Source organism: Globicephala melas, chromosome 8 (genome assembly GCF_963455315.2).
Source record: "Globicephala melas chromosome 8, mGloMel1.2, whole genome shotgun sequence".
Taxonomy (NCBI): Eukaryota; Metazoa; Chordata; class Mammalia; order Artiodactyla; family Delphinidae; genus Globicephala; species Globicephala melas.
This window is the reverse complement of record NC_083321.1, coordinates 77,498,840-77,643,018: the sequence shown is the minus strand read 5'-3', so window position 1 is coordinate 77,643,018 and position 144,179 is coordinate 77,498,840. Positions and strand designations below refer to the sequence as shown.

The 144,179-nt window shown below is 40.0% G+C and overlaps 5 protein-coding genes across 5 annotated transcripts in view; all 5 read right to left on the bottom strand.

Annotated features, from left to right (window-relative positions):
- The window catches only part of LOC132597738 (lysine-specific demethylase 4D-like), a 5,091-nt gene extending 126 nt beyond the window's left edge, over positions 1-4,965 (bottom strand). Inside the window, 2 exon segments of the mRNA XM_060304349.1 lie at positions 1-868; positions 4,892-4,965. The exon segment at positions 1-868 is cut by the window's left edge and continues 126 nt beyond it. Of these exon segments, the coding sequence (XP_060160332.1) occupies positions 1-868; positions 4,892-4,965 (942 nt within the window).
- A 39,636-nt stretch (positions 4,966-44,601) lies between these two features.
- On the bottom strand, positions 44,602-80,348 carry LOC138842793 (uncharacterized). The gene is made up of 6 exons (XM_070046232.1): positions 80,265-80,348; positions 73,259-73,390; positions 63,720-69,711; positions 62,158-62,287; positions 55,396-55,547; positions 44,602-54,355 (listed from the first exon to the last, which is right to left on the bottom strand). Exons 1-3 carry the CDS (start codon positions 80,346-80,348, stop codon positions 69,091-69,093), a joined length of 837 nt encoding a protein of 278 aa, XP_069902333.1. The 3' UTR covers positions 44,602-54,355; positions 55,396-55,547; positions 62,158-62,287; positions 63,720-69,090.
- Positions 80,349-80,772: 424 nt separating this feature from the next.
- Positions 80,773-120,883, bottom strand: LOC132597705 (tripartite motif-containing protein 77-like). Its single transcript, XM_060303971.1, has 7 exons — positions 120,762-120,883; positions 89,170-89,584; positions 88,376-88,471; positions 85,866-86,096; positions 84,815-84,837; positions 83,992-84,089; positions 80,773-82,662 (listed from the first exon to the last, which is right to left on the bottom strand). The coding sequence occupies exons 2-7, from the start codon at positions 89,578-89,580 to the stop codon at positions 82,169-82,171; spliced, it is 1,353 nt and encodes a 450-aa protein (XP_060159954.1). The 5' UTR covers positions 89,581-89,584; positions 120,762-120,883; the 3' UTR covers positions 80,773-82,168.
- On the bottom strand, positions 107,845-109,887 carry LOC115850846 (lysine-specific demethylase 4D-like). Its single transcript, XM_060303970.1, is given in 3 exon segments — positions 107,845-109,151; positions 109,154-109,690; positions 109,693-109,887. Coding segments are annotated over 3 exon segments (1,965 nt in total). The 5' UTR covers positions 109,880-109,887; the 3' UTR covers positions 107,845-107,910.
- Positions 120,884-130,663: 9,780 nt separating the features above from the next.
- LOC115850908 (lysine-specific demethylase 4D-like) lies at positions 130,664-138,244 on the bottom strand. The gene is given in 3 exon segments (XM_060304348.1): positions 130,664-130,833; positions 130,836-131,662; positions 137,871-138,244. Coding segments are annotated over 3 exon segments (1,371 nt in total).
- Between the last annotated feature and the right edge of the window lie 5,935 nt (positions 138,245-144,179).

Sequence of the window (144,179 nt, the reverse complement as noted above, 5' to 3'; positions counted from 1 at the left end):
GACCCGACCGAAGGGGATGCCGTTGTCCTTGAGGACTGTGGGCGAGATGAGAGCCACCTTGTGCCGCAGGAAGGCCTCGCAGCCCCGCGAGCTGCCCGGGAAAAGCTCCCGGGCCAGGCGTTCCAGGCACCGGCCGTGCTCCGGGGGCACCGCGTACCAAGTCTTGGGCTCCCCGAAGTGCAGGTAGTTGATGCTATAAAGGTCCATGTCCTCCGTGTGCCAGGCGAAGGCGGTCTTCCACATGCCGAAGTAAAGGTAGGGGGTGTTGACACCATCGATGACCACTCCGCACTCCTGTTCCAGCAGGTCCTCAATGGTTCCCAGGTGTCCAAGGTTCCACTGCTTCGTGTTTTCATCGAATAAGGAGCCACGGACGTCCGCACCGTATACTGGTGAATCATAGGGGCGTGTTTTCCAATATTTTTGCTCCAGATCCTGAAAATCAGAGTAGAATGGAGTCTGGTGTCATTCACTGTTTCTTAAGCGGCGATACTCGCTCACGGCCATGGCTTTCTTCTTTTTGTGGTGCTGAGTAAACACACCTGCCTGCCCAGTGGTCACCTGCCGGAGGGGAGCGGCTATTAAGATGTCATCGGTATCATCGTACGTCTGTCTGGCTTTCCATCCTTTCGGTGGAATTACCTTGGCTAGGCCAGCTCGGTGGCCTTGCCACTCCATGGCAATATATTTGCTGAAATCTTCAAATTCTTCCATGGTTGGGTGGACGATCGTAATCTTACAACTTGGGTTCTGGCTCCCAAAGTGCTTAGACTGCGTGGCGGCAACAGAATAAGCAACGGACTGCCAGCTTCTTAGGTATGCTTTGGATACCTGAGAATGCTGGGGAGTAACCTCTTCCCTATACTTCCTTTATTTTTAAAGAAGTTTTGATAGAGCTGAGAGGCAGGAACTCAGACTTGAACTTTTAAACAAACGAGGTGGTATCTTCTCCAGGCTTGTCAATCCACCAGGAGGACTCCACTCTTGTCAGCATTTTGGAGCCAAAGGAAATCCAGTATTTCCCAGAGGAGACGGCTCTCTGAGCCAAGTCCTGCCTCAGCCTGCAGCTCTGTGAGTTTCCTCTGTTGGGGGTATAAGTGCCTGAGACCTCTCCAGATTCCCAGGCTTGAGGGCATGGGTGGCTTCTCACCTCACTGTAGCAGAAAGTCTCTTCATGGAAGTTTCCAAGCCAAACCTAAAGAAAGTACAAAATATTGAAAATCAGTGGATGACAGAACAAACTGATTTAACGTCAAGTAAAAGAAAATTGTATAGTAATCTTAATCTCAAAGTTTGAATTTAAGGGCAAAAAGTACACTCTTTTGGTAGGCATGTAAACTGGTGCAGCTATGGTGCATACTATGGAAAACAGTATGGAGGTTCCTCAAAAATTGTAACTAGAACCACCATATGATGCTGCAGTCTCACTTCTGGGTATATAGCTAAAGGAAATAAAAACAGAATATCAAAGAGATATCCGCCCTCCCACATTCACAATGGATAAGATATGGAAACAACCAACATGTCCAGTGATGGTTGAATGGATACAGAAGATGTGGTATATAGATACAATGGAATACTACTCAGCCATAAAAAGAATGAAATTTTGTCATTTGCAACAATATGGATGGTCTTGGAGGGTATTATGTCCAGTAATATAAGACAGAGAAAGACAAATATGGCGTGGTATCACTTATATGTGGAATGTTAAAAAAAAAAAAAAAAGAGTAAAACTTACAGAACCAGAGTAGAAAAGTGGTAGTGGGGGAGGGCAGGGAAGGGAGGGTAAAAGGGTAGACAGTGAATAAAGTCTCAGGAGCTAATGTTAACCATGGTGATTATAGTTGATAATAATGTGATGTATAGTTGAAGTTTTCCAGAAGAGTAGGATTTAAATGTTCTTACCAAAAAAAGTAAATATATGAAGGAAATGTGTTAATTAACTAGAGGGGGAAATCCTATCACAATGTATATCAAATCACCACAAAGTTGACTGAATATTTTACACTTTTAAAAGTCAATTATACAGCAATAAAGCTGAAATTTAAAAATAAAGTATTAGGACAAATCATAAGACAGAAAAAGAGGAATTAAAACTTAACTGAACAGTAAGGACATTAAGCAAGCTTGAAAAGAAAGGAGTTAAGCACTCAACGCAAGAAATTGGATGGCTTAACCCAAAAGATAAATTAGGAAAAGAAAAACAATGAAATAAGCTGAAACAATTACAAAGGAAAACATAACACCCAATAGAAATGATGACTGAAACCAAAATGCAATTTGTAGACCATGAAAAGTGTAAAAACATAAGCATAAGAGAAAAAAGAGAAAAGTACAATCATATCACGTTATAGTAAAACAGGGGTCGCAAATAAAAATCTACCATTATAGAAAGAGTATCTATATAAAGAAAACCAGGAAAAAAGTACAGAACACAAATAGACACATCCTTAACAAGCATTATCCTTAATGTGTAAAAACCTGAAACATTCTAATTAAAATCTACTCATTAATTTGCATTGATAGACAAATTATTAGAAATATAGGGTTCACTCGGAAAGGGAGAAAACATTTGCAAACGAAGCGACCGACAAAGTATTAATCTCCAAAATTTACAAGCAGTTCTTGCAGCTCAACTTTATAAAAACAAACAACCCACTCCATAAATGGGCAGAAGACCTAAATAGACATTTCTCCAAAGAAGATATACAGATTGCCAGCAGACACATGAAAGAATGCTCAACATCGTTTATCATTAGAGAAATGCAAATCAAAGCTACACTGAGATATCATCTCACACTGGTCACAACGGCCATCATCAAAAAATCTACAAACAATAAATGCTGGAGAGGGTGTGGAGAAAAGGGAACCCTCTTGCACTGTTGGTGAGAATGGAAATTGATACAGCCACTATGGAGAACAGTAAGGAGGTTCCTTAAAAAACTACAAATAGAACTACCATACGACCCAGCAATCCCACTACTGGGCATATACGCTGAGGAAACCATAATTCAAAAAGAGTCATGTACCAAAATGTTCATTGCATCTCTTTTTACAATAGCCAGGACATGGAAGCAACCAAAGTGTCCATCAACAGGATGAATGGATAAAGCAGATGTGGCACATATATACAATGGAATGTCACTCAGCCATAGAAAGGAACGAAACTGAGTTAGTTATTTGTAGTGAGGTGCATGGACCTAGAGCCTGTGATATAGAGTGAAGTAAGTCAGAAAGAGAAATACAAATACTGTATGCTAACACATATATATGGAATCTAAAAGAAAAAAAAATTGTCATGAAGAACAAGATGGGAATAAAGACGGGAATAAAGATGCAGACCTACTAGTGAATAGACTTGAGGATATGGGAGGGGGAAGGGTAACCTGGGACAAAGTGAGAGAGTGGCGTGGACATACATACGCTACCAAACGTAAAATAGATAGCTAGTGGGCAGCAGCCACATAGCACAGGGAGATCCGCTCAGTGCTTTGTGACCATCTAGAGGGGCAGGATAGGGAGGGCGGGAGGGAGGCAGTTGCAAGAGGGAATAGATATGGGCACATATGTATAACTGATTCACTTAGTCATGAAGCAGAAACTAACACACCATTCTAAAGCAATTATACTCCAAGAAAGATGTTAAAAAAAAAAGAAATATAGGGTTCAATCAAGTTTCTGGACACTGATTAGCAAACAAAATCTATAGATCCCATACACCAGTTAACAATCAATTATAAAGTGAAAGAGTAAAAAGGTTTTAATCCCTTTAATAACAGAAATACATGGCCCCAATGAAGAAATCTAAAAATGATATGCATGCAATGCTTGTACTTTAAATGCATAAATAAATGTGAATTTTACCAGGGGAAAAAAGTTGCTTTCTGGTATAAAATGTCATCCTTTTCATCTTTATGCTTTAAAGGAAAAAAAAAAAAGGCCAGAAAAGTGCCTGCCTTCTGCCGGTCTAAAATCTTAATCCCAAATGATGATACACAGGACCCAGAAAATGGTTTCCTTGAAGGATTCAGCCTCTGAATGAAACAGGCTGTGCTCAAAGTCTGGCTATATATGTCCCACACCAATTTCAATTCAATCAGTACCACCCCAAATCTAATACCCTCATATCCAATCAAAATCTCTAATTTGATCCCACATATTTTTCAAGTCCCTTCCAATTGACACAATCCTTACCCAGTTCTAGAAACCCTCTCATTCCCATTACATCGCAGTGCACTAAATGAGGTGCTTTTTCCTGAAAATTTTTGTGATTCTTACCAAGAAAATATTAAGAAAACAATTAACTTCACAAGTGGGAAAATAGTTTAAAAATAAAAACTCAAGGAAAGGATATCCCAATGTATAGTACCCTCTCTCTCGCTCGCTCTCTCTCTATATGCATAAACAGTGTCACTTTTTAAAACTTCTGGTAGGAAAATAACTCTTTTGCTCATAAGCACAAATTACAGAAATAAAGTGACCTACCTTCTACCAACAAAATCCTGATTCCAGTTGGAGATATTCAAGGACCCAGAGAGAGAGAGACAGTGTTCTCTGGGCAGCTGGCCTCCAAATGCAGACCCATGTCCTGACGGCTCTGGCTTTCTACCTGGGCAAAGGTATAATCTGATCAGCACCAGTCAATGGTAATTGCTCTCGTTGGTCAGCCCACTTTGTCTGCGCCCCTTTGAGTTTTTAAACCAGTCTTACAGCAAACTAAGAGGTTGCAAATAAAAGGAGTGGGAAAGTCAAACCAAGCAATTATTAAACAAAAGAAACCTGGTCTAGCAGCAATTAATATCGAATGTATTTATAAGGTAAAAGAAGGGCAGCTTATAGTTATGAAAAAGAAAAACTCACGGGAAAGATTACAATGATGCACTTTACGCACCTAGACACATAGCACTGAGACACAGAACAGAAAAACTGAGAATTATAAGGTAAAACTGACATGTCTGCAATCATGGTGTGAGGTTTTTTTTTCAAACACCGTTCTTCCAGAAACTGATACATGAGGACAGAGGAAAATTAATAATGTTACAAAAGTATAAACAATAAAGTTAACAACTGTGATTATATTTCCTGCAGCAACCACATAGCAAAATGCTTTTCAACACATATAAAACATTTACAAAAATTTACCACTGTTAAGACCACATAATAAATCTCAATAAAAATTCCACAGAATCTATGTATCGAGTACCCTCTTGATCAATCTTTTATTTCAATCATGAAATAAAATTGAAAGTCAATAACGAAAAAAGGGGCCACCACCATATTTATTTAAAAATGAATATCCACATAACACCTACAACAATATCCATATAATAGCTAAAAATCCATTGATTTTTCTGTTGTCTGCAAGTAGTTAGTAAAAACTAAACCAAAATACCTCAGAATTATTTGAAAGAAAAAAAAGATAAAAATGATAGAACAATTCAAAAAACAAAAGGGAAAACAACCATATACAAAAATATAAATGATTAATAAAATAGAAGTCTGTTACTTAAAAAATAAAATAAAGAACTGGTTAATAAATTATATAGTACTCCCTGCTACAGGAAGAGAGTGCTCCCTGCGTGGGAGAAGCTGGTGCAGAGTGGCAAGTGGTGATGGGACTCGGGGAGGGGTAGTCATTTTATAGAGGTGGACCCTGCCAAACACCATTTTAACCAGGTCAACATCAAGAGTCATAAACTGGGAATTCCCTGGCAGTCCATGGTTAGCACTCCGCACTTTCACTACCTAGGGCCCAGGTTCGATCCCTGGCCAGGGAACTAAGATCCCACAAACTGTGAGGCGTGGCCAAAAAAAAAAAAAAAAAGCCATAAATTATTTGGATAGTATATGTCCTTGATATGATGTGATTAAAATGTGACAAAATTCCCTCCGTAATCTTCCTCCAAAAAAACAGAGAAACCCAAGATAATCATAAGAAAAGCATCAGATTCCAATAGAGGGGCATCCTACAATATACCTGACCAGTATTCCCCCAGACTGTCAGGTTTCTATACAAACTTTTGGTCAAAAACAAGGAAAGTCTGAGAATCTGTTACAGCCAAGAGAAATCTAAGGAGACATTAAAGCTAAATGTAATTTGATAATTTAGATGAGATCTTGGAACAGAAAAAGGAAGTTGGGTAAAAGGTGAGGAAATCTGAACCAAGGATAGCCTTTAGTAGACAATAACATTGACATTGGTTCATTAATTGTCATCAATATACCATGGGAATTAAGATGTTACTAATAGGGGGACATGGGAGTGGGGTCAGGTCAATACTCCCTGATCCACGTGCTCAATGCTCTGTAAATCTAAAACTGCCCAAAAGTTTAGGTATTACTAAGTATAATATTGTAAATAATAAATAAACAGGAGAAGGCATTAATAAACAATATTAGAATGAAAAAAATTTGAAACATACTCTGAGTTTTGGAAACAGTCTACCATACAGCACATTATAAACCAAATGATTCTATGAACCACTATGTGACATAATCTTTTAGAGCACTTTTAAAAATATTTTAAATTATGAAATATCAAGTGTTCACAGAAATCTATAAAGCATATATGTACACTTCAACAAATAACTATAGAGTGAGCAAAAGTGGAACCACTACCCAGGTCAAGAAATGCAACATTGCCAGGCACCTGGCTGCCTGACTTGTGTTCTTCTGCCCAGATTACAGCCCCTTCTGCCTCCTGGACTGACCTTATCCTAACTATTCACATAGTAATTTGGGGAAACATTATAAAATTAAAACTCTGTCCATTTTTGAAAACTTTATATAACCTTGAAGAAACACAATTGTATTTATGTCCTTTAGTGTATTTTGGTGTATTTTTTCATCACTTACGTCTTTGCATGCAGCTGGACTCTTCTGTTTCAGTGCTGTAAAGTATTCAACCGTATAATCGTGTTGGGCCGGGGCCTGTGAGAAGAGGGTCTGTCGCGCTTCTGGGGCGTGCTCCCTCCTTCCGGAGCCCGATGGACAAGCCTGGGGGAGGGAGAGGTTGTGCCCCCGGTTGTGGCCGCGAACTCTCCTGTGGGCCGTGTTCTTACCCATACCGCAGACCCCCCCGCCCACCCCCTGCCCAGTCGTGGACTTGGCGGCTCGTGGAGCGCCTCCGTGGGCCCAAAGGGGAGAGTCGATCGGTGGGGGATGACTCACCGTCGGTGAGAAAGCCTTCGCTAGCTGTCCGAGAGGGAGCCTTGGGGTACCGGACCCCAGCCGCTACCCCTCTCAAGCGTGCAGTGGTCACGGTGGCGACCGCCAGAACACGTGGGCAGAGCCCCCTCGCCTTCGCTGGAGGGCTTGCGCCGGCCCTGTGGTGGGCCCGAGCTCCGCTCTTTGCCTACCGCGGGCTGCGCCTCCCCGCTCTGAGTCGGGGGAGGGTCCCGCCAGGCCTGCGTCCGGCGCGGGGCCGCGCGTATGCGTGTGCGTGCGCATGCGGTGACCCCGATGGCGAGCCCAAGGGGGCGGGGACGCCCGGATGTCCCGGTCTCCCCAGTCCCGCAGCCGCGAGGAGCCCGTCGCGCCTGCCCTCTCCGCGAGTCGCAGCGGAGTGTAAAAAAGTGTAAAAACATAAGCATAAGAGAAAAGAGAAAAGTAAAAGCATATCACGTTATAATAAAACAGGGGACGCAGATAAAAATCTACCATTATAGAAAGAATGCCGATGTAACCAAAAGCAGGAAAAAAGTACAGAACACAAATAGACACATCCTTAACAAGCATTATCCTTAATGTGTAAATACTTGAAACATTCTAATTAAAATCTACTCATTAATTTGCATTGATAGATAAATTATTAGAAATATAGGGTTCACTCGGAATCGGAAAAAATATTTGCATATGAAGCAACTGACAAAGGATTAATCTCCAAAATTTACAAGCAGCTCATGCAGCTCAATTTTATAAAAACAAACAACCCACTCCAAAAATGGGCAGAAGACCTAAACAGACATTTCTCCAAAGAAGATATACAGATTGCCAGCAGACACATGAAAGAATGCTCAACATCGTTTATCACTAGAGAAATGCAAATCAAAGCTACACTGAGATATCATCTCACACCGGTCACAACGGCCATCATCAAAAAATCTACAAACAATAAATGCTGGAGAGGGTGTGGAGAAAAGGGAACCCTCTTGCACAGTTGGTGAGAATGGAAATTGATACAGCCACTATGGAGAACAGTAAGGAGGTTCCTTAAAAAACTACAAATAGAACTACCATACGACCCAGCAATCCCACTACTGGGCATATACCCTGAGGAAACCATAATTCAAAAAGAGTCATGTACCAAAATGTTCACTGCATCTCTTTTTACAATAGCCAGGACATGGAAGCAACCAAAGTGTCCATCAACAGGATGAATGGATAAAGCAGATGTGGCACATATATACAATGGAATATTACTCAGTCATAGAAAGGAACAAAACTGAGTTAGTTATTTGTAGTGAGGTGCATGGACCTAGAGCCTGTCATATAGAGTGAAGTAAGTCAGAAAGAGAAATACAAATACTGTATGCTAACACATATATATGGAATTTAAGAAAAAAAAATGTCATGAAGAACCTAGGGGTAAGATAGGAATAAAGACACAGACCTACTAGAGAATGGACTTGAGGATATCGGGAAGGGGAAGAGTAAGCTGTGACAAAGCGAGAGAGAGGCATGGACATATATACACTAACAAACCTAAGGTAGATAGCTAGTTGGAAGCAGCCGCATAGCACAGGGGGATCAGCTCGGTGCTTTGTGACCGCCTGGAGGGGTGGGATACGGAGGGTGGGAGGGAGGAAGACACAAGAGGGAAGATATATGGGAACATATGTATATATATAACTGATTCATTTTGTTGTAAAGCAGAAACTAACACACCATTGTAAAGCAATTATACTCTAATAAAGGTGTTAAAAACAAAACACACACACATTCGTAAACTGCATCTACTAGAACTGTTACAATTAGAAAGACAAACAGTTTCAAATGTTAGCGAAAATGTGGAGCAACTGAAACTCTCATACATTCTTGTAAGAGTGTATAATTAGAGAGTCACTTTAAATAACTTCTTTGAAAAATAATGTTATGCAGAATTATGCCCTATGGCAGAACAATTACACTCCTAGGTATTTACCCAAGAAAGATGGAAACATATGTCCACAAAAAGACCTGTACAAAATTGCTCATAGCAGCTGAATCTAGGTAGCCCATATGGGACACAGTCCAGCTGTTTGTAAATAGGAGAATGAATAAGCAATTTGTAGAACAGTCCCATAATAGAATTCTACTCAGCAAGTAAAGGGAAGAAACTATTAACACACACAATAACATGACTAATCTCTAATCGTTGTACTGAGTGAGAGCAGCAAGGCAAATGATGAGGGAAAATCATAAATTTTTCTATGACCGGGAAATCAATCTAAGACAGGAAAAGAATAGTATGCCCGCTTTGTGGTAGGCCTTTCCCAATGTGCAATGTGCATCTGTATTGTACGTTAACCAGACCTCCTCAAACAGGAGGATGTAATCAACCTTTAAGAAAAATGGTTGCTTTATTCAGACACCAACGTTGTAGTTTTAAGGTTATTTTAATTTCTTTTTCATCCCATACAGGGAGCTGTATTGACCAAAACATCTTTGATCAACTTTATGTAGAATGCTAACCTGTCAATATAACACAGAAATTCTGTCTCAGAAATGTATAAAATTGCATCTCTAACTCCTGACCAATGGAACAGTTCTCAGAGCTTCTGCAAATCTGTTCCCTGGGTTATAATCCTCAGTTTGACTCAAATAAAATTCTCTTTTCTTTCTTCTTAGCTTGACTGTTATTTGATTTTCCACCAACACACAAAAGAATAGTTACTATCTGATTCCATTTATATGAAGTTCAAAACCAAACTAATCAATGATGACAGATATCAGGAAGTGGTTGCTTCTAGGGGGATATGGTAAAAATTGACCAGAAAGGGGCACCAGAGAACTTTCTGGAGTCATAGAAATGTCCTATATCTTATTTTGAGTGATATAGATACATGCAATTTAAAAAATTTATTGAATTAACTCAAGACCTGTGCATTTTGTTACATGTAAACTCCACCTCAAAATAAAAACACATTTTCTGTCATTTCTTCAGATTAAAGAAAAATAAGAGCTATTTTTCCTTTTTTCCATAAATAAATAAATAAATAAGTAAGTAAATTCAATTCTAAATGTAAATTTTTTACTTAGCATGTTTCTGATGATAGTCAAGCCCTTATCTCCCTATTGAGTGATACTTCAATATGCCCAATTGTCTATTAGCAACTTCTTGGAATATATCCTAGGCACCACAAACTCAGTATGTCCAAAACTGAATCTACTTAATGTTAAATATTATGGTAGGAAACATAACATTTTAAAAGACATTAATAAATTATATTCAACTGTTTCAAATTTAACTTTCTTATAAAAAAACAAACTACTATGCTAGAATCTGGGGATTTACTGTGAAATCTTAGATGATAGTTATACACACTGTTTTATTCTTTTTTTTTTTTTTTTTGCGGTACACGGGCCTCTCACTGTTGTGGCCTCTCCCATTGCGGAGCACAGGCTCCGGACGCGCAGGCTCAGCGCCCATGACTCACGGGCCCAGCCGCTCCGCGGCATGTGGGATCCTCCCGAACCGGGGCACGAACCCGAGTCCCCTGCATCGGCAGGCGGACTCTCAACCACTGCGCCATCAGGGAAGCCCCCACACTGCTTTATTGAGTAAACTACATACCATTTTCTAAAACGGACATTCATACTCTTCAGAAATACAGGCCAAACATGCTATGAATATAAACTGAATATATATAGATATATGAGTTGAAAACTCTACTACAGACTAATATTACAAATTTCAAAAATGTAAGATTAGTCTAATATTAGAATATCATTTAATATAATTATCATTGTGAAAAAGAAAAATTTATACGCTCATCTCAAAAGATATCCAAAAAAAAGAAAAAAAGTGTTGATTAAATTCAACATAAATCCATGACAAAAAGTCTTAGTACACTTGGAAAGGAAGTGAATTAACGTAACCTGATACAAATATCAAAATTAAGGTGAAACATTAAAAACATTCAAGTCGGGCTTCCGTGGTGGCGCAGTGGTTGAGAGTCCGCCTGCCGATGCAGGGGACATGGGTTCGTGCCCCAGTGCGGGAAGATCCTACATGCCGCGGAGCCGCTGGGCCCGTGAGCAATGGCCGCTGATCCGGAGCCTGTGCTCTGCAACAGGAGAGGCCGCAACAGTGAGAGGCCTGCATAACACACACACACACACACACACACACACACACACACACACGCAAGCAAAGTGGCACTATTATTGCATCAAATAGATTTTCAAGTGTGTTTTGAAATTTTCATGCTCTAATTTATACTCATTCAAGAGAAAAATTAGAAAAACTGATCTTTGTAGAGAATTGTTACATGCAGTCCTGTAGATGTATCTCTATATATCAGATGAGGAAAGTGTTATATTCTTTCTTAAGAAACAATGCATGTTTGAACTTTCATGGAATCATCTGTTTACTTCACCTTGTAAAATATAATTGGAAGATAAAAATATTTTCATCCAAAGATCAAGCTGTGACATGCCAAGAACTACTGATAATTACATTTATTTTTAAATACTGAAAGTTATAGCCAAGTGAGAAACCTTTTGATTAGCAACCATTTTAAAGTGCCTTCTTTAAGGAGTAATCTGAACATACTTACACAAGCTCAAACTGAATCTTTTGTACTCCATTAACCATATATACTTATTAAGTAGGTATAATACTTAAAATCAACGATGAGAATTAGTCTGACCACAAATATCTTTAACAAATAAACTATGTGGCTAAAATTTTAGCTACCACAAATACTTTCATGAATAGATTAATTTCTCATTTAATATGTCCAGATACTGGTGCTTTTGTTTGTTTTAAATTTCTCTCTCTTGGAAATTTGTTGTTTCCCTGAAGATTCACTTCATTGGTATTTTCAAACCCCTTCAAGACAAAACAAAAAGTCCCATATGACAAAGCATCATGTATCATGATAAGACACTGATTTATTTCTAGCTCATGAACTTCTTGAACTTCATGAATTTCTGGTTCTAAATATGTAGATTTTTCTAAACTCAACATACTTCCATCCTGATGGTGATTTAAAAACAACTAATAGCCAACATGGCTATGATGATCCCAATTTCAAATGTTTGATTCTATCGTGTATCTTTAAAAAAAAAGGAGGAGGGGGATTCTGGTGATTAATTTTATAATTATATTAAAATCATTTAAATTGTATTTACAAAAATAGTATTAAAATTCTCATTCAATAAATTTTTTTTTTTTTTGCTGTACGCGGGACTCTCACCATTGTGGCCTCTCCCGTTGCGGAGCACAGGCTCCGGACGCGCAGGCTAAGCGGCCATGGCTCACGGGCCCAGCCATTCTGCGGCATATGGGATCCTTCCGGACCAGGGCACGAACCCGTGTCCCCTGCATCGGCAAGCAGCCTCTCAACCACTGCGCCACCAGGGAAGCCCTCATTCAATAAATTTTTAGGGGCTTAAAACCTTACATGGGATTTCTAATATGCATTTACAAAATAAAGTAATGAAAAGAACACAATTTTAAGAGCCAGCTGAGGAGTCTATATATTCCTTCATCAATGGATACCTGCAAAGAAAACAGAAAATAGCCAACAAGTTGCTATTTTCTTCCATATTACACAAATCCAAACTGTAACAGAACTAGATGCAGATTATGCATATTTCCTGAAGTCACAGCTAGAACTCTATTCTTACATGAGAGAAGAATTGTTATGGGAGTCTTGAACCTGCTCACACACGCACAGAGGAGATCATTATTAGACTTTATGATTGAAACTGAGTCCCCCTAAAACTGAGCTCCCCTGCCAAGTTTATGATTAACCTCTCTAGCCAAAGCTTTATTCTCTTTCTCATTCTGCCCCTGGTCCTCTCAGGATTAAGAAGTATCAGAGAAAAGGGGGGACTGAAACCAAGCAGTACCCTGCAGGCCCCTCCCAGGTACAAGAGCCCCTCAGTGTCCCCCGTTTCTTTTTTGTAGTAAAAGTGTTTAGTCTTCTAGGCCTTCCATGGGTTCCAAAGAGCAGACTCAAGCAGTTACTAATTAGGGAAGTGAGGGAATAGAGAAACAAAGCAAAAGCGGTCAAGCAAGAAAGTAATGATAGCTTAAACAGTATAACAACCTGATGCATATCTTTGGGCTGTTCTGCAGAAACTAAGAACCCCACCCAGGTGGAGGATGTGGACAACATGCTGACCACAATCACACAGACCCTAGACTAGTTGGAACCAGAAGATTGATGATTCAGATTTCCAAAACATCACCCTGTTACCTCACCACCAACCAATCAGAAGAAAGTCCATGAGCTGCAACCTTCACCCCAAATGTTGCCTTTCAAAACCCTCCCCTTTAGAAAGCTAGGAAGGAGTCGCATAGCCCAGGGAGATCAGCTGGGTGCTTTGTGACCAGCTAGAAGGGTGGGATAGGGAGGTAGGGAGACACAAGAGGGAAGAGATATGGGGATATATGTATAACTGATTCACTTCGTTATAAAGCAGATACTAACACACCATTGTAAAGCAATTATACTCCAATAAAAAATCAAATGGGAAAAATATTTTTGGATCATCTAAAGTATTTTGCCTATAAAAATAAAGGAGAGGGCTTCCCTGGTGGCGCAGTGGTTGAGAGTCCGCCTGCCAATGCAGGGGACACGGGTTCGTGCCCCGGTCCGGGAAGATCCCACATCCCGCGGAGCGGCTGGGCCCATGAGCCATGGCCACTGAGCCTGCGCGTCCAGAGCCTGTGTCCACAATAGAAGAGGCCACAACAGTGAGAGGCCCGCGTACCGCAAAAAAAAATAAATAAAAAATAAAGGAGACAAGGAATTATATATAATGCTTTAAAAAAAAAAAAAAAAAACTCTCCCCTTAAAGCCACCTGGGATTTCTGGTCTTTTGTGCATAAGCTGTCTGTTCTCCCTATTTGACGCCCTACACTAAGTGCTGGACTCCTTCACCTCAACCTGGTGTCAGTAGACTGGCTTTGCTGCACAGCAGGCTAGCAGACCCAAGTTTGGTTAGGTAACATTATGAGTGAAATTCCTGGTAAAAGTTTTGTCATTACCCACCAAGATGCAATGGTGTTCTATGATCAGGTTTAGAACCCACTCATTTGGAGCAAAGTTAATCCTGAAAATGATGAGTAGGAAAAAAGATTTGTTTCCAAGGATAAATAAATCAACTGGCCACAAAATCAGTGCATTACAGGTTTTGCCACTAACTTGTTGTGTAATCCTGGCCATGTCTTCAATTTCTCATCCATACATGGGGAGAATATTGCTACCTCACTAATTCACAAAGATTTGAGGCTCAATTAGACAACTGCTAAGAAACAGAAGTTCATTTTTTTTTGTTTTAATCAATTGAGAAGTGTGTCACACTGTCTTGATTCTATTAGAATATCCAGTTATTTTCTAATAAGAAGAATAATTTACAAACTATCCAAAATAGCCAACAACGTGTATTAACAAAACAAATAGGCTCATACATCTCTGTCTGGCTAGAAAAGTTTATATATGTTCCAAGGATCATTATGTTATCTCAGTTAATAAAGGGAGCTATTGGTATTCCTGTTTTCATACATTGCATCTGGTTTACAAATGCACAGTGCTTGGAGAAGTTAGATGATCTAAAGACAGCCAGTGAAAGACGGAACTGGTGTTCAAATGTAGATCAGTGAAAGCTAAGACACTCTTCTGAAATAATCTTGTCTTTCAGAACAGGGTGGAGAAGGAAATTCCCTCTAAAGACATGCAAAATAGTGAACAGATCTGAGAATTTAACTAGATGTTACAAAACAAAAGGGAAAACAGAGGACAACCTTGCACCCCAAGGAAGACTGAAAAGGCAGCCCTTACTTAACGCCCCGCCCCAGCCACTATTGAGAGTCAGGTGACTTAGAAGTAGTAGAGCATTTTTAGTAGTAAAGCGAAGGATTAGAAAGGGGAACAAGACAGAGGATCTGAGGCTCTAATGACCCCTAACCTAAGGGTCTAAATAGACTGAAAGCACTCTGATGGACAAATGGCAATTTGGAATTCTGGAGAGTCCAGGAGGCTTCTGGAGGTTCTGTGGTCCTTGGAGGGGTGAGTGGGGGGTTCTGTTAATCTCTTTCTTTTGTTTGTTAATGATGCAAATCCTTGAGTTCTAAACAGTTAGAGGAGCTTGGTCAAGGCCACGGAGAATTAAGCAAGAAGATGGCAGCCCAGAAAGTGAGCTAGAGGAAGGCATTCATTTTATTTCTTTGCTGGTCACTGCATCTCACAGGTTAGAAAAGGAAAAATGAAGCAGAGGCAGCACCCCTGTCTAGGAGTGAAGATTATATCTCGCCAGACTTCCACTTTTATTATACCTATTATACATAATTATAGTAAAAGAAGTGCAAGAGGCAGAAGGATTTCCACAAAATTTAAGCTTCTGGGTCTCTCACTTGAAATGGCCCTTCCAAAGACTTGAAAGGTGCCCTAGCAAATTTTATTCATAGTTTTAATTCTATCGTAATTAAATAGACATATGTGTTTGTATGACTATGTGTATGTACATCTATACATATATATATTTACTTGACTTTTTACATAAAATTATAACTTGTATTCACTAAGGAGTCCTTTAATCGTTATCAGGACTTCTAGTATGTCACTTTGAAAAAGTTAAGTATTCCAATCAATTATTCAATAAAAGTGTTTTATTTTTAGTTGCCTTGCAAATACTTTTTAAAATTTACTCATTTACCTCTTTTTCCCTACACCAGGGATAGCTATTTCAGGAAATAGGGAGCTGGTTTTTACACTAGGTCACATATATGCTCTCTAATTTCATGCTCATCAGAACAATATCACTATCCCCATTTTATAGAGGTGAAAATGATGGCTCAGGAAGGTTAAGTATTCACTCAAAGTCACTTTAATATCAGTGGGCGAAGATGGAATTTAAACTTGCGTATGTCTGACTTCGAAGTCCAAAATTTATTCTTTTGACTAAAATATACTATCTTCCTGTGAAACACGAGTCAGCAAACTATGTTTCACTGACCAAATCCAGCTCACTTCCTTTCTTTGTACAGCCCACAAGCTAAAAATGGTTATCACATTTTAAATAGGTGAAAAAAATCAAGAGGAATAATATTTTGTGACATATCATTTATATGAAATTTAAATTTCAGTGCCTACAAATAAAGTTTTATCGAAACTGTCACACTTATTCAATTACGTATTTACTATCACTTTTTTGGTGCTACAATAGCAGAGCTGAGTAGTTGGGACAGAGATCAGCTGGCATACAAAAGCTGGACCTTTACAGAAAAAGTTTGCTGACACCTGCTTTAAAACATCTATCATGATAAAGTTCAGCTGAAGGTATAATCCTCTCCAGATGAAACATGATACAAGATCTTCAGTAATAAAACCTTTTTAAAAAGTCAGTTTCTGTTTATGAAATATTGGATCAAAACTTCTAAACAGAATAGTAAACTTTTACGTATATGCTTACTACAGGAACGTCTTGATGTTCTCTGCTTTCAACTCATCCAAAAATGCTTTCTTCACATTATGCTGTGGAATGTTAGTAGCTTCACTGGAGGATTTTATAAACCATCCTGTAAAATAAAAACAAATAGAGGAATGAGATATGAGCTTATAGACAGGGCCTATCTTTCCTTATTATTGTATTTATCATATAAAAAACATAAATCATCAATGACCTCCGGCATTAACTGAGATTTTCTGAAGTTTCATTGCTCTTGCCTACTTCCATTGGAAGAAAAATCATGCAGACACACTTAATTACAAATCAGTTGCAACATATTTTTTAATCTAATTTCAATAAGTATTGCTGTTATTCTAAGAAATGTTTTATAAAATTAGCGCTAAAATTGAAGATGGTTCAACTGATGGGAAAAATGAAGGCAAAGAGGAGATCCACCTTCTTTCTCCTTAAAGCTTTTATCCCCAGTGACGACACCTCTGCTGACCCAGAATAAGCATTTAGTAAATGTTTGTAATGAATTAATTATGACTATATTTCAAGTACATAAATTATCTCAAAGAGTTGAAGGCAATTCAGACTTGTAATTTGTTCTGGTTCTGAAACTAATGCAAAATATACTTAAATATTTTGTGCTTGCAGTTGAAGTAGGCTTCAAAAGTTCAGCTTCAGAGAGCTACAGTGAAACTCCAATTCACCCAACATCTCTGCAAGACACACAGTGAATACAGAGACTAGAGGCAATGGGTAGCCAGATCGCGTAGAGCCATTAGCCCTGGTAGTTGGCTTCGTGACAGTTTATTTAGATAAATGATATGATCTGTGCATAAAATGGTTACCTAAATCACCCAGCTAGCTTTCATGGAGCTTTCCAGTTATTAATCACATACACGTTACACACATGCATATATACACGCATATTGAAATAAATGGTTGGCAGCAAATGGAAATACAGTTCCACCAGTATGTAAAATAAAGGGACTTGGATTAGACTGTAGGATAAGGGCACTCGGAGGATGAAATGCTTGAATCGAGATCTAAAAAATGAGCTGGATAAAGAGGACGGAGGCCTGTGGGAGGGAGGGAGCAGAGAATCCTAGGAAAAAAATTAACAAACATTAATAAAGAACACACAGCCATTGAGCAGTGAATATAGGGATGGGGCTGAGGGCAATACTGGGACGAATAAAATGCTTTTAAAAGATGCAGAAGATCTTAATCCTCATGCTACCCTTGCCCACATTGTACAGCTGAGAAAATTGAAACTCGAGTTGAAGTGTGCTCTTAACGAGCACACTTATCTAAGCCCCACAATAACCCTAATATCCACATGCTAGTTATGAGCAGAGTGTGGCTCAAAGGTTACACAACAAGCAAGAAGAGGCTGAATTTGAGCCAGCATGGTTGGTCTATGCCCTGGTCTTCTAAATCCCAGAAAGGGGACCCAGAATTCAGAGTAGGGCCGAACTATCAGGCTATACCTTAACGCTAGTCCTGTGCATTAATGTCCAGTTAGAAGCATCTCCTAACCAGGAAAGAATTTTTAAAAAGTGCCAATACCCCAGTACTGTGCCAGGAGCTTTCGATGCTATTTCGTTTTCGATTCCCACTAACTTACAGATAGTATTCTTACAAAGGTTGACAAACTGTGGCTCAGAGAGACTCGGTAACTCGCTCAAGGACACAGAGAAGTTGCAGAGTTAAAATTAGAATTTAAAAGAGTCTCAGCGAATCTGTGCTGCCCCCTGGTAATCATGGAGAGTTGGGTTAAGTCTGCAAATCAGTACACAGGGGAAAACGCTCAAGAACTGCTATTAAGGATCTGTTCAGAGCACTGACAATGTCAGCCGGTTAGCTCCTAAATGTTCCTCTTTATTTACTCGCAAGGACGAAAGAATGAGAGAATAGGGCTCCCACGCAGCAGTGCCCTGAGTTCTACCTACTGTATACACGAAGCAGGTCCAGGCACAGGCACTAGATAAAGACCCCAAACAGGTAAGAGTCGTTTCTTGCAAAGCTCCTGGGACGACCTAGCAAATGCCCCCAGAGATCCGGCGCTCCTACTAAAACGTACCGATTGCTCGCAGGGCCCCAGCAGTTGGAACTTTCTTAAGTTCAGTTTGAGTCTCTCCGTTCTACTCCTTACCCTGGGTGACTGTCTTAACAGTAGCCCGTCCAAAACCCAGCTATGCACCGCCCCCAGCAACTTCCACCTAACTCGCGGGTGCTCGTCCCCACTTTCCCCCACCCCCCGGGAGACCGGGAGACCAACAGCTGGCCCGGGAATCCCGCGAACCGCCAAACAGCCGGGTAGGCTCGGGGTTGTGCGTGGCGAGGGCCCCCGTACCGAAGAGGAAGCCGAGGACGAAGAGGCAGGCGGCCAGCACCAGGGCCCCAGCGCACAGCCAGCGCGGGCGGCGCCAGGCCACAAAGGTCGAGTCGGTTTCGCGCAGGGGATTCCACATCTCAGCGTGTGGCCGTCGGGGCCTCCGGGGACCGGTGTCTCTGCGGTGGCCACCCTGCTGCCTCGCGGGCGGCGGGGCAAAGGCTTCCTCCTTCGAGGGCCGCTTTTAGCAGTTCTGCAGCCTAGAGTCCACTCCCAGCCCAGTCCACTCGCACTCCCAGGGCACTCCAGGTTTCTCCGCCCCTGAAAGTATTTCTAGTTTACTCTCAACCAATCCCGGAGAGCAAGAGGCAGCATCAGTCCCCAGAAGAAGAAAACCCGGCCCCTTCGGAGGGGTGCTTAAAAAAAAGTTTAGCTTGAAAATTTCTAGCCCTTATTTTAAAATAAAGGAAAAGAAGGAAGAAAGGGAAGGAGGAAGCAAAGGACAAACTCTTCTCCTTTCTCCACTTCCAGACCACAATCCGATTCACAAAAAGAACACTAAGTACCCCGTAATTCAATAGAATGATCCTCTTTTGTCTGTCTAGGAAAATGCATGTTCCAGGCAAGTTGGTAGACTAAACTATTCCTCAAGAACTTTCTTCAGATCCGAAATCCTATTAAATACTATTATAGCCCTAAAAGGAGTAAAATCAAGTAGAAAACGGTGGTGTCCAGTTCTGGCACTGCTTTGGATATTCAGGGAGTGAATTTTGGTGTCAATGCCAGTTACCACTGTGCTCTTTTTCCTAATGAAGATCATTGATACTTATCAATTATTAGGGAATTATTCCTCCCTTTACATAGCACAACCATTTTTAAAGAAATATTATTGGAATTTGCTGAAGGCAGAGAGTACATCTCTTTATATATCAGAGCTGCCCTTGGCACTCTCTTACACTGTGGGTATGAAATCAGTCTTTGTTGAGTTAACCTGAAGAGTCAATCACACATAAATCTACCCCTGTTATAAATTCTTAAAAAATTATAACAATGATATCTAAAGGAGGACAATAACGACATGCTTTATCAACGATGTTCTTATAATCTGTAAGGGAGACTGCATGCATGGCCTCTAGCTAGGAGTGCTTTACGGAAGCATTGTATTTAAAAGAATCGTGAAGTACCAGCAGAGTTTGAACCAGGGGAGATGAGAAGAAACTTTGGGTCTGGGAGCCAGAGCGATAGTCAAGGAATGGCAGATAGTTTGCTTTGGGAAAGGGAGCGAACAGGGAGAGAGCGAGGAGACACGGGGCTACATCATAGAGAATGTTGGGTATTTTGATAAAGAATTTCTGAGCTGAGTGAAGAGATGTGGGAAAATTAAAATGTTAACAGTGAACCAAGACAACTACTAGATGACTTCGGACAGGAAAGGAAGGAGTTTCTTCAGCCCTTTCTAACAATAGCTTATATTTATTAAATGTCTCCTGATGTTCCTATTGTTAAATCTAACCAGGAATGGTGGAAGAATAATACTTCCTGAGCACTTTCTAAATGAGCCACTTTATATACATCAACTCGTTTAATCATCGGTACCCTTCGTGGTTGATACTATCACCCTTCCCGTTTTACATGTAGGAAAACTGAAATTTAATGAGATGAGATAAATCACTCAAAGTCACAAAGCTAAGACAAAATCCAAAGTGTGCCTTACTCTAAACCACTGTACTGCCTCCCTTGAGCATGGGCTGCATTTGCTAAGCTCTTTGCTTGTATTGGGAGGAACACTGGGCTTGGAGTCGGAAGACTTGGACTTAAGCTTTGGATCTGGTCCTGTCTAAGCCTTGTACCCTGGAGAGTCACATATTCGGTTTACTTGAATGTATCTTCTCATTTGTAAAATATAGGATCATCTAATAACATTATTAAGTACCATCTGTTAATAAAGATGTTCTGAAGGTCAGATGCGAGTATAATTGAGGGAAATTATATTTATTAAATATAAGAAGGGTTTTGAACAATGCTACAACTACTTAACAATTTAATTAATACCCTTATGGTGAGCTGGGCTACATTTGAAGAAATCAGAGAACAAATGAACATCTGTCAAATCTTATTGAAAGGATTCGTTCTCTCCTCATGAAGCTTACAGTTTAGTGGGGAAAACATAGCTTTAAGAGTAATTAATGACTGATTAATATTATGAGCACATTCCACATGGCAGGCCCTTGCTTATATGCTTTACAGAATTATTTCATTAATTATCAGGATTTAGCCCAAAAGAATTTGAAATCTCTAACAGGTGGTTTTGCATGCCACACTAGATTTTTCTTTTCTTTTCTTTTCTTTTTTAAGCTGCTCTCTTTCTTTTTTTTTTATTTATTATTTTTGGCTGCATTGGGTCTTCGTTGTTGCACGAGGGCTCTCTCTAGTTGCGGCGAGGAGGGACTACTCTTCCTTGCGGTGCACAGGATTCTCACTGAGGCAAGCCACACTAGATTTTTCTGTTGCTACTATTTCTCTTTTACAGCTGAAGAAACTAAGCTTTAATGAAGTTGATTAACACCCACCTTCCCCCCCAAAAAACTTGACACATGTTTGCTTTGATAAGCATTAGATCACACTGTACTTCCTTCTTCGACTATTGAGGAAAGATTGTAGATGATTCTTCATATAAGGACTTGTAGAAGAAGAATGCCAAACCCGTAAGATACGTTATTTTTCTTGATTGAAACCTTTATCATACTATATTGTAACTGTGTTTACTTGTCCATCTTCCTGGATGTTGTGAATGTTTTTTTGAGGTCAAGGACTTTATTTGATACATATTTATACCCATAATTCCTGGCACAAGATAGCTAGGAATGGCTATTTGTTTCAATTAACGAACAGGTGAATGATTGAACAGAAGAACAACTTTAATGTTAGAAAGGAAAACTATTTGCTTGATAATTCACTATGTATTATGTCACCTAATGACAAATGAAAAATCTGACATCCCTACACCTTGCCTGGGTTGCTATTTGAGATTTCAAGAGCATTGATTTCATACAATACTCTCCCCAACCCTGCACCATTTACTTCCTTCACACATTCATTATGACTCATAAACTCCCAAGGAAAAATGAATACAACATCTGTTTAATAATGCTTTATTTTTGAAAGTGTCCAAAATTGCAAATGAACTCGTCTACGTGGACATCTTATTTCCACTTTCATATGCATAACTTCTTATATGGACGTATTATTTCCACTTTCATATGCATAATTTTTTCTCTCTTTAAAGATCCTGCTTAAAAATACCTATGTGGTGAAGTCTTCTTGATATTCAGAGACATTTGCTACTAATACACTGATCGCTACTTTTCCTTAATTTTGTGTCAGCCTTTTGTTACACATGTTACTCTCTTATTCCCTTTCAGATTTTAAGCTTCCTGGTGCCAGGAACCATATCATGTTCCTGTCTATTTTCCAGAGTTATCACAATGCCTCGCATATAGAAACATCCTTTTGAATGAATGGATGACATGCTAAGTAAAGAAGCGATTATGAGGTATAAGAGATCACTACTGTTACTGAAGAACTTTACTCAAAGGGGGAAGGCAGGACCTAAACGGAAAGATAAATAACAATACCAGAAAGCAGAGATTATGAGCCAAAAAGAACAGCAATAGCTTGTGCTCAGGAAAGCGTTCTGGGCTCCTTGTTTGTACCTAATGACTCATATTAACCTCATTAGCTTTTGTTTGAAGAACACCTTGAAATATTTCATAGTGCCATACGCCCATCCATACACAAAAAATGTGTGGCTTTACTTTGTAGGTAGGTAGATAAGGTAAAATGTGACCTGATCATCCTCTTCCTCTCCCAGTGCAGGAAATAAGAGATTCAGAATAGAAATATTAAACGAAGGAAACGTAATACACTTGTATCTGCTACTAGTTATCAGCTCTTACAGAATCTCTAGACTGAAAGCTCCAAAGAGGAAGGGCTGTGCCTGACAGAGCACTTGGCACATAATACGTATACGATAAATACCTTTAAATGATTGAACAGTACAGCAACTATTAGATGATGAATAGTTATTACCTAGTTACAAAACTCTTTTAAACAATAGAACAGTATAGTACAAAATGAAACTATTTAACTTTAATTCAGTAAAGAGAGAAAGCATTTTTGTCCTTTACTAATATATACTCATTTAGATATTTTATTCAGTCTGAAAGGCATTTGTTAAAATTATCAACATGGGCCAAGTACTGGGCTGCATCACAGAAACACCAAATAATAAGATCTTTTTTTGCTTAAGCTGTGATTTCTGACTCTCTGAACTGTAAGGTTTGGTAAAAGTAGATGTTCAATAAATAGTAGCTATTATGATTCCCTACCTATGACTGGCTAGAATTGAATATATATAAATCAGTACAAAATAGTTGTGCTGGCTAACCAGCCTTGGAGAGAATGTGTATAATCCAACCTTGTTAGGCTGAAATGATTTAAAACAGTCTTGACCAAGAAATCTTGGAATTTTGCTGTCAACTCAAGTGGGAGGGAGCTTGAGAGCTCAAACAGAACAATGTTGTCACATTAATTTTCCAAGGTCTCTACTCTGTTTTTGATTTCCCAACTCAGAAACCTTAAGTGGAATCCAGTGCACTATATAGTGATTCTAAATTCCTTAACAAAGCAGTGCAGGCTATCTAGATTTTGGATTCTTTTTGGCAACATCCTCCATTAACCTCCCTGTCGTGTACTCTAATGTAATTTCCTTAGTCTTGCTAACCTTCAGTTTACTCATCTATAAAATAGTAATAATACAAGTTCCTGTTGCACGCGGTGGTTAAAAAAGGTTAGCAGAAAAGCCTGGCACTTAGATCACTGTAAGTGAATAAGAGATGCTGTTGTTACGTATTTCAAAAAAATCATGTAAAATCATTATCTTATTTGATCAGATTATTTTAAGTAAACATCATAGATGTACTTAGAAATCTCCTGTGTTTGAAACCAATACACTATCATTATGCTAACCTACACTTAAGAAAAAACTATTCTTATGAGAACAGTAAAGAAATATATTCCAAAGAGTAAAATGAGATACTCTATGCATAATACTAATATTTCTTTCATAAATTGAAAGTGATGAGATCAGTCAATATGGCAATAAGGACAAGATAAATCTGTCTTTATACAGACATGAACTAAATCAAACAGTATTACACTCATCTCTGGAATATGTTTGAAAGAAAACAATTAAAATTTTTTTAGCTCCTTTATCCCCAGGCTCTAATACATATTTACTTTTTAAAAATACTTTAATGTTCTAAAAAGAAAAATACTTTAAAGCTCCATGACAAAGGAAACCATAAACAAAACAAAAAGGCAACACACAGAAGGGGAGAAAATATTTGCAAATGAAGAGACCGACAAGGGATTAATCTCCAAAATATACAAACAGCTCATGCAGCTCAATATCAAAAAAACAAACAACCTAATTAAACATGGGCAGAAGATCTAAATAGACATTTCTCCAAAGAAGACATACAGATGGCCAAGAGGCATATGAAAAGATGCTCTAACATCTTTACTAACTATTAGAGAAACACTAACTAGAGAAATGCAAATCGAAACTACAATGAGGTATCACCTCACACTGGTCAGAATGGCCGCCATCAAAAAATCTACAAACGATAAGTGCTGGAGAGGGTGTGGAGAAAAGGGACCCTCCTACACTTTTGGTGGGAATGTAAATTGGTACAGCCACTATGGAGAACAGTATGGAGGTTCCTTAAAAACCTAAAAATAGAACTACCATATGATCCAGCAATCCCACTCCTGGGCATATATCCAGAGAAAACCATAATTTGAAAAGAAACATGTACCCCAATGGTCATTGCAACACTATTTACAATAGCTGGGACATGGAAGCAATCTAGATGTCCAACAGAGGAATGGATAAAGAAGGTGTGGTACATATATACAGTGGGATATTACTTAGCCACAAAAAAGAATAAAATAATGCCATTTGCAGCAACATGGATGGACCTAGAGATTGTCATACTGAGTGAAGTATGTTAGACAGACAAAGACGAATATCATATGATATCGTTTATATGTGGAATCTATAAAAATGGTACAAATGAACTTATTTACAAAACAGAAATACAGTCACAGATGTTGAAAACAAACTTATGACTACCAAGGGGGAAAGGGGGGGATAAATTGGGAGATTGGGATTGACATATACACACTGCTATATATAAAATAGATAACTAATAAGAACCTACTGTATTTCACAGTGGACTCTACTCAATTCTCTGTAATGACCTATATGGGAAAAGAATCTAAAAAAGAGTGGATATATGTATATGTATAACTGATTCACCTTGCTTTAGAGCAAAAGCTAACACAACATTGTAAATCAACTATACTCCAATTAAAAAAAACCTTTAATAAACATTCTTGAACACAAAAACAAAAACAGAAACAGAACTCCATGACTTCTACTTAATCTGTAAACACAGAACGCTTGCACTCTATATTACACATTAAATAATGTAGCTTGGAAAGACAAGAACTCTCTTCTCCAAGTAATTTTCTATCTTTTTAAAATTTTCAATCTTTTAAAGTTGGAGGGTGATTATATGAACATATACATTTGTAAAACTCTTTTCACTACACATTGAAATTCTGTGCATTTTATTGTATATAAATTATAAATCACAAAAATTGATTTAAATAAAAAGATAGGTGTATAGGTAAATAAGATTATTTCTTAATGATTCCTCTAAATTCCACTCTTTTAAACTAATTAATTCTCATTCTCCTAAACTAGGGGAATCTTTGCAGACAAGTTTCTTTCCTTTGAAGTTTTGAGAAATAGAATATTTAGCTTTTCAATCAAATGATAGAATGGGTTTGTAAAAGGACACATTTTAAGAAAAAATATAGAGGGTTTCAGTTAAATTTTAACACTAAAATGAAGCGTGTTTATCTTTTTAAGAAATGTATATAGAAGTATAGGAAATAAGAAGCTCAAAGTAATCTTTTACACCCTTCTTTCCTTTCCTACACCATATCACCCTCCAGAGGTAAGTACTGTAAACATCTTAGTATTAATCCTTCCAGACATTTTTCGATGCATATACACAATACCTTTAAAAATACAAAATGATATCATGCTATGCATTTATTTGTTTTTTTATTTTAAGAAAGTTTTCAATTGATGTGTACATACTTACAGAAAAGTACACAAATCATAATCGTACAGCTTCATGAATTTTTACAAACAATGGTAATTCAGCATCAGGATCAAGAAACAGAGCTTTACCAGGAACTCCAGATGCCCTCCTCAATCCCCTTTACATCACTACTCCTCACATTGGCTAATATCCACTATTCTATCCTGAATTCTAACACCAACGTTTAGTTTTGCAGTTTCTATAAACAGAATTATATAGTATATTTACTTTTGTGTTCGGCATCTTTCACTCAGAATTACATTTGTGAGATACTTTCAGTGGTGTACTAGTAAATCAGCTCTGGCAAGGGAGGGGAAAGCTCTGATTTGTGGCATCTCTTAATTTACATGATGCAAATACTCCCACAGTGGTAGAGTTAAAGCTAACACGTGATGTATGTGAGTTGGAAGGAGATGCCCGTAATTGCCTTTTTTGGGGTTGCATTGGGTCTTTGTTGCTGCGCATGGGCTTTTCTCTAGTTGCAGCGAGCGGGGGTTACTCTTCGTTGCGCTGCGTGGGCTTCTCATTGCAATAGCTTCTCTTGTTGCAGAGCACAGGCTCTAGGCACATGGGTTTCAGTATTTTCAGGGCATGGTCTCAGTAGTTGTGGCTCGCAGGCCCTAGAGCACGCAGGCTTCAGTGGTTGTGGTGCACGGGCTTAGTTGCTCTGCGGCATGTGGGATCTTCCTGGAACAGGGATCGAACCCGTGTCCCCTGCATTGGCAGGTGGACTCTTCACTGCTGCGCCACCAGAGAAGACCCCCATAATTGCCTCTTGTAAGCTGGTAGGAGCAGGCTCCAGCATACTACTGGGCCATATTTTTTCCATGTACCAATCATTCACTCATTCTCTGGGCTATGAACTAACCAACTGTACAAATATGCCACCATCTATTTATCCATTTTCCTCTTGATAGACATCTAGATCATCTCCAGTTCTTAGCTGTTAGAAACTGTGCTTCTACGAACATTTGGTGATTATATGTATTTATTTCTGTGGGTATATATCTAGAAGTCACTCTTACCAGCAGTGCATGTGAAATTCTAATTCCGCCATATGCTTGCCAACTAAATTGTATTTCCCTGACAGCTAATAAAATAGAACAGCTTCTCCTAAGTTTGTTGCCCCACTTGTATTCTTTGAAGTGACTGTTCAAGTGTTTTGTCCAATTTTCTGTTGGGTATTCTGACTTTTTCTTTTCGTGTTTTTGGAGGAATTTTTTTGTACTTATGCCTATAATTTTACAATATGTTTATTTTACTCAATAATGCAGACTTTCATGTTAGTACATAAAGTTTTTCCTTTATTGTTTTTAGTAGCCTTATAATATTTTAAAGAATAGATGTGAAAAATAGATTTTTTCATTCTTAAGCATACTAAAAATTTCTATGTGTATCTGATTCATATGAGAGTTTAATATATTGGATCAAAGCTGAAATCTGTCCTGGAAAGTAGCACCAGGAATTTTGTTATGAATAAATATTTAAAAGGAAGAGTGGCCCTTAAAGAACTTGAAAGATGAAAAGGTATTCTCCAGTCTGATGCAGTAGAAAGGGCCATTTTATTCCACACACAGCAGAATAATCACAGAACGCTGGTGATTCTAGTTTGGTAAGAAGCAAGGTGAGTGTGATTAGGATAGGATAAAGTAAAAATTGTTGAGATTTGTTTGGAATATAAAAGGAAGAGCTCAGCCAGAAGCTCATTAGGAATAACTATTGGCAAAGGTCACAGTTTTGAAGGTCTGTAGTGGGAATTCTGAGAAAAAATACATTATTAAGACCTAGACTAAAGAGAATTAAAGTAGCAAGTGTTTAAAGAAATATCTTCCTCAGAGTTGTTGAGAAAATATGGAGAATGGTAAACTAAAGATTCAATTAAATGAAATTTTATTGGGAGAGCGGAGGAGTGTTGATTGGTGGGATGTTTCTTTGTTTAAGCTAGAAACTAAAAACTCTGTTTTTTGGGATTTTGGTTTTGTTTGTTTTCTAAATAATTGGAAGTCTTTTACACTATTGTTGGGAGTGCAAAATGGTGCAGCCACAATGGAAAACAGCATGAAGGATCCTCAAAAATTTAAAAAGAACTACCTTGTGATCCAGCCGTCCCACTTCTGGGTATTTATCCAGAAGGATTGAAAGCAGGACTCGAAGAGATATTAGTACTTCCGTATTCATTGCAGCCATATTCACATAAGATAAGATGTAGAAGCAACCTAAATGTCCATCAACCAATGAAAGGAGTTTTTTAAATAAAGTAGGTATACGTAACATAGAATACTATTCAGCCTTAAAAAAAAGGGAATCCTGCAATATGTGACAACATTGATGAAACTTGAGGACATTATGCTAAGTGAAATAGGCAGTCACAGCAGGGAAATACTGCATGCTTCAACCTATATGAAGTATCTAAAGTAGTCGAACTTGTAGAAGCATAGAATAGCATGGCGGTTGCTAGGGAGGTGCTAATGAAGGGCTATAAAATTTTCGTTACGCAAGATGAATAAGTTCTAGATATATGCTGCATAACATTGTGTCTACAGATAATATTGTGCAGAATAGATAGCACTATTGTTTGGAACACTTAAAAATCTGTTAAAAGGTCAGATATATTAAATATTCTTACCACCATTAAAAAAAAGAACAAAAAAACTAGATGAAAATTCTAAAACTAAAGGATGCTAAAAGGCCCCAAATATAACCAAAACAATACATTAACAAAAATTTAGTTTTTGAAATGTGGTATCTTACATTCATTGAGAGTGTTCACTTTGAAAATATTAACCAAAAATATTATTGAAAAGACACAAACATTCACACATACAAATATGTCAAAGTACATATTTTCAAAGTCATGGGTTTGAAATCAGACATATTTGATTTTAAATCTACCTCAGGTGCTCACATACACAATTATAGGTAAATTGTTCAGTTTTACCCCTTTTATAGTCTCTACCAACTCCACAGAAAAGGCTCTTCGCAAAGTTACCAAGACAGTGGTCAATTCTCTTTGCTCCTCATTTTCTCTCTCTCTCTATTTCTCTCCCTCTCCCTGTCTCTGTCTGTCTGTCTGTCTCTCTCTGTCTCCCTCTCTCCCTCTCTCTCTTTTATTAGTGAGATGGACTCCACCTTGGCACTGTATAGTCATGAGTTATCTACACCCATATGGAGATCTGTTTCTACCAAATGGGAAAAACCTGACCAAAGTGTAGGTTTCCATTAAGATCAGAGTTCTTTAGACCTATGTAGGAAGAATTTTAAATAACATAAGAACCAAAAGAAAATTAAACCCTGTGATGTAACCACCTGAGTGAGGTTGCAGAGTCTTGTGAGAAGAAAAATTAAGTCAAATCTAAACCCAAGCATGTAATCTCTGTTGGTTATTAGACCTACAAGACTATTAAGTGAATTGATATAGTGACTACAAATAGGGCATCAAAGGCATAGCATCTCTGGTCAGTATCTCAGGTAAATATGCCAAACATGTAAGAGAGTATCCTTGAAGACTCCTTGCCGTGGCACCAATACTTCCTTTGTGAGAAAGCATATTTTTACCTCTAGAATATTTAGATTTAAACATAGAAATGTTTAGGTAATCAAATTCATTATTCATTTTTCCATTAATTATTATTTCAAAACTGTGCTGTGTGATATTTAAGAGAATTTGGCCTATTCGATAAGACTTGATTCTAATATAAGTTATATAATTGAGTAATTCAGTTAATCTTTTGGGTTTTAAATTGAAATTACTTACTATATTTATATGCAGTTTTACTGAAATATGTAAAAGAAGTTAATATTCCCCATAATTATAAATTAAATTTTTTTAGACTTATAAGAATTAATTTTAAGTACTTGATAAGGTTTGTCAGGTGACTGAATTGCTTAAAAATTAACAGAATACATTAAATGTATAAATGCTGTTTAAAATGTTTGACAGTATTTAACTGTGTAAAGTAAGACTAAAATTATGAAAGGTTCCAGGGTTATTGTTAAAATTTACTTGATTTATTAATTAAATAAGATATATATACTGAAACTAAAGTTAAGAAAGAACAAGTTCTTTTTTAAATTTCAAACTTCAATCAACCAAATATAGATTATAAAAATTAAAATAAAATTCTGAATAGTTTTTTTTTCTGTATAAACCTACCCTTAAGGATATTCAAAACAATATTTTAAATGTTACAATACAGATCCTCAAAGAGTTTAGTAAAGTGAAATGCTAGTTCCCCAATTAACACTTTCTCTTCCAGACCAGATGACATCACTTCTCTCAAACTGGCATTCCTTCTCAGTCTCCTTTGCCAGCTCCTCCTTTACCAGCCCTTTAAATGTTGGACAGTCTCAAGGCTCTGCCTTTGGCCCTGTGCTCTCTTCTTTCTATAGCATCTCTTGAGGTGATTTCAAACTCTACGTATGATCCATGCTCTGGTAGAAACTGCTCACCAAACACATTTCCTGTTTCCTAGGCATACAGCTAGGCCAGAAGTTCTCAGTCTCCCTTGAAGTTAGGTAGGTCCACATTACTGTGTAAGGGTTAATAAAATATAGGAGGAAGTGATATATACCACTGCCAAGCCTAGCCTTTCAATACTTCCTACATAATCCTCTCTCTTCGCTTCAATCATTTGGCTGAATACACAAGACCTAGGAGAGATATCAGAGGCTCTAGGGGGTGGTATTGCCTCAAGATGGAAAGAGCAACCATTTCTGAATCATTACTTGGAGGAGTAACCAGCAATCAAGAATGCTCACTGGATTTTATACATGTGAAAAATAAACTATTTTTTTTAATCCTATAGATTTGTCACAGAAGTCAGTGTCACTAATATCACTGATCTTGATAGAATCCTCCATTTTTTCACGTTTTTTGCCAGCCAAAACTTCACTCCTGGGATCCAGAATTAAACATCCAATTGCTTAATTGAAATCTCCACCTGAGAGTCTATCAGGCCCACCAGTATTAGTCAGGGTTCTACAGAGAAACAGAACTGATAGGCTATATAGAGATATACAAAAGAGAAGATTTATTATAGGAACTGACTCACATGGTTATGGAGGCCAAGAAGTCCCACAGTCTGCTGCCTGAAAGCTGGAGAGCTAGGAGAGCTGATGGTATAATTCAGTCCTCAACCGAAGGCCCGAGAAGGGGCGTGGTAGGGGTGTGTCTCTCGTATAAGTCTTCAAGTCTGAAGGCCCAAGAACCACTTCCTCTAATGTCTGAGTGCAGGAAAAGATGAACGACCCAGCTGAAGAAGAGAGAGAGGAATCTCATCTTTCCTTCACCTGTTTGTCCTGTTAGGACCCCAATCACGTTGGTAAGGGCGAATCTTCTTACTCAGTTTACTGAATCAGATGCTAATCTCTTCCAGAGACACCCTCACAGATACACCCAGAAATAATGTTCTACCAGCTCTCTGGGCATCCTTTAATCCAGTCAAGTTGATACATAAAAGTCACTTCACTACCACCCCCAACACATTTACTGTCCGTTCTCCAGCCAAACCCCCACCGCCACCCAGACTCCCCTATCTGCCCTATCTGAATAAATGACACCATTCTCCATTGTTGTTCAGGATAAAAGCCTAAGGCATTCTTTATCCATTTACCAAGGAAATATTTATTGAGTCTCCTATGCATCAGGAACTATGCCAGGTGCAGCAGATACAATAGTAAACAAGGTAAACCTGGTTGCTGTTCTCTCTTTTAGTCATATCCAACCACCACTAGGGTCCTCCTAAAAAATAAATGCGATCATATCTGACTCTTGCTTGAAAATCTTTGCCTTTACTCTTTTTTACCCTTCAAAATAAAGTTGAATTGTTTTCATCAGGATATGCACATTTTCCCAGGACCTTATACTAATCTATTCTTGTAGTGGACATCTACCTTGAAACCCTCATGCCTCTGGGTACAGTTAGTTGAATGAAGAAAAGATACCTTATTCCATTTAGCAGACAGTATATTCTTTGCTGAGGTATTGAATTGTAGTTTGAAGTGGCTGGAAGTGTTACATATGTGACCGGTCAGCTTCTGCCTACCACATGGATACATTCACAGAGACCTGGGATTAACTAGAAAGTATAATAAAGCACATGTCCAGAGAGGAGCAGAGATAGTATTAGAAATGGAGTACTCCCTTAATTCCTGACCTTGGTCTTGATTCCAGGGTTTCTTGACACCCAGTGTCATTCCTACCCTTGGGTTCTATGAGATACTCTTGTGTCCTTGTGATAAACCCCTACCCCTTTGTCCATTCTCCCTTTTCCTTAAACTAATTTTTGTTTATTTTACTTGCAACACTGAATCCTGAATATTTAAGCTCTTCAACCTCATCTCTCCTTCAGCTCTACTCTCCCATTCTCTAATCCCTTCATCTATCATAAAAACTTGTTACATAAAATTTCAAATGGTTTCTGAAACATTCTTGGCTGTTTTGTGGCATTAGGCTTTTATAAAATCTGTCTCGTGCCTCAAATGCCCATTACCACTTAGCTTTCTGGAAATGTTCTAGTTGTATATTGAGGTTTTTCTCAAATATCACCTCCGCAGTTCACTTTTTCTGGATTTTGCCAAGAAGATGTTTTCATCTTCTGTGTTTCCATAGTACTCCATCTACACATCTGTTACAGCATAAAGGACATGAAATTACTATTGAGAGATTTAGTGTAGGAATCGTCTTTAATTCTGAAAAGCATTTGGATTAGTTTCTATATTTCTGAGAGTATACGTGATGTATAGAGATGCTTTGTCTTTAAGCCAACTAAATAGAATACTTTAAAAATTAACTTTGTCAATACTTTTGGAAGTAGAAAACTATCACACACTGATACATACATAGACGTACATAAACATACAGAGAGGCAAAAACAGAGAACTTATGGTTCTAAAATTTTACCAAGAAGCAGATAGGGTAGGGGTCCCTGGAGAAAGAGAACCAGACATGGGTTTCTTGACATAAGAAAAGCTATTTTTTGGCCTAAGCTATGCTGTGATCTAAGCTTGGCCACAACGCTTGTTCTTGAACAGGTCTCGGTAATTAATGATCTTAAAAGAACAAAATAATTCAGGAACAGATGACTGTTATCAGGCAACAGAAGTAACAATAACAAAGATAATAAATCAGTTGTAAAGACTCCCAGTTCCACAATGGTAAAGATTAACCTGAAGAACATTTTCGAGCTGTTTCACAGAATTCAGACGCCCTTGAACACTCAACCACCAGATCAGGCGGAACCTAAGGAATGATGATGTTGACCTTTTCTGAACTCAATCAACTAGAGCTTGGACTCTGTCGAACTTTGCCCTAATTCTATACTGAATTCTCCTCTGCTCAAACCCCCTCATGAGAATGTATGTACACTTAGCTTAAAACTTCCCCAATGTTGCTCTGCAGGGAGACACTGCTGTGGGAAAGATCCCCGGTCCACTCCTTACTTTCTGCAAGTAATACAACCTTCCTTCTCCTGATCTTTGACTTGGTTGTGCAATTTGGCTGACACCCACCAGGGGGCGAAGCCAGCTTTTTGGTAATAGTATAATAATACAAACCCACAAGTTTAGAAAAGAGTGGTTGGATCCAAATTGTGTTTCTGGCAGATGCATAAGTTAAGTTTACCAGCTCAGATGGCACAAACTTTTTATTAATATTTGTGGAGAGTGTTAAGATTTTCCATTTTTTCATTTGCTTAGTTTCCAAATGGCCTTTCTCCTTTTTTTCCTTCCTTTTCTTTTCTTTTCTTTTCTTTTTTCTTTTTCCTATGATAAGAATTACCTCTCTGAAGTTTCTGTTTCAAAGAGATGGCCCTCAGTTCCTAGAGAAGAACAGGTAGAACATTTACGTCTCGAAGATACAGGAAATGAATGCAAGTTTCTTCAAGAAGGACTTTTGATCCTAAATCCAGAATTTTACAATACTTACAGGTCTTTTGACATGAATAGGGGATGTTTGGCGATTGGTAAAAAGATAGGTGAGCTTTTAATTGTTTCTAGAGCTGCATTTCTGTTCTTGTAAAGACTTGATCTGTAAGAAAAATACAGTTGTTTTCAATTCCTCAAAGAATGGGTTGCAACCTAAACGACAATGAAGCTGACCTATCCATTCAACTACATTACCTTCAATTTCTTTAGGAAAATTAATAAACAGAAACCTCATTTAGAATGGAGTTGGGAGGCCAGAAGGGGGAGCTCTCATGCCCTACCACTTAATGTCAGTTGCAGACCCAACAGGAAGAAACTTACCTTTATGTCTCCTACAAGAAGAAGGTTACTACTTTACTGTCCAGCAGGAAGAAGAAAGAATTTCTCCTCGCTTGGATACAGACCAGCCAATGAGAAACTGTCACAGCTTAGCCAATGAAAACTTCCAGTTCCTATAATAGGACTCTCTGTTTATAACAACTCCTTCACTTCTCCCTTTCCTAGAAAAGAACTTTCCTCTCCTTTGCCCTTCAGACTTGCCTGTGGTTCACCACCATAAATTGTATGTCCCAAATTGCATTTTTATTTTCTGTTCTCAAATAAACTCATTCTGCTGGTAAAATAACTGGCTGTTTTATTGTGTAGGTCAACATTACTTGGTGTCAGAGAGTGGGATCCAGAGAAGACCCCCCAATAACTCTGAGGCTGGTTATTGTGGGTATTCTTTGGTGCTGGTACCCACAGAGCCCACTGAGCTCACTGCTTTCTTGCAGACCCTGGAGCTGGGCTCTTTTTGCATTTTAAAACTTTCCAGGCTGCTTTTTTTTTTTTTTTTCTTTGAAGGTTTTGTCCTTTCTGTTAAAGGCTTTATCTTTTTTCTGAATACTCATTTGGTACTTTGCACTGACTCTTTTGAAATTGGGCTGTTCCTACTGGAAATGTGCTGCTAAGCCTTTGGTCAGATTCCTTTGGAACCAGCCTGTACCTATTGAAATTGTGCAGTTTAGGATTTTTCTTTCCTTTTCTCTAGAGTAAAACCTCTAAGAAATGGCATCCGAGTTATCTAAAAGTTTTGAGCATGCCCTCTCTTTTCAGAAACCCCAACTGGTTTTATAAATTAAAACCACAGTCCCCCCTCATGCACATTTCTATCTAAATGGACCTACTTAACCAAAAGTAATTTAGAACACTGATGCCCATTACAGGGAACTTTTTGAACTCCCCAAACTTACTTTTCTTAAAATTGTATTGGACAGCCATGGCTTCAAAATAGTCAAAACTGAATGGGATACTTATTTCGATTGGTATTTTGAGGCTTTCAAGTGTTATCAGAAGTCTAAAATTTCTTCTCTGATAAATACAATTTTTAAATAACTGAGGCAAACAAACAGTTAATGAAAGACAAAATGGCTTCTGAGGCTGCTCTTTCCCTCCCCCAACATCCCAAGTCTTTTTATCCAGATGCGTGGGAGCCATCCTTGTGCTCAGGCCCCCACCTCCAGCTCCATCTTTCTCCTGTTCTGCACTGCCTCTACCTCCCCTATAACCTCTGCTTCTCCATTCCAATTCTCTCACCAAACTTCCCTTTTTTCCTAAAACTTTCCACACTCTCTCCTCCTCTGAACCTATCAGCACCTGCCCCTTTAAAGTTAAGTCTTCTGATGATACAAACAAACCTCAAGTTTTTTATGTTCCCTGGACTAAGGCCAAATTGTGAGCCACAGTTAAAGAGTTTCCTAAAGTAACTAAGGATCACCCCCACCCCATAGGTTTGCTGAAGAAGTCAACATAGTTATCAGACTTCCCAGCCTGGTTTTTCAGATCTATATCAGTTAGTTTACATGCTCGTTGGTGAGAGTCAGGCCAAACATTGGATGAAACTTGCCCAATGGGAACTTCCTGAAAGTGATTTAAAAAAGCAAACTCCTAAGTTTTGGCAAGAGGCTAGAACACTCGCTGTAGAACTCTACCCAACACTTACAGTAGCTTTTCTTAAGCCTATTGATTGGAACAAAATTCAGGCTAGCACACAAAAATCTCATGAACCTTTTCATGGCTATTATAATCAACTTCAGATTTTTTTCAAAGAAAATTCTCATCTTCCTTCAGATGTTGAATCTACTTGGGTAGACTTTAACTCTATGCATGTTAACATTTTGAACTGGTGTCTTTCTTTTTCAGTTAAAAGGACCAAGGTGGAATGAGAAACTATGTCCACTCCAGATTTAGTTAATTTGGCAAATCAGCTCCCTCGCACCTTAGATGAGTCATCTAAAAGAAAGACTGCTAGAATTCTTGATTTTCAACTCCAGCTAATGAAGGTTCCCAAACAAAACCAAAGCCCTCCTAATTTCTGCTATTATTGCAAAGAGCCAGGACATTGGAAGAAAGATTGTCACCAACTTAAGTGCTTCAGGTGTCTTTAGCCCTCTAATCACCTTTTTCAATGTCCTCTTCAGTCCGAATGGTCTAAAGGGATGCAAAAGATACTATCCTCTCAATATCCAGAGCCACTTGCACAGATCGGCAAAGGAAAAATGGATTAGACAATTATCCTGAGAGCTGGCAATAGTGGTAGGACCCTAACTGCAAATATGGTACAATGCACGTTTCTGTTCAGCCATATCTAGCCACTAATAGGATGTAACCCACATTTATCTCTAGTCATATTTTAGGGGTCCACAACCTGACAATTGTCAAGCCAAGTTCTCAGGACACAAAACAAAACAGACAAGAAGGTAATAGCTGTACCTGGGAGAGAAAGCGCAGACAACCAATGAGTACCTGAAAGCAAATTCATGAGTCACATGTCAAAGATCTAATTCTTACTTTTCTTTTTGGCCTGGCAATCTGAATTTGGAAAGGAAGGAACAGCATGAAATTTACCTTCCTCTCTCTACCAAGCACCACAGATAGAGATCTGAGAGAACTGACTTTGGTAGGAATTCTCACCCTTTGCTGGCTTCTGCCGTTTTGCCCAGGATCCCATTTGCAGGCTCTGGAACGAGTGGGGTGTCCCAGCAGGTCCCATCTTGGTCACCAGGAATTGTAGCAGAGGAAAAATAATTTTCCCTGTACCCTTTATGGTGAGTGCTTGGCTGAGACCTCATTTTCTCTAGGTTACCTCATATAGAGACAAGCTTATCGAAGTTAAAATTTCTCCACTGTGGTCACTTAATTCAAAATATTTGTTGGTAAGGTTAACTCGCTTGTTCAGCCTTAGGACAAAATTTTATTTACCCGAGGCTTAAGTCAGGCCCAGTCCAAGCCCAGACCCAGTCCAGTAAGTCAACCCCAGTCTGACTCTGGCCAGTTTCCAGACCCAGTCTGGAAAAAGAAATGCACGAATAAATTCTGGAAGCTAATAATGTAAATGCTGCAGAGCTGGGATCCAAGAGGGATGTACCCACCGTCTCCAGAGGCATCGAGAAAGCAGGGAATTCAAGGGCTCAGCAGGTACAACTGCTTGGTTGCTTCTTGCTCCTGGGCGTGTTGGGGGAGGTTGGAGGGAGTCTCCTTTGGTTCCACAGTCTGAAACCAGAACCCTTAAAAGATAAACTCAGGTATATTAAAATTTTTAAGAGTTTATAAGAGCAAAAATCGAATGGAATTTGGCAACATCAAACCAGAAGTGATTAGGAATGCTCCACTGACAGGAGCTCAGGGAGAGGCTTTTCTAGAGAAAAATCGGGAGAAAAGTAAGAAAATTATTGATTGGGTATAGTTTAAAGCCTTGTTTCCTGTTTGTCATTGGCTGTGTTTAGCATTTTGATTTCATAACATTAAGGCATTTATAGGGTTAGATTTGGGTTTGGTTACATGGGCCACCGCGGCATTAGGGCCACACTATCTAATGGCTTCCTGTTTTAATTAATTTAACACTTCTAATTTATAGGTTCAGGATTTTGGATTTTTTTTTTTTTTTTTTTTTTTGCGGTCCGCGGGCCTCTCACTGTTGTGGCCTCTCCCATTGCGGAGTACAGGCTCCGGACGCGCAGGCTCAGCGGCCATGGCTCACGGGCCCAGCCGCTCCGCTGCATGTGGGATCCTCCCGGACCGGAGCACGAACCCGTGTCCCCTGCATCGGCAGGCGGACTCTCAACCACTGCGCCGCCAGGGAAGCCCCAGGATTCTGGATTTTATCGCAAGTCCAATGGGTATCAGGCAAGGATCTCTTGCCAACGATATCTCTAATGCAAGTTATTTAGGTTTATAAGGACTTTGTTGTTGTTGGAGCAGTAGCTCGTTAAGCAGCCATTTGAGGGCTTAGACGAGGTTGTTTGTGAGCTATTTCACAGTCTTCTGATTTATATTGGGGTACTCAATGCCCTCTTGCACTAGAATACTTTGTAATTTTCTTCAGAAATGTCTATACTACGACTGTGTCCATTTCCAATATGTACTATATCTTGGTTAAGAAACTCTTTATGAATTTCCACGTTTTCTTCTGCCAAGAGCTGAACTAAACAAGATGTATTTTGAGCCACTGGCCAATAGTATGCAAAAAAATTCTTTTTTTTTCATGTAAGTTTGCTAGCTAGAATGGCTTTGGAGCAGAAAGACCTCTTTACCCTTCAGAAGTGGCAGGAAAATCCAGCTGTTCCTCAGAATTGGCTCATCCACCTGTGACTCTGACATGATTATATGAAGTGATATTAATGCAGGTTTTGTAATTCAGTTCGTTGTTTCTTGTCCACTCCGATGAGGAACTTGATCTGTTCTGTTCCAACTCTTCCCCTTCACAGCAAGTGAATCAAAGGAGAGGAGGGAGTTGGGGTGGGTAGGTGACGAAGACCTGAGAGTGAGGGTTTCAAGGTGACATTCTCCAGAAAGAATGAAGAATTATGCCAACCAGTCGAAACACATCGTGCAGTTTGAATATGGATTAGAAGTTTTTTCTTTATGTCTTTTTGCTCCAGCTTTTTTTTTAATTCTCCTTTAAAAATGTGTTATAGTACAAATTATATTTTAAAACTCCACCTTTGTCCTAGCTGAATTGATAGGTTAAGGAATCCTTCCAGATCTCAGACCTAAATGAGTAGGGGAATGGCTTATCCCTAAATGGCAAGCCAGTAAGGAGGGCCGTCTTTGGAAAGCCCAGTCACAAGAAAGTTGATATGAAGTGGAAACCAGGAGTTTTTCTATAAAAATAATCCTTGGGCTTCCCTGGTGGCGCAGTGGTTGAGAGTCCGCCTGCCGATGCAGGGCACACGGGTTCGTGCGCCGGTCCGGGAAGATCCCACATGCCACGGAGCAGCTGGGCCCGTGAGCCATGGCCGCTGGGCTGCGCGTCCGGAGCCTGTGCTCCGCAATGGGAGAGGCCACAACAGTGAGAGGCCCGCGTACCACACACACACACACACAAAAATCCTTTAACCTTCTGCCCATTAAAATATATATATATTATTAGTTTTTACAGTGTTGTAGTGATTTTCCAGCTACTGCTAATAGTGAGGGAACAGATTTAGTCTCTGGACAAGGACAGAGTGAGAATTGCAACATAGTTTCAGATTCCAGAAGAACCAGGGTTCCCCGCATGGATTGCCAAAATATCCATCTACAGCTTAGCTTCTGTTTAGATGATCATCCCTGTGTCTCTTAGATACTCTTCTTCCTGCTCTTAGGAAAGCTGCCCAATTCCATCTGGGTTTCTATCTGGATACTAGGCACATTATTTTCCTGTTATCATATACTACTCATATATAATTCAGCTGGATTTTGCTGTTTAATAGAAAGAACACTAGACCAGGAATCAAGAGCTGTGGTTTAAAAGAAATGATAATAGAACAATGTAAAGTCCTCTTACTTTGTAACTATTTAGCTTTTAAAATTATTTAAACTGCTACAAAATTATTCATACTACTTTCATTCTTAATTACTTTTCTTAACAAGCTGCAACAGCTGCTGTAAAAATTCTGGAATCATCTTTGAGTAAATAAAACAACACATAGTAAGGATAACAATTTTTTTAAATAAAAGAAATAATAATGGAATAATAACTAACAGTTATTGCTTATTTGTTATGTGTCTGGGATTGTGATAAATGGTTTACATGGGCAGTTGAAAATAAATAAAATGTTAAGTAAGCAACACACTAGATATATATGATAATATTCAGTTTGGTTACAGAATAAAATATAAAATAAAATTATCTATGGCAATCATTAATGTGTTTTGTATTTAGGCATAAGTGGGAAGTATTTCAGACAATTTTTACAGCTAAGCCGAGTAACTCAGTAGGAGAAGTCTGCCTTTATTTTTACTACTTTTTGTCAAGCCTAAGCATCTGAATGTCTTACTTTCACTAGAAAGCAGCCTGGGCATTGCAAGACCAGTGTATTTACTATCATAGATACATAACACAGCTGAGTCATGCCCTTCATTCAGAAGCCCCAGGGGAACATGGTGCTATATAACGGGGTGGAATGAGAAACAGGGAGGAGAGGAAGCATAACTTCTTTAGAGGTATGAAGCCAAGTTTCTTAAGAGGCCAGAGTAGTTTTCTCATTTTTTTAAGTTTCTTTCTGTACCTCCTATCAATTGAAAAGAGTTGAGGTCATAAACACTTTTTTTCCCTTTCCATTTTCGTTATTGACTTTACATAAACATGGAGTAAGTTACTGACAAAAACACTCTGGACTTTGTCATCCCAGATCAACTCTATCATTCAATTAAAACTCTGCACACAGGAAAGTAATTTGGATTAATAACCAAGTGGGACAGATGTTTGTGCTAGCTCATATTTCAGCAGATAGGACACCTCCAAAATCATCATCATCATCACTATTATAGCTTTGGGTTTGTACATTCTGTGTTCTAAAATTTTGACAGCAAGAGTAAGGTAACATTGTCCCAGCCCAAAATATGGAGGAGTTCTATAACTGAGGACTTTGAAATACAATTAAAGAATTCTTCTCTTTTGCATGGCCTAAATTCTGCAAACGCTCTTCTATATGTCTTCATATTCTGTTCTTCTGCATTCAGATGACTCTTTGTACTGAAAAGAAATTAACCATATATATGTACATCCTTAGTGTTCAGAATTCACTGTACATCTCCAGGTGTATATGTGCAGTGTCCCTCTATTTCCCCCCTCTGTCTCTGTTTCTCCCTGTGTGTGTTGACCACTGCCTGCACCATTTAAAATGCACTTCTCTTCCCAAAACGAGTGTATTCTTCATGGAGATCTCAAATGAAAACGTTCCTTCCATTGGACAGAAATGTGCATAGAATATCTTCCTTTGGCTGAAACAGTTTAGAATTGTTATTGTTTATGCATTTTATGGCCTATAACATGTTAGGGAAGTATGCTTATTTAGTATATCTTCCCTATATTCTTGTTTATTTTTCATTCTGTTGTACTTTGTGTATCTGTTATAAGCCACCTCAAATCTTTTTTGGTGGGACTAAGTCTAGAAATGTGTCACTTCTATGCTCCAGCCCAATTTATATGTGCCTGTTCTAGGTTGAATATGTTCCCCCAAATTTTATATATTGAAGTCTTAACCCCCAGTACCTCAGATGTGACCTTCTTTGGAGAGGGGGTCTTTACAGAGGAAATCATGAGGCCATTAGAGTGGGCCATAATCCAATATGACTAGAGTCCCTATGAAAAGGGGAAATTTGGTCATAGACGCTCATAGAGGGAACATGTCTTATGAAGAAGAAGGCCGAGGTCAGGGTGATGCTTCTACATGCCAAGGATGCCAATCCTTATCACCAACAGAAGCTGCAGGAGGGACACGGAACAGAGTTTTCTCTCACAGCCCTCAGAAGGAACTGACCCTGCCAACATTTTGATTTTGGGCTTCTAGCCTGCAGAACTGTACCAATAAATTTCTGTTGTTTAAGCCACCCAGTTGTGGAATTTTGTTATATCATCCCTAGGAAACTAATACAGTGTCTCTAGTGAAACAACTGTCTTGTTAACTGCAGATTTTTTTCTTTGGCATTTCTGTTCTATACTGGAGTAGGCATTCATCAGGAGAAGTAAATTTGTTTGTCACATACTTTACTCTGTGGTACTTTTGTAAAGGATACAAAATATAACATGATTCCTGCCTTAAAATATGAAATTTATTAATCAAATATCTACTGAGTGCCAGATGTAATTATGTAACAGGCACTCAGTCAGGATATGGATCTCACAGTGGTGAGCACAAGAGCTGGTGACCCCTACTCTCATGGAGGAAATAGTCTGGAAGATGGCAGTGGCATGAAGCATTAAGAACATACACAAGTTAAAATAATTGCACGTTATTATAAATAGTTTGAAGGCAAAGAAGGAAAACCACATTTTTATAATAGTAATTTCAATGCATACAAATATGTGATCATTGCCAAGCAGGAAAGAAACAACTGTGCAGAGAGGAGGGAACAGTGATCATCCTTGGCTGTGAGATGGTCTGGGAAGCCCTGCAAGGGAGGGCATTTGAGCTCAGCTTACACAGAGCAGTTGACTTTGATAGAGGGTAGGGGGAGACCCCATTTACAGTTGATGTACACTTGATTGCTTATGATTCCCAAGATGGGAATAAGCATGAACATCTGGGTCACTAGTAATCCACTTGTCTGGAACATAAAGAAATAGAATAAGCAGAATGATATGGTAATCATAGCTATTATTATTTTTTAATGCTTACTAAGTGGCAGGAACTGAAACAAAGTTTTACATTATCTTATTTCCATTCACATTTTTTATGAGGTGGCCTGCAGTTGTCCCAGTTTACAGATGAGGATGTTGAAGTTTGCTCAGCCATTGCTTTGAACTCATGTTATTATACCACACAACACACCACCAAGACTAATTCATAGGAAAAGCTGTGATTTGGAATGAGGTCTCTAACTCCAACAAACTGTTTATTCCATGAAAGTGGACTGTATCCCCACATACAGTCAGAGGATGGCTTGCAGGCAGATTTTGGAATACTTTGTATTCCTAGCTAAAGACTGCAAAGTTTATTTTAGAATAAACAAAGGGAGAAATAGAACTTTGGCAAAGTGGTTACATGAACTGAAATGTGTTTTAGTATATACATGCTAAAACATTGAAGCAGGAAGAAATTGGGGAATATAGAATCCCTTAGCCCTTAATAAAGGGAAGATCCAGATGAGAAATACAGATGTATTATTAGGATGGCTTAATGTGCACAAGAAGCATCTGAGGTGCCTCTTAATAATCCCTCTTTCCAGGCACTACCCCAGGGGAGTGTTGATGTGAGGAAGCTTGAGACAATATTCTGTTCTCACTCAGCCCAAAGGTTAGGGAAGCAACGTGAGCCAAACGTCCTCCTTCACAGCAAGCCTTTGGCCTGCAGGGACCAGAATCCATTCATCTTTTCATTCCTTTTCCCACTAGGACCTGAGATCTTGCTCATAATAAGCATGTGGATGAATTGAACTGAACTGTCGGAGCGAAAGACTCTTGTCAAAGAAGAATCCTTAGGATTGTTTGAATTGAAAAAGAGAACAAATTCAAGAAAACACGATTTGTAAGTCTGGAAGAGGGAACACGTGGGCGTACAGAGATGCTTATATGTGACCAACAAAACAAAATTAAATGAAATCTCTAGCCTATTATATCTGAGTGATCTGCTGCTTAGGGTGCGTGATTAAGTTCCTAGCAGGTTTTATGTCTGTTGGGTACTTTTCCTCTACAGACTCTGAAAGCACTTCGAAGAGGCTGCGTCACCATTAGGAGGCAATATAAAGCACCATTTGATTACAGCCTCCTGCTCTGGAAACACGCAGGCAGCGTTCTTTCTGCTGAGTGCCAGAGAGGAAGCAGAGAACAGTTTTTGTCCATTGAAATAGCAGGAAGATATGTAGGGAAGCACAATATTGTTTTCTGAGTTGGAAATTGGCTAGAACATAGACATGTGAGTGCCCATCTTCTCTAAAACACGCTGGATTCCAATACATATGAATGGAGTGAAACATTAAAATAAATGGCAGGCTCAAACGATACTAAAGCCCTTATTTATGAAGTCCTCATTTATTGACCTGAAGGTAGCTGGCATTCCAATAAATATCTGTTGAGATAAAAATATCAATAACAAATTTAGGGCATACATGCCCTCAAGGGGTAGCTGGCTTGTTTCTCATACCTATTCTGTTGCTGGACCTAGATGTAGAAAGTTTGTCTGTCCTTCTTTCTCCTAGTTGACACTTCCAGATCCTTTTCCTTCTGTCCTCCTTAAAACTCCCCCAGCATAATGCTCATATCATTAGATTATATTACTTATTACTCTTATTTATTGCTTTAAGATTGTATCATATATGTATTTACAGCACTCCTGTGTGTCATATAAGTTTTTATAACACTCCTGTCATAACTCATGATAAATGTCCATGGATTAAATTTCCAAAATCCTGACCTCTCTTTCAGAGAACTTCCATTCTACTTCAGCTACTCAGGTTCTTGGTTGTACCCGAGAATAATCTGTAGTTAGCTCCTCTGTCATGCTGCCACAACATCAACTAACCTATCTACACATGAGTATACATGTGCACATGAGTGTTCTATCTGCACATGAGTATTCTCTCTGCACATGAGTATTCTCTCTTCTTTCATGCTACTAGGAATGAACTAACCATGATCCTACATGCTAATACTTGTACACTGGGTCTCACTCCCTTTCACTTCAGCAATTAGACTCTCTCTCTCTTCTTTATGCAATATTTCTCTGTCTCAACCAGACCATTACCAAAATCATGCAAACATACTGTAATATCTTTTTATTTTAAATCCTTCTTTAAATAATCTCCAACTATTACCTGGTTTCTCTGCTTCCCTATGTATCAGAATTCCTTGAAAGAAGTTTCTTTTACTCATTCTGTCCCCTCTCTCTCTTCCAGTTCTGTCTTGAATCTACTCCAAAAGGTCTCCACAATAAACAAAAAGTAGCCCTTCTCAAGATTATGAATGACTTCCATTGTGCTAAAATCATTGGTAAACTCTCAGTCTTTCTCCTAATTAATTTCTCCATAGCTTTGAAAAACAATTTTTTTATTGACGTATAGTTGATTTACAGTGTTGGGTTAGTTTCTGGTACACAGCAAAGTGATTCAGTTATACATATACATATTCTTTTCCATATAGGTTTTTACAAGATATTGAATATAGTTCCCTATACGAAACAGTAGGTCCTTGTTAGTTATTTATTTTATATACAGTAGTATATATGTTAATCCCATCCTCATAATTTATCCCTACCCCACATTCCCCTTTGGTAACCATAGTTTGTTTTCTATATCTGTGAGTCTGGTTCTGTTTTGTAAATAAGTTCATTTGTATCATATTTTAGATTCCACATATAAGTAATATCATATGATATTTGTCTTTGTCTGACTTACTTCATTTAGTATGATAATCTCTAGGTCCATCCATGTTCCTGCAAATGACACTATTTTATTCTTTTTCATAGCCATGTAGTATTCATATATATATGTATACTACATCTTCTTCATCCGTTCATCTATCGGTGGAAATTTATGTTGCTTCCCTGTCTTGGCTATTGTAAATAGTGCTATTATGAATATTGGGGTGCACGTATCTCTTTGAATTACAGTTTTCTCCAAATATATGCTCAGGAGTGGGATTGCTGGATCATACAGTAGTTCTGTTTTTAGTTTTTGAAAGAACCTCTGTACTGTTCTCAATAGTGGCTGCCCCATTTTACATTCCTACCAACAGTGTAGGAGGGTTCCCTTTTCTCCACACACTCTCCAGCATTTACTGTTTGTAGACTTTCTAATGATGGCCATTCTGACTGGTGTGAGGTGATACCTCATTGCAGTCTTTATTTGCATTTCTCTGATTATTAGCGATGTTGAGCATCTTTTCAGGTGCCTATTGTCCATCTGTATGTCTTCTTTGGAGAAATGCCTATTTAGATCATCTGTCCATTTTTTGATTGGTTTGTGGATGACGCTTTCCTTGAAATACTTTCTTCACTTGGCTTCTGGAAGCTTCCCTCTCAGTTCTCCTATTCCCCTTGGTTGTTTCTTCTAGCTCCCATTGTTGACTCTTCTCATCTCTCCACTGGGGTTCACTGGGGTTTGGTTCTTAGATCCCTTCTCTTCTGTATCAACACTCATTCCCAAGGTGATATCACCCACTCTTATGGCTTTAAATATTATCTGTATGTTGATGATGTTCAAATGTTCTTTCCCCTGAACTTAAGATTCTATTCAACTGCTACTGGACATCCTCACTTGCAAAGTTAATAGACGTCTCAAATTTAATACATCCTAAGTTGGATTCTTGATACCAGCTCCTCCAAACCTGATCTTTCTGTACATTTCCCGATCTCATTTAACGTCAACTTCTTCTTCCAGTTGCTTAAGCAACTTGGAGTCACCGCACCTTCCCAAGTGACTTTTCTCTTTTTCTCATACATATTCGATCTGTCAATCAATACTGTTAATTATACCTTCAAAATGTATAAATAATCTAATTATTCCTCTCCCAAGGCCAACTCCTCCAGGTGGCCTTGATCTGTTTCCTGGGTAAATACAATACTCTACTTTTGGTGTCTCTGATTCAGCACTTGCCTCCCTCCTATGGTCTGTTCTGAACATAACAGCTAGGTCAGATTGGGTAATGTCACCCTTGAACCCTAAACTCTACAGTGGTTTCCCAACATCCTCCTTACAATGGCCAACAGACCTGCGTGATCTGGCCACCATTTTTACCTTCAGACCTAACTTATCCTTCTCTTTTCAGGCCTCATTCATTAATCACACTGTCCTCCTTGGTGTTCTTCACATTCAACGCGTGCTTCCAACACAGAGTTTTATTGTGCCTTTACTTGGAGCACTTTCCCCCAAATACCCACATGTCTCCCTCCATAACCTCCCTCAGGTCTTTGCTAAAATGTCAGTTTCTCAGGGAGGCTTTCCATGACCACCATATTTAAAATTATACTCCTCCCAGCACTATCTATCCTCCATCCCTCATCAATTGAGGAAACAACTCCAGAGAGCTTTAGAGATTTATACAAGCTCACATGGTGTTAGTGGAAGAATGCTAAGTCTTCTTGTTTATATGTCTTTTCAGATAAATCATATTATACTTGAAAGTAGAGTCATTTTAAAAATTTGGTTTAGTTCAGAAAGTTTGCATGAAGTTGCTTGATATAATAATTATTTGTATTGTTACAATTTGTTTTATTTTATCTATAATAATTCATCAAATCATTATAAGCTTACTTTACAAAGTAATTCCATGTTAATCATTTTGTTGTGTCTTATTCATACTCATTTGAAGAACACAGGTAGATATAACTCTATTATTAATCTCATGTCCCAGATGATCACATTGAAGTTCAAGGATTTGTGGCCTCGCTCAATGTCACATAGCTAGTAAAAGTAGGTGCCAATATATAAATACAGGTCTTCTGATTCCAAGCTTACTCCAATCCACCAAAAGTATTATTGAAATCAAAGTATTAATTGTCTACAGAAAGTAAACTTGAAGAAATACGTTAGTCAGTTTTAAGCTATTTCTTTGCTTGGAAGCAGAGGTGATAATTTTCATTCTCTTTAAAGCACTCGTTGATGGTGAAACTGGACACTTCCTGTGTCTCCTGAATTGAAATTTCATTATTTAATTTGAAGTATTAATTTGAAGTATTGTTAATCCTCAAGACATTAGATACAGTCATGTTTATGCATAATTTTGTAAGCTTAGTTCAGAGTTCGATGTAACATAATTGTTTTTAGGTTCTCTGTGCTAATGCTTCTATCCATCAGAGCAGATAATCGAGGAGTCCTCTATATGTATCATATGCATGGACTTCCTCAAATTATCAGCACGGCACTTAGCTTTCTTACCTTGGAAATCTCTTAGCTCTTTTACAATATTGCAACAGTACAACTTCCAGAGGAAAATGTTATTTTGATCATTTTGTGTTTTTATGAAGAAATAATGATTATTATTAAAGGTCGGTTCTATTTATGTTGAGTTACTGTTAAAATGCCATATAGTGACTATTTAATTATATGCTACTTCCTCTTAAAAACACTTGAAAATAGGATCACCTATGCTATAGATTAATAATATATAAGTACATATATATTACTTATATATTTCTTCAACCACGGTTGAAGAAAAATCAACTGTGGTTGAAGAATGATGCATGATGCTTGAAAAAAAGAAGAAAGAAGGAAAATTTCCTCCACTTCAGCATTTTTTATTTTTCTACAGTCATATTCTTTTCTAGATCAAGAAGATTCTTGGAATTTGTATTATTGAATACTTTTTTTTTAAGCTGAGGAAATTACAGATCTAAGTGTTTTGCCAAAAATCACACAGTCAATTGGTAGCAGCACTAAAACCAGAACATAGTTAGTTTTCAACTATGTGCCAGAATCCCCCAGCCCCTGACTTCCTTAATAACATATTACTAATAGTTTAACTTCACTTGAACTTCTCCTTTGTAATCCCCAGAGTAGATTAGAATACAAAAAAGAGGAAGTTCTGAAAGAATACATCTATGATCAAATTTTAATTTTCCTTTTTTATATAGCATCTAGCAGAGTGCTCATCCAATGTGCATTGCAAATAACTATCATAAATATTGTAAACACCTGATTAAACTTTCTCTTTTATCACTGCATACAAAGACATAGGTGGGGGACCCATGCGAGCATCTCCTCACACCACAGTTAGATTATTGGCTAGTACAACTCTGAGCCCTTCTCCCCACTCCCAATCATTCCCAGCCACCATATCCTATGCTTTTCCAATCCAGCTGACAAGACCATCTTCCTAAAGTCTTTAAAGTTCTCAGAACAAAATCCTCAGTGAGTCATTTCAAGAAACACTAAATCTAAATTTCTCTAACAAGGTTCTACAAATCTAACCCTATTCACTAGTATTGTGATGGAGAGGGAAGGTGTGCATGAGGCAATTTTTTTTCACTTCTTATTTTTAAAATAATTTTTATTCGAGTATAGTTGCTTTACACTGTATTAGTTTCTACTGTACAGCAAAGTGAATCTGCTGTAGGTATACATATATTGCCTGTTTTTTGGATTTCCTTCCCATTTAGGTCACCACAGAACACTGAGTAGAGTTCCCTAAGCTATTCTCATTAGTTATCTATTTTATACACAGTATCAATAGTGTATATATGTGAATCCAAATCTCATTTCTTTTTAAAAGTTTTATTGAACTACATATAGTTGATTTACAATGTTGTGTTAGTTTCGGGTGTACAGCAAAGTGGTTCAGCTGTATAGATAGATAGATATAAAAATATATATATTCTTTTTTTACATTCTCTTCCATTATAGGTTATTACAAAGTATTGCATATAGTTCCCTATGCTATACAGTAGGTCCTTGTTGTTTATCTATTTTATATATAGTAATGTGTATATTTTAATCCAAAACTCCCAATTTATCCCTTCCTCCCCTTTCCTTTGGTAACTGCAAGTTTTTTCTATGTCTGAGTCTATTGCTGTTTTGAAAATAAGTTCATTTGTATCATTTTTTAATATTCCACATATAAGTGATATCATATGATATTTTTCCTTCTCTGTGTGACTTACTTCACTTAGTATGATAATCTCTAGGTCCATCCATGTGGCTGCAAATGGCATTATTTCATTCTTTTTTATGGCTGAGTAATATTCCACTGTATATATGTACCACATCTTCTTTATCTATTCCTCTGTCAATGGACAGAGGTTGCTTCCACGTGTGTGAGGCAATTTTTTAAATTTTAAGCCGTGGAGGAGTAAGAATTCCTTGTGTGTAGGGGGCGTTGATCTTAATATTGAAGTCAGAGGCATAATCCATGAGGACAGAGGGCAATCAGAAGCAACAGAGGCAAGAGGCAGTCTTTTCCTCAGAGAAGAAGCTTGAGCTGTCAGAACACTCCTCTTGGAGGAAAAAAGCACAGGTGGAGGCTCCCAAGAGCTCTTTTCCCTATAGTGACGAGGCCACCTGGCAGTTCCTGAGGACTGGGACCCTGACACCTCAGTCACATGCAGTTGCCCCAAGTAAAATGCACACTTCACCTTCCTTCTTAATCTCCAGAGTTTTCCTGAATGAGTTTCACTGAATTCTTCAACAGTTTTAGGCTGTTTGAAAACTTCCTCTTGATCTGCATACTTCTTAATGCAACATTAAGTAGAAGTCACCCCAGTTCAATCTTTTACCGTGAGACCAAACATACCTTTTTTAGGTACTTGTTGGGATGGCTCTTTGCACAAGTCAAAAAAGAAGGATGCTCTCTGAGGTTACGAAGACAGTGCAAGTGTGGCAGGGACAGACTTGTCAGAATGAACACACTGTGGCATTCTGAACTAAACTCAAGGAGATCTCTATTCAAAGGCACTTTAAGAATTATGCATGACAATCAATTTTAACGTAAAAGGAATCTCTTAATACTTCTGTTAATAATTATTTTATCTAAAATTAAAATAAAACATGATTTAGGTTTATTTATATTAACACAAATGTATATGTTAATATCACATGTATATAATATGTACTTCCAATGTATGAACACATATGGATGAATGTATATATTCAGTGAATATACATATTGTTCATATATTGGAAATACACTCGCTAAAATTTCCAGTGATGGGTTGAAGCATTGAGGAAGTTTGAAAACTGCTGCTCTAGCCCTTCTCCTCATCTGCTTATGAAACCTGAGGAGCTATTCACCTGAGGAGCTATTTTGCAATGACACAAGTAGGTTAGAGATGAATTTGTTTACCCCCCAGAATAGCTATAAATGTGGTTGTAAAGACAATGTGGGTTTTCTGTAATCAGTGAAACTGAGGGAGCAAAGAGAGGATACTAAAATGTCTTGCTTTTGTCCTAGAATGTTGTCAATAGACAACAACAATTTTTTAAAAAGGGAAAACTGAGGCCCAGAGAGGTTTATTAAATTGCTTAAGATAACAGATCTTATTACAAGCAAAGTAAGCATTTGAATTCAGGACTATTTGTCTTTAAATCTTGCCTCTTGCTATGAGAACTTGCTGCATTTGTTCTTTTCTTTATATTATTCTCAGGACATCATGGCCTTTTTCTCCATCCTTTCCTTTATCCAAATTCTCTTTATCCTTCAAGACTCAGCCCCCATTCTCTATGAAGCTTTTACTGATGATTCCAGTGCTTATTAATCAATCTCTTTTCCAAACTCCCGGTGTGAGCTTCGTTTACTGTGGGTTTACTCTGTGTCAGATATACAGACATTTAAAAGTATCTCCTCACACATCATTATGAGTCATTGTGATAGGCAGAATAATAGCTCCCAAAGATGCCCCCACCCTAATCCCCGGAACCTATGAATATGTTACATGGCAAAAGGAATTTTGCAAATAAGGTGATGGACCTTAAAAAAGAGGGGTTATCCTGGATTATTTGGCTGGGCCCAGTCTAATCACATGAGCCCTTAAAAGTGGAAAAAGGAAGACACTAAAGGCAATCAGAGATGTGACAGAAGAAGATGCAGGAGAGATCCACAGCATGAAAGGGACGTGACCCACTGTTAGTATCTTTGAAGATAGAGTAAGGGGGGCCACACGCCAAGGAATATGTCTGGTGTCTAGAACCTGGGAGCAGCCCTCAAATGACAGCAAAGGAAAGAAGACCCTAGACCTACAACTGTAAGAATCTGAATTCTGCCCATATCCTGAATGAGCAGGAATGCATTCTCCCTTAGAGCTTTTAGAAAGGAATGCAGGCTTGTGGACACTTTGATTTCCACCTGGTGGGATCCGGAGACCAGAATCCAGCCAAGCCCACCTGGGCTTTTGACCTAGATAACTGTGAGATAATAAATGTGTGTTGTCTTACGTTGCTAAATTTGTATAATTTGTTACAGCAGCAGAAAACTAATACAGTTGTTACCTACAATTTCCAAGTAAAAACTTGAGCCATAGAAGAGTTATGCTCACACAACTCCCAAGTGTCTGAACTGACTCAAATATACTCTACTTCCTCTTGAATGGGCATGTTACATAGTCTCTTCTACTCTCTACTCAAGGGAGAGAACCATATCTTAAATATTTTATGCATCTATCTTCTCTACATTACCTTCTGTAGTCTTGGACACACAGACATCCTAGAGGGTGGACATTTGATGAGTTTTCCAGATGCCCCATCAGTGAAGGACTCAATAGCCTGAGAGCTGAGAGGGTTGTCAGTCGTGACCGTGAATCACAAGCCCCTTCAGAGATCATCCCAGCTATGGCGCCACCTTGCCCAAACACACACTCTTTGCGGGGTGGCCCACATGAAATCTCTAGTACATGTCAGGGCATGAAGATCTGGCTGTGTTGACCCAAGCTGGGACAATGCTGAAGGATCCTTATAACTACAGAGCTCCCCATGGAGTCAGCTGAGACTGTTGTTAAGTTTACCTTGCATATCCATTTCTCCCTACCCCATCCTGTTTCCATCTCCTTCCTTCCACAGGCCCATAGGTGTGGATCCCAAGGGTACTTTTTCCTAAACATTTTGCAAGTTAATCTGCTTCTCAGAATCTGCTTCCCAGGGAAACTAACCTGTGACATCTAACTTTTGGTTGGTTAGCATATCTAAATGTTAGATAAAGTTTATTTTACCTATTAATTTAGGTAACATATTAGCTCCTTGCCACAAATTTCCAAAGTGTGCAGAAGACCTATTGGAATTGTTCTTGTAACTTCTATCCCTCATTTGATGAATTTGAGGGCTGCAGATGGCAAATTTTATAAATAGCCTCACTTTGGTCAGTGTTTTAATATGCACGTGTGATATAATAAAGTAGGGTGCGATATAAGAAACGAGGCAGTATTCTTACACGGGGCATGCATCAGGCACTAGAGGGATAGAGGTACATTAGCATGCTTAAACGAAAGCCACAAATTTCATGATGAGCTGGGAGAATTATATAGAAAGTTGATGAATACCTACCCTATTGTCCTCCCTGCCTCTGAAGCCTTGCTGCCATGTTCCTGGCCTGTGCGTTAATTTACTTGGGAGTATTAATACAAAAAGAGGTTCTTCAGCTGTGACTTTTTTCTTTCTTTTAGAAATCACTAAAGCCGGGCTTCCTTGGTGGTGCAGTGGTTGAGAGTCCGCCTGCTGATACAGGAGAAACGGGTTCGTGCCCCGGTCCAGGAAGATCCCACAGGCAGCGGAGCGGCTGGGCCTGTAAGCCATGGCCGCTGAGCCTGTGCGACTGGAAACTGTGCTTCGCCATGGGAGAAGCCACAACAGTGAGAGGCCCGCGTATCGAGGAAAAAAAAAAAAAAAAAGCTTATATCCACATATCCTTTTAACTCAGCAACATCATCTTGAGCATTCTTTCCAATAGAAATTCTCACAAACAAGGGTATATGTACAAAAGAATGTATTATGCTGCATTTTCAATAGCTAAATCAATAAATAGAAATCAGTCAAAATTTCTGAAATGCTGGATATTTCTGAACAAAATATACTACATATTATTAACCTGTTACGTCAGTGACAATAGCTGGTAATTACTGACTTAGTCTATGATCTCTTGTATGTTTTCAACCAATGGATTTTTATTAATATTCTAAAAGAGCTGATTCCACATGACAACAAAAAAACACTGCAAAACAATTCACAATACTGAATGATATAAAATTAAAAATAGAAATTCACTGATGTCAGTCAAGCACACAGACAGTAAACTTAGAAGCCAAAATGTGAGTTTCTTACCTTTGCAATCAGAAATGTGTAGTAATATGATCAACTTATTGAGTTCCAGAACGTATCAATATATCTAGGGCATTCATTCTGTGGGTGGTCTTGAATAATAAACTTAAAATAGATCAAGGAGACTTATTTTTATGTTTGATAACTTTCTCAGCATATAACCTCATGATGGCTTCTTGACATGCCAACTTGGCCGGGCTAGACCACAAAGGGGGAAGTGAGGGCAGCAGCATGTTTGAGCATGCACACACCTCTGATTATTCAATCAGGCACTAAACTAATCCAAGGGATACCATGAAGCAGTTTTGCAGACGTAAGTCAAGTCTTTTATCGTGATTTTAAACTAGAGAGCTTACACTTATGTGTCTTCCTAGCTGCTGCTTGAGGGGCAGGCTCCTAATTAAACACACACTTACAGGCCCAATGTCATCCTCTCCAGGGAACTCTGGGCTAGTGCTGTCTTCAAACTCTTCCACTGAGGAGATCCAGAGTGTCAGTGTCTCCTGAAGAGGAAACTGTACATTTGCATCTGGTGCTCTGATTTTAGTGACTGCTGCAATATGTAAAATATAGAAAAACAGAGAAATAAAATAAAATCACTTTCATGTCAGCATTCCCAAAACCACTTTATGACTAATTGGGAACACAAATTATTATTGTAGCAATTAACCTATATTGCCATACTTCACTTAGAAAAGAAGGGTGCTAGGGAAATCGGTTAAGAATTGAAAAATAATGACCTTGGGAATGCTTGTAACAATTGTGGTCCCCCATGAGAGAGAGGTCGTGCTTTTGCAGTTCAAGGTCATTTTAAAATCATGTTCATAAAGATTTAGGAGCATCAACCACTGGAAACATATATATATATATACATATATATATGGTACATGTATCTTGGAAGACTTCAAGACAGGGTCATGATTCTCCCTCCTTCCAAAAACTCTGCATTCTCAAGTTGATTATTCAGTGAGAAATATATCAGGAAAGGAAGGGAAGGGTATGTGTTATTTCTTCAAAATGTTTCTTTGTCCTAGTTTTCCCATTGTGGTTATTGTTGTTTCTGTTTTGTTCCAAAGCAAACTATAAATGACATTGCCCCAAAGGGGTCTCTGTGCTGGGGCCTTTCTCTACTCTCCCCCCTGAGCTGGGTTGTGGAGCACCAGGCAGAGAATCTCCTGTCCTGTTGTTGCTGGGAAACACTAGGGAGCTTGATCAGATCTCCAAGTTTTCCAAGACATTTGCTAAACTCTAAGTGATGAAATCATCTTTCCAACTTCTTTGGTAAGTTAAAAATAAAAATCCATGATATCTAGAAACACATATGAAGGCCCATTTGAGGGTGGCTTTGTGGTATAATCAGTGGTTCTTGGTGAGAAGATGTTTGCAGAGATGGGTTTATGAAGATTATCCAAGGTGTTAAAGCAGTCTTGTCCTAGGTTTCAGGAAATCTCATCATCCATATTAACCCTATTAAAAGACTGGTGAAATGCAATCACTTGGAAAAAGCGGGTGTGGTTCGGAGCTCAATGTAAGGACACTAAAGGAGCCAAACTCATTCTTCTCCAGAACTGAGAGCCAGTGTTTGGAGCTCACCTGGCTCTGGAGACTTCTGAGAGCTACCACCACCACCCTCGGAAGCCTTGATCCCCGAGCGGACATTGCCTTATTACTTCTCCAGCGAGGATTGTTTCTACAGCACTTTCAGTGAGTACACAATTCACCATAGAGCAGTTCATGGGACTCTCCTGAGGGGAAAAAAACACAATTTCCTAATGTTAACAGAAAATTGAGGCTGCTTCATTGAAATAATCTTGTGTGCCAACTTAGTGAAATGACTGCATTTCTGTATTGCCATCTTGTCTTGGCACACATGTTGGAATTAATATGGTGATTAGTTTTAGTTATCTGATTTTGTTCATCTCTTAGTTATTCCTATGCATTACAAAGACTCAGAAAGTGGTTGTCTGATATCTTATCTGTTTGTGTTTGATGTAGAGCCTAAAAATAATGTTTGGGACTATTTGACTTCAGGTGCAGTACCTACTACAGTCTACTTTAAAAGTGGAGTGTGCCTGTATACACAGGAGACATAATATTCTACACAACAGAACTAGGTAATGCATGCAATAATCTGGGAGAAAATATTGTTTTAAAGTGAAGTAAACTTTGTCTTTTCAGAAATGTGGGTTATTCTGACTGAAATTTTAAAGAAACTAAGAAATGATTGGGCAAGAGAAAAGTGACACTTGCGTACATGCAGAAATATAAGAAAGTTGAGGAACCTCTTTACTTAACTAGTACAGACACTAGGACCCAATAATTTAGCAAAATCAGTTTTAAAAAGCATGATTTGTTTTTTGGCGCTGATTATTACCATTACATGCAAACTGCATCTTACCACAAAGTGAAAGGGGTGCTTGATAACAGTTTTAAAGACTGGGAAGATATACCCATTCTCTTTCATTTTTGGTTTGATTGATGAGTGTGCTACAGATAAGACAGGAAGGCAAACTCAACCGATTACTATATCCATGTAAGTTGCTTCTGGTTAGAATAGGATCCAATCTGACAATGTTTACGGTCCTCTTCATTATCTCTGAATTATTCAGAAAGTGTTTTGCAAAGAAAAACAATGTTTGTGGATCTAGATTCAGAATGAGATAAAAAAGGACATGCAAAGAAAAATGCCTGACAATTATACGAAATAATAAAAATACAAGCTTAGTCAAGTATGCGGCGCTAAATCAATGACTGGCATTGAGCATCACGATTGATTGTTTAGGGCAATCAGGACCCACCACACAGAGCTATAAATTAGATCAAACTCCTGTGGCTCATGTTATCTAGAGGAAAATAAGATCTCAACAAACCTGAGGTTCTCCTTTAGGTAGGGAAAGGAAGGCAAGAAGTTGTGTTGGTTTGGCAGCTGGGAAAATTTTCTGTAGCTCTTGAGAGTTCTCTTTGTGTCTCAGTTTTCCATTTGTCAAATGAAAAATCCTTCCTAAAGCAGTGTATTATTCAGTGACAATCTGTGTCTGATATTCCTTGGGCCTTTTTTGTCTTTGGGATAGAGGAATAAACTCCTGATTTCCTTCCCTCAGAAAAATGGACTCAGACATCCCAGAAGCCTTCCAGAAAGAGCTCACCTGCCTCGTGTGCCTGAATTACCTTCTAGACCCAGTCACCATAGGCTGTGGACACAGCTTCTATAGGTCCTGTCTCTGTCTTCTCTGGGAGCAAGCTGAAGACCCTGCCAGTTGCCCAGTGTGCAGGCAACGATCACAGCAGACAAACCTCAAAACCAATTTTCTTCTGAAGAATCTGGTGTCCATTGCCAGAAAAGCAAATCTCGGGCAATTCCTGAACTCTGAGGGACATATGTGTGGGACCCATAAGTAGACAAAGAAGATCTTCTGTGAAGCCAACAAGAGCTTGCTCTGTTTGGTCTGCTCTCAAAGTCAGGAGCACAGGGCTCACAGGCACCGTTCCAGTGAAGAGGCTGCTGAGGAATGCTGGGTGAGTGATGTCTGTGCGAGCACGTAGAGAGCTGGAGGATGGTACAGCCAAGAGATTAAAAGGATATTACAATCAGGACTTCCCTGGTGGCACAGTGGTTAAGACTCCATGCTCCCAATGAAGGGGGCCCAGCTTTGATCCCTGGTCAGGGAACTAGGCCCCACATGCATGCCCCAAATAAGAGTGCGCATGCCACAACTAAGGACCCAGCGAGCCACAATTAAGAACTGTCACAACGAAATAAGTAAATTAACTATTTTTTAAAAAAGGATATTATGATCATAATGATGATTAATCCCTGTCTTTACTGAGTGTCAGGTACAGACCTAATTAGCAGTGACAGAGCTATGAAGAAAATCCTGCAGCATACCTGCCTTTATGGAACTTGTATCCAATGGCTGGGTGATAAAGTTAATTAAAATTATTTGGGTGATACATTATTATGCTCAAGGCTCTATAAAGCCTTCATTTTGAGAAAGAGTCTTTGTTTCTAAAATCTACAAGTGCAAAAAGTCTTTTCCATTGGATACAGGTTTCCTGACTCTGGACAAAGAAGGAAGATGCAGTACATTGGAATCAGCAGGCAGCGAGCATCACTACATCCAAATTCTGATGCAAGATGCCAAGCTACCTGAAAATTAGCCATGCTCAGGAAAATCCTGTTCCTTTCCCGAGATCTAAGATTCCCTGATGGTGTGTGGTTCTGTAGTGTGGAATCTTCTAAAACTGATCCATAGTGAGGAAGAATAGGGGAATGTGGTGATCTGTTCCGGTCCTTCTAGTCTTCCTCTAGGTCCTGTACCTGACCTTGTTCCCACCTCAGGATCTCCACCTACCCCACCCTATTTACCCTTCAAGTCTGTCTTCAAATGCCACTCCTTTACACTAGCCTAAGTTTATACTTCATTTTATATTCCTTTAATATACTCCCTTTTTTCCCCTTTCATTCACTGACCCAAATTTTAACTACAATTCCTGGAGCATTTATTCAGTTCCTTGCTCCCTGACTATAGCCTTCATAAGAGTAGGCATGATGTCTGTCTTGTTCATGGCTACTCCTCAGTACCTAAAACAAGTGTTAATAAATAAGCAACAAAATAATCAAGGAATGTATTCAGATGTACTGTTCACAGTATTGAAAATATGTTTACAGATTGAAAGGCAGAAAGTCTCAAATCACAGTGACAAAATTCCAAGTAAAAATACTGTTTGCTAGTAGATATGAATTTAATCATCTAGAGTGATTGCAGGGAATCCCATATAAATCTTAGACCGACAACATTTTATTTTCATTCTTAGCTTTCCATTTATTCCTGCCTGTTCTCTCCTGTTATTGGCTAATTAAAAGTCTTACTATTCATCTATATCAAGATTTTCTAGTTCAGGGCTTCTTCAACATCAGAACAATTGACAGTTGGGACTGGTTTTTTCTTTCTTGTAGGTCTGCCTTGTAGGATGTTTAGCAGAATCCTTGGTCTCTACCCATGAAATATCAATGGTAACTTCCAATTGTGACAACCAAAAATTTTTCCACATATCAACAATTGCCCTCGGAAAGAAAAAATCACCCCCATTTGAATCCACTGCACTAGTTGATGGAAAAAAGTAGATGAGACGTTGATAATGATGAAATAATATTTGTATTTTTAGGTATGACAAGAAAATTTAAACATAAAATTCTCTTCCTGTGTTTGTTTGGGCCTCCTCTCTCCCTCCCTCATGTGCAGTGTGCATCTGCATTCCACACTAACTAGACCTCCTCAAACATGGGGGTGCCCACTCGAGCATAAAGATCCTTTGCTTCCCTTTCTTCTAATGTTGGCAATGTAACTTCTTGAAGAAGAACATTCTTTCTCAACTCTGTAAGGGATCATAACGACTTGCTGCTAACTTTGTATGAGTTACCTGGACTGTGTATCTTTGGTGAACTTTATATAAAATATCAATATGTCATTTTGATGTATGATCCCTTTGTCCTGAAAAGTTATGTGACTGTTCCTTCCATTTCTAACAGGTGGAATAGTTCTCAGAGCCCCTGAGGGTCTGTCTCCTGGGTTATACTCCTCAGTTTGGCTTGAGTAAAATGCTCTTTTTTTCCCTTACCTTGACTGTTAATTGAATTTTCATTGACAATAAGATCCATAAAGTAGTTTATATAGATATGCTAACTGATTCCTAAAGTTGTGCATAAAATCTAGAGCATGTAAGGCAGTAACACAGAGGATAGTGGAAAACTTGCTTATAAGAATTTAAACATATAAACAAATAAATAATAATATGGAAGAGAAATACAAAAAAAAAAAAAAATAGTTCTACAGTCCGGCCACACATTGCCTAAAAAAAGACACACTTTTTGATATATACAGAATTACAGATTTGCGCTCAAGGATAGGATGTTGAGGGGAATAATAGACTCTATGGTATGTTTTTACCTGGTTGATGAAGAACAATGTTACTACAGAATTGTTGAGAAATGATGTCAGATTAGTCTGAACATTTACTGAGGCAATGGTTCCTTCACTCCATATGAGAAGCTTCCCTGGACTCTAACTCTCTAGAAACTGTGCTGATCTTCCAAGTACAAGGCTCTACAAATCAGACAAATTTTTCTTCATCATTCTTTTTTGATTTTTACAGGCTGCTTCCTTTCAGTAAATGTGATCTTTCTACTTAAAAGGATTATGTTAATGCAGGTTAGTTGTGGATGTTTCCCAGGTATCTTGGAAATGAACCATCGGTGAGGGGAGAAACTCACATAGGAAGAATTCCTCGTGGCTGCAGATAAAGTAACACAGAGTGAGTGATGCTTTTTCTAAAATGGGATTGAAGGAAACAATTGCTACTAATCTCCTTTCCACATAGCAACAAGTCTCTATTTCCTTATGATTTTCTCTAGTAAGAAAACAATAAACTTAAGCCCTTCCCTTTAAAACAGTGGCATGCTTATACAATTCAGAGTCCCCCGAAGTTTGAGTTTTCATGCTCTAAAAGACAAATGTTTTAGGTGAACAGAAATTAAATCTTATAAAAAAGATAGAAAATTAAGAGATAAAATGTTTAAAAAATATAATAAAATATCAAAGAGATATGAGGAAATTTGACCAAAATCACACATCAGGAGTTGAGCTGGGGACGAAAATCATATTTTCTGCATTTTTCATTATCTAATAACAGGAACTATATTTAACATAATCTTGAATCCTTAGTCACTAGCAAGGAATCAAAGGAAAGCCAACAGGAGGAGAACCTGGGCAGTCATCTCCGCTAATTCTTAGTATCTTTAGCTGCAGTGATAAAGGTCAACTATATGGTGCTGGTAAAATCGAGCTCACATGATAAGCACTCAGTTTATGCTTTCAAAGTAACATTTATTTCCTTTATTTTGCCATTATTCCTCTCATTTTCCTTAATGTTTCTTTAAAATTATAGCTTTCCCAGGAATTTATCATGGGCCATGTTCTCTTCTCACTTTATACATTCTCTGTTTTACATGTTTATCTCCCTTTTTAAACTACACATATGCTGAATTTTCTGTATCAGTCTTTTTATTTCCATCGATAATCTTCTCTGAAGAATTTTTTTTTTTTGAAGAATCTTGTTTTGAAAAATCTCTGACACAAAAAAAGAAAAAAAAAGTGACCAGCTAAATAAATCAATAACCTCTTCTGGGGATGAGAAGACTCACATGATGGGTTTAACTGGCAATGTTCCCAGTGGTCTCACCTTGATTTCATTATTCAATTGTAAATATGACCCAGATGACATTAATTCTAATAAAGGTCATCAAAACTGAAAGATGTAGAAATGGCTTTAGAATAAGTAATTCTTGATATTATAACTAAGAAAATGTATCCAGTACACATTTTCCTCACCTTCTAATCAAAGACAAGTCCAAAGGCCCATAGTAGCTAATTCTGCCAGTATGTACAACTAAATGCAAACTAAATAAGAAGAATATTAGCTAGAAAACTTTCTTTGAAAAGGGGCAAAAGTAAGCTTATGAAATTCAAGGTGTAATGACTGTTGCTCACTGAAATTTGAGTGTCAACAGAAAGCACTCAGGAATTTTAGGTGGAAATGGAAAGAAGTGATGAGTTGAAAGCAAATAAAGTAAAATTATACAATCTGAGATCACCTGGAGAGATGCAGTTTGTCAAAAGAAGCTGATAAAGAAATTTGTTAGTTAATGAAGGGCTACATGAAACAGGGGACAAGAGTAGAGAGAACGTGTTCTATGAAAGCTAGGAAATATAGATGGACAGAATAAGGGCACATTTCTGATAAGTATTTCCAAATTTGGAGAATCAATTCTGACTCAGTCTTCTATTTCAGAGATTCAAAGATAAGTAGATATTCCTTGTCCATGACCCTTAGGAGCCAGATGCTGAAAAGGTAAACACTCGACATCTTGACGATGGTGAAAAGCAGAGTTTACTCTTCTGGAGAACTCATTCCTGGTTCTAACCCAGAACACTATGACATCATTCTTGTTGAAGATCAGTTTATTTTCATGGAACATAACCTCATGTATATTTCTTCTGCTGTTCCTGTCGTTGAATTTTTGTCTTCTAAACCAAACCAAACCAAACAAACAAGAGCTTTTAATGTACATCCAGCACTTCCAGATAAGTTTTGAAGCTTGGTGTGTCATGTGCCTAATCTTGACCCAATAGGGTGGAAACACAACTGCTTTGGAACACAGTACATTATTTTCTTACACTTAGACCCCCTTGCTCAGGATATTTTCTCAGGATGGCTAAGAGATGGCATCAATAAGCTCTTTTTTGTGCACTTAGAAAAAAGCCAGTTATTGAAGATATCAATCTTCCTCTTGATTACCTGTTATATATGAACGGACACGTGAAAGAAAAACAGCCTCTGGGGACTTCCCTGGCGGTCCTCTTCCACTTCAGTGTTCCATCCTTGGTCAGGGTACTAAGATCCCGCATGCCACTCAGGGCAGCCCCCGCTAAAACAAAGAAAGAAAAAAGAAAAACAGCCTCTGAGTCACAGTCTTTGTTAGAGCAAATCAGCCTGTCCCCTAACTCATTTGAGAGATTTTCCCTTGCCCTGAGTATCTGAAAGAAGTGAACTCCCAGTTTCATGGAATTTAGCACATTACAGTTTATGCAATTTTTTCACATTTCAGTCATCATTTATCCCATGACCATACACCAAGGTATTTTCTTTGTTTTTCTTTCTTGGTTTCTTTCTTTTCTTTGTTTCCTTCTTTATTCAGTTTCTTTTTCTTCTTTCTTACAGAGTATATGTATCATTCTATTTCTAGAAATGTGAATTCTCAATCATGTGTGTTACTCTTTCAAATGCAAATCGGTTTTGCTTTTGTCAGTGCATGATGTTTATATCACCTAATGCTAAGTGATTTTATATATATGCCTATTTAAATCCTGTCTCATGAAAGACAAATATCATATGATACCGCATATATGTGGAATCTAAAAAAAGGGAACAAATGAACTTATCTACAAAACAGAAATAGAGTTACAGATGTAGAAAACAAACTTATGGTTACCAGGGGGTAAGTGTGTGGGAGGGATAAATTGGGAGATTGGGATTGACATATACATACTACTATATATAACATAGATAACTAATAAGGGCCTACTGTGCAGCACGGGGAGCTCTACTCAATACTCTGTAATGGCCTATATGGGAAAAGAATCTAAAAAAGAGTGGATATATGTATATGCATAACTGATTCACTTTGCTGTACACCTGAAACTAACACAACATTGTAAATCAACTATACTCCTATAAAAATTTTAAAAATAAAAATAAATCAATACAAATAAATCCTGACTGTCTCATTCTAAGTCTTGTTTTCTGTTTCCCATCACTAGGAATATTTATCTTCCACTAATATATATTTGCCATCCTGAGGAAATCTCAAAATCCAACGTATAGAATAACATTACAGTATAGTCATTTCAAATCTCAAAATAAATAGAATTTCCTCGGCCTATGAATCTGGAAATCAGTTTATTTCTTATATTTTGTTGACATTATGATTTATTATTTTCATAATATTATGAAAATTTATAAATTTTCATAATATTATGAATAAAATTATAAATTTCATTTTATAATTTTATGATTTTATAAATTTATTAAATTTCATAAAATTATGAAAATTTATTATTTTCCTAAATAAATCATATTTATTTATGATTTATTATTTACATATAATATGTAATAAATAATAACATATTATTTATTATGTTACCTGTATTTTGGAAAACTTTGTTAATGCCAGAAAAATACTGTTTATATTCGCTCTTTCATTTATTTATCCATTCATTCACCACATTTTTATAGTATTCTACGTTTTAAGCATGTGTAAGATAGTGGGAATATAGTAATTAAAAAAATACTGTCCTTACCTTCTTAGTATTTTCAGTCTAGTAGTATCCAAGCATCTAAGCATCCACCAATTTGATGAGAGAAATGCAGAGAAACATATTGTATCCTGGGCACATACTTGGCCTTCAATAGACAAAGGAGGTCAACTAAATTACTTAATTCAGTAAGGGGACATAGCAGGAATGGGATGAAACCTAGAAGCAGTGGCCTTATATTCTGATAGAATTCTCATTCTTATTCAGCACATTTCAACATAAGTACACTTTAAAAATTAAGGTTAAATTGGATATTTAGCAAAGTTTACAGTGACCAGTATCCTACTCTCAGACAGAAAAATCTGCTTCTCAGGTGGTAGGACAAAGATTTAAGCACCAATGCTACCTAGCCCTCTCTCTGAGAGTCATGAAAATTATTGATTTTAATGAGTCAGGATCCCAGTACATGAAAGTTAGACAGCTTTAATAGACACGCTACTGTCAATGCCAATCTGGCAACACAGGCAGGACGGGGCCACATTTTCAACTCAAAAAGAATAATGCATATGTGTGCCAGGGGAAATTAGATGTATAATCAAAGAAATATTGTGCCAGACCATGCCATATATAGGTATATATGGAACTCTGTTTAATCAATAACATATTATCTATCAATATATCAACTTCTGAGTAATCTAATTTCAAAAACTGTGGAATGGTGAATGTACATATAGAAACGGAGGAACATTTTAGGTTTAAATCTGGACAATGGTTCTCAAACTTGACTGCACGTTAGAATCACCTGGGGAGTTTCTAAAACTCCCCAATTTTAGGCTATGCCCCGGAACATTACATCAGAACTTCTCTGATGGGACACAGGCATCGCCGTTTTCCAAAAATCCTCACGTGATTCCAACGCTCCGGCAAGTTTGAGAATCAGTGGTTTAAAATTCTTCACACATCCCCTACTCACCTCAAGGTGGAAGATTTGAATGATCAGGCATCAGCACTTACCATTTGTTTTTTTCTTCCCTTTGCTCTACCTCAGTGATGATCAGGCTTTATGTGCCCCGGGAATTACTTCATAGCATAGCAGACTCAAGTCATAGTTAATTCATCACGTATCTTGTTAATGGGTGTGTGGGGAGGAAAAATTTTTCTTTCTTCTCTTCTAGATTCTTTGGCTGCTGTAATAATTAAATGGACATATGGCAGATCAACTGGAGAAAAACAAATTTAATTCGTATGTATGGGAGCTCATAGAAAAATGAGACTCAGAGAAGTGACCCAAGTAGGCAGCTTTTATACCTTTTAGACAAAGAAACAATACATTTGTGAAAAATTGACAAAACAAAGAAGTTTTCTCTTAGGGTATTAAATTAGTAAAATAACACAGTTTGTTTATGCAGCCTTCTTAGCTTTCAGTTTCCTATCTTTGGTGATTAGAATATCTTTTTACATTCTGTTAACAGAAGGATACCTTTTGTATGGGAGATTTATTTCCTGCTTTCAGGGGGACAACGAAGGTTCAGAGTGTCCTTCTTGGTTGTCTCTTAAGTATAACCAATATGTCAAAGTGGCACATTTTGGGGTGGCCTGCACTGAACCACATCAAGTGATAAGTTCAGATGTACTAGGAACACATCCTATTACCACCATATGCAAAATTTTAGATCTTCACTTCTTGACAATTATGAATTCACTACACTCTAATCTTAAATGATCACACTTAAAATTATGAAGAGGTGAGTAAGAAGCATCAGAAGCTCTGGTTAATGTGTAATGCAGATGCACACCGTGGAGAGAGGAGGCCTAAACAGACACTGAAAGGGAATTTTATGTTTAATTTCTCTTGTCCTGCCTTAAAATATAAATTTTATTTCATCAGTAGTTACAGAGGACAAAAGCAATTTTCAAAGAAGCTGAACGGGAAGCAGGCACTAGAATGGGAAGAGGTGGGTGTCAAAGGAAAGCTTCACTTGATGACTGGTACAGGGCGCCCCCAGCTGGTTACTCTGACTGTCATACTTTACCAAGATTTTTTAAAATGCAAAATACTTTTAAAAAAATAAAAATATTTATGGGGTCAGAGCAAGAGTACAAATAGAGGTCCACATACCACATGTCAAATATTTAAAACGTCTAACTACGGCTAGCAAACTGCTAATAAATATTCTTATCCTCACACTTTGGCAAACATTTAACTTCATAGAGACATGGAAGGCTGGTTGATATTTATAGTTGTTGGGCCTTGTCATGGTGCTGACATGGTTCACCTGGGGAAAAGCAATCCAGGGAGGAAAAGCTCAGCAGCCCCCGGTTCAGGTGGGAATTTGGGAGTTCCTGATAGGAGAAATTCTAGGAGGTAAAAAAATGTGCAGACTCCTCTACCTGTAGGATTGGATTGGGTATATCTGGAGAAGACCAGAGAAATGCTCCACTGCCCAGACACAGGCAACTCTTCCACCCATCACTGCTTTTTTTCTCTGAATTTAAGAAGGGAGGACTTCCTTGGTGTCCAGTGGCCAAGACTCCACGCTCCCAATGCAGGGGCCCCAGGTTCGATCCCTGGTCAGGGAACTAGATCTCACATGCTGCAACTAAGACCCGGCATAGCCAAATAAATAAATAAATAAACATATTAAAAAAAAAAAAAGATGGAAGAATGTTCTGTTCAGCGACCTTGACAGAAAAAGTGCTCTGCCCCCATCCCCACAACTACTAGGCTCTCACTTCCCTTCCTTCCGAATTCCCATAGTCCACACCTTGCCCATTTTACTGACTCCATGCAGTGATGTTGGAGGGTCAGGAGAACTGGGGGACTTGCTGCTTCCAAAAGGTAACAATCCATTTTGCCCACACTCCGCCCCATGACCCTGCTCAGCTGGGTCTCCTCCTGCTGAGGCCCTGTCCTATGGCCCCAGAACCAAAAGGCACCTCCTGCCCTATCCCTTAATAGCTAAACCCAGGGAAACTCCCAGACCTCAAAGGAAGCAGAGGAATGGTGACCTCTTAGGGGAATCATGCATATACACAAAGTGGGACATCCTGGAAAATGGGGCTCCCTCCCTCCATCTCTCATCCAGCTCAGACTGTTGCTGGACCCAAGGGTTTCTGCATAGCCAAGGCAGTGCTCTAAGAACGCTGTGCCAAGCTCTGAGCTGATTCTTCAGAATCCACAGTTTGGTTTTCCGTGACTGCACGAAGAATATTTAGAACCAGTGATAAATAGGATGGAGGTTTGCTCAAGGTGGCAAATAACTCCCCGCATAAACAGAGAACTAAATGGACTGAGACATAAGTCGATATAAACTCCATACATGAGTACAACGCCTCTTCCCTTCCCTTGGCCCAGAGGGTCGCTGAACTGGCCATCTTATCCTTTCTCTACTGTTCCCCCTTAGCTGGCATAAGGAGCGCCAGGCAGAGAATCTCCGGTTCTGCTCTCACTGGGAAGCCTTGGGGGGCTTGATATGGAGTGTGAGGGACAGGAGAAATCTCCATTCTGGTGGCCAAAAATGCTGTTACATTAAAGTCTTACACTGAAATACAAAAATAACAATCAATAAAGCACATCCTCCGATACAGAATATAAACAAACCTCAGGTAAAACATTTCTGACTTTTCCAACAGGTTTTCTAAAGTCACTAACTGATGAAATAATGTGTTCTAGCTTTTTTGTAAGTTGTAAAAGTCCTTGATGTCCAGAAATTTAGATATACAGGTGGCATTCATGGGTGGGTTTGTTGTAAAATCTGTGTCTCTTGATGAGATGATGTTTGTGGAGATGTGTTTATGAAGATTAGCCAGGGTGTTAAATAGATCTTTCCCTCTGATTTTAAGAGATCTAATTACCCATAGTAACACCCATCCAAAGACCTCTGAAATGCACTCACTTGAAAGAAGTGGGTGTGGTCTTCAAGGACTCAATATAAGGAGATTCAAGGAGCCAAATTCATTCTTCTTCAGAACAGAGTGATGGTGTTTGGAGCTCACTGACTACAGTGACTTCTGAAAGCTTCCATTACCAAACTTGGAAGCCTTGATCTTGAGCTGACTTCACATTATTACTTCCCCAGCAGGCATTGATAAGACTACATATATATATTCCTTAGGTAAATACACAGTTTACATAAGAGGAGTCCATGCTACTTTCCCAAAACAAACAATAATATAATAATCTTAATTTATCAGCAAACTGAGGTAGTTTCTATGGAATGCTCTCATTTGTCAAATTTTAAAAATTACTACATTCTTTCAACCATTTTTATGAATTATTTTGCCATCTTGTCTTGCTATATATTTTTGGAATAATTTGATGATTCTAGGTCTATTATCTATGAATTCCTTTTTTTAAAATTTTTTATTATCTCTTATAAGGATGCTGTTTTATTAGCCATTACATCCCCAAGCTGATAGATTGTTCCTTGAACTGTAAATTTACCAGAAAATGCTTGTTGACTCAATTATCATAGTTACTTAGAGAACATGCTGCTTGCATTTTGTCTCATCTTGGAAACCTATGACTTGTGGATTTTAATTTGGTCAAAAGTGTGATTTCTGGCTCCCACATTTACCAGCAGGGTAATTTTGAACAAGAAATCCTGATAGAATGGTTGTGACACTTAAATGAAATAATGAAAGTAGAAAAGCTTAATTAACTACCCTTTGTTAAGTCAATCACTGGCTGGTACTATTACTGATTGATTTTTCAGACCAATTAGGACACACTGCCTGGAGCTATGAACTGAATGAAACTCCAGATGTGAAAGCTATTTGGAAGAAACTAACACCACAACAAAACTGATTTTCTTATATGCAGAAGGAAAACTGTTGGAGAGGTGGATGACTCTTGGTTAGGAAACCTTTATAGGAATTTAAAAACTGATTTTGACTGGAATATTCTTTTCTCCCACAGAGAAGATTTCCTTCAGTAAAGAAATAAGCAATCACAATATCTAGCTGTTTGACAATGTGAGAAGTTTGACGTGTAGACATGACCATCAAGATGTATCTTTGAATTCTGAAGGATCTAAATGTTTTTTGTTTTGTTTTGTTTTTGTTTTTGTTTTTTTTGCGGTATGCGGGCCTCTCACTGCTGTGGCCTCTCCCGTTGTGGAGCACAGGCTCTGGACACACAGGCTCAGCGGCCATGGCTCACGGGCCCAGCCACTCCGCGGCATGTGGGATCTTCCAGGACCGGGGCGCGAATCCGTGTCCCCTGCATCGGCAGGCGGACTCTCAACCACTGCGCCACCAGGGAAGCCCGGATCTAAATGTTTTTTGATATGGTCCACTGTATTGTGAAAGAATTATTATTTTTTTTTACTCGAAGTATAGGTAATTTACAATGTCAGTGTTAGTTTCAGGTGTACAGCAAAGTGATTCAGCCATATATATATATTTAATATATATATTATTTTTCATATTCTTTTCCCTTATAGGTTATTACAAAATATTCGGTATGGTTCCGCGTGCTATAAGGACCTAAATATTTTAATGTACGTGAAACATCATAAAACATCACTGATGTACTCCCCGAGGAGCGGCGGGGATGCACAGAGGCGCAGGAGGAGAAAGAGGCGGGGAAGAGGAGGAGAGTCGCCGCTTCCCAAACACTCTCCGGGGGTCTGTGCGCGACGCCCGCCGCCAGGAGTCCCGACCCGGCTGCCCGCGGCCACTTCCCTCCCGCGCCTGCAGCCCAGGAACAAAGTTGCCAAGAAACAGCGGGCCGGGGGCGCAGCGGGGCGGCGCTCTGGCCTCTGCGCGCGCCGCTTGTGGTAGGCGGCGGCGCGGCCCGAGAGGAGGCAGCAGCAGTTGGAGTGCTTGGCCGAACGCAGTAGACGTAGCCTCGGCGCGGCGGGAACGGCGGCCGAGGCGACCCGACGTCGCGGCGCCCAGACCTGAGCCGGTCCTCAGACGGCAGCCGCGGTGCCCGAGTGCTTCCCGGGGGCCCCAGGCGGCGGCGCGAGCCCCGGAGAGGGGGCGGTCCTGCGCGCGGAGGAGCGGGAGGCTGGTGCTCCCCACCCCCGCCAGCCTACCTTCTCACCGAACTCTCTAAAAATAACTCCGGCCCGCTGGGGCCGGGAGGAGCCGCAGCCGCAGTCTCCGAGCGCAGCCGGGGAGGCGTGTAGAGCCAGGGTCCGGAGGGAGCCTACCCGGCCGCGCGGAGCGAAGTTGGCGAAGGAAGCAGGAGCTCCCGGCCGCCGGGCGCCGCGCGACCCTCGCCCCGCCTACCCTCTGCCGCTGAGGTTTGGCTGATTGGGCCGAGGCGGGCGGGCGGAGCGCGCAGGGCGGAGGCGGCGCCCGCGGGCGCAGAGACACCCTGGCCCGGGCCGCGGGGGCAGATGGTGTCCTATGTGGATAACAGCTTCCGCCAGGCGGTGATGAAGAACCCAGCTGAGAGGACCCCCCCAGTTGCTGACTGGATAATGACGCATTCTCGTAAGCGTTGGGATGGTGACGACAGGGGATCGTGCTGCCAACCGTCTTCAGAAAAATAAGCCCTCCTGATCCTTGGGACCATCAGACACTTAGGATCTAACGCTTGAAAGAGTTGCTTCGCATGTTAGGTATTGGATGACATTTGTTCAAATCCAAATGCTCTCCTCTGCCGGTGTAATTGTTTAATGAGGGGAGAAGAGAATAAAATAGACTCTTCCACTGGCTGCCTTGGGACAAGGCCCAGGAATGGCACCTGGTACCGTTATTTATTTTTTATTTTTTTCTGATGGAGCCGTCACATCTGGGGATTGTAGATAGATTGCACATATTCATCAAACGTGTGGAACATGGATGATAATTTTACAAGGAAAATTCATTTCACAGTGTCTCCAGAAAGTTCCTATTCTAAAGGGTTGCTTTATCAAAAACAAGGAATATCCTGCTTTGGTTGTGTTGCACTGCCTCTCATGTGCCTTCTGCGTCTGTTTGTTTTACAGTTGTCAATCAGTCTTCTGCGTCTGAAAATGCACGTTCCAGGGCTTCCCTGGTGGTGCAGTGGTTGGGAATCCGCCTGCCAGTGAAGGGGACACGGGTTCGATCCCTGGTCCGGGAAGATCCCACATGCCACGGAGCAACTAAGCCCATGCACCACAACTACTGAGCCTGCGCTCTAGAGCCCGCGAGCCACAACTACTGAGCCCACGTGCCACAACTACTGAAGCCTGCGCACCTAGAGCCTGTGCTCTGCAACGTGAAGCCACCACAGTGAGAAGCCCGTGCACCACAACAAAGAGTAGCCCCCGCTCGCCACAACTAGAGAAAGCCCGCGCCCAGCAACAAAGACCCAATGCAGCCAAACATAAATAATAAATTAAATAAATAAATAAAAGAAAATGCATGTTCCCAGTCACAGCGTAATGGAAAAGCAAATTTCAGTGAAATGTTTCAATGCCTTTCATTTTTTGAAGTTCCTAGTGAAATCACACATGCTGAGAATATTAGAACCTAGCAAGGTGGGTCAGAAATTATGTCAAAGGCCTTTAGTGGCAATTAGAGAGTGGGGAAGTGGTGTCTTTGGTTGGTTGATTAGAATAGTAATGACTCGAATGTGTGTGTGTGTGGGTCACCACGCAAGACTTGAAGAGACAAAACCTCCACTGTGACAGCGTGTGGATTGTGCCAAAGAAATGAACTGTTAAACTTTCCTGTTTCCGTGCCCGTTGTGGAGAACAGAGTGAAAACCGACCAGCACAGAACTTGGCCTGAGTCAGAAGTGGGCCAGCTACTACTGAACGGCAACGTGAAAGCTTCGCTGAGGGTCTGAAAGCAGCACATTTCCTCCCACCACACCTTCATAGATCGTCACCTTAGAGAAACCTACCAAACATTCTGAACGTTCGTAAGTGTCTACCCTACTAACTTTGATGCTCATTTGGTTATTACTAATGCAAACTCATGTCTATTTATTATTGTTTTAAAGAGAAAGTAGTTGGAAATGTGTTCCATCTTTACCTGGCTTTTCAAAAATAATCTTCTAAAAGTTTGAAATTTACTCAAAAGTAAAAAAAAAAAACCAAAAAACATCACTGTTGTGGTGGGGATTACTTGACCTCTGGCAACCATTACTGGGAGCCGGATGTGGGTGACTCTTGGGACTCTAGGCTGCTGTAAGGGTTCCTAGGTAAGAAAGAATGGTACACTGAATCTGAGGACATATTTCTTCTTTTATGTGAGGGGGAAGATAATCATGACTGTCTCTTGACCACTTCCCCAGTGTTGGCAGTATATAGAGAAACCTATATACTGGGTTGGGTTTGTGTGTTCCTTGATAATCACAGTGGAAAGGTGAGGTGTTTTAATACTGTTAAAATTTCCTTCATATGGAGGTGCCCAGCTTGATCCTTCAGTTTTCCTGTCGGCCCTTTGTTAAACACTGGCCACATATAATGAGGGATAAATCAGGAACCTGACTATACCCAGCAACTCCCTATCTGAGAAGACCTTCCCAGTCGAAGTAAATCAATAATACTTTATTGTCGTTTAAGCTTTTTCTACTTTAACCTCCTTTTATTGCTATTTAATATGAAGATACCACGAGATAAATTTTGTTGGTTCCATCTTTTTAAAAGTAAAGTCATCTCTCATGGCCGATTATCTAGAATATATGCTGTGGTTGCTCACCTGTTTTGTGAGCTGGATGTAGTTACAAAAATATATGTGTGGTGTGTATGATTCCAACTTAATGGTCTTTTTTAAACTCTCAGTTGTTTTTTCTTTCTTTCTTTCTTTTTTTTTTTTTTTTTTTTTTTTGCGATACACGTGCCTCTCACTGTTGTGGCCTCTCCCGTTGTGGAGCAGAGGCTCCGAACGCGCAGGCCCAGCGGCCACGGCTCACGGGCCCAGCTGCTCCGCAGCACGTGGGATCCTCCTGGACCGGGGCACGAACCCGCGCCCCCTGCATCGGCAGGCGGACTCCCAACCACTGCGCCACCAGGGAACCCCTAACTCTCAGCTTTATTACCAAGGACAGACTCTCAGACATTTCATTCAGTCCTCAATTCTTTTTTTTTTAATATAAATTTATTTATTTATGGCTGCGTTGGGTCTTCGTTGCTGGGCGTGGGCTTTCTCTAGTTGCAGGGAGCAGGGGCTACTCTTCATTGTGGTGCGCGGGCTTCTCATTGCGGTGGCTTCTCTTGTTGTGGAGAACGGGCTCTAGGCGCGCCGTCTTCAGTAGTTGTGGCTCGCGGGCTGTAGAGCGCAGGCTCAGTAGTTGTGGCTCGCGGGCTCTAGAATGCAGGCTTAGTAGTTGTGGTGCACGGGCTTAGTTGCTCCACATCACGTGGGATCTTCCCGGACCAGGGCTCAAACCCGTGTCCCCTGCATTGGCAGGAGGATTCTCAACCACTGCACCACCAGGAAAGCCCCAGTCCTCAATTCTTCAGAGATTTTACCTATACATATTTTTGAAGCTGCGATTGATTGATTGATTGATTGAAGAGCAATTAAAGGTCCTGCTTCATACAGTTCATGCCTTGGGGACCAGGCTGAGTTTTGTCTCACATTTCCTTCCTGTTCTCAGTGAAGTGACCCTTCTTCACCCAGGCTCAAGCCTCACCTTTCTTATGAGGCCTTCCTACCCGACCCCGGCCCAGGCGTTGCTGCAGACTGAAGTGCTTTGTCACCACTGCTGCTGTCTGCTTCCTTCTCCGGATTCTGAGCACCTCACTTGCAGGACTCTCTTCGTTGGTTTTACAACTTGAATGTCCTGCCTATAACGAGATGGGGCTTTACGCAGTGAATGAGCACGTTTAAGGTAAGCGTGGGAGGGATAGAGGTGGCGTTTAATTGATGAGCAGGGCTGGATGGCAGTCTGGCAAGAAACACAGGGTTGCACATCGTGGACAGAGTTGGTTACATACAATCCCCATATCAGTTGGAAACCATCTCCCTACTCTTGTTCTGGTATATCCTACTCACTAATTCACCCTCAGAGAGAAAAAAAATGTATTTTACAGGCAAATCTGCACTGACCCTCCGGACCAGAATAGGTCTTTCTTTATATAAACTCTGGTCTTTTCTTACATAATAGTTTAAATTGCAAGAGATAAAGGAAGTGTTCAGTGCCATATTCCCAGCAGATAATGTCTTTATCTGCAGATAAAGACAGATAATGCCCAGTGTCTGGGCACTAAAATATTTGATGAGTGAATAAATTAATAAATGAGATGAGATGATTGTCTTATTGGCAGTTTTGATTACGGTGTGCTACTCAATAATCTTTCCTACAGTTTACATAATATACAGTTTCCTTCCAAATTACATTTCTGAAAGGAACGTAGTTTTGAAACACTTATGATACCAAATATTTCTGATTCATAAGTGAGAATAGTCATTAAAAGAAATGTTATAAGCCACTGAAAACGACATAAAATGAATCAGAAGAATAGGAAATGTTGAAGAGAGTATGGAATAAAAAACTTACTTCGGCCAGTGGTTCTCAGAGTTTGGTTCCAATTCAAACAGTATCATCATCACCTGAACCTTGGTAGACATTCAAATTCTTGGCTTACACCCAAGACCTCCTGAATCAAAAGTCATGTGAGTGGGACCTGAAATCTGTAGTTTATCAGTCATTCCAGGTAATTCTGATGACTTCTGACGTTTGAGAAACACTGAATTAGGCTGATTTACAAAGAAACAAAGACTTCGGAAATTTCTTACTTCTCAGAACTGAAGTATCACTAGACACAAATTGATTTATTACCGTTGATTAACTATACTTTAATGATAAAAGCATAAAGGTGAAGATTAAGTTTGTTTTTAAATTTGTTTTATTTATTTTTGGCTACGTTGGGTCTTGTTGCTGGGCGGGGGGCTTTCTCTAGTTGCGACGAGCGGGGGCTACTCTTCCTTGTGGTACACAGGCTTCTCATTGCGGTGGCTTCTCTTGTTGCGGAGCACGGGCTCTTGGCGCACAGGCTTCAGGAGTTGTGGCACGCGGGCTCAGTAATTGTGGCTCATGGGCTCTAGAGCGCAGGCTCAGTAGCTGTGGCCCACGGGCTTGGTTGCTCCGGGGCATGTGGGATCCTCCTAGACCAGGGCTCGAACCCGTGTCCCCTGCATTGGCAGGCAGATTCCCAACCACTGTGCCACCAGGGAAGCCCAAAGATTAAGTTCTTAAAGAGAATGTTGAGGATTCCAAAAATAAATTTGAATAACAGATTATTTTCTTGGACAACACACATAGTCATATTTCTTGAATTGTTGACTACTTAAACTACACTTTTTTTTTTGGTCTGGGGAAATACAGGAAGCAGACAATATTAAAAAAATCCCATATGTAGTTAGGTATAAAACTAATGAATTTAATTTACTTTCTTGAAAATTATTCAGAAAAGACATACAATCAGATTTGTAGGAATGTTATTTTTGGAATAACATTTTATTGGAATAATTTGGAGGAATGTTATTTTGTACTTAAAATTCTGAATATATGTGGTATGATGAGATGATTTCAACATGTTATATAGGCAGCACAGGACAGTGAACCCTGAGAAAGAGGAAACAAATGAGGGAAACCCAGTGATAGACCCACCTTACTGCCTGAAGATTTCTAGGTCACAACACAGGGTGGGGGGACCCTGAGTGTAGATGTGAGTTCAGGGAGGTCAAGGTGGTTGGAGTTCCCAGGACTGAAGCCTGCTTGAGGGTAAAGCTGCACAGAGAGACAGAGACAGACAGAGACAGACATCTCTAGAGGGCCCCAAAGGTGGAGTCTGCAGCTGAATGCCGGTCCATTAATGTTTGTGAGGAAATCTTCCAGGTCAAGAAAAGAGGACCCCAAAGAGAACCAGTAGAACAATCCTGCATCTCACACAGGGCTGGGAATAGTTGTTGTTTCCTCATTCACAATGGGAAATCCTTGAACTACATGGGATATAGGGGAGAGGACGTGGAAGGGGATTGCCCCTCTGGTGGGGAAATCAAGCCCAGATTAAAGACTTCTCTCTCCCCACTAACAGAGTTTAAAAGCACGCTTTGAAAGTCAGGATTTGTTCCAGAGCTAACCCCACTTCTACACTCCTGTGCAGCCATGACGTCTCTGGCACAAAGAGGCAAAGACAACAGAGAAATTAAAGGCGGTTCCACCCGCACTCTTCAAGTAACAGACACCCCTTCTCCCAATTACTCTGGCCTGAAGGAAGGGCTCTCCCAGGGCCACTGGTGCCCATGCCACTGGCACCACTCTGCCATTTTGCTGTTGCTACACAGCACAGCTTCATGACTGAGCCTGGTCTTGGGTCAGGAGTGGGAGAGAAAACAAGAAAAAAATGAGACTTCCCACCTCCACACTTTTCTGTTTTCAGGGGCCTCTTTGCTGATCCTCTGATGGGAAAGAGAGGGTCTCTTGGAGTTTTTCTGTGAGCTCCTGCTGTGCAGTTCAGAGACTGGGGCCTTTCTTTGGTCCCGGAGTAAAGCCAGGAAAGAAAAGAGCCATAGGAAAACCAAATTTTTGTCACTCAGTTCTTTGAGATTCTAATTCATTAGACTGATGCGCCACCTGTGCAAGCACCAGGCTGACCTGGCTCTGCTCAGAGACACCCTCTGGTCTGAGTCTTCTTGTCCCTGACAGTCGATCACTCTCCCCAGCCTCTGCCACCCCCTGCCCTGCTGTGGAGCCGTCGGGCTCACGTGAGCTTTCCGCAGGTATCGGAGCAGTGGGCTACGGCAGTCTGGCCTCTGTCAGAGATCAGGACTTCTCCTGATGTGCTGCTGGGTAAACTACAGCAATGCCTCTCCCACCCCGCTCAGATGCCTCCCCAGTCCAAGAAGCCTCTGCATTCTACAGCCAGCTCTTCCCCGGGCCCTGGCAGTCCTTGGTCCAGTGCAGAGCTGCGATGTGAAGTATGCTTCATGGGGCTGGAGTGTTCGCTAGGCTCAGGCTGGGCACGTGCTGGGGCAGTTTTCAATCTGCCATTTCTGCCCTGCCAAGGGAGCCAGCAGGCACACACATACTCCTCACAAGCAGAGCCCAGGCCTCCCACATCCCTCCTGCTAGTCCCAGAGCAACTCCAATCAGCCAAAGGAGCTAGTCTTCCCTACACAATATTATACACTAAATGTCCAAAAGGGTTGTTTATGTACTTCTTAATGAAAGAAGTTTAATGAGAGAGCTTAAGATTTTAAAGAGAATGTTGGGGATTCAGAAAATTAGTGAAACATTTTGGAAAATAGATTATTTTCATGGAAGATATACACAGTTATATTTTTTGAGTCATTTGCTTACTATAAAAAGAAGAAAACTTCCTTTCTTTAGTTTAGAAAATACAGGAAACGAACAATAGCCAAAAAATACTCTAGATGTAAGTAGGTAAAACATTAGTGAGTTCAATTTACTTTCTAGAAGATTAGTCAGAAAAGACTTTGTAATCATATATGCATTATTGGATTATTTAAATTTCTGGGAATACAGTCCTAAAATGAGAGGATTCTAAGTGATTACTGTATACATATAAATTTTACACTAGACATGGATATCAGCAATATTAGAGCAGTGTCCTTTCCTGGGTCAAAATATCAAGTACATATTCTGAGATGTCAGTAGCAGATGTTATGATCTCAGGACGCTGTAACAATTAAGCCATGGCCCATTGGCACAAAGATGGAGAAAATGACCACAGGAACCAAAGAGAACGCCTCAAACTCTCCTGATGTATGAATGTCTGATTTATGCCTGAACAGGCACACATTGCATGTGGGTGTAAAATAGACTTCTCAATAAATCTGCTGTGGTATTTACCTAATGCCATCCACGAAAATCAATTTCATGTGGATTGAGTTCAATGGGAAAGACAAATTCATCATTTTAAAAGGAGTGAATATTAAAAGAAAACCTTTTTGACCCTTTTTTACACAGTGATTTCCTAATTAAGAAACAAAACACACAAATTGAATAAGAAAAATGATCAATTAACTATAAACATTAAGCATTTCTGTTATCAAAAGTCATCTTAATGGAAGAGAAATGCTGGGAAAAACACTGTAATCTATAAAACTAGCAAAGGATAAGTGACCAGAATATACCAAGAGACCTGAAAATCTATAAGACCAATATAAGCCCACTACCCCAAGCACAGAAGGACAAAGCAATAAGTTCACAGGAAATAAAGGCAGATATACATAAAAAGATGCTCAAACTCATTGGAAATCAGAGAAATAAAAATTAAAATCACAATCACTAACTTCAGATATTTTTTAATATAACATAATATTATTAATATTATGTTATTTTAATTACATTAAAATAATATTTTTTAAAAACTATTAAACTCTGGTGATGACAAGAAGAACCCAAAATATCTCATGTTATGGGAGTAAAAATTGATACAATTCTTTTGGAAATCAATCTCTAGTAAAATTCAAGTTGAACATATTTCAAATCCTGATTGAATAATCTAGACAAGAACAAGTGCTATATGTGGCAGGTACAAATTGGTCATAACAACATAATATACAATCACCAAAATAATAATAAAAAAGAAACTCTGGCCAATCTCAATTCCATTACTGGTGAAATGGCTAAGTAAACCTAAGTATAGTCTCATTAAAGAATGTCATATGTCCTGATTTCAAAATATATTCCAAAGCTACAGTAATCAAAGTGATATGGTACTGGCATAAAAAAATACATAGACCAATAGAACAGGATTGAGAGCCAGGAAATTAACCTGTGCATATACAGTCAACTAATCTTTGACAAGACCAAGAACACACAGTGAGGAAATGATAGGTTCTTCAATACATGATGTTGGGAGACTTTTAAGTTCCTTCCTGCATAGGGCAGTGCTTAGGTGTTACCAGGGTTAAGAAGTGTTCAAAGGAATTAGGAAAGCTCTTGGACTTTCCCAGCAGTCCAGTAGTTAAGAATCTACACTTCCACCGCAGGGGGTGTGGGTTCAATCCCTGGTCAGGGAACTAGATCCCACATGCCTAGCAGCTCTGCCCCCCCCACAAAGAAAAAAAACAAAGGAAAGCTCTTATCCAAAGCACTGGGTGGTGCTTAGCAATACTGAAGCAATCCTGACTCCAGGCTTCTAAAACACTGGACCCACGAGGGTTGGGGGATCCAGTGCCAGGGGTCCTTAGCCCCTGAATGGGAACATCTAAACCTGGGAGTCACCTAGCAAGGCAGGGTCCTGATGGACCGTAGTGACCATGATCCTGGAATTCTCACCCCTCTTCCTTCTTGACCCAGCACTGACTCATTTGCCTCAAAGGTCATGGGATTCCTCTTCTTCTAAGTCAGATCAGTGCTTAGTAACCACCCAGAAGAGCTTCTCTTTCCAGTGGGTACTTCCTGCCATGGGGATGGGATAGAGGGGGAACACTCATCCCACATCACCCTTTGCTGGGACCCACAGCTTACAGTGCAACCAGGGCTTAGAATCTAGTTTCCAGAAACTCAAATGGAAGCCCCCACCGCAACATCATCAAAACCTGGCATACGTCATTTATTCGGCAAAACAAATATCTAGCAAAGGCCAATGTTGATAAACTTGACAGTCTAGATGAAACAGGTAAATTCATTGGAAGATACACGCTACTAAAGCCCACTGAAGATAAAAGTAAGTAAAATGAATAGCTGGATACCCATTAACAGAATTGAATCTGTAATTTAATAAATTACTCTCAGACTTCTCTTTTGAGCAAAAATGAAGCAGCAGGGATGGGATTTGCTCTTCTATCTTAAACAAGGACAACCCAGAAATGTGACATATAAAGGCAACAGTTTTCAGACATTTGACAATAAGCATCACAGGAGAGTAAACTTAGAGAGAGGGACCAAAGCAGGGGAGCCTTGTGACAGTCCCATTTTACTGCCTGGAGATTTCTAGACTTGTCACAGGGAGGGGGAACCCAGACAGATCCCAGTGGTCTCCCCGAGTTGAAGAGACAGGGTTGGAAGTTCAGTAAAACCAAGGTGGCTGGAGTTCCCAGGACTGAGTACTAGTTGAGGATAGAGTTGCACAGAAGAGAGCTCCAGAGAGCTCCCACAGCAGGAGCCTACATCTGAGTACAGATCAGTGAATGCTTGTGAGGAAAATATCCAAGATCAAGGAAAGAACCACCCCAAAGGGGTAGATGGAACAATACCTCAGGTCACACAGGGCTGGGAATAGTTCCCACTATCCAGAGTGAAAAACCCTCACGGTACAGGGCATATCTTTTAGAACACTCAGGGAGCAGGGGGGTTGGTATTGTCCCAGTGGTGGGGAAAATCCAGCCCAGATTAAAGACTTCTCTGCTTTTTCCTTACACCGTTTATAAGCAAGCCTTGAAAACCGGAGATTCTTCCAGAGTTAACACCACCTTCTGGCCCCTATAGGACTGTGGTGGTCCTCAAGTCAAAGCAACAATAGAAAACACTTAAGAAGATTTCACGCACACGCCCCACTTTGGACAATAGGGGCCTCTTTCTGCAGTTCCTCTGGAAAAGGAAAAAAGGGCTCTCTTGGGACAAAGCCTCCCCATCTGCCATTTTACTGTTGCCACTCACTGTACCTTTTTGACAGTGGCTGATCTTGGGGCAGCACTGGAAGAGAAAAAGAGAAGCTGAAAAGAGAAAAGGTGATTTCCTCTCACACTTTCCTGTTTGCAGGACCCTCTTTTCCTGGTCCTCTGACTAGAAACCAGGTGTTTACGTTTGAGCTTTTGCTGCATGCGCATGCTGTGCAGACCAGAGAACTGAGTCTTCCTTCAGTTCAGTCAATGCCAGGAAGGAGAAGAGGAAAAATAATTCCACCAACTCACCTCCACTGTGGGTAATTATTCAAGTCTTAACTTCTCTCCTCATTTCACTTTCTAGTTTTAATTTTTCACATTCCTCACATGGTTAATTTTTATGGTCAGTTCAGAGTTTTCAGTTGTAATCTGTAGGTGAGACAGACTATGGAGAATTTCTTCCATTTTGGCCAGTGCAAGAGTCAATACAAAACTTTTCAGTATGCAACAATTCTTGGACCCCTTCCAAAGATGAGGGCATTATTAGATTGCTTTAAATCCCTAAGCAAATATCTGGAAATCTAGTTATAATTTCTTTTCCACTACAACTTCATAGAAATACATATAATCCCCAAATTCTTCCCTAAGCAACTTCTCTTTAAAGAGAGAGAGCAAAAGTTGGAGAGATATACTCCAATAAAGATGTAAAAAAAAAAAGATGGAGAGATGGAAGGAGAAAGGGGAGTGGGGAGAGAAAGATTGATTCTTCTAAAAGAGAAGAAAAAGAAAAAATTGTTTTTCCTTATGATAAGCTCTCCTAGAATCTACTTTTTTAACAGCTTTCCTATCTATCATACATCAGTGTTAACTAGAGTCATTATGTTGGACAACACATCCCCAAAGAGATTGATTTCAATGTCTGATCACTTTACAAAGTTCTAAGATCTAAGTCAGTGACACTCTCTGAAATGAAATTTCACTGTTAACAGCTTGGATGTTTTGTGCATGTAAGAAATAAAGTTTATTGTCCATCCTTGAAAATGTATATTCAAGGTATTTTCACTCTACATATCTTCCTTAAAAGTACTGCAGTATCCAAGCATCTAGGTCTTATTATCTATACTACTACCACTCTGATAAAATATGTGTATGTTCCTAAAAATCTCTGTTCATCATTGAGAGCTACTAATAGCAACATTGAGGAATCAGATCATATACAGTCTATATTTTGCCAGTTAAAATGAATTTCTGAGCCACGTACCTGAACAATAACTTAATTCACATCTTTATTTAATATTTCTCATCGCTTCTTGAGCTGCTAATTGTGTCTACATTAGAGTAACTTTTTTTTTGGTTATATAGCCTTTGCTTTTAATAATTTGCCTACACATTCATTCATTTGTTCCAATATATTTTTGATGTCTCTCATATCCTTAACCTGGTGTTTCATCCCTGGAATGTGGCTGGGAAGAGGACTAACGTTGGCCTTCGCTTCTTGCAGTCTGCAAACTAGAAAAGAAGACCCAAAATCTATTGTGAGTTTTACAAAGAGAAAGAATAAGCTGTTCTTGAGGTCATATTATAAGTGACCTAATCTAGTTTGGTAAACTGAGGATTAAAAGAGGAATAGGATTTAGCCAGATGAGTGCAGGGAGAAGAGAATTCTACGCTGCCCTTGAGTTTTGACAAGGACTCTCTGGAAGGAGAAGCCTCTGTGCTTTTTGTTCATGCATTTGGCTGAGTTTCCACACCCATGTATTCTTTAATCTCTAGCAACTTCAGATGGCAAATGAAAAGTACATGTATCCTACCCAATAAAATAAAAGAGATTACTTTTATTTAAATAAAACAGAAAAGACAAATGTACATCGTTAACATTATCACCACTTTAAAAAATAACGCAGCCATGATATCTCCTGAAGGTAAAATGAAGTTAAACACAGTGAAGTATACTTGATTTTCCCCATTCTAGAAGTCCCCAGGATAGAAGCCCCTCAGCTATTAGAATTGCCGAGACCTTGGTCAGGTTTGGGAGCTGTTCCTGATCATTTGGGTCCACACCAAATGAAAGGTCTGAGAGGGAAAGAGAAAGAGCGTGAGAGGAAATTACAAATGAGGGAACTTCTGGCAACATTAATAAAGCTTATTATACCACATTCATAATCTAGAAACACCCCTATCCAGCCCTGGGGTCTTTGGATATAGTGGGGTAAGAGTGGGAATGTAGAAAAGAGACTGAAGTGGTCCTCCACGCTGACACACAGAAGTAGAAAAATATCCTCAGAGTTAAGTAGCATATCATTCCTACTTGTCCAGGATTCCTTGCAAAGTCCTATAATCCAGTTACGAGAGTTTCCCACATTCACCTCCCAGTAATGTTTGCCAGTGGTGAAGGTCTGAGCACCCCATGAAGGAGTATTCTCTGAACTTGCTGGATTACGGGGCACATCTTGATGGTCAGGACTGCACTGCAAACGTCTCAGGTCTTCAGTCAGAGCCACATGACAATTTCTTATTTTATGATCCAACGTAACATACACTTCAGTAAAAAGAAAAGAGCAAAGTCAAAGAACAGAGTTTTAAAGTTCTGAGGGACGGACAATTGTGGCGGTATTGTGGCAGAGGTTTAGCAACCAAATCTCTGGAACAAAGCAAAGCTGGTTTGCCTTATTTGCTGGGAATATTCCAGCCCACCGTGACCATTTTCAAGGTGCCAGCCATTCAGTAATTGCTCCTAAAATTCTGGAACTTGTAACAATTCGCTCCCATGAGTGTGTCAGTACGAGCTAGCTCCAGAACACCCCTTTACCAAAGGTGACTAGACAGAGTGTGTCACTGGAAATCCAGAGAAAGAACAGGAAGGGCTTCTTGTCTATCTAAAGAGCCAGAAAATCTCTAATCGTACAACTAGATGAAGGAAAATTTTGAGAATACATAAAGATGTGGGATATCAGGCTCTGGCTTATTTTTACTAACTAACTCCTCAAAAACTGGGGAGTTCATTCATAGATGTCAAGAAAATAGCAAAAAAAAAAAGAAAGAAAAAAAGAAAATAGCAAAATGGCCCTTAATTCACTTAAGTCCTCTCATTAATCCACTCTCACAAAATAAAATAGTAATAAATATATTATACATTATACTTTAAATATGATATTGTTTTTATTTTTAGTCCTAAATAGTGATCACATTGCTTAACATTTAAGGAAGCAAAAATAAAATAAACCAAAACCCCATCTGTGCCTTTTTTTAGAAGTGATTTCTCTCTTAGGATTTCTAATGGAGCCACCGCTGAATCAGAATCCAGCTCATCCCATCTCAGGCCTGCTTCTCCTTTGTCTGCCAGGCTCACCCTTCAGTTGCATTTGTCTTAAGGGGCCCTCTGTGCAACAAATCATAGGTTCAATTTGTTTTGTGGTTGTACTTGTATATAAAAATACTTTTAAGCTTTTTACAAGTCTTGTGATTTTTCAAATGTAATTATTACATTCAATATTCAGATAAACATTTAAATAACAACATTAAGGTGATTCTAAGAATCTGAATATCTGCATATAACCACAGTTAACTACAAGATGAAATACACTGAATGGATATGCAGTTTTTATAGGGCAGAGTGTTCTTTTTTTTTTTAATTTTAACTCACCACAAGTAACTATATAAGAAACTGTCATATTCGATTGATTGTTTTTGACAGGCTTCAGTTAGCTTTCTGACTGATAATTAACAATAAATTATAAAGTTAGTTATAAAGCAGTGCCTGCTTCCCTGTTCTCTGCAAAGAACAGACAGAGCAATGAAGAGAGATCACCAGCATGTATCTAGTCGTGAAGGAAATATTACTGCCTTCACCCAGAGAGCTGCCTCTTACCTCGGAAGCTGTTAAGCCTTTCCAACATCCCAGTGATGGTCCATGTACTGAGCTGTGGGTCCATAGGCTGAGGAATGTACAGCTGCATTAACTGACTCCTGTTAAAAAAAAAAAAAAGACCCACTTACTAACAGGCCCAAAGGTACCATTAGCAGTCCACTGATGGTGCTGCATCAGAATCCTCATAATTAGGTGTGAAGGGTGTGAATCTAACTCCTCAGATGGAGCAACACTACAGTTGCTATTATATTTTACAATCTGTTTCCCTGCTCTTAGCATATCAATCTTAGTAGAATATGTCACCTCAATCATAATTGTGTCTGTTTCCTCTCTTCTAGCTTCCCTAGGGGATCCACACAGCAATTCTCATTTAATTCCTGAAATCTAATAGGTGGCAAATAGTTAGAATTTGCCATCTGATACATATGGATCCTCAGCACTATCGTATGTTCTTTCTTGATGATTCTACCTCCCTCCTCGTCTCAGCATCCGTCTACCTGCTGCCTCTCTGAGCTTATCTGCCTTTCCCATAGATGACCAGGAATAATCCTCAAATATCGATAATTAGAATTTGGAAATTAGGGGGCAGGAAAAATAGTTGTCTCTTTGCAACTTCTACAGTAAGGCTTGCAACTGAAACTACACTCCCCTCAACCCTACTTTCACCTAAGGGTAGACTATATAAAACCTGGCAGACTTTTAGAGAAGGAAGGAATAAACGCAGACAGAAAGAAACTTCTCATTAAAAAGGGAGGGTCCATCTCAACAGAAATAGCCTGATCACTATCACAATTACCATGATTTGAATAGGGGGCAAACTTACCTTTTCATTGTGTCTCCCACACCCTGTAAAGAGGAAGAAAGGAAGGCTTAGCTTTCAGCAAATCTCTCCTGTTTAGTCTAGTTTGAGGATATGAGATTATACTGGGAAATTCACTATCTCCAGTTCTCTTCCTTGGGGAAAATCATTTGCCATTTCCCTTATCCTTAAAAAGATGAAACCCAGTCTCACACTTACATACAGTTGATAAAATCATACTCTTGATAAAACTGAAAGTCAGAAGATGTTCTTAGGGTGCACGAATGGCTGTGCTTTGTTGTAATCTACAACAGGATTCACAGCGTTCCCCAAAGTTCTTATAAGGGTGTGAAAGCTAGAACCTCACAACAGAAAGAAGGCATACATCCCATATTCACACATATTACCAAGTACACATACAAAGTTATATTATCTGCTCACAAGCTGCTCTCTTGCAGCTGGTCAGAAACTGTAAATATAGTCGTCCCTTAGTATATGAGGGGAATTCATTCCAGGACCCCTTGTATACCAAAATCCATGGATGCTCAAATCTCTTATATAAAATGGCACAGTATTTCCATATAATGTATGCACAATTTCCTGTATACTTTAATCACCTCTAGATTACTTATAATACCTAATATAATGTAAATGCTGTGTAAATAGTTGTCAGCATTGAAAAATTAAAGTTTTGCTTTTTGGAAATTTCTGGGTTTTTAAAAAATATATATTTTCCATCGGCAGTTGGTTGAATCCCCGGATGTGAAACCTATAGGGATATGGAAGGCTAACTGTATAGTAGAGGAATAGAACAAGAAGGTTTGGGAGATGTTCTTCTGGATCTGTTACTTGAACCTTTCCACACAGTTATCCTTCTTCCATATAAGGCAAGAGTGATGTTTCGTCTCCAGATTATACTGGAGGAGCAAAACTCACCATCATAGAGGCAGAAGAAGAATCTGGACTTTGGAACCAGAAAAATAATGGAGGCCAAAAAGGATGTAACTCCAGTGGATATAAATGCTTTCCAAGCAGGCTGGTGTTCAGCACCCTAACGTCCTTCCTTAGTCCTTACCTGGAGCATGTCCACGTCTGCTTTAAGGCACAGTTCCTTCAGCTCCTCATATATTCTTCTCAGGAGTTTCCCCATATGAACCATTCTGGCTACATTTCTCCTGAGTCGCTGAAAAACAATCTTGCCTTCAATTGCCAACATCTCTAAATGTTTTTGCTTTTCTTCCTGGAGATATTGATATACCTTAGGGTATTCAGCTCCTATCATCACCATCCGTAGATTCACAAAACCCTGCAGTGACATTGGATTAATTAGATCATGTATCTGGATGGTTTTATTCTTCTCTTATCATCTATTGTCTACGTGTTATGTATAGAATACTTGTCTTAGTTTGTTTGGGCTACTATAACAAAAGCACAATAGACTGCATAACTTATAAATAACAGAATTTACTTCACACAGTTCAGTAAGGTAGGAAATCCAAGATCAGTGCCAGCAGATTTGGTGTATAGTGAGAGCCACTGACTAGATAGCTATCTTTTTGTTTTTGTTTTTGTTTAAAAATGATTAGAATATATTCCACTTTACAAAGCACATTCACATACTTGGTTTTCATTTTTTTACCATATGCATGTATCTTTTTTATTGAAGTGTAGTTGATTTACAATATTGTATTAATTTCAGGTATACAGCAAAGTGATTTGGTTATACATACATATATATATGCATATATCTATATTCTGTTTTTTCCCAATTCTTTTCCATTATAGGTTATTACAAGATATTGAATATAGTTCCCTGTGCTATAAAGTAGGTCCTTGTTGTTTATCTATTTTATATATAGTAGTGTGTATATGTTAATCCCAAACTCCTAATTTATCCTTCCCCCACTTTCCCCTTTGGTAACCATAAGTTTTTTTCTATGCCTGTCGGTCGATTTCTGGTTTGTAAATAAGTTCATTTGTATCATTTTTATTTTTAGATTCCACATATAAGTGATATCATATGATATTTGTCTTTCTCTGACTTAATTCCCATAATATGGTAATCTCTAGGTCCATCCATGTTGTTGCAAATGGCATTATTTCATCCTTTTTCGTGGCTGAGTAGTATTCCATTGTATAAGTATACTACATCTTCTTTATCCATTCATCTGTTGATGGACATTTAGGTGGCTTCCATGTCTTGACTAGATAGTCATCTTTTGGTTGTGTCCTCACATGGCAGGAGGGGCAAGCCTCCACAGGGCTTCTTTTATAAGAATCCCACTCATAAGGACTCTGCCTTCATGACCTAATTACCTCCCAAAGGCATGACCTCCTAACACCATCACTTTGGGGGTTAGAATTTCAACATTTGAACTTGGTGGGGGGGTGATGGGGGAACCCAAACTTTTGGACCATACCTTCTGTTTTCTCTGCTCCAGAAGGATGGGTTCTCAGAGAACTGCTGGTTCACTCCCTTCGCTTCTTTAGGTCTCTACCCTGATGTAACGTTCATAATGAGTCTTCCCTGACCAGCATACTTTCTCCCCAAGCCTGTACTATTTATACACATCCCTGCTTTAATTTTCTCCCAAGAACTTTACAAATGTGAGGTATTATAAATGTTACTCTTTTTTATTTGTTACATGACTTCTCTTACTAGATTATAACCAACTGAGGTCAGTGATTTTCTTCTTTTTGTCCATTTCTGTATCTCTTTGTGGGCCTAGAACAGTGAGCAATGCATCATATGCCCTCCTATGAATGAGTGGTTTATTAGAAAATCCATCCTAAATGATCAAGATAATTTTATTATTGCCTTTGGTATCTTCACAGCACTGTATACAGATTTCTGTTTAATGACATATTCTATACCATAGCCTGTTGATATGTCTTCTTTAGAAGTGATTGAGTTCTTTGAAAATAAAAATGTAGTTTATTTTTATTAAACCTTCAGTTTCAGGTTCCCAGTTCATATATCTGAATCAATGAATGATACAACCCAAAATCCTTAGGTAGACATTCACAATCTTGCCATGGTTATAATTACATTTCTAGCCGTAACTCTCACTGCCTGCTTCATACCCTATGTACTAATTAATAGGAGCTACTTGCAGGTCCCAGACAGTTCCATGATTTGTCTCATTTTTAGCTTTCTTGTCCCTTCGGTGTCTGTGTCATAAATACCCATGAATTTACAGATTCTACTAACACATTAGCATTGGGATGATTTTTACTTGTTTGAGAAGATTTTCTTAACATTCAAAGTTTATTAATCTCCTACAGAACTCTACTTTTACCTCCATCCCAGTGACCATTGCATTTTGTTTTGTGATACTGCATTTTCTTGTCCCTGCTAAAGTACAATATTAGTGGTAGACATTGCTTTATCAAGAAAATCAGGAAAAATCTTTTAGTTACATTTTGGGTTCATTCAACATGAAATCCTATATTGAAGGTCATGTATGTAGCTTTCTCTGATCACTCACTCAGGGGACATTATGATTTAATTCAAGTTCTTCCACTGTAAGTTACGAGGCTATTTGTCCCAAGCTGGTTCCAGTGGATACAGGGTCTACTGCTTACCTCCCATACTCTGAATATGTTGGTCACTTTTTTTATATTTCTCTGATTTTCTTTTTTCTTTTTCCAAATAGATTTCATTTGCATCAGAAGGTTCTCCTGCAAAATAACCATAAATTGGAGTACTAGAAAAGCAAAGGTAGTACATTTCAGATACTTAAAAGAAGATAGAAGGGTATGAACATGGGACAAACAGTAAAGAGAGCAGAGATGTCAGTGATTTTCCTGGGGAACACTAACTGATAAATCTGAGAGATCAACCAAAAACAGAATGCCTAAATTTAGAAAATGTAATCTATTATCTGAGGAATCTAACACTGATATTGTAGTAACCTGGTCAATTTTCAGAAGTGAATCTTGCTTTATATTTAATTGTGAAATATTAGCCCTCAGTTTTCCTAAGGCACTATAAGAAAATATTGGCCAGTGTTTCTAAATCTTCTATAATTAGAACAGCATCATCGTAATCATAGTTGTAGGAGCCAATGACTGTTACTGAAACTAGAGATTTATCCAGCACGTTACTTACACTGAAATACCAGCACCCTAATTCTCATCAATTTCATCATCATTCCTGTCTTTCAGCCCAACAGAATTTAAACTTCAGGAGAACAAGAATGTTGTCTAGTTTCTTCACCGCTTTATCCCTAGATTTCAGAATAGTGCCTGGCACATGGTGTTTAGAAATTCGATTTGTTTCCTACCTAAAATAATAATAACAATCAATGTATTTGCCTCATTGCCTATCAGATACAGGGTCGTCCACATTTCAAAGTGCATTCAGAGATATCACTTACCCTGTAGTGCTCTGCAACCTGCTTTACTGGATAGTGTTCATGCGTGGCATGCTCTGGGGAATGAGAGCAGAACAAACACAGCAGGCTCTTGTCAGTTTGACAGAAGTAGAGCTTTATCACTTGGTGTATCCTACACATCTGCTTGGCCGAGCTAGGTAACTGGCAGACAACTGATCCTCTGGTAGGAAGAACACGTTCCTTAGCAAAAATAGTGCTTTTGAAGTCCATTTTCGGAGATACTGCCTTGCACACAGGACAGCAAGGAGCTGTTTGGACATCTTCCCACAAGAGACAGAGGCAAGGAGTACAAAATCTGTGCCCACAGCTAATGGTGACAGGGTCTGTGAAATTGTCCTTGCAGATGGAGCAGATGAACTCACTGGGGAAACACTGCGTGAAAGCAGATTCCATGTTTCTGAGAAAATAAAAGGAAAGGACATTCTTTACCCTTGGCATGTGAGTTGAGCTTTGAGCCTTCTCTCACTAATACACATATGTACTGTAGGAGGACAGGCCATGTTTTGAATAGGATGGCGAGGCACAAAAAGAGTCCTACAGACTGGTAAAATGCATTATTATTTTCTTACATTGGCCTCCAGCACTACTTCTCATTTCCCTATTAGAAATCCAGGATTTTTCACATATATTATCTCTCTTTCAAAGACAAAGAAATCAGAGGTTCTGGGCTCATTCATAGGCAGTGGGTCATATTGTGTCCAAAACTATCACAATTTCCCCCTTTTTTCCTCTCTCTGATTGGTTAGCACAGGGTATTTGTTCCAATTCTGGCCAATGAAATAAGAAACTAAGAATAAGAAACTCCTAGGACAATTCCAGAAAAGATTTTCTTGCTTCAGAAGAGATGCGTGGAATTTAAAAAAAAAAACCTGCCTTTTCTGTTTCTGGACATTTTTTGGATACAATACCCATTTGCATAGCCATCTTGTGGTCACAATGTGAACTAGCCTAAGGAGAAAAGACAATAGTCTAAGGATAACAAAAAAGATGGAAAGAAACTGCGTTCTTAACAATGACATTGAACAATAGTTAACCGAATTCTGGAGACGCCAATTTCTGACTAAATTAACACAAATCCCTATACTAAAGACCTAACAGAAGAAAGTTTGTGCTCACTACTGCATAAAAAAAGAACTTAGCACAGTATCTACTGTCATATGTGATATGTCAGGGGTTCAACAAAAATTATGAGGCATATCATAAGGCAAGAAAAATGTAGTCTGAACAGGCAAAGCAGGCATCAGAACCAGACTTAGATACCACACAGTTGTTAGAACCATCAGACAAAGAATTTAAAATAACTGTGATTAGAATGTTAAAGGCTTTTATAAAAAACGTAGACAACATGCAAGATAGGTAATTTCAGGAGAGGGATGAAAACTATAAGACAATCAGATAGGCTAGATATAATATAGGCAGAGAATTTTGTGTTTGCGTTCAGGAGTAGATGCAATACAAGAAAGAAAAGTATCAGTGACCATAATGGTAGGTCAATATAAAATACCAAAACTAAACACAAAGAAGAAAAACAAAGAGTAAAAAATTAAAACAGAACAGAGCATCAAAGAGCAGAAGGACAACATTAAGTGCTGTTTAACATTGTTTAGCATCTGTGTCATTAGATTTCCATAAGGAAAATAAAGATATAACAGAGCAAAAGAAACATTTAAAGAAATAATTTGAGAGACTCTTCCAAAATTAGTGACGGACACTAAAAAAAAGATCTACGAGGGAAGATGGCGGAAGAGTAAGACGCGGAGATCACCTTCCTCCCCACAGATAAACAGAAATACATCTACACATGGAACCACTCCTATAGAACACCCACTGATCTCTGGCAGAAGACCTCAGACCTCCCAAAAGGCAAGAAACTCCCCACGTACCTGCGTAGGGCAAAAGAAAAAACAGACAAAAGGATAGGGACGGGACCTGCACCAGTGGGAGGGAGCCGAGAAGGAGGAAAGGTTTCCACACACTAGAAGCCCCTGCGTGGGCGGAGACTGCAGGTGACGGAGGGGGGAAGCTTCGGAGCCTCGGAGGAGAGTGCAGCAACACGGGTGCGGAGGGCAAAGCAGAGAGATTCCCGCACAGAGGATCAGGGCCGACTGGCACTCACCAGCCCGAGAGGCTTGTCTGCTCACATGCGGGGACGGGCGGGGCTGGGAGCTTAAGTTCCGGCTTCGGTTGGAGCGCAGGGAGAGGACTGGGGTTAGGGGCGTGAAAACAGCCTGAAGGGGTTAGTGCGCCACGGCTGGCCGGGAGGGAGTCCGGAGAAAAGTCTGGAGCTGCCGAAGAGGCAAGAGACTTTTTCTTCCCTCTTTGTTTCCTGGTGCACGAGGAGAGGGGATTAAGAGCGCTGCTTAAAGGAGCTCCAGAGACGGGCGAGAGCCGCGGCTAACAGCGCGGACCCCAGAGACGGGCATGAGGCACTAAAGCTGCTGCCGCCGCCACCAAGAAGCCTGTGTGCAAGCACAGGTCACTCTCCACACCTCCCCTCCCGTGAGCCTGTGCAGCCCGCCACTGCCAAGGTCCCGTGATCCAGGGACAACTTCCCCAGGAGAACGCACGGCGCTCTTCAGGCTGGTGCAACGTCCCGCCTGCCTCTGCCGCCGCAGGCTCGCCCCGCATCGTGCCCCTCCCTCCCCGCGCCCTGAGTGAGCCAGAGCCCCCGAATCAGCGGCTCCTTTAACCCCGTCCTGTCTGAGCAAAGAACAGACGCCCTCAGGCGACCTACACACAGAGGTGGAGCCAAATCCAAAGCTGAGCCCCAGGAGCTGTGAGAACAAAGAAGAGAAAGGGAGATGTCTCCCAGCAGCCTCAGGAGCAGCGGATTAAAGCTCCACAATCAACTTGATGTACCCTGCATCTGTGGAATACATGAATAGACAACGAATCATCCCAAATTGAGGAGGTGGACTTTGGAAGTAAGATAGATTATTTTTTCCTCGTTTCCTCTTTTTGTGAGTGTGTATGTGTATGCTTCTGTGTGAGATTTTGTCTGTATAGCTTTGCTTTCACCATTTGTCCTAGGGTTCTGTTTATTTTTTTACTTTTTACTTCAAAAAACGTCCTTTTTTTTTACTTCAAAAAATTTTTTTTCTTAATAATTATCTTTTATTTTAATAACGTTATTTTATTTTACCTTATTTTATTTTATCCCCTTCCTTCCTTCCTTTCTTTCCTTCTTTCTTTCTTTCTTTCATTCTTTCTTTCTTTCTTTCTTTCTTCCTTTCTTTCTTCCTTTCTTCCTTTCTTTCTATTTTTTCTCCCTTTTACTCTGAGCCGTGTGTATGAAAGGCTCTTGGTGCTCCAGGCAGGAGCCACTGCTGTGCCTCTGAGGTGGGAGAGCCAACTTCAGGACACTGGTCCACAAGAGACCTCCCAGCTCCACGTAATATCAAACAGCAAAAATCTCCCAGAGATCTCCATCTCAACACCAAGACCCAGCTTCACTCAACGACCAGCAAGCTACAGTGCTGAACACCCTATGCCAAACAACTAGCAAGACAGGAACACAACCCCACCCATTAGCAGAAAGGCTGCCTAAAATCATAATAAGGCCACAGACACCCCAAAACACACCACCAGACGTGGACCTGCCCACTAGAAAGACAAGATCCAGCCTCATCCACCAGAACACAGGCACTAGTCTCCTCCACCAGGAAGCCTACACAACCCACTGAACCAACCTTAGCCACTGGGGACAGACACCAAAAACAACAGGAACTATGAACCTGCAGCCTGCAAAAAGGAGACCTCAAACACAGTAAGATAAGCAAAATGAGAAGACAGAAAAACACACAGCAGATGAAGGAGCAAGGTAAAAACCAACCAGAACTAACAAATGAAGAGGAAACAGGCAGTCTACCTGAAAAAGAATTCAGAATAATGATAGTAAAGATGATCCAAAATCTTGGAAATAGAATAGAGAAAATGCAAGAAACATTTAACAAGGACCTAGAAGAACTAAAGAGGAAATAAGCAACGATAACCAACACAATAAATGAAATTAAAAATACTCTAGGAGGGATTAATAGCAGAATAACTGAGGCAAAAGAAAGGATAAGTGATCTGGAAGATAAAATAGTGGAAATAACTACTGCAGAGCACAATAAAGAAAACAGAGGGGCTTCCCTGGTGGCGCAGTGGTTGGGAGTCCGCCTGCCGATGCAGGGGGCGCAGGTTCATGCCCCGGTATGGGTGATCCCATGTGCCACAGAGCGGCTGGGCCCCTGAGCCATGGCCGCTGGGCCTGCGTGTCTGGAGCCTGTGCTCCGCGGCGGGAGAGGCCACGGCAGTGAGGGGCCCGCATGCCGCAAAAAAAAAAAAAAAAAGAAAATATAATGAAAAGAACTGAGGACAGTCTCTGAGACCTCTGGGACAACATTAAACACACCAACATTCAAATTATAGGGGTCCCAGGAGAAGAAGGGAAAAAGAAAGTTACTGAGAATATATTTGAAGAGATTATAGTTAAAAACTTCCCTAATATGGGAAAGGAAATAGTTAATCAAGTCCAGGAAGCACAGAGAGTCCCATACAGGATAAATCCAAGAAGAAACATGACAAGACTCATATTAATCAAACTATCAAAAATTACATACAAAGAAAACATATTAAAAGCAGCAAGGGAAAAACAACAAATAACACACAAAGGAATTCCCATAAGGCTAACAGCTGATCATTCAGCAGAAACTCTGCAAGCCAGAAGGGACTGGCAGGATATATTTAAAGTGATGAAGGAGAAAAACCTACACCCAACATTATTCTACCCAGCAAGGATCTCATTCAGATTTGATGGAGAAATTAAAAGCTTTACAGACAAGCAAAAGCTGAGAGAGTTCAGCACCACCAAACCAGCTTTACAACAAATGCTAAAGAAACGTCTCTAGGCAAGAAACATAAGAGAAGGAAAAGACCTACAATAACAAACCCGAAACAATTAAGAAAATGGGAATAGGAACATACATATTGATAACTGCCTTAAATGTAAAGGGATTAAATGCTCCCACCAAAAGACACAGACTGGCTGAATGGATACAAAACCAAGACCCATAAATATGCTGTCTACAAGAGACCCACTTCAGACCTAGGGACACATACAGACTGAAAGTGAGGGGATGGAAAAAGATATTCCATGCAAATGGAAATCAAAAGAAAGCTGGAGTAGCAATTCTCATATCAGACAAAATTGACTTTAAAATAAAGACTATTACAGGAGACAAAGAAGGACACTACATAATGATCAAGGGATCTGTCCTAGAAGGAGACATAACAACTGTAAATATTTATGCAGCCAACATAGGAGCACCACAATACATAAGGCAAATACTAACAGCCATAAAACGGGAAATCGACAGTAACACAATCATAGTAGGGGACATTAACACCCAACTTTCACCAATGGACAGAGCATCCAAAATGAAAATAAATAAGGAAACACAAGCTTTAAATGATACATTAAACAAGATGGACTTAATTGATATTTATAAGAAATTCCATCCAAAACAACAGAATATACATTTTTCTCAAGTCCTCATGGAACATTCTCCAGGATAGATTATATCTTGGGTCACAAACCAAGCCTTGGTAAATTTAAGAAAATTGAAATCATATCAAGTATCTTTTCTGACCACATCACTATGAGACTAGATATCAATTACAGGAAAAGATCTGTAAAAAATACAAACACATGGAGGTTTGTATGCACTACTTAATAACCAAGTGATCACTGAAGTGATCAAAGAGGAAATCAAAAAATACCTAGAAACAAATGACAATGGAGACACGATGACCCAAAACCTATGGGATGCAGCAAAAGCAGTTCTAAGAGGGAAGTTTATAGCAATACAATCCTACCTTAAGAAACAGGAAACAACTCAAATAAACAACCTAACCTTGCACCTAAAGCAATTAGAGAAAGAAGAACAAAAAAAACCCAAAGTTAGCAGAAGGAAAGAAATCATAAAGATCAGATCAGAAATAAATGAAAAAGAAATGAAGAAAACGATAGCAAACATCCATAAAACTAAAAGCTGGTTCTTTGAGAAAATAAACAAAATTGATAAACAATTAGCCAGACTCATCAAGAAAAAAAGGGAGAAGACTCAAATCCATAAAATTAGAAATGAAAAAGGAGAAGTAACAACTGACACTGCAGAAAAACAAAGCATCATGAGAGAGTACTACAAGTAACCCTATGCCAATAAAATGAACAACCTGGAAGAAATGGACAAATTCTTAGAAATGCACAACATGCTGAGACTGAACCAGAAAGAAACAGAAAATATGAACAGACCAATCACAAGCACTGAAATTGAAACTGTGGTTAAAAATCTTCCAACAAACAAAAGCCCAGGACCAGATGGCTTCACAGGCGAATTCTATCAAACATTTAGAGAAGAGTTAACACCTAACCTTCTTAACTCTTCCAAAATATAGCAGAGGGAGGAACACTCACAAACTCATTCTACGAGGCCACCATCACCCTGATACCAAAACCAGACAGAGATGTCACAAAGAAAGAAAACACAGGCCAATATCACTGATGAACATAGATGCAAAAATCCTCAACAATATACTAGCAAACAGAATCCAACAGCACATTAAAAGGATCATACACCATGGTCAAGTGGGGTTTAACCCAGGAATGCAAGGATTCTTCAATATACACAAATCAATCAATATGATACACCATATTAACAAGCTGAAGGAGAGAAACCATATGATTATCTCAATAGATGCAGAGAAAGCTTTTGACAAAATTCAACACCCATTTATAATAAAAACCCTGCAGAAAGCAGGCATAGAGGGAACTTTCCTCAACATAATAAAGGCCATATATGACAAACCTACAGCCAACATCATCCTCAATGGTGAAAAACTGAAACCATTTCCACTAAGATCAGGAACAAGACAAGGTTGCCCACTCTCACCACTCTTATTCAACATAGTTTTGGAAGTTTTAGCCACAGCAATCAAAGAAGAAAAAGAAATAAAAGGAATCTAAAATGGAAAAGAAGACGTGAAACTGTCACTGTTTGCAGATGACATGATACTCTACATAGAGAATCCTAGGATGCTACCAGCAAACTACTATAGCTAATCAATGAATTTGCTAAAGTAGTAGGATACAAAATTTATGCACAGAAATCTCTTGCATTCCTGTACATTAATGATGAAAAATCTGAAAGTGAAATTAAGAAAACAATCCCATTTACCATTGCAACAAAAAGAATAAAATATCTAGGAATAAACCTACCTAAGGAGATAAAAGACCTGTATGCAGAAAATTATAAGACTCTGATAAAACAAATTAAAGATGATACAAATAGATGGAGAGATATACCATGTTCTTGGATTGGAAGAATCAGCATTGTGAAAATGACTCTACTACCCAAAGCAATCTACAGATTCAATGCAATCCCGATCAAACTACCACTGGCATTTTTCACAGAAATAGAAAAAAAAAACTTCACAACTTGTATGGAAACACAAAAGACCCTGAATAGCCACAGCAATCTTGAGAACAAAAAATGGAGCTGGAGGAATCAGGCTCCCTGACTTCAGACTATACTACAAAGCTACAGTAATCAATACAGTATGGTACTGGCACAAAAACAGAAAGATAGATCAATGGAACAGGATAGAAAGCCCAGAGATAAACCCATGCACATATGGTCACCTTATTTTTGATAAAGGAGGCAAGAATATACAGTGGAGAAAAGACAGCCACTTCAATAAGTGGTTCTGGGAAAACTGGACAGCTACATATAAAAGAATGAAATTAGAACACTCCCTAACACCATACACAAAAATAAACTCAAAATGGATTAAAGACCTAAATGTAAGGTCAGACACTATCAAACTCTTAGAGGAAAACATAGGCAGAACACTCTATGACATAAATCACAGCAAGATCCTTTTTGACCCACCTCCTAGAGAAATGGAAATAAAAACAAAAATAAACAAATGGGACCTAATGAAACTTCAAAGCTTTTGCACAGCAAAGGAAACCATAAACAAGACAAAAAGACAACCCTCAGAATGGGAGAAAATATTTGCAAATGAAGCAACTGACAAAGGATTAATCTCCAAGATTTACAAGCAGCTCATGCAGCTCAATAACAAAAAAAACAAAGAACCCAATCCAAAAATGGGCAGAAGACCTAAACAGACATTTCTCCAAAGAAGATATACAAATTGCCAACGAACACGTGAAAGAATGTTCAACATCATTAATCATTAGAGAAATACAAATCAAAACTACAATGAGCATCATCTCACACCGGTCAGAATGGCCATCATCAAAAAATCTAGAAACAATAAATGCTGGAGAGGGTGTGGAGAAAAGGGAACATTCTTGCACTGTTGGTGGGAATGTAAATTGATACAGCCACTCTGGAGAACAGTATGGAGGTTCCTTAAAAAACTAAAAATAGAACTACCATACGACCCAGCGATCCCGCTACTGGGCACATACCCTGAGAAAACCATAATTCAAAAAGAGTCATGTACCAAAATATTCATTGCAGGGCTATTTACAATAGCCAAGACATGGAAGCAACCTAATTGTCCATCATCGGATGAATGGATAAAGAAGATGTGGCATATATATACAATGGAATATTACTCAGCCATAAAAAGAAACGAAATTGATATATTTGTAGTGAGGTGGATGGACCTAGAGTCTGTCATACAGAATGAAGTAAATCAGAAAGAGAAGATCAAATACCGTATGCTAACACATGTATATGGAATCTAAGGGAAAAAAAAAAAGGTCATGAAGAACCTAGGGGTAAGACAGGAATAAAGACACAGACCTACTAGAGAATGGACTTGAGGATATGGGGAGGGGGAAGGGTAAGCTGTGACAAAGTGAGAGAGTTGCATGGACATATATACAGTACCAAACGTAAAATAGATAGCTAGTGGGAAGCAGCCGCATAGCACAAGGAGATCAGCTCAGTTGTTTGTGACCATCTAGAGGGGTGGGATAATGAGGGTGGGAGGGAGGGAGACGCAAGAGGGAAGAGATATGGGAACATATGTATATGTATAAAAGTGATTCACTTTGTTATAAAGCAGAAACTAACACACCATTGTAAAGCAATTATACTCCAATAAAGAGGTTAAAATTTTTTTTTTAATAATATAAAAATAACAGGAAAGAAAAAAAGAACAGATATGGTCCTTAACCTTCAAACAACCTGAGGTAAAGCAGATATAATAGGTCTTCTATTGCTGATAAACCTCCTGTAAATTGATGCAAGGGGCTGAAGAAATGACTTCCTCTGGATTTCACTCCTTAAATCCCCATGATTAAACATAAGTAAAGAGGGGAGAGATATGGGAACATATGTATATGTATAACTGATTCACTTTGTTATAGAGCAGAAACTAACACACCATTGTAAAGCAATGATACCCCCAATAAAGATGTTAAAAAAAAAAACAACATAAGTAAGGAATGAAAAAAATAAATAAAATAAGGTAAATTAAAAAAAAAAGATCCACGATTTTCAGAGAATATGAAACAGAAAAATACAAAATGAATAAGCAAACAAAAAACACACTCAGGCAAGTCATATTCAAACTGAATAAAAACCAATAACAAAGAGAAATTCTTGAAGGGAGCCACCGAAATAGAAAAAAGAAAAATGAAGATTATATACAGAAGAATAAAGATAAAAATTATGGCAGAAACCTTATCAGAAACCATGCAAGCAAGAAGACAGGGAAGTGACATCTTTAGATTGCTGAAAGAAAACAACTGTCAACCCACAATTCTATATCCAGTGAAAATATACTTCAACAGTAAAATAAATATTAGAATTTTCCAAAAAAAGACAACTTGAGAGAATTCAGTGCCGTCAGGCCTAATCTGTAAGAAATACACAGCGAAGTTCTTCAGACAAAAGCATATGATGCTGGGAAGAAAACTGATCTACAAAATGAAGAACACTGGAAATTCAATAAAGACAAAACATATGCTCTTATATTTTAATTTTTTTTAAAGATAACTTACTGTTTAAAGCAATAGTTTAACAATGTATGTGTTTATGAAACTCATGACAACGATGACACAAGAAATGGAAAAGAAGAATTGGAAATATTATAAGGATTTTACATTACATGAAAAGTAATATAGTATTACTGAAGGTGGATAAAGTTTATTTAAAGAGGTATATTTTTAACTATATGTATTCATAGATGACATGACTGTGAGTGTAGAAAATTCCAAAGTATCTACTAAAAAAATCCTGGAAGTAATAAGTAAGTTTAACAAGGTCAGAGAATAAAAGGTCAATATATAAAAGTTGATTTCATTCCCATATACAAGTAATGAAAAACTTGTATTTTAATTTTTTTGAACCTCATATTTATAATAACTTGAAAAAGTGAATTAACAAAATGCAATAAGTTCTAGAGGTCTGATATACAACATTATAACTATACTTAACAATAAAGTATTATATAATTAAAAATGTGTTAAATGGGTAGATGTCATGTTAAGTGTTTTTATACTACAAAAAGAAGATAAATTAAAGAGGCAAAGGAAACTTTTGCAGGTAATGTATCGATATGTTCGTTGTCTTGACTGTGATGGCGGCTTTGTAAGTGTTTACATATATCAAAAGTTTGTCAAATTGTACATTTTAAGTATGTGGAGTTTATTCTTTGTCAATTATGTCTGAACACATAATTTTAAGTTTTAAGAAAGTGAATTAACTAGTTATCATTTTTAACAAAATATGTGCAGGATCAGCATGGCAACAGCTACAGAACATTGATGAAAGAAAAGAAAGATCTAGATAAACGGAGAAACATATCATGTTCATACATTGAACAATTTAATACTGATAAGGTGGTAATCTTCCTATATATGATCTATCAATTCAGTGTAATCTCTAACAAAACTCTAGAAAAATTTTGTAGGTATCCACAAGATGTTTTTAAAATTTGTTATGGTACACCAAACAAACAGAATAGCCAAAACAATCCTAAAAAATAAAATCAGAATACTCACGTTACTTGATTTTAAAACTTAGTGGAATTCCACAGTATTACAACAACACAGCATGGAGAAAAGGATAGACATACTGATCGTTAGAACTAAACAGAAAGTGAAGAGGAGACCTGCAGAAATATAGTCAGCTGATTTTTTACAAGTGTAATGGCACTTCAATGGAGAAAGAACAGCCTTAGATAAAACACCAAAAGTACAACCCATGAAAGAAATATAAATTTGACTTTATCAAAATTTAAAACTTTCACTCTCTGAAAGATATAATTATAAGAATGTAAACCAATCCACACTCTGAGAAAATATTTGCAAACAACTGATAAGGAACTCATATTCAGAATATAAAATGAACACTTAAAACTCAAAAATTAGAAAGCAAACAACCCAATTTTTTACATGGACAAAAGATATAAACTTCACTAAAGAACATATTTAGATGGCAAATGAGCATATGAAAATGTGCTCAAGCATTAGGCATTGGAATTAAAACCACAGTGACATATTGCTATGTCTGTTAGAACGGCTAAAACAAAATTTTTAAAAACTGACAACATCAAATGCTGGTAAGGATGCAGAGCAACAAGAACTCTCCTTTACTGCTGGTGGGAGTGAACAATGGTACAGTCACTCTGGGAGACAATTTGGCAGTTGATTTTTGTTTGTTTGTTTTGTTTTTATGAAACTAAACGAAGAATCATCACACAGCTCAGCAATTTCACTCCGAGATATTTATCCAAATGAACTGAAAAGCCTGACAAGACAGAAGACAAGACTTCTCTGGATCCACAAAGATCACAGAAATGTCTCACTCTTCCTATTAAACCTGGAACTACTATGAAGGGAGACACTGCAGAGGTTTCTCCCCTACGAGTCAATAGGGAACCCCCTCAAAATTTGCCCCACCTCCTCTCCTGGCTTCCTTAAGTCTCAGCAAAGCCTAACCGTGAAGACATTTAGCCTGAGAATTAAGATACTATATCCTAAAGAAGCTGGGAGAATTATCCAGCATGTACTTGAAGAAATTGTGAGAGTCCCCTTAGGACTGGATTTTGAGGATGCCTGATCAAGGGGGCTAGAACATAAAACAGGATAAGAGAGAGTTTATTGGTCTGGGAGCACCTTCTCAGGATATGGGATATAACACTCTGGAAGGATATTAGAAGATTAGAACATTTGTTGCTTGCAGGCTCCTACAAGCCTGGAAAAAGCAATGGCCCATGCTTAGTAACAATGAAATGCATGAATTGCTCTGTAAGATGGGACAGGACGGGATTAAAAGGCAAAAGAGGCTTCCCTGGTGGCACAGTGGTTGAGAGTCCGCCTACCGATGCAGGGGACACGGGTTCGTGTCCCGGTTCGGGACGATCCCACATGCCGCGAAGCGGCTGGGCCCGTGAGCCATGGCCGCTGAGCCTGCGCGTCCGGAGCCTGTGCTGCGCAACGGGAGAGGCCACAACAGTGAGAGGCCCGCGTACCACTAAAAAAAAAAAAGGCAAAAGGGCATTTGTATCTTGGAGTGGATATATTATGAGGTCAGAAGGTCAACCATAGCATTGTGTTTGTCAATAAAGAGAATACGCTATTCACCAAGGTTATCACAAATGTGCTGGTGAGAGGGATCTAGCATCAGAAAGAAGTTCAGTGGTAGCTATCCTCTCCAGGATTGGGATGATGATAAAAGTGCTTACAGAGCTTGGCTACTGATATCACTCAGATGATAGGGCATTTAACTGCCAGATGCCAGCAGACTGCATTTTTGTAATGGCCAGCAAGGATTGAGCAGGAACCAAGATGGCTTGGCCCACATGGAATTGCAGAGATGGTTAATAAAATGAATAGGATCCCCGGGGGCAGAACAGATACAAGAGAAGCCAAGAATACTGCTTTAAGATATAATCAAAAGAAATCAAGAAAGTGTGATCAGGAGGCAGAGGGTTGTTTTCTCCAATTAATGTAATGATCCTTTTTTCCAGTTCCCAGGACTGAGACAATTTTCAGACTTCGAACTCCTTGATTGATGAGGTGACCACATCCCTAGGCGTAAGTTCCCTGTGACACCGTGACACAGTATTATATACTGTAATGATTACCCAGTCCTAATCCAAAGGGACCTATGGCTAATAACTCAAGTGACTGTTCATTAGGAAAATGGGAAGATGCATATATTTAGATTTCACACAGGGTATGAGATTTCATTGATACCTGGAGACCTGAAGCATAACCCTCACCTCATGTTAGACTGGGAACTAATGAGAATCAGGTAAGAAATGCAGCTCTGGAAAATCCCAGAGCATAGTGAGTCTGTTGGGTCTGCAGACCCACCTAGTGGTCATTCTCTTGGTAACTGAACATGCACTGGAAACACAGAAGACCTCACTCACGAGTCTGGCAGTTGACGCTCTCTGAGTTACCTCAGCTGGGGCTGTTGCCCAGAATATCTTCATATAACCTCTTCATGTAGTTGTTTGGGGGCTTCCTCACAGCATAGTAGTTTGCTTCCTAGAGCGAGGATCCCATTACCGTCAGATGGAAGTTATTCTACCTTTTGTGCAACACAGAGTGTCTTATCTGTTATTGCCACAACCCTACCCGTGTTCAAAGGGACGGAACACTTTCGACGGGGAGCAGTATTGAAGTTACATTGTAGGAAGAGAATGAGGGATGGGATATATTGTTGAGTCTATTTGGGGGTAAGGAGGGGAGGAATAAAACCCGCTATATCCGCTCTTCCTAAGAAGCTGATCTCAGGGATCTGCATCCAGAGAGTGAGGGCCCTGGATATAGTGGATTCAATGAGATAGCTCCACACTTCAAGCTCCACATTTCTATTAAATGCATCTCTAGTTCTCTGGAAAATTGGCACAGTAAATACTTCTTCTGTTGTGGGGCCCTTCAAGGACAACTGGACAATTACTCTGAATACAACATAGTAAAAGAGTGTTGACACAGATATGCACAATACTGAGTGGGAGAGATGTTCATCTCCTCATAGAGCACCAGGAAAAGACTTGGTGATTCTAGGACTGAGTGGTGAAGAAGGTCAGTACCTCTCCTCTGCAGGAAACCCCTTCTGATGTCTCCATATTTCACTGAAAGTCTTATTAATATGGGCCTTGTGGACTTCTGTCCATGGGAGTATTTCTGAGTAGAGGGTGGCATATCCTGCCTTTAATAGACAGATGTTAAAAACCCATAGCTGAGTCATCCACTGGACCTTACCAGTAAGTGTGGCCCGAAGAGACTGAAACTTGCCCCCACTCTCAGACAGAAATTGTTCTATTCTCACAGTCCCCGTGCCTCCCATACTCTGAAGGGACAGTCAGCCTAGTTCTTGTGGCCTCCCACTCTTCTGGATTGTGGAAGTTTCTGATGCTGGCTCTGAGACATGGCATCTCTTTGCAAAAATCTAGTGTCTATATTACCATTCTGCTGTGAAGGAACAGGCCCTGTCCTTGCCACAGGATTTTGACTGTCTTCTTATATGCACCTCTCCTCTGGCCCTACTGAACCATGATGTCTGACAAAATCACTCTGACATCTTTCTCCTTCTCCTTCAGTCCTCTGTCTGGCCCGGATCTCAGTACAAAAGTCTGGAATGTCTCTACCCACATTCCAGGGCTCTGCCCTTGCTCTTCACTTTCATAACAAAAGATGTGTTGATCATCTAAATATCCCAGAGTGAGAAATGGCTGCTGCTTGTTCTTACCTGAGACCCAGCAATAAAGATGTAGGATCAAAGGGAGGAAGTGGCCAAAGAAGTTTTCCAGAATGTTCAGTCACGTTCCTGTGATGTGGCCTCATTTCCAGAAGCTGGAGTGAAGGTTCTCCTGTCCTGACTGATTCCACAAACATGTGAGGAGGTCACGCCTAACAGGACAAGGGGTATTTGGGATTATGTAATAGGAAGAAAGGAAGAGGAAAGTAAAGTCCAGGTAAAGGATCAGAGATGAGATTAGAACAATAGAGACATCAGGAGTAGAGAGGAACTTAGAGAAAGCAGTGCAAAAGAAGAGATGCATTTGTAGAGAAATTAGCATAAAAGGGTTACTGTGACCCTGCGGGCAGATATAGAGAAGAAGAGGTTCAAACAGTGCCTGGACCAAAGTAAACTGTCCTTACTTTAATAGATGTGCCAACAAATCCAAAAGAGAGATAATCCTTGGGGAATTTCAGCAGGGTTGTAGACAATATGAGATACGGATATGGGAGGCAACAGGCAAAACTTCCTGCACATTTCAAAATTATTCTCGGTGGTAGAAAATCCCATTTCAAGGAGTTGGCATGAAGCTTCTGCTGTTTCTGAACACCCAAAGTGAAAAAGACAGTGGAGAGCACTGTGGCCTGTGGTTAAGAGCACAGGCCCTGAAGCTAAACTGCTGAGTTTGATTCTCAGACCCATTGTTCACTAGCCCTGGTCAACTTGAGATGAGATGCGGCCATGCTCCCATTTGCAAAACAAACTAGGTACCTATCTCAAAGGGGGGGTAATTGGATCAGTGCCTTGCAGAAGTTTTAATTACTACTATTATTGAGTACATGAACAAAATGACAACAAGAGAGAGAGGGAGCTCACTCACGAGAAAAGCAAAAATACAGGAATTGAAGCAAAGGTAATAAAAATCGAGCGAGAGAGAGAGAGGGAAAACCCAAATGTGAGACAGTAGTTGATGAAACAGGGAAAGCATTTAAAAGATTTTCAAAACTTTGAAATTTGTTGTAGAAGAATGATGTAGGAAAACAGACATATCTGTATATAACCCAGAGTGGAGATTTCATCTGTTTTTCACACTCAGCATTCTAAGTCCCACCCCCACTCTCCATATCATGACCCACGATAGTAACAGATCTCAAGTATCTCTACTTGGAGCTCTTCAACCTGGCTTAAAAGACACAGTAGGAAATGGCCAAAGGTCTCAGCTAAGGAACTCACAATCAAGGAGGTGGGCTTTAGTTAGTTGGACCTTCTTTCATTTAGTTCTCAATTTGTAGGGTAGCAGTAAAACGCTTTTTCATGCTCCCACACCTCCTAAAATGAATCCCTAGACTGCTCCACCACGCTCTTGAACCTTGGTGTGGCTTTTAATAAGAGTTTCTCAGAGCCAGAGGGTCTCAGCTGCCCTTAGAGGTAGATGACATCAGGATCCCTTTAGGCTCCTAGTGGAGCCACAAAGAGATGGGAGACATACTGAAGCTGTGTGAGGACTCTAGGCATAGTAAAGCATGAAGAAGTGAGTTCATGAGTCCTGGGATCCTCTTTTCCCCCGGAGACCCAATCAGTCCACAACCAGGACTCAGGTTTCCTTTTGCTTGATCATGCCATAGCCTGCCAATTGTCTCTGAATACAGCTCCCTTAGATTAGGGAGTTCTGCATCATAGCCCCCGTTCTAGCACTGAGAACAAGCACCCTACTATTACACAGAGCAGCTTCTCATAGCTTCTCCCCATTCCTCATTCTTTTGGAGATTTGGCCACTGCAGCATGAGTACAATATTCCTAGGTGGGAATGCCCACAAGCCCCATCCTGGGTTTACATGAAAACAGACATTTAAGAAGCCTCCTGGTGTCAAAGGTTCTAAGTGGGGCTCTTCTCCCCTCTGTTCCTTGAAATAAGTAATAAACTCACAGAAAGAGGGAAGGAATAACCACAAGAACAAATTGGATGAATTTCCTCCTTTATACAAACCAATTCAGTGAACGATAACAGTAAAAAAAAAAATCTGTACTATTCCTTTCAAAGCCATTATATGAAATCTTTCATCAATAATCACCCCTGCTTAGCCTATCACTTACCTGAAACCAGCTTCTCACAATTAAAAAAAAAAAAAGAAAAAGCAGATAAAAGAGAAAAAAAATTTCTGAATTTCATTTATCCTTGAAAAACATGGCCTCTTTTTCTTGCTATTTTTCTCCAGAGACAAGATCCCCTCAAAGATTAAAGTCTTTCAGAAGGGTGGGAATATCTGACTTTCTTCTCTCCCCTTCTCATTTGCATGTGTGCCTGTAAGCTCACACACACTCAGAGGTTTTCAAAAATATACAGAAATTGCTGTGATATGTGAAATACCTTTGAAAACATCATCTCATCCCTAGAAGATTTGCTTCTGAATTTTTCCCAAGAAGGATATCAACACTGCAACTGATTTCACACCATGTGGATCTTTTCTTTCTCTTCCCCTCAATCCTTCTTTCAATATATATAAAAGCAATCTTACCAGTCAATCCCAGTAAATTTTGTTGGCTAATTTTCTTAATAAAATTTTCTCCAATGGAACACAAAATTTAAAAAGAAGTATACAAAAATATTAACAAAATCATTAATAAAGGCTACTTATGTATTCTGGGTTAAAACAGTTTATTTTTGTTATTTTGTACTTTACAGATTTTTTTGCAAGTAGCAAAAATATGAGTGCAAGATTGTATTAGAAGAGGAGATGTAGTTGGTTAACCCTATGGTACCCACAGACATTTGTATGAACTATAATGAAGCCTCTTTCATTAATAGGAGCAAACTCAGAACCTGCCAAAGAGGGGAGGGGAGTCTCCAGGTGCAGAGGCCAGTTCTCACTCCAATTCCACTTCTTTGAAGGTTTTCTGGATAACCCCCATTACCATCAAGGTGACCACAGGTGGGTTTGTTCCACATAATATGGTCCTGGTCTAATTTTTATTCAAGCAAGGGGCAGAGATGAGGTTGGAACTTTGATTAAACGCTTAATTCAAACTACAGGGAAAGACAAACTAACAGTAACCAGAAGCAAGGTAATTTTGTTTTATACAACTCACTTTTCTCACCTTCTAGTTGATGCTTCGTCTCAAGGAACCCCTGTTGCCTGATTTTGTCTGTCCCCAACACCAGGAACTGATTCTCTGTATCCCTGCCCACTGTCCACATTCAGGAAGGGGAGGAGACGAGAGAGGGCAAAAGAAGCTGCCCTTCCCAGCTGTGCTTTGTTTCCTTTATAAGAAGGGATCCTAGTCAGATTTGATGTTAATTATCAAGACTGACTTAGCCTAGTAGGTGCATCAGAATCACCTGCAGGGCTTGTCAAACCACAGCTTGCTAGGCTTCAACCACAAAGATTCTTTTTTTTTTTTTTCGGTACGCGGGCCTCTCACTCTTGTGGTCTCTCCCGTTCCGGAGCACAGGCTCCGGACGCGCAGGCTGAGGGAAGCCCAACCACAAAGACTCTTGATTCAGTAGATCTGAGGTGGAGCCACAGAGTTTGCACATCTAACAAATTATGAGATGCTGCTGTTGGTGCTGGACCGCAGTTTTAGAATCTGACTGAACCCATATCCATTAAAGATGATTCTTTTAGAGACTTCCCTGGTGGTGCAGTGGTTAAGAATCCACCTGCCAATGCAGGGGACACGGGTTCGAGCCCTGGCCCGGGAAGATCCCACATGCCACGGAGCAACTAAGCCCATGCACCACACCTACTGAATCTGCGCTCTAGAGCCCACGAGCCACAACTACTAAGCCCACGTGCCAAACTACCGAAGCCTGTGTGCCTAGAGCTCATGCTCTGCAACAAGAGAAGCCACTGCAATAAGCCCACGCACCACGATGAAGAGTAGCCCCCTGCTTGCTACAACTATAGAATGCCCACGCGCAGCAACAAAGACCCAATGCAACCAAAAATAAATACATTTATTTTTTTAAAAAAAGAGCTTCTGTGGTTTCTGGGGTGGAGGGTCAGATAAAGTCACATTTAGCAAATTCTTCAGTAGTCATGGGCTCACAGATTGAATACCATGCATTGGTGAGGAATTCCTCGCAGGACTCAAGAGATGCAGGTGCCTCTAGCTTTAGTCCCAGGGGATCACAGTCAAGGGTGTGCAGGAGACTGGTCTCTGCAGCTGGGACAAGACTCCTAGAGGCGTAAGATTGGTCCAAACTTAAACCCTCACATAAGTTCACGGGGGCCCTGCAGTTCCCAGCATCGTCCCTGGGAAACACTCTCACAGTCCCAGGAACGTTGGGAGGAATCAAAGGGAGGCTGTCAAGGACACTGGATGTAATACCCTCCAGAGATGGCAGGCATGGGCCAGGGTGCATCGCATTTTCGGGATCCAATGGAGGACCCAAGGGTTGAAGATCAGGGGCGCAACAGCACCCGGAAGGCTTAGAAGGATGCTGCAGCCATGGGCTCAGCAATGCAGGGTTGTCCATCAATGGATCGCCGGCAAACGGGAGCTGAGCTTCTAAGTCCAGAGATGGGAGTGTTGTGTCTAAGGACAAGCGCCTCTTAGTCCGGGCCCGGACAGTCGGATCCTGAGTCCCCTCTTCCTGAGGACGACGACGAGCACCGTATCGTCCAGGTAGGGGGAGATCCGCAGCAGATGGACCTGCGGTCAGCGGCGGAGTCAGACCGGGTTCCGCGGAGCTGTAGGCAGCCGCAGCCCCGAACTGGGCAGCAGAGCAAGAACCCCGGGCCGGCTAGGGGGGCGGGGACGCAGGATCCACAGGGGCTCGACAGCGGGTCCCATGGCAGGCGGCCACGGGCGGACGGCGGTGCGAGGCGCTGCGGGACGGACAGTGCCTCCGGCGGAGCGCGGGTCCCCCAGGCGCGCGGACCTCCCTCCAGGCGTTCAGGAACTGGCTGCTGGGCACCGTGGGCTGCGTGTGGTCCACCACGGTCCAGTCCTGCCCGCGTTTCCACAGCTCGTAGCGCTCCGGTTGCAGGATGCGCACGAAGGCGTCCATGGAGAAGGCGACCCGGGCCTCCCCGCAGCTGCACTGCGATGCCACTTTGCCATAATCGATCCAACGCGGGGAGGCGAAATTGATGGCTTCCGCGCAGTTGAAACCGTGGTTGAAGCCGGAGTGGTGGCCATAGGCAAACGTCACGATGAACTCTCCAGCCTCCTGAGTGACCCGATCGAAGGGGATGCCGTTGTCCTTGAGGACCGTGGGCGAGATGAGAGCCACCTTGTCCGCAGGAAGACCTCACAGCCCCGCGAGCTGCCCGGGAAAAGCTCCCTGGCCAGGCGTTCCAGGCGCCGGCCGTGCTCCAGGGGCACCACGTACCAAGTCTTGGGCTCCCCGAAGTGCAGGTAGTCGACGCTGTAAAGGTCCATGTCCTCCGTGTGCCAGGCGAAGGCGGTCTTCCACATCCCGAAGTAAAGGCAGGGGGTGTTGATGCCTTCGATGACCACTCCGCACTCCTGTTCCAGCAGGTCCTGAATGGTTCCCAGGTGTCCAAGGTTCCACTGCTTCGTGTTTTCATCGAATAAGGAGCCACTGACGTCCGCACCATATACTGGTGAACCATAGGGGCGCGTTTTCCAATATTTTCGCTCCAGATCCTCAAAATCAGAGTAGAATGGAGTCTGGTGTGTTTCACTGTTTGTTAAGCGGCGATACTCGCTCACGGTCATGGCTTTCTTCTTTTTGTGGTGCTGAGTAAACACACCTGCCTGCCCAGAAATCACCGGCTGGAGCGGAGCGGCTATTAAGATGTCATCGATGTCACATAGGTCTCTCTGGCTTTCCAGTCCTGGGGTGGAATGATCTTAGCCAGGCCTGCTCGGTGTGCACCTTGGGATTCCATATAAGCAATGTATTTATTGAAATCATTAAACTCTTCTTTGGTTGGACGAAATACCATTATGCTACAACTTGGGTTCTGGGCCCAGTTGGACTTAGACTTCATAGCTTTCATTAATAAGCAAGAAACTCCCAAGCTTTTACTTATGTTCTGGATAGGTGAGGATGCTGGAAAACACTACTTTTTCAAAAATGGGTTGGAGTATATCAGCAGGAACCCCCAGTAGACTTTAATGCAATGAGTTGATAATATTTCTTAGGCTTGCTGATTCTGCCGGGGACTCCACACTGGGCAGAAGCCTTGCTCTGGACTGATGCTGCTGAGCCTGCAAGTCTGTGATGTCCTTGGTTGACACTTGGCTCTGGTCCCTTGAGCTCTAGTGAATCACCACCCAGCCCTGGGTGGGTATCTCAAATGTAGTGTCCTCAGGGCAGTGTTGGAAACAAAAGCTAAGAAAAAATACAATAGAGACAGGTTGCAAACTAATGTTTGGAAAGAGTTACTAGGGAACTACAAATAAAACACCACCATGGAATATAATTGCATATTCAAAGAAAGGCTAAAATTTCATAAGATTGACAGGACAAGAAATGATGTTGTTGTGAACAGTGGAAATTCCTGTACTCTAGTAAGGAGAATGGAAATCATTACATTCACTTCGAAAAACTATTTGGACAGTATCCACTAAAATTTAATTTACCCATGTGCTATGATTCATGCCTAGGATATGTATATGTCTGTGCAATGAAAGTCAAGTCCAAGAATGTTCAGAACAACATTATTTCAGTAGCCAAACACTGGAAACAACTCAAATGCCAGTCAACATTAGAATGGTTAATTACATTGTAGTATATTCATACAATGGAATACAATACAGCAATGAAGATAAACAAGAACTACATGAAAATATAAGAATAATTCTATAAACAGAATACTGAGCAAAATTATCCAGACTCAAAAGAATACCTATTCTTTGCTTCCATTTATATAAAGAGAAAAAGCAGGCAACGTAATCTATGTTAGAAGTCAGAGCAGTGGTTACCTTTGTGAAAGAGAGAGGTTGTGAGTGGGGGAGTGAGGAAGTCTCTAGAAAAATGTGAATATTCTATCCTGAAGCCAGGTGCTGGTTACACAGCCATCAGAATGGCTCACTGTCAAAAATCATCAAGTTATGATGATTTTTACAAATTTCTGTGAAATAATTTTTTTAATTATTTAAATAAATTTAAAAATATAGTTTAGGGTTAAAAGCATTAAAGGAGACAAATATCTTTCATCGTACCAAAAGAAAAAGCAAGGGTGATTAAAAATATATGAACTAAACATTCAATTGAAGAAGCTACAAAATAAAGAAGAGAAAGAAGGGGTAGGAGTAAAAAATAACAAAGAATAAAGACAAAGTTAATGAAAGAAAACACATACAACACCAAACACTGATGACCAAAAGTATTCTTGGAAGAAATTAATGATAGCAATAAAACATGGGCATAACTGAGCCTAGGAAAGAAGGGGAAAATAAACCACTAGGAATGAAACAGTGCACAAAAGAACTTTTAAAATCTCAAAAGAGAATCTTAGGAGAAACGTGACAGCAAGATTTTCAAAAGATAAGAGAAAAGAATAATTTTCTGGAGAGGAAACATATCCAAAATGGATCCAAGAAACACCACAAAGCTTGAATAATACCCCAGTATAAGAAGCTGGTTCAAAGTATGACCCCTGAAAGTCCAGGGGACACATCATTTTATATGTGAATCTAGAAAAGTTGCAAGAAACAGTTAACTCTTATTGTGCAAATTGTCTCAGAGCATAGAAAAAGTTGGAAAGCTACTCAGATGAGGCTATTCTGATCTCTGATAGCAAAACGAAAAAAGGACAATAAAAAAATAAAGCTACAGGCCATCTTTGTTTATAAGCATAGATGAAAACATAAACTGGAATGTTATCCAACGAAATACAGCAATATAATAAAAGAATAATACATCATGACCAAATAGAAAGGAAGGATGATTCAACATTGGAAAATTTAATGATATAATTCAGAATATTAACAAAGTAAATGAAAACTACCATCCTCTTATAGGTACCAAAAAAGCATCTGATGAAATGAAAAATCCATTCATGATTTTACATTCTTACTTGCAAAGCATCAAGAGAAAACTTGTTTTGTAAGATAAAGAATTTCAAGATAAAAAATAGCAAGGAGGGCTTCCCTGGTGGCGCAGTGGTTGAGAGTCCGCCTGCAGATGCAGGGGACACGGGTTCGTGCCCCGGTCCAGGAAGATCCCACATGCCATGGAGCAGCTAGGCCCGTGAGCCATGGAGCGGCTGGGCCCGTGAGCCATGGCCGCTGAGCCTGTGCGTCCGGAGCCTGTGCTCTACAACGGGAGAGGCCACAACAGTGAGAGGCCCACTTACCGCAAAAAAAAAAAAAAAAAAAAAAAAAATAGCAAGGATCACTCTTAACAGTGAAACAAAAGTAACATTCTCATTAAAGTTAGGAAAAAGAGATGCATCAACATGAAAAGCTGCTCAACATCACTAATTATTAGAGAAATGCAAATCAAAACTACAATGAGATATCACCTCACACCAGTCAGAATGGGCATCATCAGAAAATCTACATACAACAAATGCTAGAGAGGGTGCGGAGAAAAGGGAACCCTCTTGCACTGTTGGTGGGAATGTAAGTTGATAGAGCCACTATGGAGAACAGTATGGAGGTTCCTTAAAAAACTAAAAATAGAATTACCATATGATCCAGCAATCCCACTACTGGGTATACACCCAGAGAAAAGCATAATTCAAAAAGACACATGCAACCGAATATTCATTGCAGCGCTACTTACAATAGCCAGGTCATGGAAGCAACCTAAATGCCCATCTACAGACGAATGGATAAACAATTTGTGGTACATATATACAATGGAATATTACTCAGCCATAAACAACAATGAAATTGAGTCATTTGTTGAGATGTGGATGGATATAGAGACTGTCATACAGAGTGATGTAAGTCAGAAAGAGAAAAACAAATACCGTATATTAATGCATGTCTGGTGAAGCTAGAAAAATGGTACAGATGAAATGGATGCAGGGCAGAAGGTGAGACACAGATATAGAGAACAAACCTATGGACACCAAGGGGGGAAAACCGTGGTGGGGTGGGGATGGTGCTGTGCTGAATTGGGCGATTGGGATTGACATGTATACACTGATGTGTATAAAACTGATGACTAATAAGAACCTGCAGTATAAACAAACAAACAAAAAACAACTAGTACTACACATTCTTTGGATTATTTGTATGGAAATGTTAATATAAATGTTTCAGGCATTATATGAAATTTCTAAAAATCTTATATGTTCTGGTATAATGTTATAAGTCATAATTCTAGTTATTACTTTAAAACGTGTATCTCAGAAATAACTAAATTTCCTTGTCAGTTGCATTATTATGAACTTTCATCAAATCTTTAACCGTGGTCATTTTTAAGTCTTTTGTCATTTACAGACAGTTCTGGGTGTACATTTTTTGCAAAAATGTTCCTATAAGAGGTTTTCATCTTCAAGGAATTCATGGAAAAGACTCTGACAAGTACAGGTTTCTGGTAACTGACTATACTGCTGAATTGAATGAATAAGCATTGTCAAAACACTAATGGAAAACTGATGAATTCATAAAAGTGCTAACAAAAGATCAAGACTTGAAAAAATTTAATTACATGGCACTGAGTGAACTGAGGCGGATGGTTATAATTTTTTTGACTTTCTGTTTGAATAATAAAAAAAAATCCCACAAGGACTCAGAGGCAGAAAATATACAAATCAATTTTCACTGCAAGGAAAGGAGCTGTTACTGTGGAGGATTACTGGACTGAATGTCACTATTATGACATAGTATGAGTGTGTTTCGTGTTTGGTAATTGCAATCCTTGTTGCTCTCGTTGTGGTTATCCATTTACAATGCTTGGTGTCAGTTTATTTATCCCTTAGAAAAATAAAATACAGTGTGTGTGTGTGAAAAAAAAGAAACATATTGAACATACTCCAAGATCAACTTGAACTGTATGGAGCATATGTAATAGTTATAATTTTAGGACAGAAAATATATGTGTACAAATAAACAAAGAAAAAAAGAAAAAAGCAAACTATTTCATTAACCCAATTTCAAGTGCTCCCTTAATACTGTTTCTTAATCCTTTTAAGCTCCCTAATTTCCACCATTCAAATATTTTCTTTCACCTTTCCCTGTCCTCAAACGTCAGGCACACCCATTCCACCCCACTTAGAATCCTTCGAATGTCCTAAAAGTCCCTAAGTGATCTGGCCCACCATCACCTCTTGACCTCTCCCCTTTCTACCCTGCTCCTTGTTCTCTCCTTCCAAACACATTCCTGGCTGTGTCTCAAAAAAGGCCGGTATACTCTTGTCTGATGGTCTTAGCACCATGGCAACTCTCAAGCCTCAACCCAAACATCACCTTTTTAGTGAAGGCTCCTCTGATCCTCTTGCCTTGGATAAAAGTAGAGACAATTTTCTTTCCAAGAAAACAGGTACTCTCTCAAGAAAACAGTTTCAAGTGAAACTTGAACTGATGGTCAGTACCCATGTATCTCTCCCAGATTCTACTCAAATCAGCCCCACTCTAACTGCATCATTCCTGACGCCATCACAGTTGAATGGAATCAGCTCTTCCAAATGTCTAGTAAAAGGCCTCATTTTTAAAGTTATCAGCCCACAAAACACAGGTGTTTTGCCTGAAATTTTTCCTTTAAGATTTCTTACAAGAAAATATATGGCATCTAAAGGTTATACAAATGTCAGGGTCCTTTTAGGTACAGAGGGATTTCCCTGGGAAAGCTGCCAGAATGGGCGGAGCTAGCACAGTGCTCAGGGCATTAAACACCAGTAGTATTTGGACAGCACAAGAACCAGGGAGAGGAGAAGAAAACCATGCTAAAGAAATCCGTGAGGAAGAGCTCAACTGCCTTTAGAGAACAAAGGCATTGAACCTTCCTCACCCTGTAGTCTCCCCAATAAGACTAAGGAAGATCAGCTGGCCTGCCATTGTTCCAAGTAATAGAAACTCCCCACATCTCCTATGGTCTGCAAGAGGTGCCAGAGGTCCCTATATGTTATCTGGGGTCCATTCAACACAAGAGGAAGCTGGGGCCCAATCCTCTACCACCTCTCTCCCCAAAGAGGTCACCACTATTTGGCTTAAACATAACACTTTTATCCTTTGGGTCTGGGATCAGGGACAAAATAATAGCAAGGAAGGGCTTGCTCTCTGTGACCCCTGCTGGTAGCTTTTGTAAGAGTGCATCAAATGCAAGAGGGAAGAGATATGGGAACATATGCAAATGTATAACTGATTCACTTTGTTATAAAGCAGAAACTAGCACACCATTGTAAAGGAATTATACTCCAATAATCATTAAAAAAAAAATAAGAGTGCATAAAACGAATGTTTCCTGCAGACCAGAATACTGATGGCAGGGGCCCCTTGAGTGAGCAGTAGTAGCTCTTTATGCCTCTGCCCTGGAGACTCGTGCACCGTGGAATATGCAGCAGGTAGGTAATGGAGGATCAAAAGAATACGCTCTTCTCCTTTTCTTACTTTAATGTCAACGATAGAAGAAACAATCTCAAGGTCTCTACAGAATGTATTGGTAATAAATGGTGGGGAGGGGAAGTGGTTGACAATCTAGCCTATTCCTGAGGGAGTGTCACAAATGCACTTAACTTAGCCTCTAAAGATTGGGTGGAAGTCAAATAATATCTCTCTTCCTATTCCAGAAACACCTGATGAGCACTCAAGGGTCTTGGGGATAGATTGTTATGAAGGAGAAGCATTGTTCAAAACTGACCCTAGATGTTCATCCTAAGATGCCTGAACAGTAGGCTACCATAGACTCCTTCCATGACTGGAGGGCTATAGCATCCAAAAGGGCCCAAGGTCCCCAGGTGCCTCCTAATGTACAGGGCTGCTGGCTTTCCCAGACGGCTCCTGTAAATGGCTGGCATGATATCTAGGCAGCTTAATTCCCCAAGCAGTCTGAAGGTCCCTTTCCTAATAAAGTGGCTGTCTTCAAAGCCCTATATGAAGGAAGAGCAATGGGGAAGGGGACTCCACTACAACAAAGCCCTCCTCAACATGGGATGCCTCTCCATGTAGATGCTGAAGAAATGCAGAGCCTATGTGTGCCTTGGCCCTGATGTGTTTCCTGAAGTTGTCTTTTATGACTTTGTGGAATTTTCTTCCATTCATAAGGGGACTCAAAAGGTGGGAAAAAAGCAAATAGTAAGGTTTCATCAGGGTTAGGGTTTTCCAGCCATGTGTATCTCAAGGAGAGAGGAACAAGTGTCTTGATGGATTGGATGGAGGGATAAGAGAGTGATTAAAATGATGGGCCAGTAAATTTATCCTGGGTAAAAAAGGAAATGAGAACATGAGGGCAATGATGGAGAATGAAACAGTGTTTGATTCATGGGCTGAATGTCTCCATTTGGTCAAATACTTCTATTAGAACACTAGGAAATGTAAGCTAGAAAGAGAATGGGATGCTGGAAACATAGGTGGTACTATCATTATTCCCATTTTATGGAGGAAGAAACTGAGGTGTAGAAAAATTTATATTTAAGTTAATAGCTTGTGTTCTCAATCCCTACAGTTATTTTTGTACTTGACTTATCTTCCATATAAAACTACTTTGAGAGCATTCTCTAGGCCTTTTTCATCATCATATTTTCCAAGGGATCTTGGTACTTCATATAGTGCACACTCCAAAAATGTTTAGTAAAAAATAAGTAACGAAAATCATTTGGCACACACTGCAATCTCTCTCCTCTTGGTTACACCCCATCTTTCTTCCTACTCTCCTGTCTCAGGAGAAGAGAAGATACTCCCCCTCTCCAGAGCTAATCTTGCCATTTAAACTCCTTAAATTGACACCTCCCATGCATTCCAAAACTGTGGTCAATTAAATGATCACTATCACCTCTGTAAAGAGTTAAATCATCAGTCATCAGTCTGTTTCCTGATTTAAGCTGCATCCTTTCTCTTACCTTCCTTTCAATACCCAATATGTCAAAACATAAACAAAAATAATCTACGTTTACAAAAACATTTCCTCATCTCTCTCCGCCTATGATTCTGACCCCACTTCTCCACTGAAATTCATCTCTGTAAATCATCACATCGTCTCCCAAGTGCTGCTCCATGGGTTACACTTTATCTCTCTACATCATTGATTCATGGCGCACCTCCTTCCTCCTAAAATGTCTCTGATCTCCAGGGTACTGACAGTCTTCTCCGGTTCTTTTCTTTCTCCTTGGTTCCACTTCTTTTTCTACTACACAAATGCAGTCTTATTTCAAAGCTGAATTCTCATCTCTCTTTTAACTCTTTTTATTTTTCCCCTTAAATTTCCTTTTTATGTTCACGGCATTCTTTAGTATCACACTCTCTCTCTCTTTAAAGATATTATTTAGTGCCGTAGCTTTCTCTAATAGCACTGACTTTCTCCTGTGCTTCTGATTTGCTTTTCCTTCATGACTCGCCACTGAGCCCCTGCAAACCAACTTGTTTAGTACAAATTGATCATCTTTCTCCTGAAATTAACTTCCTCCTTTAGAAATCATTTTTTCTAAGGATAGGAATACAGTATCCCAGTTACCGTTGGATATTACATCTCCTTCTCCCTAGTCATATAATCGGTGATGTCAGGGGATCTCGTGACAGTCTACTGTGAGGCCCCAGGGACATCTGTATACCCCAGGGAGGCTTCCTGTGCTCTCCTTCCTTATATAAGAAGCCAAGGATCCAGCTTGCCTTCCTCTCCTACTTATAGCTGTCACCACTCAAGCTAGACCCTGAGGATCTACAAGTAGCGGTCACCTGTATCATGTGATAATCTGCCCATCTCACCCTAATTTTTAATTTTAAAAATTCTTCTATAATGATTTTATTTAAAACTATATAAATATATAATAAAAATTTTCATTCTATGTGAAAACGTCCTCTAAAGAAATGAAAAGTGAATAGTGAAACAATTTAGAAGGAAAATTAATGTCAAAAATTTAAATACCATGCTAAGGGCCTTTCCCGTAATAAACCATAAAATGCTGATTATGAATATCACACAGGCCCTCATTTCTTATTGAATTATTAATAGACAACGAAAACAACGCTAGAGTTGCATATTTGTTTTTGTTTTTGTTGGTTATGCCACGTGGCATGGGGGATCTTAGTTCCCTGACCAGGGATCAAACCTGTCCCCCTGCAGTGAAAGCAGAGAGTCCTAACCACTGGACAGACAGAGAAGTTCCCTGTATTTGTTTTATAAACTAAATTATTTTCTTTTTACATTTCTAAGGATCCTAGGAGGAATGAGGCTGGGCTACCATCTATATAAAATAATCTAGATACACATTAGTCTTCAGATATTGAGCATCGAAAGGAAACACTGTGATTTTGTAAGTGTAACTCTTTGTGCAAATCAAAACTTCTCAGAATTTGCCGATTACAATTCCGGTGATCCTTCAGTGCTCCAGACAAATGTCTTCTCTATGGGTCTCAGATGGTTGCTTTTACTGTGAAACCGCCTCCATGTTTCTTTCAATTGGAGCCACAGGTACTAGTTGAGAATAAGTGCCCTTTCGTTTCAGTTACTCTTCCATTTTACCCTTATTCATGGTATCCCCAGTAACACAGAAATTCTTCATCTAAGGAAACCTGACAATTCTGACAATTGAAGAAAAGTATTTTTAGCAGAATGATTAGACTTGATGGACTTCTGGAAATTCGGAGTCTTTCAAAAATAATTCCTCCAAGCTTTCCTGGTGTGTGTGTGTGTGTGTGTCTGTGTGTGTGTCTGTGTGTGTGTGTGTGCGTGTGTGCGTGTGTGTGTGTGTGTATGTGTGTGTGCGCTTGCATGTGCGTTTGCGTGTGTGTTTTAAACTGGGGAAGGTAAGAAGTGAGGTCAGTTTAATAAATCCTCTCACTGTGGCCATTGTCCAGTTTGCTTATCGTACAGATTGCTCAACAATTTCAGGACAGCAGGAAAGCCTTCTTGTCTTTTATGTTCCATGCATATTTCAAAGCTATTATTTCAAATGAGGATTGTTGACAGAATGCCTCAGACGTTAGCCATTGTTTCTGCTGACAGCCAATATCTAAACGCTGTGTTTAATAAATTTCCTCTCAAGTTAGAAAGTCTACTTACCGTTTATTGAAAATAATTATACCCATATTATTTGATGGCAAAATAAATTCTATTTGATGGAGATAAGTGACTCAACGTTCCCCCTATTATTGGACAGTTATTTTGTTTTTTACTTTTCCACAAGTATTACTAATCCCCTATAAATATCCTATACTTCAGTACCTAGAACAGTATATTTGGTAAAACATTAAATAATGAAATGCCTTGGATTAGATATCTAGAAATGGAATTACTGCATTGCAAGATTTAAACATTAAAAATACTTATAATGTATCGCCAAACCTTTCCGGAAACATATCACTTTACATCCTCACCATTAACTTTACTCTGAAAAGCAATCTTTAATAATTTGTTAAGAAAATTACTGTGAAAAATTTTGGTGAAAAACTGTAGCTCAAGTTTTAATTTATACTTCTTAAATTACAACTAAGATTGACGTTTTCGTCTTCAGTGAATCTAGCCATTTGTATTGGTTCATATCCTTTGCCCATTTTTCTCTAATATGGTTCTAGTGTTTTTTCTCATCTACTTACATGAACATTTTATACATTATGTGACTATTTCGCATATTTTACACAGTATATGAACATTTTACAAATTGCTCATGTGAATACTTTACATGTTAAACCCTTTGTTTAATGTGTTCATAGTTTTTTCCCAGTTTGCCATTTCTTCAATTTACATTTAATTTTAATTTTAAATCGTTTTGGCACATATTTCAGTTTAGTATATTAAAATGTTGAGTGGGTCGTTTCCTTTGTAATGCCTTTCATGGCCTTTATGTTTAGAAAGTTATTTGCCCATCCAGAGACAGATAAATATTATCTTACAGGGTTTTTCCTCTTTCTATAGTAGTTGTACTTTTAATTTGGATTTTAATTATACCTTTAATTCTAACTGGGGTTTTTGGGTTTATTTTATTAACTTTTTTTATTGTTTTGCGAGTATGGTATGAGGAATAAGGGAGATGTAAGTATGATTCCTAGTCCTAGTGTGTTGTGTTCCTCTCTATTAGTTTATAGGAGCTTTTCTTTGTCCCAGTGCTCTTAAATTTCTTCTGTCTCAAAATTCTTGTTCTTTAGTTTTATGAAAACTTTAGTTCCTTCTTTGACAACTTCCTCTAGTTTGTCCCTCTGCACATTTTCTCCTGTATTTGGATATCAGACCTCATGGACTGGACCTCCAATTCTTGTGTCTTTTCTTCTTCCAATTTCCTATCCCCTTACCACTATGCTTTATCTTCTGAAATTTTCTCTCATCCTTATCTTGTAAACCTACTTCTATTGTCTTTTTCATTTCTCCTATCAAACTTTTAATATTCAACAGCTCATTTCTGTCCCCATAGCTTTTTCAAGTGTACATAGCTTCCTTATCTGCCCCCCACCATCGTCCTATTTTTATTTCACAGGTGCACTTATTTCTTCTCTCAGAAAATACTAAAACCCGGACCCATATTGTGAAAACAAGCTTCATGTAACAATCCTTATGCTTAAAATTGACATTGCAATCTAGTATTTCTGCTGTGTTCTATTTTGTTCCCCTTTAAAAAATATACTGCTGCTACCCCACAAAGTTGTTTCTATGACCCACTAATGGCTCATGTCCTGCAGTTTGGAAAGAAATATTATATAAATCATGTTGAGGCTTTTGATCTTTCAATGTCGGAGACACAATCACATTTGTTTTCTGTGCAGAAATGGACAGACTGGAGTGGCCCAGAATAAATGAAGACAAACATTTATAAAGATCCAGTTGAGAGATGGTACCTTTACTGCGGTGGTGGTAGAGACAGAAGCAGAGTGCCTACTAGGGTGCCTTCACTCACATCTTATTATTTAATCTTATTTCCTCAGCGTGCCACGTGGGGAACTGGACCAGAGCATTCAGATGCTTGTCCAAGATGGCATAATCAGTGAGTCCTGAGCCAGATTTGAGCCAGGTCCGTCTGCTTCGTAAGCTTGGCTTTTCCTCTAAGTCACAGCAAATCCATGAGGTGAGCCTATAAAATAGGAGAGAAATTGTCAGAAGAGCACATTTTGGAGCTTAAGAACCAATTCCTTGGAGGCTTCAATACCTGAAAAGGTTGACTTTTGTTTGACCCTTGAAATGAAAGGTTCATTGAAATGAAAGGTTGACTTATGTTTGACCCTTGAAATGAAACCTAAATTTATTTCTTAATTATAAAAACAAAAAAAGACACATACAGTGTGATGTCACAGTAACAACCTGACTTGGAGTCCCCTTTGATCTGGAGTTGATGACCCTGGTCATGTGGTACTTGTCCCTCAGCCAGGTCATCCTTATCCTTGTACACCTCTGCCATGTCCACCATGCGAGGCTGTGAGGATTAGGGTTTCCATGGGATTTTTTAATATTTATATTACTATCTAGGATTATACATGCTCCCCAATGTCGATTCATGTTGTCAACTCTAAACACAATTAAACAACTAGAAACCAATCCCTCTCTTTCTCATGTTCTTTATACATGCTCTATTATGCTACTTGTCATGTAAGGGTATTAATCGTTCCTCTGTCTTCTCTACTAGATCATGTACTTTGGGGGACAGGGTGGTCCCTTCTTAGTCTCTGGGTCCCATTGGCTACCACAGAGTCTGGAGTAATAGATGTCAAATTTGATAATTATGTTGTGTTTGAAAAAGTGCAGAATATATAAATAAATTCTCAGTTTTTATTACTAAAGCACTTATATGACTTTAATTCACTGTTTTTCAAACTTTCTTGATCCCTGCTCCCCCCTTTGATAAGCATAACTATCTCTGCCACTACTCCCCCACCCTCTTCGGCAAATTCTACTTTTTCCCCAGACCCCTGTCAGTGACCAACACGCACATAACACAGAACATTTGCACATCCCACAGCCAGGCTGATTTTGTCTACTTTAGTTCCTTTTACTTTATAGTACAAACAAGAAAGCTTCTCTTTGTTTGCTGCTTTCCAAAGGGAAGTTATATGATGATATTGAGTTTACTTTTGCAAATTACAAATGTCCTCACCCCAAGATTCTAGAACACAGTACATCATGGGAGTACCTTGATCTAATTAAAGTTTTTACTGACAGCTCATTCTAGGGGAAGCCTGTCTTTCCCAGCATCTTTATGAGCCATAATTCACTGTCTCCATTTGGTCACCTCTGGTCCCTTTTCTTTGCCACTGACTCTCTTCTCCTGGGGACGAGGTTTCTAACCAGATCCTCTTAGGCCTCTGCACTCACACCCATGCCAATCCAACATGTGTCAATAGCTGTCAGCAAAGACCTGAAGGGGAAGAATAATGGCTGATGTGGAATAAAATGACATTCTACTTGGATTTCAGTGGTTTGGTTGATTCTTTTCCAAGCTGTTTGAAGACATGAGTCAAACTAGACTCTTCTCCAGCCCTGCAGTCCTCACCACCTCTTCTCTCAAACCCAGTTTTGAATCCCTTCATCCCCGCCAATCCATTCTGCAGCTGGAGTGACTTCCTAAAATAAATCTGATGACATCATCCTACTCTTACAGCCCGTCAATCGCTCTCCATGTGCCTTAGGATGAAACCCTGCTACCTACCTGACCCCCAACACCACTGAGATCTGATCCCTTCCTCTTGGGCCTCACGTCTGGCCTGTGCCACCTGGCCGTCTTTGCTCTGAGCAGTACTATTCAACTTCTTGCAGTTTCTACCACAGACAGTGCTCTCTCTTGTCCTGAGACTTTACATCATAAAATACTTCCCTTGGCCTGGAATTCTCACCTTGTATTCCCATCCCTTCAACTCTTTCATTTACCTTTTTTTTCTTTTTTTTTTTTTAAACACAATGCAGCCAAACATTAGGTCCTCAACTCATCCATCTTCCTAACAATCATGTACTCACTCACCCCTTGCCCTCCTCCTGCCCTACGTGATGTTAAGGGCCCTGATTGTGCCTTTTTTTTTTTTTTTTTTTTTTTTTTTTTGCAGCCTGTGGGACCTTAGTTCCATGACCAGGGATCGAACCCAGGCCCCTACAGTGGAAGCACAGAGTCCTAATCACGGGACCACCAGGGAGCTCCCTGATTGTGTCTATTAATCCCAGTATTTCCCCTGTATCTCATTGCTACCTTCCCCCTCATATATATACATAGTGCCTGTTATACAGTAAGTATTCAATACAGGGATTAAATAAATGAATAAAAGAAAGGGAGAAAAACCCTTCCATGAAATTTCACTTGGAGTCTCTTGACTCTAGTCCATTCATTCATTTTCAAAATGTTTTTAAAACATCTACCATGAGCACCGGCTAGATGCCGAGTATCCAGGGAGGAACGAGCTTAGACCTGGTCCCTGCTCTCAGGCCAGCACCTCGCAGGGCTCCATGGGTAATCAGAAAAGAAAGCAGAAGTTATCTGATGCTCTGCCTGAGACAGGGAAGGACAACGCTGGGGAACTTTCACGCCACCAGTGAGTTCTGTAACGTAGACTTCATGCTGTGTCACCTCTAGCCCAGGGCAAGACAGATACAGAACTTGGTACCTCAGAACCTGAAGTAGGTAGGGAAGACAGACAGACAGACAGACAAGAAGTTTCGATACAGTGTGAGAAGTGCTCTTTAAGAGAGCTATGTGCTATGAGGGCAGAGAAAGGTCGCTGAAGCTAATCTGGGGAGAAGTAGCTCTGAAAAAACAGTCGCAATGGTGTAAAATCATACTTAATGATGAGATATGTTGAAACTGTGGCTTGTAAACTAGAATGATTAAATTTCTAGGTTCCTGAACCTTCTTCTTTGTCACTCCTCTCTGTTGATTGTCAAACTCTTGTATGAAATTGACAGGTAGTGAGGAAACTAACCACATTTGCATTACCAGGAGAGGAAAGGAGGCTGAGGAGTAGGTGCTATTTGGGTGAGGATGCCTGATTTATATTCCTAATCATGACTAAACCTAAGAAAGGACACCAGGCTCAACCCTCAAGTGAGAAGCAGAAGGCCTCAGAGTCAAAAGGGGTGGTTGACACCCAAGCCAACAGGAGGCTGAATCACGCTCTCCTGAAACTGTGCGCAGAAGTGTCTTCTTTCTAGCAAAGCTAAACCTTGGATGATGTCTAGAAGTAATACTAGTCAACCTCAGTCCTCACAGAAGCAGCCATGTGTCCACATGCACACTCTCACCCCATGAGCTTGCACTAAAATAGACATATGGTCCATAGAACTCCTGAGCACTTCCGGATTGCTCAGCTTTTGGATATAGATCCAGATGTTAGGGGACAACTGCAGACAGGAATAACTTTGAGTCTCCTCATGCAGAGAAATATTTAAAATAACTTTTCTGAAACTTTTTTTTTTCGGCTTTCCTTATCTGCAGGGAGAACAGTGTAGTGGTTATGAGCTGGGCCCTGGAGTTAGACTGTCTGGGTGCAAATGCAGTGTGCTCCTGGGCATATTGTGGAACCTCTCTATGCCTCAGTTTCCTCATCTACAAAGTCAGGATAGTAATAGAACCTACCTCCTAGAGTTGTTTTAATTAAGACAACATGCATTAATATACCATGTTTCATTAATTCTAAGACATGCATTTTTCACATTTTAACATGTCTGAAATTGAGGTGCAATTTACAGTCAATAGCATAGCAGAGTTTAGTTGTCTCAGTGGTAGGAAAAATAATGGTGTAGCTTATAATCAGTGGCATCTTAGATGTGATAAAATTCAGGATACAAAGAGCTCAGAAAAATACATAGCACATAAACAGTACTAAATGAATATTTAATAGATGATAGAGATATAAATTATATATAGCTCTTCTAACTTCATCAGAGCCAAAATATATAGCTCATTTTTAAACCAATGTCCAAGATAGCAATGGCAAATGATAACATGACTGACCCATTTCCCAGAAAAGCGAGAAGCTGCTCTTAATACTTGGCCTGGAGTTGGTGGCAGTACCTGGTACCCATCCCTTTATCTTAGCCAAGATCTCAGAAAGGTGATATAACTGAGACCCACTTAGATGTGGATACCTTGGACAGGTAGAAGTTTGATGTCTCTTTAGGTCAACATTCTTTACCATAAAGTGGGGGGATTGAGCACCATTTTCTTTTCACAGTTCTGGAGGCAGGAAGTCCAAGACCAGGGTGCCAGCATGGTCAGGTTCTTGGTGGGGGTTCTCTTCCTGGTTTACAGACAGCCACCTTCTTGCTGCATCCTCACATGCTGAAGAGAATAATCGTCTCTCTTTTTAGAAGGGCATTAATCTCATTCATGAGGGCTCCACCCTCATGATCTAATTACTTCCCAATGGCCCCACCTGCAAATCCCGAACTGGAGATTAAGGTGTCAACATATGAATTTTAGGAGGACACATTCGGTCCATAGCAAGGGGGGAGATCGTGGGAAAACGGAATGGAACACAGGAAATGGAATTGCAATGACCAGGCTCCTAAAGGAGCCAACGAATGTCCATGTCATGAGTGGAGGAAGGGAGGGATTTGACAGTAAGCCACACTCACTTCCTAGAGTGAAGCAGCCAGTGGAAGCATTCAAAGCCAGTCCCATCCCCCTGCACACCTGGTAAGAAAGGAATGCCCGGAGTAGCCATCATTCTCCCAAAAGGTGACCTGTGCCCATTTGTCAGGTACGATTGAGAAAAGTGAACAAGAGAGCTGCCATGAGCCCGAGAACAGAATGAAACAGCTCTTAGAGCCCCAAGAGGCTTTGGCCCTGAACTTGAGGCTGACTGTTCCCAGTAAAAGATACCTTTCTTCAGAGGCTCTAAAACCAGCAGTTTGGGGGAGAGCCTGGCTATGGTTATGGTAGCTGGGAAGAAGCTGTGGCGTGGTGAAACTGCCTAACTGCCTGTCTGTCTCCGAGCAGATCACAAACGTCATACTATGTTTCCTTAGCACGTAGGACTAGCCTGGCACGGTGAGGGTGCTTAATATTTGTGGAGTCAATGAATGAAGGTCTCATATTGGAATAAGAGAAACAGAGTTTATTCTCTGCCTCTGTAAGTTATTTCAAACCCCAGCTTAGAACTGGATATCTTGTTTTAAAAGACAATTAACATAAAAGCAATTATGCTGTAATAGGAATTATTTATTTATTTTAGGTGTTTCTTATGATACTAGCTCTTTTTTTCATTTCTATTGGTGGTTTCAAGTCATTCACTCAATCGACAATATTCATTGAGTCCTCACTAAACAGAGAAAGCCAAGAAAGATAATTATCTACTGTTGTAATCTGGTTCAATCCATGAGCTAAACCATAGGGTAATAAAGTACTCAGGGTCCTAGAGGGTCGTGTGTAAGTACAGTCAAGGTGATATACCACAAGAGAGCTGAGGTTAGGTCACCGGGTTACTAAGGAGTTTCTCAGGAAAAAGAAACTTATGCAATAGACCCTTGACATTCCCAGGGAATGGATCCTGAGCTCTTTCTTTGCAAATTCTTAACCCTAGCTCTTTCCTAAAAATTAACCGTCTCTGGACCCAGGATTTCCCATGCATAACCTCAAATTCTAAATCTATAGCCCGTTCAACTCTCACACCTGATCTCTCACCTGGTAGCTGTTTATCCAGAGGATTTCTCCTGAAGTCTCCTGAGGAGATGCCTTCACTGCCCTCCACATTATGTGAATATGGGCCTCAGCACAATTCCAAAATACTGACTGCATTGATTTGCTGTTGCTCATACATAGCTGGAATGGCTGTTTTCACCTTAGTGAACGTCAGTGATCTGCTGGCTCTGTTAAAGTCCCACCTAATGCAATACAAGTCAGAAACGTGACATGTCAGCTGGTACAGCAGGAAATGAGAACATACAGACATTCTGCTCTCAGGATTTGCATCTGGTAGGAACGATAGAGCCATTTCCAGGGATGGCTGTGAATTATCCATGCTTTCAAAGACTCTGTGGCCCCCAAATTTCTCCATCCCCAGGTCACCTAAAACACCAATGGCCCCAATCACTCAGTGGGAGGAGTTTGCATTCACTGAGTTATTACATTTTATGCCTTCCCCCCGCCACAGCTCCCGCCGCCTCTCTCCTGCTCACCAGCCACTTTGCTAATCTGTGAGCCCCTTAAGGGTGCCCCCACCGCAGGTATTTGCATGTGTTGTCCCTCTGCCTAGAGTGATGCTCTCACTCCCTTGTCCACAGCACGCATTCGAAGACCACACTCCCAAGAGGCCACCCTCTCCGACACAGCAGTCCTGTCACTCTCTAACCCCTTACTCTGCTTTATTTTTTCTCCTAGCCCTTGTGGCTGCTTGACTTGTTATATTTCTCTTTATAATGAGAATATAAGCTCCAGGAGAACTGAAACTTTGCCTTTTTCACTGTTGTGCCCCCAATTCCACAAACAGTGCCTGGTACACGGTAAGTGCTTAGCAAACATGTGCTGAATGAATGAATTAATTAATAAGAGAGTGAATGAACAGGCACTGAAATATATAGACACCATGTGAAGCTTTTGAGAAAAGGCTCTCTGAGAGATGGGACAAAGAAAAGATGCTCTCTGAGGTCTACAGGATTTAACGTAGCTCTTTTTTAGGTAGAGGAGCCTGAACATTTAGGGCACGAGGATACTGGATGCCAGGATCCCAGAAAAATCCAGAAACCCGGCCACACAAATGTTGCATTTTCATTGAGTGGCACCTCCAACATGTTACCCATGCCCAACAGGGCTCAGTTCTGCCCTTCCTCTGTCCTCCCTGAAACTGCTTATCCCCCTAACACCCACCACTTGCTGAGGAACCGTGAGAAGGGTCTCACTATTCCCCTGTAATCACTGCAGGTCAATGACAAGGAGCTTGGGAGGCATTTCAGTTTGAGCGGCTGGTGAGCAGAGCGGGATGGGCAAGGGCTGCTCCTCACCAGGATCTGTTCAACTCACATCAGTGTCCATTCCACTTATCTCGGTAGCCAATTCCTACCAACTGTTTGTGCTTTCCTATTTAAAGTGATGAAAGGTAACACAAACATTGGGAGAAAAAGCAACTTCAAGACCCATATACGGTAACAATCTAATGACATAAATATCATGGTAAAGGTATTTCCAAATATCTGGAAAGGAATCCTTATACACACGGAAACTTAATTGGTGTAATGGTTAATCTCTACGAATAATTCATTGTGGCCAGGTAGTCAGACAGATCCATAACTGACCCTTTATACAAATCTTAGAGGAGTCCCAAGACCCGAACTCCAACCTCTACGAGTTATGTTTAAGTACAGGTTCTAATGTCCATCTTACAACTTTGGGCTCCTAAGTAATAATGATAATAGGTAATATTTATTTAGCACAAATTATGTTTGCACTGATCTGAACTTGTTATGTGCAAACTCTAACAGAGGTGCAATGTGGCTAAGAGCTCATTTTGCCTAAACTGGCAAATGGAGAGCCATCGAAACCTGATTTGTTGAAAGACTACTGAACAAGCTGGGGTAGGAGTCTGAATAAAGGCTGGGTCCTCTGGCTCTTGACTGATTGTGAAATCTTTACCTTGCCTTTGTAACACTGCAACAAGGACAAATACGACAAGGAGTGGAATTTGTAAATGGGTATGTGTGACCTTTTGTGCAAACATGCAGTAGATGATGAGGAAAAAAAAAACCAAAAAAACCCCATCAGTTTTCTACCGGTAAAAATAATTAGCAGGGCTTCCCTGGTGGCGCACTGGTTGAGAGTCCGCCTGCCGATGCAGGGGACACAGGTTCGAGCCCCAGTCCAGGAAGATCCCACATGCCGCGGAGTGGCTGGGCCCGTGAGCCATGGCCGCTGATCCTGCGCGTCCGGAGTCTGTGCTCCACAACGGGAGAGGCCACAGCAGTGAGAGGCCCGCGTACCGCAAAAAAAAAAAAAAAATTGGCAGTTTCTTACAAAACTAAATATAGTCTCACCATACAATCCAGCAGTCACACTCTTTGGTATTTACTCAGATGAGCTGAAAACTTACAGCCACACCAAAACCTGCACACAAATGTTTATAGTAGTTGTATTCATAATTGCAGAAAAAATTGGAAGCAACCAAGATGTCCTTCAGCACGTGAGTGGATCAATAAAGGGTCATACATCATAGAATGGCATATTATTCACCAATACAAGGAAATGAGCTATAAAACCACTAAACGTGGAGGAAACTTAAAGGCATATTATTACGTGAAAGAAGTCATCTGGAAAAGACAAAACTATGGAAGCAGTAAAGTGATCAGTGGTTGTCGGCGGGGGGAGGGGGGATGATTAGGCAGAGCACAGAGGATTTTAGGCAATGAATCTATTCTGTATGGTATTATAAGTGTAGATACATGTCACTATACATTTGTCAAATCCATAGACCGTACAACACCAAGAGTGAATAAATTAAACTGAGGACTCTGGGTGATAATGAGGTGTTAGTGCAGGTTCTTCGACTGTAACAAATGTTCCTTTCTGGTGTGGATGCTGGTGGAGGAGCCTGGGAACGAGTATGTTGGAATCCTCTGTATTTTCCACTTAACTTTGTTGCTAAGTACTCTGCAAAAATTAAGTCTATTAATTAAAAGAAAAGTAACGTGTAAGCCTGGGAGTGTGGTGAGGAAAACAACAGTAGAACTGAGCATCAGAGAAAGAATACGAGCGGATGTCCTAGGCATTGGGCTGGCCCTAGAGGCCAGGAGAGTGTATGGATGCACATCAAATTAACTGAGCACCTCTTACACGCCTGTCATATTTACATCCCCAGTATCTTCACAAAATTCTCGCACTGTAATTCTGGCTCAGAGAAAATCAATGATTTTCTGGCTGAAGCTCCCACGACTAGACAGTAGCAAAGCGCAGGTTTGAATGCCATTTCTGCTGACTCTAAGTCCAGTTCTCCCCTCTAAGTAACTCCTGGACAGCTCAAAGCAGTGACTACGGAAAAGTTTGCTTTACGAAAGACATCACGCTTCAGATTCAACTTTGCACATACGCATACAGAGTGGGTCCATGGATGGACTGAGTTTGTGGCTGGAGGGACAACACAAAACCACATCAACAACATCACATTTATTTACCTCACCATTAAAAGAAAAATAAGAGGCTGCAGGGGAGGTGACAGGGAAGGAGAACTGAATAGAGAATTGTTATTACTATCCAGAGTAATAGCCTTTCCGGAATTTCCCATACCAAGGACAAAACTTCATAATGGACAGAGTCACCTTCCCCTGGGGGTCACCCTCTCTGCCATGATGAGGAAGGAAAGCTTCTGCAGCTCTGGAGAGGGGCCAGGGAAGGGGGCCTCACAGTCTGGTGACAATGCAGACCTCCCCAAGTCTCCTTTCTTCTCTACAGTGCATGCCAGGGACACGGCCCATCTTCCTCACCTCTTCATGCCCACACTCATCTTATTGTTCCATCTCCAAGCCTGGCTGGAAAGGAAGATAAAGCCTCCCCACCTTCCTATTTCCTTGCTGCTCCAAGAAAACAAAGTCTCCATTCCATATTGCTTCAGGAAACAGAAGACACACACACACACACACACACACACACACACAATTTCAGTACCTTACAGGGCTCTTGTCTTAATGTTACTATTCTAACATCGAACTCCTTTCGCAGCTGGTAATTATAGGTCCCTTTTAGAGTCCCCACCCAACAACCCACTTTTAATATCCTAAGGGTGCTCACCTGAAATCTCCCTTATTCTGATGAAGATCTTTCCAAAGGTCATGCAGAGCCCTATTCCCAGGCCACTTTGCCATAATCGATCCAGCACTGGGTGGCAAAATTGATGGCTTCCGCGCAGTTGAAGCCAGAGTGGTAGCCATAGGGAAACGTCACCATGAACTCTCCAGCCTCCTGAGTGACCCGACCGAAGGGGATGCCGTTGTCCTTGAGGACCGTGGGGAGAAGAGAGCCACCCTGTGTCGCAGGAAGGCCTCACAGCCCCGCGAGCTGCCCGGGAAAAGCTCCCTGGCCAGGCGTTCCAGGCGCCGGCCGTGCTCCGGGGGCACCGCGTACCAAGACTTGGGCTCCCCGAAGTGCAGGCAGTCGATGCTGTAACGGTCCATGTCCTCCGTGTGCCAGGCGAAGGCGGTCTTCCACATGCCGAAGTACAGGTAGGGGATGTTGACGCCTTCGATGACCACTCTGCACTCCTGTTCCAGCAGGTCCTGAATGGTTCCCAGGTGTCCAAGGTTCCACTGCTTCGTGTTTTCATCGAATAAGGAGCCACTGACGTCCGCACCGTATACTGGTAAATCATAGGGGCGTGTTTTCCAATATTTTCGCTCCAGATCCTCAAAATCAGAGTAGAATGGAGTCTGGTGTCATTCACTGTTTGTTAAGCGGCGATACTCGCTCACAGTCATGGCTTTCTTCCTTTTGTGGTGCTGAGTAAACACACCTGCCTGCCCAGTGGTCACCTGCTGCAGGGGAGCGGCTATTAAGATGTCATCGGTATCATCGTACATCTGTCTGGCTTTCCATCCTTTCGGTGGAATTACCTTGGCTAGGCCAGCTCGGTGTGCACCTTGCCACTCCATGTAAACAATATATTTGCTGAAATCTTCAAATTCTTCCATGGTTGGGTGGACGATCGTAATCTTACAACTTGGGTTCTGGCTCCCAAAGTGCTTAGACTGTGTGGCGGCAACAGAATAAGCAACGGACTGCCAGCTTCTTAGGTATGCTTTGGATACCTGAGAAGGCTGGGGAGTAACCTCTTCCCTATACTTCCTTTATTTTTAAAGAAGTTTTGATAGAGCTGAGAGGCAGGAACTCAGACTTGAACTTTTAAACAAACGAGGTGGTATCTTCTCCAGGCTTGTCAATCCACCAGGAGGACTCCACTCTTGTCAGCATTTTGGAGCCAAAGGAAATCCAGTATTTCCCAGAGGAGACGGCTCTCTGAGCCAAGTCCTGCCTCAGCCTGCAGCTCTGTGAGTTTCCTCTGTTGGGGGTATAAGTGCCTGAGACCTCTCCAGATTCCCAGGCTTGAGTGCATGGGTGGCTTCTCACCTCACTGTAGCAGGAAGTCTCTTCATGGAAATTTCCAAACCAAGCCTAAAGAAAGTACAAAATATTGAAAATAAGTGGATGACAAAACAAACTGATTTAACATCAAGTAAAAGAAAACTGTATATCAATCTTAATTTCAAAGTTTGAATTTAAGGGCAAAAAGTACACTCTTTTGGTAGGCATGTAAACTGGTGCAGCTATGGTGCATACTATGGAAAACAGTATGGAGGTTCCTCAAAAAATGTAAATAGAACCACTATATGATGCTGCAGTCTCACTTCTGGGTATATAGCTAAAGGAAATAAAAACAGAATATCAAGGAGCTATCTGCCCTCCCACATTCACAATGGATAAGATATGGAAACAACCAACATGTCCAGCGATGGCTGAATGGATATAGAAGATGTGGTACACAGATACAATAGAATACTACTCAGCCATAAAAAGAATGAAATTTTGTCATTTGCAACAATATGGATGGTCTTGGAGGGTATTATGTCCAGTAAAGTAAGACAGAGAAAGACAAATATGGCATGGTATCACTTATATGTGGAATGTTAAAAAAAAAAAAAAAAAAAAGAGTAAAACTTACAGAACCAGAGTAGAAAAGTGGTTGCGGGGGAGGGCAGGGAAGGGAGGGTAAAAGGGTACACAGTGAATAAAGTCTCAGGAGCTAATGTTAACCATGGTGCTTATAGTTGATAACAATGTGATGAATAGTTGAAATTTTCCAGAAGAGTAGGATTTAAATGTTCTTACCAAAAAAGGTAAATATATGAAGGAAATGTGTTAATTAACTAGATGGGGGGAATCCTTTCACAATGTATAGCAAATCACCACAAAGTTGACTGAATATTTTACAATTTTAAAAGTCAATTATACAGCAATAAAGCTGAAATTTAAAAATAAAGAATTAGGACAAATCATAAGACAGAAAAAGAGGAATTAAAACTTACTGAACAGTAAGGACATTAAGCAAGCTTGAAAAGGAGTTAAGCACTCAACTCAAGAAATTGGATGGCTTAACCCAAAAGATAAATTAGGGAAAGGAAAACAATGAAATAAGCTGAAACAATTACAAAAGAAAACATAACACCCAATAGAAATGATGACTGAAACCAAAATGCAATTTGTAGACCATGAAAAGTGTAAAACCATAGCAGAAGAGAAAAGTACAAGCATATCATGTTATAATAAAACAGGGGACGCAGATAAAAATCTACCATTATAGAAAGAGTGCCTATGTAAACAAAAGCAGGAAAAGAGTACAGAACACAAATAGACACATCCTTAACAAGCATTATCCTTAATGTGTAAATACCTGAAAAATTCTAATTAAGTTCTAATCATTAATTTGCATTGATAGACAAATTATTAGAAATATAGGGTTCACTCAAAATGGGAGAAAATATTTGCAAATGAAGCAACTGACAAAGGATTAATCTCCAAAATTTACAAGCAGCTCATGCAGCTCAACATTATAAAAACAAACAACCCACTCCAAAAATGGGCAGAAGACCTAAATAGACATTTCTCCAAAGAAGATATACAGATTGCCAGCAGACACATGAAAGAATGCTCAACATCGTTTATCATTAGAGAAATGCAAATCAAAGCTACACTGATATCATCTCACACCGCTCAGAACGGCCATCATCAAAAAATCTACAAACAATAAATGCTGGAGAGGGTGTGGAGAAAACGGAACCCTCTTGCACTGTTGGTGAGAATGTAAATTGATACAGCCACTATGGAGAACAGTAAGGAGGTTCCTTAAAAAACTACAAATAGAACTACCATACAACCCAGCAATCCCACTACGGCGCATATACCCTGAGAAAACCATAATTCAAAAAGAGTCATGTACCAAAATGTTCATTGCAGCTCTATTTACAATAGCCAGGACATGGAAGCAACCAAAGTGTCCATCAACAGGATGAATGGATAAAGCAGATGTGGCACATATATACAATGGAATATTACTCAGCCATAGAAAGGAACGAAACTGAGTTATTTGTAGTGAGGTGCATGGACCTAAAGCCTGTCATATAGAGTGAAGTAAGTCAGAAAGAGAAATACAAATACTGTATGCTAACACATATATATGGAATCTAAAAGAAAAAAAAAATTGTCATGAAGAACAAGATGGGAATAAAGACGGGAATAAAGATGCAGACCTACTAGTGAATAGACTTGAGGATATGGGAGGGGGAAGGGTAACCTGGGACAAAGTGAGAGAGTGGCGTGGACATACATACGCTACCAAACGTAAAATAGATAGCTAGTGGGCAGCAGCCACATAGCACAGGGAGATCAGCTCAGTGCTTTGTGACCACCTAGAAGGGCAAGATAGGGAGGGTGGGAGGGAGGCAGTTGCAAGAGGGAATAGATATGGGCACATATGTATAACTGATTCACTTTGTTATAAAGCAGAAACTAACACACCATTCTAAAGCAATTATACTCCAAGAAAGATGTTAAAAAAAAAAAAGAAATATAGGGTTCAATCAAGTTTCTGGACACTGATTAGCAAACAAAATCTATAGATCCCATACACCAGTTAACAATCAATTATAAAGTGAAAGAGTAAAAAGGTTTTAATCCCTTTAATAACAGAAATACATGGCCCCAATGAAGAAATCTAAAAATGATATGCATGCAATGCTTGTACTTTAAATGCATAAATAAATGTGAATTTTACCAGGGAAAAAAAGTTGCTTTCTGGCATAAAATGTCATCCTTTTCATCTTTATGCTTTAAAGGAAAAAAAAAAAGGCCAAAAAAGTGCCTGCCTTCTGCCGGTCTAAAATCTTAATCCCAAATGATGATACACAGGACCCAGAAAATGGTTTCCTTGAAGGATTCAGCCTCTGAATGAAACAGGCTGTGCTCAAAGTCTGGCTATATATGTCCCACACCAATTTCAATTCAATCAGTACCACCCCAAATCTAATACCCTCATATCCAATCAAAATCTCTAATTTGATCCCACATATTTTTCAAGTCCCTTCCAACTGACACACTCCTTACCCAGTTCTAGAAACCCTCTCATTCCCATTAGATCGCAGTGCACTAAATGAGGTGCTTTTTCCTGAAAATCTTTGTGATTTTTACCAAGAAAATATTAAGAAAAAAATTAACTTCACAAGTTGGAAAATAGTTTAAAAATAAAAACTCAAGGAAAGGATATCCCAATGTATAGTACCCTCTCTCTCGCTCTCTTTCTATATATGCATAAATAGTGTCATTTTTTAAAAAATTCTGGTAGGAAAATAACTCTTTTGCTCATAAGCACAAATTACAGAAATAAAGTGACCTACCTTCTACCAACAAAATCCTGATTTCAGTTGGAGATATTCAAGGACCCAGAGAGAGAGAGACAGTGTTCTCTGGGCAGCTGGCCTCCAAATGCAGACCCATGTCCTGACGGCTCTGGCTTTCTACCTGGGCAAAGGTATAATTTGATCAGCACCAGTCAACGGTAATTACTCTCATTGGTCAGCCCACTCTGTCTGCGCCCCTTTGATTTTTTAAACCAGTCTTACAGCGAACTAAGAGGTTGAAAATAAAAGAAGTGGGAAAGTCAAACCAAGCAATTATTAAACAAAAGAAACTTGGTCTAGCAGCAATTAATATCGAATGTATTTATAAGGTAAAAGAAGGGCAGCTTATAGTTATGAAAAAGAAAAACTCATGGGAAAGATTACAATGATGCACTTTACGCACCTAGACACATAGCACTGAGACACAGAACACAAAGACTGAGAATTATAAGGTAAAACTGACATATTTGCAATCATGGTGTGAGGTTTTTTTTCAAACACCGTTCTTCCAGAAACTGATACATGAGGAGAGAAGAAAATTAATAATGTTATAAAAGTATAAACAATAAAGTTAACAACTTTGATTATATTTCCTGCAGCAACCACATAGCAAAATGGTTTTCAACACATATAAAACATTTACAAAAATTTACCGCTGTTAAGACCACATAATAAATCTCAAAATTCCACAGAATCTACGTATCGAGTACCCTCTTGATCAATCTTTTATTTCAATCATGAAATAAAATTGAAAGTCAATAATGAAAAAAGGGAACACCACCATATTTATTTAAAAATGAATATCCACATAACATCTACAACAATATCCATATAATAGCTAAAAATCTATTGATTTTTCTGTTGTTTGCAAGTAGTTAGTAAAAACTAAACCAAAATACCTCAGAATTATTTGAAAGAAAAAAGATAAAAATGATAAAACAATTCAAAAAACAAAAGGGAAAACAACCATATACAAAAATATAAATGATTAATAAAATAGCAGTCTGTTACTTAGAAAGTAAAATAAAGGAAGAACCGGTTAATAGATTATATATTACTCCCTGCTACAGGAAGAGAGTGCTCCCTGCGTGGGAGAAGCTGGTGCAGAGTGGCAAGTGGTGATGGGACTCGGGGAGGGGTAGTCATTTTATAGAGGAGGACCCTGCCAAACACCATTTTAACCAGGTCAACATCAAGAGTCATAAACTGGGAATTCCCTGGCTGTCCAGTGGTTAGCACTCCACGCTTTCACTACGTAGGGCCCAGGTTCGATCCCTGGCCAGGGAACTAAGATCCCACAAACTGCGAGGCGTGGCCAAAAAAGAAAAAAAAAAAAGCCATAAATTACTTTGATAGTATATGTCCTTGATATGATGTGATTAAAATGTGACAAAATTCCCTCCGTAATCTTCCTCCAAAAAAACAGAGAAACCCAAGATAATCATAAGGAAAGCATCAGATTCCAATAGAGGGGCATCCTACAATATACCTGACCAGTATTCCCCCAGACTGTCAGGTTTCTATACAAACTTTTGGTCAAAAACAAGGAAAGTCTGAGAATCTGTTACAGCCAAGAGAAACCTAAGGAGACATGAAATCTAAATGTAATTTGATATTTTAGATGAGATCTTGGAACAGAAAAAGGACGTTGGGTAAAAGGTGAGGAAATCTGAACCCATGATAGCCTTTAGTAGACAATAACATATTGACATTGGTTCATTAATTGTCATCAATATACCATGGGAATTACGATGTTACTAACAGGGGGACATGGGAGTGGGGTCGGGTCAATACTCCCTGATCCACATGCTCAATGCTTTGTAAATCTAAAACTGCCCAAAAATTTAGGTATTACTAAATATTGTAAATAATAAACAAACAGGAGAAGGCATAAACAATATTAGAATGAAAATAATTTGATAAACAATAAACAATATTAGAATGAAAATAATTTGAAACATAATCTGAGTTTTGGAAACAGTCTACCATACAGCACATTATAAACCAAATGATTCTATGAACCACTATGTGACATAATCTTTTAGAGCACTTTTAAAAATATTTTAGATTATGAAATATAAAGTGTTCACAGAAATCTATAAAGCATATATGTACACTTCAACAAATAACTATAGAGTGAGCAGAAGTGGAACCACTACCCAGGTCAAGAAATGCAACATTGCCAGGCACCTGGCTGCCTGACTTGTGCTCTTCTGCCCAGATTACAGCCCCTTCTGCCTCCTGGACTGACCTTATCCTAACTATTCACATAGTAATTTTGGGAAACATTATAAAATTAAAACTCTGTCCATCTTTGAAAACTTTATATAACCTTGAGGAAACACAATTGTATTTATGTCCTTTAGTGTATTTTTGGTGTAGTTTTTCATCACTTACGCCTTTGCATGCAGCTGGACTTTTCTGTTTCAGTACTGTAAAGTATTCAACCATATAATCGTGTTGGGCCGGGGCCTGTGAGAACGGGGTCTATCGCGCTTCTGGGTCGTGCTCCCTCCTTCCGGAGCCTGATGGACAAGCCTGGGGGCGGCAGAGGTTGTGCCCCCGGCTCTGGCCGCGAACGCTACTGTGGGCCGTGTTCTTACCCATACCGCAGACCCCCCGCCCACCCCCCGCCCAGTCGTGGACTTGGCGGCTCGTGGAGCGCCTCCGTGGGCCCAAAGGGGAGAGTCGATGGGTGGGGGTGACGCACCGTCGGTGAGAAGGCCTTCTCTAGCTGTCCGAAAGGGAGCCTTGGGGTACCGGATCCCCAGCCGCTGCCCCTCTCAAGCGTGCAGTGGTCACGGTGGCGACTGCCAGAGCACGTGGGCAGAGCCCCTCGCCTTCGCGGGAGAGCTTGCGCCAGCTCTGCGCTGGGGCCGAGCGCCGCTCTTTTCCTACCGCGGGACGCCCCTCCCCGCTCTGAGTTGGGGGAGGGTCCCGCCAGGCCTGCGTCCGGCGCGGGGCCGCGCGTATGCATGTGCGTGCGCGTGCGGTGACCCCGGTGGCGAGCCCAAGGGGGCGGGGACGCCCGGATGTCCCGCCTCCCCAGTCCCGCAGCCGCGAGGAGCCCGTCGCGCGTACCATCTCTGCTAGTCGCCGCCGGTGGCGGTGTGTGGGCGCGGTGCGGGTCGCCTCGCTCGGGAGCGTTTCCCTGGGGCGGAGCCCCGGGGGTCGGACTTAGATGAAGGCGGATCTGGCGAGGACGGAGAGGTTGAGTTTGGATGGACGGGTCCCTCCGTGCCACGCGGGGGCACCGTCGCACGCGGGCCCTGGCGGCGGTGCCGGGTCGTGGGAGGCCCCAGGGTGGCTGAGGCCGCCCGGCGTCTCAGGCGTCGTGGGACCGCCCTCGTGTGTGTGGCGGTGGGACCCCGCGCTTGTTTTCCTGGTGGCCCGGTCGTGTCTCGGCCCTTCCTCTCCCTGGGCAGCGCCCCGCGCCCCTGCCCCGCGGCCCTCGCCGTGTGTGCGTGCCGCCACCTCTCCGTCGCCGCCGGCCCTCACCCGCCCCCACCCCTCCGCTCCCCCTTCCCTGTCTGGGACCGAGCCGGCCTCACCCACGTGAGGGTGTCGTCCTCCCGGCCGCCTCGGCTGGCGGCGTCCCCGGGTGGAGTGCTCACGGTTCCCGAGGCGGGGGAGTCGGGCCCGGCGGACGTGTGAGTGGGGCCTGTGGGGCGGCCGGTGTGCGCGCGGGAGAGTGTTGTCGCGGGCCGGCCGCGGCTCGTGGGTGTTTGGCGGTGGTGGTCCTGAGTCCCGCGAGGGGGGGGCCCGAGGAGGCCAGTTTGCGTCCTGTGTGCCGCGGGACGGCCCCTGCGCTGGAGGCCTCTGGCGGTGAGACCCCGTGTGGAGCCCTGGCGGCCGAATCGCGTCCTGGCCCTTAGGATGGCCCCCGGGCCCCCTCGCGTCAGCGCAAAAAAAAAAGCTAATATATGATGACTATCTAATGCCAGACACTGTTCAATGCACTCTGCATAGAAGAATTTATTTATGCCTTATCTTCATAGTGACCCTATAAGGGAAATCCTGTGAATCCTGTTTCTCATATGAGGAAACCGCATCAAGGAGATATTAAGAAACTTGCTCAAGGTGACAGATCTAGTAAGTAGGGAAGTATTCAAGCAAGAATCTCCAAGATGATTCCTTAAAAGAAGAACAAAGAGGGGTGATTTCTCCTCCACCGAACTGTGGTATTTGAGCCGCAATGGACAAATATATCTACGTACAGAATAGAGAGGCCAGACACAGACACATGGATATGTGAGAGTCTGTCTATGATGGAGGTAGTGTACCAAAGCAATGGGTAAGGATGGGCTATTCAATATGTGGTAGTGGCATTGGCACTATTGTGGGGGGTAGAATTGGAGCTTGACCGCATACCACTTACATAAATAAATTTGAGGTGCATTAAAGACGGATACAACATAGAATTTTAAGAGAAAATATTGAAGAATGTCTTTATGAACTCAGGGTGGAACAATGTCTTAGAGCACCAAAAGCACCATGATGGGAATGCCGGATATATTTAAATGATTCCAAACTAATGACTGTAATGGTTACTGGGCTAAGAGATGCCCAGATAGCTAGTAAAGCATTACTTCTGTGTGTTCTGCATGGCTGTTCTGGGAAGAGATTAGCACTTGCATCAGTAGACTGAGTAATGATCGCCTTCATCACTGCAGCTGGGATCACCCAAACCACTGAGAGCCCAAATGCAACAAAAGAGCAGAGGAAGGGTGAATTTACTCTCTGCTTGAGCAGACGCATCCGTCGTCTCTTGCTTTGGGACATCTGACATGGGCACTCCTGGTTCCCAGGCTTTCGAACCCAGACCCAACCATATTCCCAGTTCTCCATCTTGCAGACGGCCCATCTGACAGATCGTGGGATTCCTCAGCCTCCATAACCAAATGAATGAGTTCCCCTACTAAGAGCTATACATATATCTCCTATGGGTTCTATTACTCTGAAGAACCCTGACTAATACAATGACATCAAAAATTAAAAGAAATTACAGTCTAGGAGAAGTTTGTCATCATACATGAAACAGGCAATGAATTAGTATTCTGAATATCACATAATTTCTACATAACAAGAACAAAAAATAGTCAAACCAAAAAAAGTAGGCAGAGCTTTAGAATAGTTAACTCAGAAAAGAGGAAATCCAAATGGCCAGTAAATACAAGAAGATGTGCAGGATCCCTAGCAATCAGAGAAGCCATTCTCTGCCCATTTTGATTAGGTCTGACAATATAAAAAAGTGGGTCAAGATATGGAGAAACCAGAGCTCTCCCACACTGCCAATAGAGGTGGAAATTGGAGGGCAAGCTGGCTTTTCCTAAAAAGTTAAAAGTGAACCTAAATATAACCCAGAAATCCTATATACAAAGCTGTTCTCTAAAGCATTGTTTGAAATAACAAAGATTTGGAAATGACCCTATTGTCCATCGTCAGCAGAGTGAATAAAATAAATTACACAGATCTAGTTGACTTTGTTGAACTGACTAGGAACTATAGATAGGAAAGTATTTAGATCTTGTTAACTCAGGCACTGCCCACTCATTATTACATTCATCCCTCCAAAATCCCTGCACTTAAATTCTCCCAACTCCATGGTTCCCAAACTTCCAGATGCACAAGTGGACTCACGGGATAGCTTAAATTTTCAGGGGAAATACAGCAGTGCTTAATGTTTGTTGGAAATTGGACAAAGTAGTAGTTTAAAGTAGTTCACAGTTTCAATATTAGATCATGCTACATTCCTGTAGAAGTCATCAAACTTTGCAAAACTGGGTTTTCCACAGGTTTTGTGATAAAAAAGCAAGTACTGTTTGAAAATCAGTGTGGATTGATCTTCCCAAAAATCCAGAAGTCGTGCAGTGTCCACCAGGAGCACACGTACATTCCATTAGTAAGAAATTGTGATTATTTAAGGATGAAATAAAAATTATTTTTCTTTCAATTTATGTATATTCTTTTTTCAAATAGCTTCTAAGTTGTTAGGACATAATTATGAAGTTGATTTGGACCTAACTACTTAAAAAACAGGACTGTTGGACATTTCTTTTGGATTAGAGGCACTGCAAAAAAATATTACCAAGACCCAGGGGACCAGAAACAAGAGAGTTTTAGAACCTCTTTGTAGAGGTAAAAAAATGGGCTCAGAGACGTTAACTAACCTGTCCAAGGTGATAAAACTGGGATTTGAATCAATATGTATCTGATTCCAAAGTCTGTGTTCTTTCTCCCACCCTATATTGCCTCCTGCCTGTCAGACAACAAACCATCTCCATCAGTACAAACAGAGGGCCAAACTTGGTCACTGCCGCATCAAGGGATTCGGAAATGTAGTCAAGTCTTCTGTGGGGGCTACAGTAACCCTTCCAGCATGATATTACCCACCCCAAATATCTATAATCCTCCAGTAACCTCCATTCTGCCTCCCCAACTCATGTTCTCTGTCTGGCTCATAACATACACCAAACTCAGGTCCCTAAGGACAAAGACCACCCCTTATACAAAATAACTTGGCTTATAATATATAGAGACATAATGTCAATTCAGGCCAGTCTGTGATGAAGGCTAGACATGGGATGTGGGAAATTCAGTAATGAAGAGGGCCCCATGAAAGGAGAACTGGTGGGGTTTCCTAATAACCAAGGGGAATCTTTCTGACTGTACACTTTGGGAAATTTTCAGACTTAGAATGACTGGAATAAGACGTGATGTTAGAATTACTTCTAAAGGATGTAGTGAACATTACAGAAGTCTTTCCTTCACCATAAATGAATGCAGCTTCTTCAAAACAAAAAAGTAGGCAAAAAATCCTGATAGCAAAATTATTGAATTTATTACCTAATGTCACACACAAAGAACAGCGGCTACATGTCTAATTTAATCATGATTTACATCAAGAGAAAAAAAGGCCAAAAATAATCAAATGCAAATGATAAAAAAAACCACCAGCTATTATACTGAAGGGAAGATGGGGACTTTTCACATGCATTACTATATCCCTCAAGGCCTTCTCCTCTGTAGGTGCTTAACGATTATGAGTGGGTTTGAATTGAACCAAATTATTGGACACCAAACTAAATACCGCAGTGAATTTGAAAATACTACCATGAGCTAAAACAAAACTCTCTAACCAAGACTTTTCTGTTTTTCTAAACCAACCACCATTAACAGATGAATTTTATGGTATGTAAATTAAACCCCAATAAAGCTGTTTTTTAAAAAAACGCTATTAATATCTTCGAAGCTCTCTTAAAAATTGCACAGATGATAGTTTAAAATTCTCTCTTTATCTTGTAAAAATTTACTTATTTTCCATTCACATTTCTTTTCATAGTTTTTAATTTCTCCAAGATACATAAGTAACACATGTATTCATAAGCATGCTTACAAAAAGTTCAATAACGCAGGAGAATTGAGAAGGCAGTTTGACTAAATAATTAGAAGCATACGTTTCGGTGACAGACTGGATTTAAAACTTGGCTCTACCACTTACTAACATGTTACTTAAAACCTTTGTGCCTCACTTTGCTCATCTATAAAATGGAGATGATGATAATGATAATAATTTCATGAGTGCTTACCACGTGTCAAGGGCTTATCTAATAAGCTTTAAAAATATATATATATACATATATATATATATATATATATATATATATATATATATACTTATTTGGCTGCACCAGGTCTTAGCTGCGGCATGCGGGATCTAGTTCCCCAACCAGGGATGGAACGCAGCTCCCTGCATTGGGAGCGCAGAGTCTTAACCACTGGACCACCGGGGAAGACCCTGTTCTAATGAGCTAATGTGTATACCTCAATTAACCCTCATGGCAACCCCATTACTTAAGTACCACTTTTATTTACATTTTGCAGATGAAAAAACTGAGGCACAGAGCATTTAAGTAACTTGTTTAAAGCTCACAGTCACACAGCTAGTCTGTTTGTAAGGTGAGATATGAACTCTGAAATGTCTGTAGACTAGAAGAGCCTACAGTCTTAACGACTGGTATCTTCCTCCTGGGGTAGTAATGAGTACATGAAATGAAACAGGTAAAGCTTTAGGAGAGGGTCTGCCACATGCAATAAATGTTAGCTTTTATTACCTGTTATAAAGTAAAAAGTGAAAATCTCCCTTTATCTGTATTCCACTGCCCTCCCCTCCTCAAAAGAAATCACTATTACACATATATTTTATATTTAAATATATATTTACTTATGTAAATGGAATAATACTAAACATTTTGTTTAGCTGTTTGCTTTTAACTTACCTATATGTCTCTGGATACTTGAAACATTTACATGAGAGTGCACAAGGATCATTTAATTTAGGATAAAGATGATGGTTTAATTCAGTGGAGAAGATGAATGTGAGAAATGACAAGATAAGAAAAAGGGCTTTAAGTTTCCAGGGCAACAAATTGTGGAGGAACTAATAAAAGATCTAGTGAGTAAAGTTTCTTAAATAGATTCTTCTAGTGCCATCTCCGACCTCATAGGTGTCTAGAGTTGACCTGGGTGATTAACTTCTGTCCTTCCTGGTAGACAAGGGAGGGGGGATAACTTTATAAATTTATGCCCTTCTTTTAGGCAAATAGGGACAGGGCAGAGAGCTTTTCTTATCTCTGTTTTTTCTCACTTGCCTTCAGCTCAAAACAAGCCTTATGCCAAAGTGGCATATTTTGGGGTGGCGTATTCTGCTCCCCTTTCACTGTTGATGACAGGGAAAAAAATTCATGCCTAGCTCATTTGTAGACTGCTGCTGTACTCTAGCTTCCCAGGGGGTGACTCTGAAAGACAGGAATGAGCGATGATCATTCCAGTAAGCAGAACATTGAGCAGTACATTTGGTATTGATGCTGATGATGATAAGCAGTCATCAGCTCAGCCTGGAGGGGGAAGTG

What these genes read in the sequence shown, in the direction of transcription:
- LOC138842793 (XM_070046232.1), bottom strand. Translation starts at nt 80,348, where the DNA reads ATGCGCATGCAGCAAAAGCTCAAACGTAAACACCTGGTTTCTAGTCAG. An exon ending in GGTCCTGCAAACAGGAAAGT is followed by an intron (nt 73,391 to 80,264) that starts GTGAGAGGAAAT and finishes ATCTCGTTATAG; the next exon opens with GCAGGACATTCAAGTTGTAA. An exon ending in AACGCCTGGGCCGGGGTCGG is followed by an intron (nt 69,712 to 73,258) that starts GTAGGAAGGCCT and finishes GTGAGAAGGTAG; the next exon opens with GCTGGCGGGGGTGGGGAGCA.
- LOC132597705 (XM_060303971.1), bottom strand. Translation starts at nt 89,580, where the DNA reads ATGGAATCTGCTTTCACGCAGTGTTTCCCCAGTGAGTTCATCTGCTCC. An exon ending in ACATATTCAGAGTATGGGAG is followed by an intron (nt 86,097 to 88,375) that starts GTAAGCAGTAGA and finishes ATGTCACTGCAG; the next exon opens with GGTTTTGTGAATCTACGGAT. An exon ending in CAGACGTGGACATGCTCCAG is followed by an intron (nt 84,838 to 85,865) that starts GTAAGGACTAAG and finishes TCCTCTTTACAG; the next exon opens with GGTGTGGGAGACACAATGAA.